This window comes from Rhinolophus sinicus, chromosome 17 (genome assembly GCF_057876585.1).
Source record: "Rhinolophus sinicus isolate RSI-liver-muscle chromosome 17, RSI-T2T, whole genome shotgun sequence".
Classification (NCBI taxonomy): Eukaryota; Metazoa; Chordata; class Mammalia; order Chiroptera; family Rhinolophidae; genus Rhinolophus; species Rhinolophus sinicus.
Genome location: NC_142517.1, coordinates 25,092,577 through 25,236,755, shown reverse-complemented (window position 1 = coordinate 25,236,755; position 144,179 = coordinate 25,092,577). Strand labels below are relative to the sequence as shown.

Here is a 144,179-nt window from a genome sequence, read left to right as displayed (position 1 = left end):
CAAATCTAGAAGGTCTTCCACCCTCCAAGACATTTATTAATTATAAAGGGAGAAATAGTAGTTTTACAGCAGAGAAACTTGGCCGACACCACCTTCACTAAGGGATCAAGGTAAACATCACCAATAATAAGACATCGTGACATTATGCACTCCTTGATGTGATTCACTGAGAAGGGCACAACATCATCTCGACGGTGTTCTTGACAAAAATACATTACATCGATCTAACCATGAGAAAACATTACACAAGCCCAGACTGAGGGATATTCTACAAAATAACTAACCAGATTTTTTTCTATAATGTCAAGATGATTAAAGACAATGAAAGACTGAGGAACTGTCACAGATTGGAGGAAACCCAACAACTAAATGCAACGTGGGTGCAGAACTGGATAATAGAACAGAAAAAGGATGCTGGTGGGAAAAACTGACGCAACACTAAAGTTGGTAGTTTACTTAATAGTAACGAGCAATGTTAACTTCATGGTTTCTATCAGTGTACTATAGTCACGTGAGATGCTAACATGGGTGAGAGCAGAGAAATGTCAGATTTTCCAAGAAGATTTACAGACATTAAATGAACTATGTCCAATGAACATGAACTATTTTTTTTTATTCATCAATATATTAGGTTTTTTTTTGTTGTTGTTGTTTGTTTGTTTGTTTGTTTTTTCCCCCCTTCTATCCATCTTCTTCTGCACTGGAGCCCCAATTCATGTAAATAGGAGGCAGCCCCGTGGCTGGCACATAGTTTAAATTAGCTTTGTAGAGACACAAGAATTCTGAGGTTTATGAGAGCCTCCAGAATGGGGGAGGAACTGTTAAAGATTAGGCTTCTTTATAGATAGGAAACTGGACTCAAAAAACAAGCAAGTACATTTTAAAGCCACTGGAAAAGCTGAGTGACCAAAGACTAGAACATTTGGAGGCCTACATTGAAATGTCAGTTTTTCCACTTGTAGGTGTGTAAACTAAATCACTTGAGGCCTCTGGTTCCTTATTGATTAATTGGACATATTGCAAATACTGAGTTCATAAGATTGTTGTACAATTCCATTGTATATTAACTGTAAAAATCACATTCTATTCATATGAATTAGATATTAATAAAAAAACGTAACAATGATATTTAAAATATTATTTGAAGTATAAATTTGAATGAAAATTAGTCCTTTTTCATTGTGTCGCTATTGTTGTTTCTCCTTATTGCAATTAAGTGAACATTTGGGAAAGCAGAAGTAGTGCTAGGTTTTCTGACTTGTACAGAGTACATGGTCATATTTCTCTTTATTTGGCAGCGAATGGAAACAAGTGCTGGGATTTGGAATCCTACTTACAAGGACTACGATAAATTAATTGTTCAAGTCAAATCTAAATGTTGTTAATAAATGTCTAAAGATAAATGTAAGGTGGTGATTAATTACAGGGAGTCTCTGGAACTATCTCATATTCACATTTATCATCACTGCATCCCTAAAATAGCATAATAATGGTCATAGATTATCCTCATTACCCCTACAAACCCCAAGAAATCAGAGAGTCTTCCACCAAGGAGGTTTGCTCCGATTCCCTGTCCCGAAATAACTATCAACCTATTGACAATTGTCCAAGTAATAGTGCTCACTTATTGGATGATATGCCTCTGCTTTGTTTTAAAAGGGGAACCACTACTTTAGTTTCACATAACACAATTCTCGAAACACTTTTCTCTCCAGACATGTACGTGATGCCGTGTAACGTTTAGTTTTGGGCTCTCCCCAAACAATTTCCAGGATTTAATCCCACCTCTCTGTCTTCACTGTGGGTTCTCTCTCTTCAATGGATCTGTATTTATTTAAATTTAATAAGGTCTTTTCCCCACCTGTTTTGTTCTGGAACAATTTTTTATTTCACTAGGATCCTGTACTAGGAGGTGTTTGAAAATGTTTTTCTTCGTAACGATGACACTCAGAGGACACGATGATATATTCCTGAAGGGCACATACTAGTCCCATAATACAAGTGTTCTGCCCAAAACACCAATAGCACCTTCCTCAGAAATATCTAACCATCTCCTACTTGTCAGCCAAGGAGGACAATTTCAACCACTCCATATTCAATCTATAAGGCTTCAATACTATTGTAGCTTACAATTTTTCCACTAAGATCAGCCTGGGAAATTATTGCTACTTCTCCAACGTACTGTTAAGCAATCAAAATTTTATATGACCTTTGGAGTAAAAAAGTTTCTGTATTCCCAATACAAAATGAGCCTACATGCCTTTGGGTGTATCGATTTCATATGTATAAATTTACCTTAAGGAAAAATTGAAGAACTGTGTGTAAAAATGAAGCTGTAAGAATTGTTCATTGTAACATTGTGAATGAGAGCAAGCAGGAGGACACCTTTCTATCCATTAACAAAGTATTAGTTAAATCAATTATGGCATATCGATGCAATGGAATACAGAACAGCCATTAAAAGGGATAGATAGTAGTTCTATACATGCTGACATGATACAATAGTCAAGATATATTATGTTGAAAAAGAAGACTGTACAATAATATATATTTATATACTATAATAATATATTTATATACTATTATCACTATATATGTAATTATCAAACTATATCATATATATCACATATATAGTGATAATTATAAATGTAGACTAGACTTCACCAAGAAAATTATACTATAAATTAAAGGTCTTTGTAATATTATTTCCAAAATGTAAACACTACATGATTTATTAAGTGTTGCAGTATGGATGGCATTTACTTTTAACAAAATTTAATTGATACTTATATTTTTTAGGTTGAATCAAATCATACTTGTAAAATAATTAAATACTAAAATTCAAATATATATTATAAACACAAGGTAAAACAAATAGTGACTTACATTTCCTTTCACATGGAAGTCCTGAAAATAAATATTGATTCTGCAGATGTACACACATTTTATTTCTGTTTTTATGTCAGCAGCAAGGCACATGACAATCTAAATAAAAGCCAGGATAGAATTTTGGGAGTTTCAGTATAGATACACCTAAGTTTAGAACGCATATTTATGTCTTTTCCCTCACCCAGATTTTAGCTATCTCTTTCCCTGTAATTGCTCAAAATGTTTTCGTCATTTTCCAGTCCTAAAACAAACTACTTTTGCTTTTCTTGTAATGTCTTCAACTCTTTTAAATGCCATTATTTCATTAAATATAAGCTGCCACTAATTGTAAAATACCACTGTTTCGTGTAGCACTGAGAAACAAAAAGCTGTCAGTTAAACTAACAATGATTTACCGCTTACAACTTTTATTCAGAGGGTTTCTTTACACTTATTAAGGCATAAATGTGTATCATATATATCACTCCTGTGCACACTTTAAAAGGGTAATGGAAGTCAGGTAAATGTGCTCAAGTGACTTTTCAATTATCTTCATGATTGGCTTGACTCTTCTGAATCACTTTTCAACTCAGCACCATAGATGTACCTGTGTATCCCCCTAATGCATCCTCTGTCTAATCATGAACATGGGTGATGCAGCATGTCGTAGATGAATGCCCTCCTTCTGCCTTAAGAACTTTCTTGCTAGCCACTAACAGACACAGAGTTTGCATGTTTTGATACTGGTGTTTATGTTCTTTACAAGAAGATGCCAATAAAAGGTTTCAGACAAAAACCAAGACACGTGTTTCTTCCTTATATTGTCCTCAAGTGATTTGATGCTGAATCATCATTCATGGGTTGTAGTTGTCTAATCATGACAGCAGGAATGAAGTTTGTGCATAGTCAGGTAGCAACAGCTGGGTCACAAAAGCTTCCTGGCTCGCTGCAATGGCTAGATACCATCAACTATAACACACATCTCTATTTCAGAGGAGTTGAAATGTAAAGAAATGTGCTTCTTGGAATCAATGAATGTAGCATTTGTGTAATTATTTTATGGAAAGGAAATTTGAATGCATAAATCTCTTATTGCCCATGAAATCACAGTGCCAGTAAGATGTTAAGATAGAGCTCAAACCTAGGACTCATAAAATAGTTACTTTCAGATCCCACATCTGGTACTCTGTGGATGTGACATTGGACTTAATTTCTTTTAATCTCAAGCGTTTCTATTGTTTGGATTTGTGTGAGTTATTCCTCTCCACCCCAACCATGGTTTGCTCTCTATTTTTCTCCTAAGATTTAATGTCTCTTCAATGGACATCTTTATTTAAGAGATTTTCTTCATCTTTAGCTGTTTTCTAGATGGCTGCAGATGCCAAACGTGCATCCTGTACATAACTAGAGCAGCCTACAGCTTTATTCCTTTTTTTTTTTTAAGTTTCCATTTGTATGTATTTTGTATGGCCCTAAAATTCTTTGCTAATTTAGTCTGTGCTATAAAATTTCTCAGCTCTTGAGCCATTCAAGACATACTGGTAACAGCTACTAATGCTTTTTTGAGATATTTTCGCTCTAATTTTAAACAACATGGATGAACAGATAAGTTGTCCATATTTACGAACTTTGAAAAAAACAGAATTGTGTTAGATTACTTCTACAATTATCCAAGTAACCAAAAGAGAATCCCATATAATATACTAAGTTTTAATCACTTGGTTCTTAATTTATTATAAATTTTCTCTTAGCTGTATTACACATATATATTTTTCACTACTAACGAATGTTCCCTTTTTCCTTTGCCCTGGAATTGCTTAACAAGCTACAATAAAGCTTATCAACAGAACTCTGGTGTAAAGAAAGCTATTAGGGTTGCTATTCATACTTAAAAAGAAGGTGAAGAAGATATGTATGTCAATCCAGGTTTGGCTGTATCTGTTTTATGTAGCAGATCTTTTCTATCCTGCTAATTTTGTTCTGCTGAATGGCATTTCTGCATTTACTTGCTAGCTACCTTCAGTCATTCAGATGTCTCCCCAATCTTAAATTACTTATTGGCTGCTTGCTTATCTTATGTTATTTTCATCAATCTGTCTGCATAGCTTGCTTATTGGTGCTTCTCATGTAGGTTTAGTCCTACCACTTACAATAAAATGCTAATAGGTTGAAAGCTGTGCCTGCTGTTCAATCTCAGAGTCTGGTATTTTGACAAAGTCCCCAGAGCATTATAATATATAGATAGTGAGTCCTCTCATACACACCACGGATATTGACATGCTCACCTTGACATTTATGTTCTAACAGATGGAGCTCCCTGTCTAAGAGTAAGGCTGAAAACACCCAACTAACACCGAGCAGTCTGCTTCTCTGGATAAAACACAAGAGTAAATGAGCACATGCTTTAAACACTCAGCAAACACGCCATGGATCCTTTCTGCTGTCAACTATATCGGTGTCCTTGACACATGGAGAGCACATTCTCATTACCTTCAGGGAATTTGTGCATTTACTGGAGAATGCACATAGAATTAAAGAACATCTTTCCCATCTGAGGCAAAGGTCTGGAACTGAGATAATATGATTTCATCCTGTCCTAGTCCAACTTGAGGGAACGGGCATTTATTCCAATGTTAGGTTACTGTTTTCTGTTTTCTTTTATTTAGTATCTAAAACATAAATGTCCTCAATTTCCTTGGAGTCATTTTTTTTATGGTTATAATATGTCAAAAATCCCCTGTGCTGGATTAATCCAGCCAACCACTCGTTTACCTCTATTCCTAATCTTGGAGAGTGAGGATTACTTTTGAAAAATCTTACAAACCTGCAATTTGGTAACATTACAAATTCATGCTCTTCAGCTTCCATGGAGCCTTCAATAGTGCACAGACATCCTGAAGAAAAAATCGTTAGTAGATGATGTCTTCTACATCACTTCTGAAGTCCAATCTATCTAGTGTCCAACCTCCACTATTCCACTGAAATTATTCTCACCAAGGTGGCCATGACCTCCAATATATCAAATTCAATGGATAAATTTCAGTTCTCAGCTTTTGATTCTATGAAATCACTTTTTCACGATATACTTCCTATGTCTTTAGTAGCCTGATTTTCAAACATCAATTCCCTTTACAAACTCGTAACAGCTGCTATCTTCTAGGCTTCCTTCTCAGAACTCTTTTCTTCTTACTCTACCCTCGCTACCTTAGTCATTCCATTGTCACTTATGTTTTCAACTACTACCAAAACATTGATCACAATGTCACCTATATCTCCAGAATCTATTCTCCTAGCCTAAATTTTCTTTTGACTGTCAAATCCACGTTACCAGCTTCCTACAAGACACCTCCACTGAATGTATCACTTGTATCTCAAACTCAGCAGGTCCAATCTGAACTTGTCATCATCCCTCTTAATCTGCTATATTTCTGTGTTTCCTATATCAGAATACAGTTCATCATTTATCCACTTGCCCGAGTGAGAAATCTGGATGTCATCCTAGCCTCCTTTCTTGCCCTGATCCACTAAAACCACTAAATTCTAACTTTATACTTGTCTTCATACTTCTCAAACTGGCTCTCAAATTCCCTTTCTATAGCCAATGTATGGTTTCAGCCATAGTCAGCTCTTGATAGAATTGCTACAGTGTCCTTCCTTTCTTTTCATCAACCCTCTACACTTCTGTCAGAGTGACATCCAAATGCACAAACTGGAGCACATAATTCTACTGCTTAACATTTTTAATGTCTACCCTCCACCTTCAGAAGGAAAAAAATGCAACATTATGCAAAATCTTTCAGGAATCAAATCTTATCTTTCTGTACAGCTTCATCACCCTATATATGTACAATATCACACACACCTTTCGTTGTCCAGTTCAACTGAACGTGAGCCCTGATTAGATATGCAGTCTAAGCTATAATCACACCTCAGGGATGTCTCCAGTAGAGGAGTCATTACGTATGGTCATAACTATCTTTCTCCCCGCATACCCAGTTCCTTAAGAGGGACAAATTTATTTCATTTCTGGATGCCCCCCCAATACATAGCGGATAAAAGAACTCAACAGGTCTTTGCTGAGTGAATGTCTAATTATAATTGTGTAAGTATAAAAATTTCATCTCAGTGTATTCAATGCCAATTGTTTATTTGAAAATATGGTTTAAAGAAATTTTACTTTGTTGCCAATTCAAATGAATTCAGAAGCTGAATATTCACAAATGAAAAACAATAAACATCAAAGTAAAAATAAAAAGAAATACTCAATGATACAAAGGTACCAAAATTATGAATTTAATAGTCTTTGAGAATAATTTTATTCATGCTATTTAAAGATACTTTTAATAGATTTCATTGGCCTATGCCTTGAGGTGATATTTGACTTTATATTTGAATTTAAAATGTGAAGAATATAAGATTGGTTTGCTCAAAGCAAGAACAGGGAAGAATGTAACCTAATCTACCCAGCAACCATTTTACAACTTTCAATTTGCAAAGATCAACATGGATTTTCAAAGATTTATGTATAACAAATTTGCCTCCAACAGTCAAAGAGAGCAAGAAATGCAATGTATCAGAATTTCAGCAGCATTGGTAATTTACATTTCACCTGCCACAAAAGTCATCAAATAGAAAGGTCTGAAGGTGTGATTCCCAGCTATAGTCATATTTCAGTATCTCTCAGTTGTACTGAAAATAACCTCAAAGGATGTCATAAAAATTTTTTAAAATCTAAACTAAAAATTAATTTTCATGTTAAAAATGAATATCACATTTTAGATTATGTGTTGAAATTGCTAAATCCAACAGTGATCTGGCAGTATAACAGATAGGAAGTCTAGAAACTCACATTGAAAATGCTATATAAAAGAATAAGACCTATTTGCAAATGGGAGAGATTTCATTTTTTTTTAATGAATCACAATACATAATGATTTTAATGTTTAGATAAGATTAGCCAAAACAGGCACAAATTGATAATTATAAATATACTTTAGTGATAAATAGGTGTGAATGTAAATGTTTTTATATATAGAATATCTCAAAGCTATTTCCTTAGAGAAAGAGATCAATATAGCACTGAACAGTAAATTACACATTTCTTCTTTTTTAAATGTATGAATAAATAATAAGATTCCTAATTATTATCCCTCCTTGATTGGGACAGAAAAATACAGTATATTAAACATTCTGATATGTGAGAAAAGAATTAAAGATGTATTAAGTAAATATCATGGAAAAATCACACACCTAAAATACATATAATGGAAAATGAGAGAAATGGTTTAAGTATCTTAAGTAGGTTAACATATCCTGGTACTGACATGGAAGAGAAAAAATGACTTTACTATACAAATTGAATGATAGACAGATAGAAAAGGAAATTATTCTTTGTGATGATGAAATAACGGATGGAATAAGAAAAAAATGCTACTAGAAGTGATGAAACGCTTTCTGGAGAGTAAATGAAAACTACACTGCCTTAAAAAGTATATGCCTTTGAACAGATAAATTCATATCTAGGGCTTTATCCTTAATTTTTGGTAAAATATGTAACTGTCTTTGAAGAAGGATATTTACCATTTAAAATGATGAAAACTGAAACCATATTAAGTTCTAACAATAGAAAATACAGGCATCAAACTAACAAACTGTAGCATATGCATATAATGGAATGCTGTTCTATCATTGAAGTTTACTCCAAACTGCATATTTATTCATTGAATATATATTTTTTGAATTTTTACTAAGAATAAAGTACTTGGGCTCAGTTCTTGGGCTAAGGCAAACAAAGGAAGCATGGCCTATTTACAAGGGAAGTAAAATACATTTTTGAGTGAAGAGGTAGGTTAAAAACCAGGATGTGTAATTTCATCCATCCATCCCCTTATTATATATACATACAGGTATACAGCAAATAGTTCTATACATTATATATGTGTAGTGCATAATAAAAAATCTGGAGAGAACTATACTAAAATGCTAATAGGAGCTTTCGTTAAGAGGTTTTTTCTTCATATCTATAATTTTTAGTTTTCTACAATCAACATTTTTCTTTATTGTGTATGAAGAAAAAACCAACTTTTAAAAAATGTATCCTGCAAGAAATAGTCTAAGGTGAAATTGGATTAACTAAGTAGGCAGAATTACGTGAAGCAAAAGTGAATAATTCAGAGTTCAATGGCATCTTGATGTGATTAACGCATATAAGCTCTGCTGTAGCAGTAGAAGTAGCAGTAGTATAAACATTTATTTAGTATTGGCTCAGTGTCTGCCACTATTCTAATGTCTTATATGTATCGAATTCTTTAATCCTCAAAAAAACCTCCTGGGTAGGTATTATTTTTGCCCCATTACACGAATAAAAACACTAGGGAACAGAAAGATCAAATAATTTGCCCATGCTTACAAGGGCCTTGAGTAATAAAGGCAAGATCTGAATCCAAGTAGCTTGGTTATGGAAACTATGTATCAAACTGCTTTGCATACTGCTTCTCTGTAAACAAATATTCAATCAGTATTAGTAGAAAATAAAACTATGCGCCTAAAAAATCATATAGCTAAGCAAGAACGGAGAGTAGAAAACTGTCAAAGGAAAAAAAAATGCTGCTACATAAGTACATAGAAGTAAGCTTGGAAATTAAAATAATGATAATCTTAAGAGGTTGAGAGCAACTTTTGTAATTTATGCAAGCATAGAATCTAAGGATGATACAGACCACATAGAATCTAATAGTGAATTAAAAACAAAACAAAATAAAAAATAATGCAAACCCAACGCAGGGACCCTTTCCTTAGGAATATTTGCATATAGACAGCCTGTTTTCTTGTGTATTTCCAGTGGCAAAGTCAGTCTTATTTCACATATTCTTCCAATTCCCCATGGAGAGATGCTCTTTAGAAGTTTCTTAAATTGAGCAAACCCTCTTCTTCCATGTAACGTCAACACTTTAAGCCGAGGTGTGTCCTGAACTGAAACGAAGGTACTATCTGTCCTATAGAATGGCACAAAGATACTTGAAAACACCTTGGCTATTTCCCTTTAGCTTTTTCTTCACACTAAATTTCCTTAATGTTCTTTCATAAATGCAACATCTGTTTAATGAGTATATTCAGTGCTCCAAGCACTCAAGAAACAGAGACAAATAAGGAGGTTACTGTAACTCAATAACTTATTGTATTGTAGAGTAAGAAACTAGTATAAAAGAGTAATTAAAAATGCTCTTTAATGCTAGGTCAGAACAGAGTGCAGCGGGAGTCCATAAGATAGAGGAGTAACTAACCCTGACTCCAGGGAACCAAAAATAATTTCACAGTGAAGGTAATATTTTAGCTGATGCTTAATTAATGAGTTGTTGTTGTTTTTTTCTAGCAGACTTAACACCAAGTACAACGTTTCAATGCAGGAAAGAATTTGATATGTTCCTAGAACACAAAGAAAACCATTGTGCCAGGGGAGTCATCAGCAGGGTGAATGATTAAAGACCAGGTTGAAATGATGGGGAAAAGCCAGATCACTGAGTCTTTGGGCTGAAACAAGGAATTTGAAACTTATTCTATTAGGGGTCTGAGAAGGAAAAGGCTGTTCTCTGGTGAACATGTTTAAATGACCACTCTGGCGGCTTTGTGGAACCTAGACTCCAAGAGAACGAGTGGAAGCAAGAAATCAATTAGAGGATAACACAGCTATGCAGCTAAACAACTGATGGCAGTTTGGACTAGGGTGATGGTCAAAGGAGGCTGAGTGAAGTATCTAAATTCAAAAACCATTTTAGAGGTAGAATTGACAGGAATTGCCAGTCGATGGGGAGGGGAAGTGAAAAATCAAGATTCTTAGGATTTGGCTTGGGCAATGGTGGTATCTTTTACTGAGGTAAAAAAATTAAGGGTGTACAGGTTTAGAGAACAACATCAAGAGTTTGGTACTGCGTAGGCCTTTTGCTTTGTGATGCCTATAAGATACCCAAGTGTGGGTGTCAGGCATTTAGAAAAGTGCTTAAATAACGATCTACATTAGAGTATTTAAAGGATCAAACCAGGAAATATTATCTATGGAAGGGAAGAACATCAAAGACTAAGTTCTGCTTCCTTTAGTCATTAGAAATCAATTAGAGGGGAGGCATTAGCCAAAAGGTGTGAGAAGAAATGGATAGGTAAGTGTGAAGGAAACCAGAACTGTGAAGTCTCACAAAAGATAAGAGTGGAGTGTTTCAAGAAGTTGGAAATGGTCAGTTGTGTCCAATACCAATAAGAAATAGGGAAATGGCCATTGGTTCTGGTAAGATGGGAGTCACTGGTTGTCTTAACTGATGGGGGTAAAGCCAGGACGTGAGGCAGATCACATTCATTTAAGATGCTTGGACCAAGCTAATGGGAATGAGGAGATGGAGACCGTGTGCACACCTCTCTCAGCAAAATTTGTAAATTCTTTCCTGAAACCAGAATCTATCTTCTCTATGATCTCCTAATCTACTGTATTAATTAGTTGTACTATCAAGAAAAAAATGATGCTATGTTTAATATATTGCCTGGCACATGCTTGCGCTGGTTACTCTTTGCCCTCTGAGATCAATTCTACAGAATTCTCTGTCCCTGCTCTGTGCTCTGGTTTCAACCAGGCTCTATTATATTCCTGTTTCCAGCTGGGTTCAGTCAATGCGAAATGCCAGTAGGAGAAGAGAGGGTAGAAGATGGTAGAGAAGTCAGGGTATTTATCTCTGTGCTCTGCCTGCTGGTCCAAGGTTTGGCAGTTGCATTCTCCCTTACCTAAGGCCTCAGCCCCTGCTGAGACGCTACTCATGGCCACCCACGGGACTCCAGTAATAGTTGCCTTTCAGCCTAAGGATGATAATGGCTTCCTGCTGTTGCTCGTCATTCCCTGGTGTTTCACTATTCTCTATGGGTTCTCTTATTCCTACCTACACTTTGTAAACAATCCCTTCATTAAAATCTTTTTCAATTACCCATTGGAGTGTGCTATCCTTTTTCCACAGGGACCCTGACTGATATAATCCTCAGAAAGGGTTTGTTTAAAAAAAAGTGGACTACGTCTTTCTTAGACAGCATATGCTTTATTATCACTGTCAAATATTTCATTCTTTTCTGAAATAAGGCAGGGCAGTCAGGAACAGTGAGAAAGCAGACAGGGAGAAAATCAGGTTACTGTCTTAGCCATTAGAATTTTACTCTATCTCCAAAGAATGAGCTGCCTCAATCTTCTCCAAGTCAATCTTCTTTTGACACAAAAGCCAGCCTTTCAGTATGAAATTTCCAACATGTTAAACATGTCATTTTCCGAGATTCCACATTCCCTTTACTTTAAATAATAGAAATATTATAATGTTTTATATTCAGATAACACATTAAAGGATAAAATTGCCTCAAGTCTTTAAGTTGATAATACGATATCTCAGCCTCCTGTGCCAGACATTTAATGTCAGATATTTGCTTCCTAACATGCAAGTTTTACATCACAACTTCTAAGAAAGTTTCCCTGACTGATTTAAACTCTCATTCTGTAGCCACTAATCTCAGTTACAAAGATTTTTGGGGAAATCATTTTTTCCTTAAGGTGGTAAATTAATAAAAAGGAAACATAAGTTTTTTGGATATCTCCTTTAGGAAATGTGGAGAAAAGCACTCCTTTCATTGCAAAACTATGCTTTGTAGATAAAATAAATATTTAAGTTTTGTCAGGGAAATAGACTATGTTTCCTTTTGCATCTTATTTATCTTTTGTGTTGACCTGTAAAGTTTAATCCAGGTTTTTTTGGGGGAAAAAATCTATAATGAAAAAGCCTGAAGCATTTTCAAGTTCTTCTGTAGCAGACATGCCACTTTGCTAGTCACAATTAATTCCCCCTTTCAGGTTACATTGTTTCCCTTTTCCAACCTCAACATACAAGAACTTCAGTTGAAGGACAGTGGGTCTTTTTTCCCCAAAAAAAATATTCGCACATGAAAAACCCAATTGGAAAGCCACATGCAAAAGAATGAACTAGACGGCTGTCACCATATACCAAAATTAACTCAAAATGGATCAAAGACCTAAGCATAAGACCAGAGACAATAAATTGCACAGAAGAAAGCATAGGTACTAAAATTATAGACCTTGGGTTCAGAGAGGATTTTATGAATTTGACTTCAAAAGCAAGGGAAGTAAAAGCTAAAATAAATGAATGGGACTATATCAAACTAAAAAGCTTCTGCACAGCAAAAGAAACTATCAACAAAACAAAGAGGCAACCAACTGAATGGGAGAAGATATTTGCAAATGACACCTCCGATAAAGGGCTAATATCCAAAATAGATAAAGAACTCATACAACTCAACAACAACAAAAAATCCAAACAATCTAATTTAAAAAAGGGTAGAGGACCTTAATAGACACTTCTCCCATAAAGACAAACAAACAGCCAACAGATATGTGAAAAGGTGCTCAGCTTCACTGGCTATTTGGGGAATGCAAATCAAAACCACAATGAGATACCACCTCACACCTATTAGAATGGCTATCATCAACAAAACAAATAATAACAAGTGTTGGAGGGGCTGTGGAGAAAAAGGAACCCTCACACACTGTTGGTTGGAATGAAAATTGGTACAGCTACCATGGAAAACAGTATGGAGGTTCCTCAAAAAATTAAGAAGAGAATTACCATATGACCCAACTATCTCTCTTCTGGGTATCTACCAAAAAATCTGAGAACATTTATCTGTAAAGATATATGTACTCCAATGTTCATTGCAGCTTTATTTATCGTAGCCAAGACACGGAAACCACCCAAGTATCCTTCCATAGATGATTGGATAAAGAAGATGTGGTATATATACACAATGGAATACTATCTGCCATAAAAAAAAGATGAAATAGTGCCATTTGCGACAACATGGATGGCTCTTGAGATTGTTATGCGTAGTGAAATAAGTCAGACAGAAAAAGTCAAGAACCACATAACTTCACTGATACGTGGGATATAAAACTGAAAGCAACAAAAGAATAAGACAAACAAACAAATAAACCCAAATTCATACACACAGACAGTTTAGTGGTTATCAGAGGGTAAGGGGGGTGGGGGTGGTAGAAAAGGGTAAAGGGGGTCAAATATATGGTGAGGGAAGAACAGACTGGGTGGGTAAACACACAATGTGTATATAGATGATGTCTTATAGAAATGTACACTTGAAACCTGTTTAATTTTACTAACCATTGTCACCCCAATAAATTTAATAAAAAAGAAAAACCCTTTAAGCAACTGTTCTAATTATCATAAAGCATCCCAAAGTTTTGTGTCCATGGCCCAAGAAACCTAATTTTTAAAAGAAACTTTGGATGACTGGATTAGAAAAATGATGCTATGTGGCATCTATCTAGATATTGTTACCCAGCATTCAATATGATGTCCCTGTGGAGTAATCTTTCACCAGAGACATTCTCAGCCAGTAGCAGAAATAGAGTATTTTCATTTGGAGGCCCCAAAATCAAATTTAGTGCTTTAGAAGTAGATACAGACAGATGCATTTGCCAGTACAATGGTTTTCCAAAATAATTTCCGAAGAAGCTTTCAGACCTAGTGCCTCATTATCCAAGTTTTATTTAGACCCTAGGGGATATTCAGGAAAGCAGCAGCAATGTGGGGTTGAAAACAAGAGATGCATGATAATTTCCTTTGGTTATAGTTAGGCTGCCAGCATTCTGGTAATTGGTTGAAAGAATTGCCAAAAAGACTCAGGAACAAAAGAAAAAGATAAGCAGGTTTTACCAATAAAATATTTTCTTCTAGAACTCCAGAAATAGATAACTATATATGAGTGTATCTAATGTCTCCTACAAGTAGTTTTATGAATGCCTTAATTTTGCAAGTGTTTTTTTAATAAAAAGAAAACTACAAATGAGTAGCATTTTTCATCACCTCTCCTCCTATCCCAGTTGCTTCCAGAATTAATGATTACTACTTGTCTTAGTTCGTTCAGGCTGCTATAAAAAAAAACACACCACAGACTGGATGGCTTATAAACAACAGAAATGTATTTCTCACAGGTCTGGAAGTTGTAGGTCAAGATCAGGGTGCCAGCATGGTTGCGTGAGGGCCCCCTTCTGGGTTATAGACTGCTGACCTCTCTCCGTACCCTGACATGGTGGAAGGGGCCAGGGAGTTCTGTGGGATCTCTTTTAAGAGAGTGCTAATCCCATTATGAGGACTCCTTTCCTGACTGAATCATCCCAAAGGCCCAATTTACTATCGCCTTCAGGAGTTAGGATTCCAACGTAAGAGTTTTGGGGGGAACGCGGACATTCAGACCGCAGCACCAATCCACCTGACAATGGATTACAAAGGGTATGAGAGGCACACAGGGAAAAAAGGGATGAGAGACTAAAGAAAAACATTAACAGTTTATAATTAATAATGTTTAAATAATTATACCAATATATAGATATATATTTTTTTCTCTTCCTCAACCTCTCCCTCAAACGGTTACCATGTAAACTGAGATTTAGAAGACTGAAGTCCTTGGGATCTGCAGTATTCACTGGTTACGACTGCATTTTAGTCATTCGATTAAGGACAGTGCTAAACTCATTCAAGTAGCAGCTGGCAACTGTCCTTGAAGTTGCTGTCCTTGAAGTCACTGGTTAGAGAAGACTGCAAAGGCAAGCCCTGAAAATTGAATGGAAGTAGACAACTTCTCAGTATAACAGTTACACTTTTTTCTATATTTGAATGAAAGAATTGCAACGTCAAGGACAGAATATGAATTTTGCAGTTATCAAAAAATATATGTGTGTGTGTGAACAAGTATATGAAAACAGAAAAAAATTATTCCAGAAGTTCAGAATCAAGAAGAAGAGTTACAGTGGGACATAGCTGAGAAATTAAAATAAATTCTATTACTTAGTGTGTTGCTAAAAGGGGTTTGGGCCCTGTTTTACTCATTAACTGAGATTTAAAATGTGACTTATCTTTAATCCACCACTAAATTAATTCAGCAAAGGATAAAGTCCTGAGTTGTGTTCTACTTATTTTCCTCCTTTATTTTGTACAGCCATCCCCCATCCGAGTTCTACTGCTTCTGCAGAGCACTTTCCAAAACAACCAATCTTTTCTGCACAAGGCACAGGAGAGGCCCTGACTTGAAACTTTTACCACAAAATCAAGGATTCTTAGAATTTCAAGGATATGAAATGGCATCTAACTCCTCCTATGCTAGACCGTTCCTGACTGACGACCACCCCATTTCAGCAGATACTCTTGCAACAAAAGGAGTGAGGGAGCAAGATCTAGTTCACATACAGCCTTTGTTGCCTGCTAACTGGATGACTGTGAAATAATCACACGATTTATTTGTCAAATGAAAATGAAAACACTGCCCGTTTAACATAGACCCTTATGTGAAAAATGTTTATTACCTCTAGAGATTTTGCAAAATTTGCTATTATAATTTAATTCATTCTTTATTATTTCACCAGTCAACTTACTCCATTTCTATTTATCTTGGTTATTGTAAATCTCCCTCTTTTCCTTAGAAAGGATCAAGAGTGTTTCTCTAAAGCTCTGCCTTGAACAACACACAACAGTCTACTGGTGTTGTTGCCCCTGAATGCCATGAGGAATAGATGGATGGCTGTCAGGCATAGCTACAGCATCAGTAAGAACAATGTCTATTAGGGAATAACAAACTTAACTTCCTTCAAACTCTTTATGGAACATTAGAGATTGTGTCAATACCTGATATCTTCCAGCCAAGGCCTATACTTTTTAAGATGAAATACACAAGTTTGCTGGGTGGTATAATAAAACTTCTGCTTTAAAAGGGGCCCAGACAGCTAACTCTTGGACTTATCTGTTGAGGGCTCCTCAAGCTCCACAATATTCCATTTTCACAACACTAAGATACACAATACACATATGATAGACATTTCTTTCTCATCTCATATCCTTTATTTGGTGCAATAACCAGTTTGTTAGACCTTCATGACTAACAAACTGGTTAGTGGATTGGTGCTGATTTTCCTACCCCAAACGTCAAATCCTGGCACTCCAATTAGTTGCACATATACATACCTCCCTCGATAGGGTTTTCCCCATTCTCCATCTCTATGTTCACCTCCCCCTGCACTGCCACAGTTGTTAACTCCTTAGATGCTTTATAACATGGTGAATAAAGTAAAGAACAAAGGAATCATTTATAAATAGCAACAGAGAGAATACTTTTGTTTTTTTCTCTGTTGTTATATGTTTAACACTTTCTGTATACTTCATAGAGGATAATATTCCTGATCTTGACTGATCCGTCACGAAATCTAAATTTATTTGTCACTTTAATTTTATTTTAATATAATATTTCAGAATGAATTTAAAGTTAGTAAAAGCCTAACATTATAAATGTGTTATGTGGGAAAGCATTCAAGACGTTCACAGTTGAAAGTGGCATTAGTTTATAGAAATGGCCTGTTATTAAAGAGATATCTTAGTGCCATATTTATCAGTCAGAAGTTACAAAAGCCCATGAGATGCGTAGAATGAATATACCTAGATTACCTAATTTAATTAAAGATTTAGAGAAAAAATCATGTTTATAATCAAATAAATATGGAAAGATTATGTTTACATATTATGCTCATAATACAATAAACATGGATAATTGACAGGAAATTTCACATTTTAAAATAAAAACATAAAAATGTTTGAATTATGACAATCCCTTCAGATTAAGCTTCTAGCCCCCAGGGACCTTTGTTCACTCTTCTGCATTTCTAGGAGATCTTTGGTTAAAAAAAAAAAAAAAATTAAAAAATTAAAAGAAAAACAACCTGTAGTATATAAAAGGAACGAAAATAGTTGTAAGAGCAAATGGATGACAAGTAATTCGTACCTGTAAGTAAACTGAGACAGTATGATTCCACAAAAGATTATCTTTCTCCTCTTTCTCACCAATTTATTGTCCCTCCCTAATTTAAATCTAGGATTCATTTATTCCATAGACATTTTTTTTCCTCACTATGATGCAGGCACTGACCAGGCAGTGAAAGTACAAAAATAAATGTGACGTAGCTGGTTGCCTGAAGTTTTCTGACAAATCAGTGGTGATGGACATACATCCAAGTGGCACAGGGGTTATGATACAGTCAGGCCCGAAAAAGAGAACAGTCAGAACAGTCTTCCTGAAGCAAATATCTGTGCATCATATTTTGAGATGTTAAAACTGAGTAAATTAGAGAAAACGAATTCTAAAGTAAGCCCCAAAAAAATCTCTTCCAAATTCCCAACACGTTCTGTGTATAAATATTCAATAGTTGATCTGTTGCAGATAGGATTCGGTAAATAAATTCAGACATGGCCTTCATTTGCTTTGTGTGTTGGCAGGAGTAACAAAGCTCTTAGAGCCACTGACAGCTCCTAGTTGTCTTAAAGCAGCAAGGTTGGCATCTTAGAAAAGCCACAGGCCACTGAGAGAAGGGATTTTGAATACATTAATACTTCTTTTAACGCCATGGCAACCATCAAACAATGGTAGAAATACAAGGTTTTGAATTCATGACATAATTTTTTTAAATTTCTAGTATTTTGGATTTGCATATAAAGAACTCCTATAAATTCATTATGTTGAAAGAGAAAGCCACATTATAATCAATATTATACTTAAGATATTATGAATCTGAAGTGGCCAAACTCCCCTTTGTCAGGGATTCACTGAATAATTTCAAGTAGATTAGAATTTTTTTTCACATGCTTTCTCATTTTGAAAGTATTTCTACTATTCTGCAAAAAACCATTAGCTATTCAGAGATTGAGAAATGTCATGGGTTTTCAAGATTTTATTTCATACCTCAATATGAACCATTAAAAAGACAAATCACTACATTGATGAATAGATTTTTACTTCACTGGATATAACATCTGAATCTTTCAGTCCTTTATTTGAATGGCCTCAAAACAGCTCCATGAGTTACTGAAAAACATTTTTGGGGATTTACTAATCTATTGATAACCATCAGTATTATGCTTTCATGATTAAAAGTAAAAAAATGAAATAAATGTCCTTTTTGTATAACTTTTCTCTAGGAGTTAATACCATACTGTTTAATATTAGTTCAATGACCTTTCTGGTCGTATTTATTCACATCTGAAGGAGAATAAGAGTGAATTCTTAAACAGAATAAAAAGATAGGATTCATTTATCTTTAAAAATAGAAAAAAACAACACATATCTGCCTCTATGTTTTCTTATCAACAGCCAAAATGTGTGCACACCATTTAGGTCCATAATGAATTATATATTGCTCAGAGCACATGTACAAAGATTTTATTGTTATTAATGATTTTGACATCACAGAGGTTAAAGTATTCAATTGCTTAAAATAAGTTTAGGAAATGATTCAGTTGAAAGATGACTGAGCCTGCATCTAAACAAAACGTCTAAGTGCTGGTGAAGCATAAATCATAACCTTTAAGTCAAAATGTATTGTGTTCCATTTTTCACATAGTCTCTAGGAACAAGATCAGCTCTAGAAATGCATGAGTGGCCATCTCTATACCAAACACTGAGAAATTCATGCTTTAAAATGTCGTCATGTGCATGGGAACTTTCAAAATCTTAATGAAGGATCACTTTCCAATCTGAGTTTTTGCATTTGCTGGTTTCCTTGGAAACACCAGCCATTAGAGACACTGTTTTCAATAGATTGGTCAAAGCATCTGCTTACAACAACATAGGTTTTATTTTGTGGTTTCTTTAATTATTATTATACAGTGACCAGTTTTGTTCTGTTTTTTTTTTTTTTTTATTCTGTTCCCTCATTACACCTCTCATCCTTAACCATGACCAACAATATACATATACATGCTGTTGGTCATAAACCAAATCTATAACAAAGCTTGAAACAAAAATCAGCCCAAGATGGATACCTTCCTGACTAGAGTCCTTTGAAATCACGAATTCCTGGTAAGGAAAAACAGTGTGGCCTGTTTTGTAGAATTTCCAGTGCCTAGTACATAGTTTTCATAAAATACATGTTTGTAGAATAACACTTAATCATTGGTTAGCCATACCAACATGAAATATGAAGAAGATCCAAGTTCTAAAGTTAAGGCTATTGCTATCTGCCTTTCATTTGAATTTCTATAGCAACTTGTCTAGAAAGCACATATGGAACTTTGTACTGCCTATTATGAGATATTTTTCTTTCTTTCCTTCTTTTTAAATCAGATATATGCCATCTCCTTAAACAGGCTGTAAACACCTGCAGAACGAGGACCCTAACATATGTTTCTTTATATTTTCAAACAATTTCTTTTAAAGCACAAAGCTCAAGAAGTAAAAACAGATTGAAATGTAGTATTATAATTTCTTACCAAGTATATTTATTCTTTTATAATCTTTATCAATGAATTATATATATATATATAACACTGAAGAACTTGAAAACTTACAATAAGGGCAAGCTATTAACTAATTATCTAAAGATTAATCAGGGTCTGATGATTTTAAATATATTCAGGAGAGAAAGAACATTTTTCAAAGGAAATTCTTGTAGCACAGTGGTCTAAGTAGAGTTCCTTCCTCCTCCACTCTCAATTAAGCTATTTATCTTTCCTGACCAAATGCTTCCTGGGAACCAAAGGTATAAGTAAGCCTTTGAACTCACTCTGGCCTAAGGGACTAGCGTGGTACTTTAGCCAAGTGTCAGGCCAAAGACAAAGAATGGAAAGCAAGAGGAACTGGGACGATCTTGCCACTTAGATTTCCCAAAGTAAAGCTGCCATCAGTTCCTTATGAATGTGGTTTAAGTCTTCCTGACCCCAGAAAGACCAATACAAAGTGAATGGGAGAACCACATTTTTCCTGCAGTTGAGGTTTGGAGGGCACAGAAACACAGCAATCAAAGATGCTTTGTCAGTTGCCTCAGGAGGCAACTGACAGCCTGCCTGCCTCTACAATGAAGGCCACAGGGATAGAACCTCCTCATCCACATCCCAATAGCTCTGGAACTCCCACAGTTTGAAATACATCCACAACCAGAAATGACACAAATGACAGAAATAAAGGCAGAACTCAAAAGCAGAGGCATACAAACATGAGCTGTTATTACAGATCTCTCTATGAGTCCAATATACTAAGGACTGGATTTTAATGTCCACGTAAGGCATGCAACAAAGACTATAACTTTTGAAAAGCATGCAATTGAAGCTGAGAACTCCCCGTAAAGCCTGGGCTGCTCAGTAAAAGAACAAACTATATACAAATCCATTCACTATAGCAGAGAAAATACAACAAAACTCTTCTATCTCTGATGGAGCTCTAAGCAGAAGAAAAAGTATTCCCTAAAAATCAAACTCCTGGTTTCACATTTTTGATGAGTTTTGAGACAGGTTTTCATTATCCAAATGGTTCAAGGGGCATTAAGCCAAAAGATTAGCATAAAAATTGTCCCAGAGTAGTTCTTTTCCTGGAATATATAACAGAAACAATGCACAATCAATCATGGAGTATATCCTCACAACCCAGGTTAAAAAGAATTCCCACAGGGGGGAAAAAAAAAAGCTCACTAAAAATGAGCTCACAACAAAACAGTAAAAACGTAACAAAAAAATAATTGATAATGAGTAATAGTGAGCAGATAAAATACACAGTAAAGTTAAAGATCCCAGAACTTTATGTAAAATAAAACAAAACAAAAACCTTGAAAAGACTTAGGTATACAATCAGTGATTAAATACATAAAACAAGGAACTAAAGCATTAAGAACAGTACAAAGCTCATGAAGTAAGAACAGGTAGATATAAAACCAAAGAACCAAGCAAAACTGCTAGAAATAAAAAAAATAGACCTTAAAACTAAAAACAAAATGGAAAGATTAAACGTAATATTGAACATAGTTGAAAAATTTTAGTAAAATTGAGGGTAAAACTTCAATTTATTTATTTATTTTTTTAGGATAAAAACACAGAATGAAGAAGAGAGATATAAAAGAAAAAAATAAGTATGTTAAGAGACAGAGGGGGTATAAAGATACAACACATATATGTCTAATAAAAATTCTGGAATTGATGAAATCCATGTATCCCAAGCAAAATAAAGCAAAATTAAATCAATGTGTGAACATCTAGTGAAAACTATGAAACAACAAATCCAAAAAGAAAGTCTTCAAAATTAGCAAAGAATAAAAACCATGTTCTGAAAAAACAATAATCAGACTAACAATGGAGAGGCTAAAAGTCAATGGAGTAACATTTTCAAAGTGATGAGAGAAAATAAACAGCAACATAAAATTCTACAACCAAATTAAAAAATAAATAAATCAGGACCAAAAGTTCTTCTAAGAGGGGAAGATGAAGAGAAAGAAATAAACACTCAATAGTGAATCTTACAATATTTACGTATATAAAAATGGTACTCTTGAATAATGAAAGACTGTCTGGGATTATCTTACATAGGTACAAAATAAACTTTTTTGTAACAACAGTACTAAATTATTTCAAGAATACCTAAAAGCTAGAGGCAAATAGTTGGGAGAAAGAAGAAATAAAAATATTCCAAATGTTTCCTCTAAGGAAGAGGTGGGTGGGAGGAGGGAAGTAAAAGTATTATAAAGGCCTAATCATATTGGGTTGGTGAGACACTTACAGAGATAGAATAACTTGGTTGCATCTTGATTTCATATAATAGAGAGCTAGCTACGTGTTTATGGCAAAAAATGGAAAATTAATCACTGATAAAATGAAATAATAAAGTAGAAGTTCCAAATTGACAAGGGGATAATGAAACAAATTGCAACTTTTTCGATCCAGTAAAAGTAAGGGGAAAAAAAGAGAACCCAACAAAAAGTATAAGTTACAAACTTAAAGACAGAAGGAATAAACCAAGAAAATCAGTCATTATACTGTATGTGAACAAATCAAAATCTACCATTAATCAGACTGTGTTAAAAACAACAACAAAAACACAACCAATTATCCATTGCTTCAAAGATTAACTCATAACAAAGTTATAAAGAATGGGTGAAAATAAAGCAAAGCAAAGAAAAAATACAAAACAAAGGCAAACAGAAAAGGAGTGAGAATAGAATATCAACAGGGTGAAATTTAAATTTAAAAGCAATAAATAGAATACAAATAGATATTGTATCCAAATAAAAGGTACAATTTATGCATAAAATACAATAATCATAGATAAGTATACACAAAACTATTAAGCAATTAATTATATAAAGCAAAAACATTCTAAATGGAATAAGAATTTGATATGCATACCATTAAAATAAAAGCCTATAATTGGTTTATTTAAGAATGAGAGATCTAGTCAACAAAAAATAAATACTATATCTATGTTTACCAAATTGATGATTTGTCTGGCTATGAAGAAAACCTTGCTCTCACAATAAAATCCAATTAAATTAGAAACAAAGTGTTTTTTAAAAAACCTTTAAGTACTCAGGTATTAGGAAACATTCTCCTAGATAATCCTTGCATCAAAGAAGATATAAAAGTAAAACAACAAACTGCAGAATGCAATGAAAAGAGAACACATTAGAGTAAAGTAGTATGCAAATTTTACTAGAGTTTAAGAACTTTTGTGGCAAGAATCTTGTGCTTATGTGTTCCTAAATTAGTGAACACAGGACGTGCTCAGAAAATATTTACCAGCTATAGATCAAAAATCATGGGACATAACACAGACATTATTCAGATAAAAACTAAAGAAACTTGGTACACCATCAAAAATATTTTAAATCAAAGCAAAAGCAGTAGAAAGATAAAATCAAAAAGAGGAATCCCAAAATTAATTTTTTGTGGAAAGAAATAAATCCAAAGCTGGTTCTTTGAAAATATGAAAATTATTGATTAATCTGATCAAGGAAAACACACATATCAGTATAGAAAAGAGAATGAGCATAAACCACAGACAAAGGAAAGTGAAAATAATTATCAAAAAAGATTGTATGTAACTCGATAACTTTAAGTTTATAAACCTCTAAAGAAGAATGATTTCCTAGCAAAAGAGAAAACTGTTAAATTTATCTTAAAAAGATGAAATTTTGAGGAAACTTATCACCCTAAACAAATTAGAAAGGTGAAAAAACTTGTATTATTAGAAAAGTAATCCATGAAGGGATTCAAACAAACATGGTTGTAAGCATTAATTTTTTTTTTTCAAATAACATTTTTATGTTTGCATCTATTTAAGTTGTCACTCCTCAAAAAACAGTTACATCATCCAGGAAGAACAACTTTCCTGGTATCTAGAAAAGTGTCCAATGGGCATACTCCATTACCTAGCAACTTCCTAGAGAGGCTTTCCCACAGAGCATAAGGAACCATGGTTATGAATATTTATCACAGCAATACTTGTAATAATGAAGGTTTGAAAATAACCTCCAAGGAAGGGGGATGGATGAATACATTCAAACAAATGCATACATGCAGCAGTTAGATTGGATAGCTCAAAAATATGAGCGAAAAAATAAATGGCAGAAAAATACATCTGTATATGAAGTCCTTACGTAAATTAAAAAAACAATACAACTACTACACATTGGTTTCTAACACATATGTATATAATGAAAGCATACTCATAAAAATATGGACTTGATACACAGTAACATCATGAGAACTACCTTCAGAAAGAGGAGGAAGCATACACATTGGAAAGGGAAAGAAGGGGCTTCAACTTTAATTTTGATCATTAAAAAAAGAGATCTGATATAAATATGATAAAATATCAATATCTTTTAAAATTCTAGAAATATGAAAAATTTTGTCTGGTTCTTAAAGTTTTCCATTTCTACTGCCTCCCCCAAGTCCTTTTCTATATCCCTTTCCTCCCATTTGGTCCCACTTTTCTGAGAGGTGGCCCGTGCTGTCTCCTTCCCCATACAAACTATCCAAAAGCAATCTAATATCTGCCATTGGTATTTAGTGTAAATTAAAGCAGCTTATTTATTCTCAGAGATATCTAACTAATTGTTCAATCTATATCCATATGTACTTTCCCAAGATTACAAATATCAGAGAACAGGTGGTTGCATCTTTGTAATTATAGTGCTGTTTTTCTGGGAAAGTGGTTTTCCCCAGGCTGTTGAAATCACGTCTGCTAAGCAACCTTTTATATGCCTGTGTGTAATTCAAGGCCAGCTCAATAGAAAGCAATTAACATGAGTGTTGTTTTATTATTAAATTAATGCAAGAGACTTGCATGGGGAATATTGCGTATAATTTCAGGAACACATGTCTTGGTTCCCTAGATGGATTGGGTGACCAAGCACACTACAAATCTCGGTTTTACTTACAGAGACAATCATTTGCTGAAGGATTTGTGGTTAGAGAAATACAGGTAGAGGAATGGTGGAGTTTGGAATTAAGCACTTCATACTCTCAAGGCTGCTTCTTCCTAAGAGTGACCAGGAGGCCAGCTCTCTGTAGTGTGCAAACTACAAAGGAGGGTCTAATTTTGGCTGTGCATTCACAGGCAAATTGCCATTGGCTTGAACAGAAAGCACAATACCTTGCCTATCTGCGTTGGATTTTGACTTCTATTTTGGTTTGTTTTAAATAATTTTTAACATAATTCAAGATTTTTTAATGAGTGCGAACAACATTTCAGTAATATAACAAGCAGTTTCTCAATTGGCAAATTCACTAGAAATCTCCCACAATGCAGTTTCTTTTGAAAACTTTGCTTTGTGAGTCCTTCTACTGTCAATATGGCTACTAAAAAATGAACAACCAACCAAACAAAAACTTCTATTTGATGACTCCATGCAACTTACCAAAATAATCATGTCTGTCATTTTAAAATGTAAGGACGTATGCTCAATTCAAATTCACTATAGGTATTCCCAAAGCTATAAGGGAGAAGCCAATTTAAAAAAAAAAAATGAATGTGAGGTTAGGAAAAATATTCTAAATTAACAGAGAAATTTCAATTTATTACGTTGATTTTTAATGCAATATTTTTAATAGTAATATTGAGGTAAACACTATATAAACTGCATTGTATGGATATTTTATGAGTTTTGATAACACCCTGACATAGGCAGCTATTGTTTTGATTTCTATCACCATTGATTAGTTTTGCCTATTCTTGAATTTCATATGAATGGAATCATACAGTTTGTAATTCTTTCTGTCTGGATTCTTTCACTCAATCTATTTCTAAGATTCATCCATTTTGTGTCAAATATCAAGTACATTCTTTTTGAGTAGTACTCCATTTATATATAGCATAACTTGTTTATCCATTTTCTTGTTGATGGGCCCTTGATATTGTTTCCAGTTCTTGACTATTACGAATAAAACTGCTATGAAGATTCTTTTATATGTCCCTTTTTGGACATATATTTTCATCTCTTTGGGTTAAATACCTGGAAACAGAATTGTTGGGTGATAGAGTAGTTATACGTGTGTATTTAACTTTATAAGGAATTGCCAAGCAGTTTTCCAGAGATACTACTATTTTACACTCGTGTCCACATTGTTTCAATCCCTTCTCATCCTCATCAATTACTCTAATGGGAGCAAAATGATACCTTACTGTGGCTTTGATTTGCATCTCTTTTGTGACTAATGATGCTGAGAGTTTTTTTCATGTGCTTATTATCTATTCATATACCTTCTTTTGTGAAATTTCTTTTCAAATCTTCTGTTGATTTTAATGGATTGTCTTCTTAATGTTGATTTGTAGTCCTTTATACTTAAGTGACTACAAGTCCTTTACCTGATATTATTATTGCCCAGTATATGGCTTACTATTCATTTTCTTAATGGCTCTTTTTAGAGTGCAGAGTTGTAAATTTTGATTAAGTTCAAAATATCCACTTTCTTCTAGAATATTTATAATTTCAGCTTTTATGTTTAAGACTATAATCAATCCCAGAATAACATTTGTGAGTGGTATGAAGTAGAGATCAAGGTTAATTATTTTTCATACATTTATCTAGATGTTCTAACACCATTTGTTGAAGAAAGTTCCTTTCTCCATTGAAATTCTTAGTGCTTTTGTTAATAATATATTGACCATAAATGATGGATCTGTTTCTGAACTCTATTCTGTTCCATTGATTTATTTTTCTATTCTTGTATTAATATTACACTGTCTTAATTACTGCAGCTTTATTAGCAAGTCTTGAAATCAAGTAATGTAAGTCCTCCAACCTTGTTCTTTTTCAAGATTCTTTTTGTTTATTTCTAGGTTCTTTTGTTTCAAAATACATTTTGTAATCACATTCTCAATATATACAAAAATAGGGCCTGCTGCTATTTTTAGTGGAATTGCATTAAATTCAAATATCAACTTGGAAGAATTTACATCTTAAAAATATTGGATGATCCCATCCATAAAAATGGTATAATCCTCCATTTATTTAGGTTTCTTGAAATTTCTCATAGAAATATTTTTAGTTTAATGTATAGAACTTGTGCACACCTCTATTAAATTTATTCCCAAGTATTTAATATTTTTGATGTTAATATAAAGCATATTATTTTTAAGTTTCATTTTCCAAATGCTTGTTGCTAATATAAGGAACACTAATAACTCTACTGCCCCAGATTTTTCACGTGAAAATATAATTTAAGAAAATTAAAAAGCTAATCAATAAGTTTAACTATGATAAATGTAAACCATAGTACAGTTTATTTACACATAAAATTGATTTTTCAGAATGTATTTCCCAATAATGTCTTCATTAATTGATTGGTTCTTCATCCATGATGAAACTGTTAAGGGGAATGTGACAGATAGCACTATAAATAAAAACTCAAAGAATTTAACTAAATGCTTCCGTTTCTGTGTTCTCTGTCCTAGGCCTACCAACCAAGCTTTAATCTAGTAAATTTTATTTTAAACTAGTCTTTTATTCTAATAGTTAATTCATGCTCAAATTCATGTTAGAGATTTAAAAAACATTTAAGCTAGTGTAGGAAACATATTTGTGAGACATAAAAACATTAATAAATTCAGTGTCTATGATACAAAATTTATATAATCTCCACTTCAACAGCATTCGAATCCTGTAACTATCTTGTCTTCTCTTCTCAAATCTCTAAAGTCTTTATTCCCATACCTTTTCCATTTCTCCCTAACATCCTTATTAATTTTAACGATTCCCTATATACTGATTTTCTTATTTTTGATTTAAAGGTAAACAGATTTCACTTTTATTGAATGAATCTTCATAAAAGGGGCTTCCTCTGGCCCCCATCATGTTTTTCTATTGGCTAAATTCCTTCAGTGTCTTTACCAGGCACTCACTAAACAAACTTCCCATATCAGCAAATGCCTGGAAGCTAGAAAGGGTTTGGGTAAATATTTTCAATGAATGAATGAATAAGCGAATGAACATATAAATGAAATAAACCTGGATTCTATTCTCAACTTTTCCTGAATTCTCTAATTAGCACTCCCATAGTCAAATTCAATATTGTTTTCCAATCCTAACCCCTATTTAACATTTTTGCTGTATTTGGTACCACTGAAAGCTCCCTTCTTGATATTTTCCTCTTGTGTTTGCTTCAATCTCTTCTCTCTTTTCACATTATATTCCCATCACACTGTCCTGTTCCTTAATTCCTCTCACTCACTTATATTGACCTCCTAGTTCTTTTTCTTTACACTCATTTCTCAAGAGATCATCCAATTTCCAGTTTAAATTAATTTTATGGATCAGACCTGCTGCTAGCTCATGAAGCCTGTTGAATTAATGCAGAAACGGCACACATAGCTCTATGGATATACACATTGTGAATAGAAGGCACCTTTGTGCAAATCTGAAAGATCTGGACTCAGGTACACAAACTCTAGAGAAGCCCAGTAAATGGTTCCCAATCCTACAGTTCTAGCTAGGATACCAGGCCTGTATTACCTATAAAGGGTTCCTATGAATATTCTAAGGTCATGTGGAATTTGAAATGTCATAAAATCAAAATTAGTTCCTTCTATCCAAATTTCTTGTTCTTAAAGGGAAGCCTCATGCATTGTTGGTGGGATTGTAAATTGATGCAGCCACTATGGAAAACAGTAATAGAGACCGAGCAATTATACTTCTGGGTATGTATCCAAAAAACAAAAACACTAATTTGAAAAGATGTATGTACCCTGATGAGTCAGAAAAGGAGTTAATAATAACGAGTCTGGGAGCAAACAAGGATAGGTTTAAAGATTTACCACTTAGCTCTGAGCCCGCTGGCTAGCACTACACTTACAGGCTGACAAACACCAGGAAAATTTTCGGAGGAAGCCAACTGCAACAACAGTTCTCAGAAGGGGCCAGCAGCAATTGTAAACAACTGCAAAGTGACTAGCCCCCTGCATCCTGCATGCAAAAATACAGAATCCCAGCTAAACAGCAACCCACTACAGGTGACTACTCTAGACTCTGCCCCCGGCATACTCAACCCCTCGGCCAGTGCCTTTTATTTCTTGAATAAACTTTCTAACTTCTATTCCTTTGAGTCTTGTGAATTCTTTCACGTTCTGTGAATGACCAGGGGTTAATTCTAAGCCAATATATACCCCTGTGTTCACTGCAGCATCATTTACAATAGCCAAGGTATGGAACCAACCTAGGCGTCTATCAATAGATGAATGGATAAAGAAGTTTTATATATATATATATATATACACACACATATATATGTATATATACATATATATGTGTGTATATATGTATATATATATGTGTGTATATATATATATAACTAAGCCATAAAAAATAATTAAACATTGTTATTTGTGACAACATAGAGGGTATTATGAAATAAGTGAAAGACAGAGAAAGACAAATACCATATGATTTCACTTATATTTGGATTCTAAAAAAAACAAAACAATGAACAAGCAAAACAACACAGACTCATAGAAACAGAACAAACTGATGATTGCCAGAGTGGAGGAGGGTGGGGGATGGGTGAGAAAGGTGAAGGGGAATATTGTAAATAATATTGTGATAACTTTGCAGGGTAACAGATGGTTACTAGACTTAGTGTAGTGATCACATCATATGATATGTAAATATCGAATCATTGTTGTACACCTGAAACTAATATAATATTGTATGCCAATTATACTTTAATAAAGTATTCAAACAACACCACCAAATTTCCTGTTCTTTCTAATTTCAAGATTGCATTATTTTATCAGTGATCAAGCCATTCTGACACATAATTTGCTTTCCAACTTGTCCATTCATTTTCTTTAAGAGACAACCATGCTAAGACAAGACCCAACAATCTGATGATTTCACTGTTCTAGTGGTCTCTTTTTGGGGACCTTTGTCTCTTCAATCTCTCTACTTGATGGCTTTTCATGCTCTCAGAATAAAATTCAGTGAAATCCTATAAGACTTTGCATGACCTGGCACTCACTTTCCTCCTCTAACCTTCACATTAGAAGTGTTCCTGATATCTCATAAACCTATATTTTCCCTTGGCAGTTCATCATCATTATAATTAAATAAATATTTGTAAAATTATGTTTTATATTTGTCTCATACAGACTCACATTTAAGAATGTAAGGATCATGTCATCTTATTCGATCTTTATGCCCAGAACCTAATACAGCACCTAGTAGTACATAGTAGGCAATATGCATTTGTGAGAAAATAAATGTGAGCATCATAACAGTACCATTTTAGAAACTGAAAGGGTCTGGTTAAATATAACTTATATTGAAAAATCCAGGAATGATAAGAGTATAAACTCTGCCATGTAAACACAAGATGAAGTAACCATTAATCATGCCCACACTTTTCAGGGTCTTTTTTTTTTAAATTCAAGTTTACTGGGGTGACAATTATTAGTAAAGTTACATAGATTTCAGGTGTACAATAATGTAATACATTATCTGTATCTCACATTGTGTGTTCACCACCCAGAGTCAGGTCTCTTTCCATCACCATATATTAGACCCCATTTACCCTCTTCTAGAGCCCCTTTCCCCCTTACCCTCTGGTAACCACTAAATTATTCTCTATGAGTTTTTGTTTCTCATTTGTTTGTCTTGTCCTTTTGTTGTTTTTGGTTTATATACCACATATCAGTGAAATCATACGGTTCTCTGCTTTTTCTGTCTGACTTATTTCGCTTACCATTATAATCTCAAGAGCCATCCATATTGTCACAAATGATCCTATGTCATCTTTTCTTACCGCCGAATAGTATTCCATTCCGTATATATACCACAACTTCTTTATCCATTCATCTATCAAAAGACATTTTGGTTGTTTCCATGTCTTGGCCGCCGTAAAGCTGCAATGAACATCGGAGCACACGTGTCTTTATGGATAAATGATTTCAGATTTTTTGGGTAGATACCCAGGAGAGGGATTGCTGGGTCATACGGTAATTCTGTTCGTAATTTTTTGAGAAACCTCAACACTGCCTTCCATAGTGGCTTCACCAGTCTGCATTCCCTCCAACAGTGTATGAGGGTTCCTTTTTTCCACAGCCTCTCCAATACTTGTTACTATTTGTCTTGTTGATGATAGCCATTCTAACTGGGGTGAGGTGATATCTCGTTGTGGTTTTTATTTCTCTGAAGATTAGTGATGTTAAGCATTTTTTCATATGTCTATTTGCCATTTGAATGTCCTCTTTGGAGAAATGTCTCTTCAGGTCCTCTGCCCATTTTTCAATTGGGTTGTTTGTTTTTTTGTTGTTGAGTTGCATGAGTTCCTTGTATATTTTAGATATTAGCCCCTTATCGGAGGTGCTGTTTGCAGAAATCTTCCCCCATTCAGTTGGTTGTCTCTTTATTTTGTCAATGGTTTCTTTTGCTATGCAGAAGCTTTTAAATTTGATATAGTCCAATTCATTTATTTTAGCTTTTACTGACCTTGTTTTTGGAGTGAAATTCATAAAAAGCTCTTTAAAACAAAGGTCCATAAATTTAGTACCTATGTTTTCTTCTATGCAGTTTATTGTTTAGGGTCTGATGCTTAGGTTTTTGATCCATTTTGAATTAATTTTGGTACATGGTGACAGATAGCAGTCCAGTTTCATTCTTTTGCACGTGGCTTTCCAATTCTCCCAGCACCATTTATTGAATAGGCTGTCTTTTCTCCATTGTATGTTTTTTGCTCCTTTGTCAAAAATTATCTGTGCATATTTATGTGAGTTTATTTCTGGGTTTTTATTCTATTCCATTGGTCTGTGTGTCTGTTTTTCTGCCAATACCGTGCTGTTTTGATTATTGTTGCCCTGTAGTACAAGCTAAATTCAGGGAGTGTGAAACCTCCAGCATTGTTCTTTTTTCTTAGGATTCCTTTGGCTATTTGGGGTCTTTTGTGGTTCCATACATCTGATGGTTTTTTTGTTCTATTTCTTTAAAAAACGCCATTGGGATTTTGATGGGGATTGCATTAAATCTGTATATTTCTTTGGGTAATATGGCCATTTTAACTATGTTGATACTTCCAATCCATGAGCATGGAATATCTTTCCATTTCTTTGTGTCTTCAGTTTCTTTTAAAAAATGTCTTACAGTTTTCAGCATGTAGGTCTTTCACATCCTTGGTTAAGTTTATTTCAAGGTATTTTTTGTTGTTGTTGCAATTGCAAAAGGAATTGTGTTTTTTTTTTAATTTCTTCTTCTGAGATTTCATTGTTAGTATGTAGGAATGCAATGGACTTGTGTACGTTGATTTTGTAGCCAACAACTTGACTGTACTCGTTTATTGTTTCTAATAGCTTTTAGGTGGAGTCTTTAGGGTTTTCAATATATAGCATCATATCATCTACAAAGAGTGACAATTTAACTTCTTCATTCCAAATTCGGATGCCTTTTATTTCTTTCTCTTGCCTGATTGCTCTGGACTTCCAACACTATGTTGAGAAGCAGAGGTGATTGGGGACAGCCCTGTCATGTTCCTGAACATAGAGCAAAGGGCTTCAGTTTTCACCGTTAATTATGATATTAGCTAAGGGGTTTGTCATATATGGACTTTATTATGTTCAGGTATTTCACTTCTATACCTATTTTATTAAGTGTTTTAATCATAAATGGATGTTGTATCTTGTCAAACACATTTTCTGCATCAATTGATATGATCATACGATTGTTGTCCTTTATTTTGTTTAGGTGATGTATCACATTGATGGATTTGCATATGTTGAACCATTCTTGGTCATGATGAATAATCTTTTTAATGTATTGAGGCATTCGATTTGCTATAATTTTGTTTATGATTTTTGCATCTGTATTCATCAGAGATATTGGTCTGTAGTTTTCTTTTTGTGTGTCATCCTTACCAGGTTTTGGTATCAGGGTAATGTTGGCCTCATAAAATGAGTTAGGGAATATTGTCTCTTCTTCAGTTCTTTGGAAGAGTTTGAATAGGACAGGTATTAATTCCTCTTTGAAGGTTTGGTAGAATTCACTAGTGAAGCCATCTGGTCCCGGACTTTTGCTTTTGGGAAGGTTGGGGATGACAGATTCAATTTCCTTACTGGTTGGTGATCGGTCTATTTAGATTTTCCAATTCTTTGTAATTCAGCCTAGGAAGGCTATATGTTTCTAAGAACTTGTCCATTTCTTCTAAGTTTTCAATTTAGTGGCATATAGTCCTTCATAGTATTTTTGGATGATCCTTTGTATTTCTGAGGCATCTGTAATAACGTCCCCTTTTTCTGATTTTGTTTACTAGTGTCTTTTCTCCTTTTATCTTAGTGAGTCTAGCCAAGGGTTTGTCAATGTTATTAATTTTTTCAAAGAACCAGCTCTTTGTCACGTTAATTTTTTCTATTGTCTTTTTGTTCTCTATTTCATTTAGTTCTGCTCTGATTTTTATAATTTCCTTTCTTCTGCTGACCTTGGGTTAGTTTTTTAAGGTGTGACGTGAGATTATTTATCTGGGGTTTTTCTTGTTTCTTGAGCTAGGCCTGTAATGATATAAATTTCCCTCTTAAAACTACTTTCGCTGCATCCCAAAAGTTTTGGTAGGATGTATTTTCATTCTTGTTTGTTTCTATGTATAGTTTGATCTTTTCTCTTATTTCTTCTTTGACCTGGTCATTCTTTAAAAGAATGTTGTTTAATCTCCATGTATTTGTGGTTTTTCCTGCTTTCTTTTTGCAGTTGCTATCCAATTTCAAAGCCTTGTGGTCAGAGAATATGCTTGGCATGGTTTCAGTCTTCTTAAATTTGCTGAGGCTAGTTTTATGTCCCAATATATGATCTATCCTTGGGAATGTTCCATGTACACTAGAAAAAAATGTATAGTCTGATACTCTAGGATGAAGTACTCTATAAATGTCAATTATGTCCATTTCATCTAATGTGCCATTTAGAGCAGCAGTTTCTTTATTTATTTTAGGTTTGGATGCTCTATCTATAGCTGTCAATGATGTAGTTAGGTCCCCTACTATAATTGTGCTTTGGTCAATTTCTCCCTTTAGTTCTGTTAGTAGTTGCTTGGTATATTTCAGTGCTCCCTGATTGGGGGCATAAGTATTGATGACTTTTATCCTGAAGTCTGTTTCATCTGATATCAGTATGAATACACCTGCTTTTCTCTGGATACCATTTGCTTGGAGTGTCAATTTCCACCCTTTCCCTTTGAGTCTCTGTTTGTCCTAGTAGCTGAGATGTGTCTGTTGGAGGCATCATATGGTTGGGTTTAGTTTTTTGATCCAATCTGTTACTCTGTGCCTTTTTATTGGTGAGTTCAGTCCATTTACATTTAGGGTGAGTATTGATATGTGAGCATTTCCTATCACTCTATCTTTGGTTTTCTGGTAAGGCTGTGTATCCATTGTTTTTCTGCCTTTTTGTTGTTGTCTATTATTTCTGTCTGGTGGTATTCTATGATTTCTCCCTCTGTTTCTTCTTTTATTACATTATTTATTTCAGTTCTGGATTTTTTTTTTTTCGTGGTTACCACTAAGTTTATGTAAAAGCAAGTTTTATATTTAGAGTACTCCATTTTTGTCAGCATGCTCACTTTCTCCATTCCCATATTCCAGTTCAGACCTTTACTCTCCCCCTTTTATGTTTTGGTTGTCACAGATTATCCCTATTTATGCTGGTCATATAGCCTCCTTCCGTATTTCTTATAGTGCAGGTCACTGGAAAATTCCCTCAGCTTCTGTATGTCTGGAAAGGTCTTTATTCCTCCTTCATATCTAAAAGATAACTTTGCTGGATATATTATTCTTGGCTCATAATTTCTCTCTTTCAATAGTTTGAATATTTGATTCCACTCCCTCCTGGTTTGTAGAGTTTCTGCTGAAAAATCTGATGATAATCTAATGGGCTTTCCTTTGTAGGTTACCGTCTTCTTTTCCCTGGCTGACTTGTCATTAATTTTTAACAGCTTCATTACAATGTGCCTTGGAGAAGGCCTGTTGGGGTTGACATAATTAGGTGTTCTATTTGCTTCTTGGATTCGAGGATCCAGTTCTGTCCACAAGTTTGGGAAGTTCTTGTTGACTATTTGTTTGAATATACTCTCTGTTCCTTTCTCTCTTTCTTCTCCTTCTGGTATGCCCATTATTCTTATATTGCTCTTCCTGATGGAGTCAGAAAGTTCTTGTAGAGTTTTTTCATTTCTTTTAAGTCTCAAGTCTCTTTCTTCTTCCATCCGTGTCATTTCCAGATTTCTATCTTCGATGTCACTGATTCCTTCCTCCATCTGGTCAACTCTACTACCTAAGCTGGCTATTTCATTCTTCATTTATTTTACTGAGTTCTTAATCTCCAGAAATTCTATTTGGTTCTTTTTTACAATTTCAATCGCTTTGGTAAAATGTTCATTTTGTTCTTTGATTGTGTTTCTGAGTTCATTAAATTATCTTTCTGTGTTTTCTTGCATTTCGTTGTGTTTTTGAAGAACTGCAATCTTGAATTCTCTGTCATTTAAGTCACATATTTCCATGTCTTTAAACTCATTTTCTGGAGACTTTTCATTTTCTTCCTGAGCTGTCTTATTATCTTGGTTATTCATGGCAATTAATGACTTATTATTTCTCTTCCTAGACATCTACAGGAATGGGTTCTGCAACAGGTTGATAGAAAGAGGTCTTTCTTTTGTTTTCTAGTAGGTGTTGGTAGAATGTTTTGTTTTCTCTCCAACTGCAGCCTTTTATTCTCTCTCACACTATAGTGTTATGTCTTCTCTGCATTATTCTGGCTTCTCACACAATGGGGGGAGTCCCTGGAAGGCAGGCTTCCCCTCTGTGAACTGTTTGCCTGGGTCATAGGTCGCCGCTTCCATGGGGGGATGTGGAAAGTTTCTGAAGTTCCAAAGTTCAGAGCCCGTGTGTTTCAGCAGCTTTGTTTACTCCTGCAGGGATCTTCCCAGATATGTGGGGACAATGGTAGGGTGGGTTGTGAGAGGTGGCCCAGAGCAATGGCAGTGACCACCACTATAGCCAGCCCTTCTTCCATGGCTCCCTCCCCCTTTACAGGAACTAGTTGGGCTGCAAGTCTGTGTCTGTGGACCACAGTTCTCAGAGCTGCAAATATGCTGTTCTTTTGATCCGACACTGCTACTGTTCCACTTCTAGCACTGGGCAGGTGGGGGCGGGGAGAGCTCTGGGAGGGTCAGGAAGGGGCGGCAGGCTCAGTGTCTAAGTCTTCCATTCTCTCCTAGGCAGTGAGGGCTTAAACCACCGTTTTCAGTCATCTTCACTCAGTCTTTGCTCCGAGGTCTCTGCCGTGAGCGTTGGGTTCAACCGTGTTATATGCTGTCCCCTCATCCCTATGGGCCATAAGCGGAGCCCTAGCAGTCCGAGTTCTTCCCTCTCCTGCAGCTGCAGTAGGTCCAGGAAGCAGCAAGCTTGGACCACCAAGCTAGTTCTGCACCCTACACCCCACTGTCCCTGTCTCCGCACTTATTCCTTCCGTCCTCCCCTGCTGGCACAATTTGCCTACCTTTAGATGATTTCAGTAGTGCACTTTTTAGTCTTGACTGTGCTGCACAAGGAGTCCTTTGTGGAATTATAATTGTTCAATTTGTTGTAAATTCTAGGGGAGATTTCAAGAGGCTCACCTCATGCTGCCAATTTTATGATGTCCCTTTTCAGCGACTTAATTCCTCCAAGTGCACCATCAGTCACTGTTACTGGTAAAGATTTTGTATGGCAGTATTTCACATGGAGAACAGTCCCTAGTACTTGCCATTTTGACATTAATGTTTCAACTAGTCCAACTCACTTTATTAATGAGAACACTGATTAATAATGTGCTCTCATTATTATTAGAGCACTGATGTGCTAATAATAGCATTGATACAAACACCGGAAAGAAGAAAAGAGCTGTTTAAAACTAACACACCTTTTGTTCATCTGTTTAATATTTTACAAGGAGCAATGGCAGAAGAGCAAATGGAAACACACATGAACAAAACATGCAATAGAAAATGGAAAAGGAAATGAGTGTTGATTTGCTTTTCCCTAAGTATGTGAAACAGGAATGCCAGAGCTCAAACTCCCCTAGCCCTGTCCTAGTGAGATAGGCTTCCACCATTCCATTTTCTCTTTGTCCTTTTGTCAACAGAACTTTTTATATACAATGTTACTATTTACCAAATAACCATGTAACAAGGTATCTGTGCCTCCATTTGCTCATTCGTAAAAGTGGGATAATACTGGTATCCTATTATATATAATAAGATGATGCACCTAAGATATTTATCACAGTACTTAGCACATATCAATGAATCAATAACTAGCTCTTATTATTAATATATAATATTTACAGATGGAGGTTTAATAAATTTCCTTGGCATCCAATTCCAGTGCCAGTCACCAGTTCTATCAGTTCTTTCTCCAGTTAAACCTGGAAGTTTTGATCTACAATTTAAACTCATCAAATCCATATTCAAAGCCACCATTAAGCCCCATTCACAATAGTCATTGCCCTTTTGTTAATATCTGTGCTCAATGGGCAGTCCAATGACCTGGCCTTTTGCCCTAGCCCATATTTTGCAGCTAGGTTTTATAGGGTGCTATTTTAAGGTCTACACTTTTGCAACCACCTGTCTGCTACTCATCACTCAAAGATGGATGACCAGCTGATACGTCATCAGGACAACAAATATTTTTTCTCTTAACACTGCTTTTGTATACAATGTAATTCGTCCACCTCCCAAGTCACTATAGGACGTAAATTCTACATCAAACATCCTTTATTTACAGTCATTTTCATCTTTGTTTCTTTGCCTTTTTTCCCAGCAACATGGACACCTGGCAGCTATCTAATGAAATTAAGGAATTTTTCGTTCTGTTAATAGAATCTCTGAAGTACACTCCAGCACAGCCAGGACCAAGCACCAACAAGTACATCCAAGAGGATATAACACCTGCCTGTCCTCCTGACATGAATGTATTGCCCATCCATGCCAGAAATGGGAGACTCATCACCTCAACCTATTGAGACAACCTGCCAACTCCACTGGCTCCTTCCATGATAATTACTCATCTGGCCCCGCTCCACAGCCTATGACATTCCAAAATGAAGAATCTGAGGAGATTTCAACATTGAAGAGGCACTTGACCATACCAAGAGCCCTTGGCAATACCAAGGATTTCTCTAGGATATAGTTCACTGGGAATGATATTGGGCAGCAGTTCCTCAAAACTCACTTCCTGCCACAGCAAGCACTGAACACCATTATGTTTTCTAGAGGTAAACCCAAGGTGGAGGTTTGGGGAAAATGAGTCCTTTTTGTCTAGGATCTTTTAAACAGAACATGTCTACCCTGAGAATATGGCAGTAACGACAGCTAAATGTTGAGGCAGACAGTTGCCCATAATCTTGTTTGCTCTTTTAGTCTCTAACTCTGACTCCGATCCTTTTTGAATTCTGACTTTGACTCTTAATTAATATTCATCTTCGAAGCCTTACGCTGAGAATCCATTTCAGGCACATTCCTCTAGCTAGATCCTCAGCAATATTTCATGGTTCTGACCTAGTTTTGCTTGCAGGTTTTAAATACTGTGAATGGTAAGAAATCTGCCTGCCTTCTCTCCAGGTTTTGCAGGCCCAGTGGTACCAGGAAGTCCTCATAGGTCAAAGGGATCAAACAGATGCCATTGACAGCATTACTTCTAGGTATATAGGTATGGAGATTTTCTGTTGCTGATACAATAGTGTAAACAACTGTATAAAACTCATTAGCTATGGCATTAACATAAGCATGAAAACAAAACAGTAAAGGGAACAAGGTATATGTTTACCTATTTTCCTGTATTAATCTCTGAAAGAGACTTACAATTCAGTGTCCAGTCACCAACCAGTTCTCTTCAAATTAAATAGAGCTAAATTCTTATATAATTTTAATTAAAAACTAAATATGTACTTTAAAAAATATATGTTTTCTTATGGACTTCCAAATCTGTTTATAGTCTTCTTTGTTATTTTCATAAATTAAGTCATGTATGCAATTTAGAGTCAAATAGTTTTATAAAGCTTTGGGGGGGGGGGTGGAGTTCTCACTCTATCTCGTTTCCTGCCCCACATAAGCTGTTATTTTGAACTTGCTGTGATGATTTTTAATGCTAAATATCAAGCATACTCTTTGTTTTTAATTTTTAGGTACTTTTCTATTGATTTAAAAATAACTGATTAACAATTGCACAATTTTGAATAAAATAAAGTTCTTACTTAACATAGTAATTAGAACATAAGATTTCTATTAGAAACAATTGTTCCCTTTGTACAATTGAGTGGTATGTTGTGATTTAATCATTTTCTCTCCTGTTGGATATTTATTTCCAACTTAGAGGAGGGGTGGACTTATATAAAGCAGAAATTAAAATGCCTGGTTTAGGAAGCCAGGCAGCAAGATGGCATTAACTTTCTCACAGAAGGACTTTCCACCCTGGAGTGAAAATGCCTTTTGGATTCTTGACAGATGGACACTGGCTTCAAGAACAGGGTTCCACAGAGCTGGAAAATGTACTAATATGTCCTTAAGAACTAACACCCAGCAGACCAGCAGGCCAGCTGGCTGGGAAATAGGACTCTTGATGTCTTGCTGGAAAACAAAAGCAAAAATAACTAAAAAGATATACTACTGTTAAACAACACTTTGATAAAAAAATATGATCAAAATCAAAATGCTTATGAAATTTAAGGTTACCAGTGTCAGCAGAAAAGCTGTAGAGGGTGATGAGTCATTTCAAATATGGCAATGCCTCCTCAATCATAGCAGAATGAAAGCCATCCCAACAGTTCCAGGCAGCTGCCTGCTGTCAGCCAGAATATCAATGGCCCCGAGGGACAAGAGATGAAGAATGATAAAGATGACAAATACTGATGTCACCACAAGCCCTGTTGAAGGTTAGAAAAGCCAGCCAAGAAGCTGTGGCTTAAACAGCCATCTGATGGCAGGTTTCATGTTGTCATTTTTAAAGGTTTAGTTTAGTTATTTTATTTTAGTGAAGAAAATATTTTACTTCTAAAAATTTTAAGAAGTAGTTATGACTCCTGCCACATTGGTATCTAGAACCATTTTTCAATTTATTAATTAAAAATGAAAATACCATAAGTGACAATGCCATAAGTGACAACAGTGGCATTACACAAGGACTATGAAAACACTTTTCTCAGAGGACATACACGTGCCATTTTAAGGCTGTATGCCTCTGAATGTTCGGTTTTACCTACCTAGAGTCCATCTCTTTCCGCCCCAATCCCCCACCCCTGGAAATACACACCAACCTGTCTTGCCATTGGCTGGTGAAATAGTTACCATTCAAAACCCAGGCTCCAATATCTCCTCCCCCACGGGCTTGCCAGAAGTTAATTTGCCTCCGCCCAACTGGCAGAGGCTGCTCTGCGCCTTCCTCAGGACACGATGAGGATTCTGCCTGATCACCTGCCTGCGTTTCCACTCCCCAGCTGTCCTCGCTCAGCCTTGTCCCAAGATCATTGTCCCCATCTCAACAAGCTCTTCCTACATCCCTGTGAATTTGTCGGAGAACCTCTGGACTTTCAGCTGGAGAGGACCTATCCCAGGGGCCTGTTACAGGAGGCTCACTGGGAGGCTCAGTTGTCCAGCTAAGGGTCCCACCTTCTAAGGTCAGAGAACCACCAAAGGCTACGCCATCCACCTCACTGTGGGGACTACTCAGAAGTGTGAGTTCAAAGACTCTGATGCAACACCAACCTCAGCACAAGACATTTTAAGGGGAGGACCAAGAGAGAGAAGGTGACCTTTGGGTAATTCGGTGTTTTCAAAAAGAGACTATTCCCATCATCTTACTTCCACCCTCCCACAGTCGTAGAAAGGGAAGGAGGTCCCTTCTCCTTTCAAAAGCAAAGGAGGGGGTCTCCAAAAGCATCACTAATAATATAACTAGAAATATAATGTGTAGTTTTACTTTCCTAATTTGGGTTCTCCTAGAAAAAAAACTTTGAGATGAATTCAAATGCAAAAGCCGTTTACTTGGGAGGTGCAGGAAGCTGCAAGGAAGAGAAGTGACAAAAGAAATGGAGGGCAACTAGAAGTTAATCCTCCCAGGAAAACTCAGAGTCAGAGTAAAACACACGCCTGAGTTTTCACCAGTTCCAGTCGGTAATTTATTAAAGTCTCCCTGGGGAGGGGGCAGTAGTGCTAATCCCAACACTGTGAGCCTGCCTCAGGTGACATAGTAATGGCAAGTGGACTCCAGGAGCAAGAGAGAAGGCGCTCAGGTGTCTGGCTGTCGAAGGTCCCAGTAAGAGCGTTACCCAGAAACTGAGCTGGTCCTGTATGCTAGCAGTGCTTCAACTACCAATTAAACACTTTTAACCTCTCAACATTCGTTGTTTTCTTCATTTCATTTGACCCCCTTCTACATACGGAATAACATTTTAGTCAGAGAGGAAACTGAATCATATATTCAAGAGGTTTTAAAGGAGTCATAGCTAATGGCAGTTTGACTTATTATCCAACACTCCTAACCTCCTGAGCCTTTCCTTGACTTTCAATTTTTAAAAGTATCCAGAACTTGGGGACATTGTGACAATACTGACATCAATGTATCTCTATTGCCTGGAATGTGATGATACTGATTCTCTTGTCAAACTGATGTTCACTTCATGATGTCTTTACTGAAACAAGATACCCCTCCCATCTCAGACATGATTGGATGAACTGGAGGATCCACATACTTAGAGGAGTTGTGTCCTAAGTTGCTTCAAAATGCGCAGTTCCAAAAAGATCCATTAATTTTCAGAATGGGTTTCGGAGCCTCCTTTGGCAATACAAAAGGTAATAAGCTCTTTTTATTCCCTGGGTTTCCAGATATACCAATAGTGGAAAGCAATACTGTAGGGAAACAGCTGGGAAAACACTGCATTAAGAGCCCACACCACAAACGTGAGGGCCTTAGGTGGGCTTTGTTCTCTGCTCATGATATTCCCATAGTCCTGAAAACGGGGACTCAGGGATGTGATAAATGGAGAAAAAACAACCAGACCATGATCCAGTAAAATTTTCCCTGTGAGTAGTAGTTTTTCCTTTGCAAAGAGCCAGCACAGAGGTTTTGGATGAATGGTTACTTCAATTAATTTGTTTTTTTCCCTTCAGTGTCTTGGTTTTTATTTTTTGCTTTTTGGATTTTTTTTTCACCTTAGAAGTACAAAGGGCTCACATTGGCTTTCTGTTTGTAAACATTTGATTTCTTTTTGTTATTCCACTTAGACCGATACATTGATGACTGATAGTCATTTAGTAAGAATCAAGAGAAGATTCATGGATGGCTATGTATTTTCAAGAGCTTCAGTAATTATGCATCTGAAGGAAAGACAACAAGCACCACAGACAGCTACAATGCACATATATTAATGTATACAGATTCTACTTAATATCTGGAAAGGCAATAAAACAATTATTGGGAAGGTAATAGGGTGCTGTGGGAATATATGTGGGGGACAACCAGCCTAGTCTTTGGGATTCAGGGAAGGCTAGCAGTTGGCCTTGTGTGACATGGAGGACCTAGGCATATACACCAGGCAAGGGCACTGTTGCAGAGGCAAAGGGAAGTACAGCATTTGGGGGGAACTGAAGCGAGTTCCGTTGGCCCACACAGTAATGAGCAAGGACTACAGACTAGTCACCAATGGGGCTGGGGAGGCGAGGGCTTACAAGTCAGGGGCCTTAAGGAAGAAAGTATAATCTTCTGCACTTCTGAACAATTACTCTGGCTGTACCATGGAGACTATTCTTGGAAAATGGAAGACTTGTAGGCAGAAAAACCCATAAGGATGCTCTAGTAATCATTCAGGCAAAAGACAATGGTGGCCCGAACTAGAGTGGCATTGATAGGTAAAGCGAGAAATAGGTGGATTTAAGAGATAGTTAAAAAGTAAACATTGTAGGCTGGCAATTGGTTGGATGCCACTAGGAAAGACAAGAAATAATCAGGACTTCTGTGTTGGGCAACTGGATAGGGGCTGTGCCACGTACCAAAGACTGGAAACTGAAAAGGAGATGCAGTTGTTCTGTGTATAAGCCACTCCCTGGAAATAAAATTGGTATTTTCATAATAGCAACATTTATAATTGCTTTAAATTATCAAAGTCCTTTACTTTGCCACCAGGCACATAATAATATATATTTCACAGGTGAATTCAAGGTTTACAAAAATTAAATGACTTGTCCAAGATTACATAGATCATAAATGGAAACACCAGAACTGAAGCAAGATTTCCTGGGTCTAGTATCATTGCTTATTGCACTCTGCCTCCCTTCCCTGCAAGCGGCATTAACTCTTATGAGCCAGAGGGATAATATCTTCAGCAGTATTATCAGTGATTTCCTAGGTGATGTTCTGATTACCTGAGAGATGATGCTGCCTTCCAAGCTATTCAATCCACTCATCCAGCAAGGCAATTTCAATCGTCCGAGTTTGCTGTCTTCACTGGGATCTTATTTTTAAAAGAACAACCTTGAAGCAGTTTTTCTACCTTTCTCTTAAAAGTACACCACAACTAAGTTAGAAATACATATTTGTTTTTAAAGGAATAAACATTCAGAAGTAGGTCCTCATCAGATACTTAAATCATCATATGCTTATATTTCCATGATAAAATGTCATGCAGTCCATTTTCTGACTATGAGTAGATTATGTACCATGGCAGTTTTAACGCATTGTTCTATTTTCTGCAGCTATTTTCTCTGTATTACTGTCTCAGCACGATGGAGGTTTTCTGAGACCAGTATCCAGTATCAAAAAGCTGCCCTGCCATATAAATCAACTGAAATCCAATTTTTCCAACTTTTCAAAAATATTACTACTAAAAAATAATAAATAGACTCTTCTCAATTTTAATTTTCTTCCATACATATTTATTAAAATTTGGCACCTGCTACAAATTATCTATATCAAAATCTAGTGTAAGAGGATTCTAGGAAGGTGGTGACAGCAACAAGCCTTGAATCCCAACATAAAAACAGACAGAACAACCCCTCAGGATAACCCATGGACATTAGGTGACAGACTACCCTCATGAACCTCAAAATACAAGCAGGTGAAGACAAACTCTCTATAGCCACATGACTTGATGGTATTGGCACTTGAGCAGAGAAAGAAGAGTAAAGAAACAGGGAATCTTTGCCTCTAAGAATAGGAAAACCCCCCAAAGAATCAACAGTTAATCGCTGGAAAGCACAGCAGGCTGATTTGGAAACAACAGTTAAAATCAGAAGTGGTTTTGCTCAATTCAATATTGGATAAATAAAAGGAGTCTATCTAAGTATTGCATTGTTTTGTACACCTGAAACTAATAATTAATTAAAAAAAAAAAAAAGATTGAGGAGTCTAGCCCATGGACCCTTTGTACTCTTGAAACCAACTTGCCATGCCTCTCTTTCAAGAGAGAGCCCACATGGGGGAGAAACTGATGAGAGTGCAATCAGAATCAAGCAGGGTAGGTGAAACAGAGATGAAAGACACAGAAGGTCCATCCAGATAGTAGTGGGGAGGGGGAAGAGAGCCAGAAAATCTCAGAAAGTCAGTTGCCATCTTTTGGAACACTACACAAAAACAAAAGAGGAGAGAGCATTGTGAAAGGAGAAAAGTTATCTGAGCAAAACCTCCTTTAAAAATTGCAGGAAAACTAATTTCACACAAAAATGAGCAAAGATTTAGTATTGAAATCAAATCCCATACAAACCTATTATAAGCCAAGAAAGAAAATAAGGAACAGGATAATTCACTATAGATATTTTTAAATACGGGGAAGACACGCTCAGAGAATAGACCAAAATAGTAACCATCTAGTTTAGACAGTGCTAAATAAATAAATAAATAAATAAATAAATAAATAAATAAATAAAAAAAAATTAAGAAAACCTTAGAAATGAAACGACAGAACTCAGGAAAAAAAACAGATATAAAAGAAAAGGGGGACTAAACCAGAAAAGGATACATAAGTAAGGAAACACCAGAGATGATGATAAAATTCCTTTAAGAGAAATACATGGTTTAAAGGAGAAAAAAATATAAACCAAACAGAAATGATGAAGGTTCAAAAGAATTTGAGAGAATGTGATAAAGTAAAAAAGAAAATAGTCCAATGTATAAATTAAAAAAAAAAAAAAAAAAGTCCTTGAGGAGAAAACCAAAGTAAGGAAACAAAACAAATACTATAAGTCTAAAAAACTTTTGTCAAATTAAAAAAAAAAAAGAAAAAATTTGGCCCCCAGAGTCTCTGTGGCTCTAGTTTTGAGATAACTCATCTGACACTTGAGGACCACCACTTTAATGAGCAACGACTTTCCCCACTGGTGATATCCTGCTTTATGTTGATATTCCTACAGCCTGGCATATGTAAATAGTCAAAAATATCCACTAAAATAATAATGGCTGCTTTTCAGATTGCACATTTGGTTTTGAATTTTAAATCATTTGAAATAGACACTTGTTCATTTGCCAACCTTCATTAGAGAACACTACTATGGTATGAGAAAGCCACATAATTCTTTGTAATCTCACCATTAATCTGGGGGAAAGTCTATCTTTTAAAGGAAATCCTAATTATTTGACCAATAATAAGTATTAATAATAAGTATTAATCTTGTTTTCTTATACAAAAATTTTCCTAGAGAAACGTTGACTTATTTAATATTTTAATCTCTTTAAAAATATAAATAAGTAAGTAAAGAAATGGTAGGTGACATTATATAAATACAATGTCCATGACACTAGACATTAAAAAAAAATTAAATTTTAGTTGGAGAATAGGCAGTACCAATAGAAGTAATCTTCCATTTATCACCAGAAAATGCACATCAAGATTTTATAAATCAGACAATGATAACCAATATAAAGCTTTCGAGAAAAATAATGTGTGCTTATGGTTATTTGTTTGGTGTTCAAACCTTAGGATCTATTTCATCTATTTCAGATATAGATTCATTTTTAATTATGACCTGAGATTCTCCTAGTAACTTTCATCATGGTTATTTAACTGCTTTCTACATTTTTTTCTTTCCTTTGTTCCTTCTCTTTAGAACTCTGATTTCATTTTTAAAAGTGCAAAATCTACCTCTACATTCTAAATATGACAATTATATTTAGGTCTTTTTTAGAGGAGAGTTATTTTGAGCTGTTGCATTTATTTTCCAAAATCATTACTTTTGTCCTGGACAGAGAAACCTCAGAATAGTCACAGTATCTAAAAAGTAATTATCCTTGATTTTTTCCTTGAGGGTGCAAAGCCATTTTTATCCTATGCCCTAGATAATCTCTCCCTGATCAATTCTATTTTGCTGTTTGTGGCGTTGTTTCTAAGATTTGACAAATTTATACTATCCCTCCTAGAAATAGCTTGGCAAATTCCAAAATACAAAGGCATTTTAAAGTTTAAGTTTATAATCATGAGCTCTTCTAGTCCTGAGCACTAATTTTGCCAGCAACATCATTTTTTCATACCCTTGAGTTTGTGATCACAGAATATCATCCCGTGCAGAACTCAGTAAATAGTAATATACTCAGAACAGGCAACAAATTCACTAACTTCATAATGATTAGCATCAAAATTGAAGCTATTAATTTTACTCAGCCATAAAAAGTTTAGATAAATCTATAACTTAATAACACAAGTGGTTTATGTGTAGATAATATACTGAACTTAATACTTGGCCTCCTACAAACACAGGTGATGGAGGAGAGTCAATTCTGTACATTAGAACATATCCAATGGGAAAAAAATAGTAACTCAGAAGTTGTAGTTTCCCAACCCACATGTACACAACGAAGAGAGAGGCAGAGGCCTACAGCCAACTTTCACTTAAGGAGAGCTCAGTACAATGGCCTCATGAACAATGACAGAGGGAGAGAATATGCAGATGTCACGATCTATTGTGGGCCCTGCACAAGTGTCTGCCCAAGGAAGCAAAGAGTGCTAAAACCCATCATGTGCTCCATTCACTAAGTCCAGCACCCTGGCCTGGGACTGCCAACCCCAGGATGTCTTCTGATAAACAACCCATGATTCCAAGTCATGGCACCCTCCAAGGGGTTCCTTCTTCTATTGCCACAAAGGTAGTGCTCCTGTAACTGGAACCGCTGAAGGAAAATATACAGCAGTGGCTCCCATCACTTTTTATTTTTAAAATCCCCTAGTGATTCCCAAGCACTTCCCATGGCCAAGGGCATGGGAACACAGAATGTATGTTGAACACATAATGTGGGTGGTGAACACATAATGTGAGATATTGATGATGTATTACAGAATTGTACACCTGAAATCTGTGTAACTTTACTAACCATTGTCACCCCAATAAACTTTAATTTAAAAAAAAAAACAGCATTATTTCTGGTATATCCTTTCAATACATAGAAATAGGTATAGGCTGTGAGAGATGTTTTCCAAGTTGAGTGCTGCCTGTTATGACACAACAGCTCCTTACACTTTGGTTGTCTTTTTTTTGTTGTTGTTTTTGTCATGAAATGTGTAGTACATACCAGAAAGACAAAATTGAGTCTGTCTTGCATTATATCCACAATGCCCAGCACAGAGCCTGGAATAGATTCAATAAACATTTCTGAGTGGTGGAGTACGAATGTATAAATGTGTGGGTGAATCGAAGATGAATGAATAAATATGTTCAGCTGAACCACAAGCTTTGCATTAAACTGCTTTATCCTCAGAATACATGGGCTAAATCTAAGCAGCACAAAATCAATCTAACGATAATTTAAAAATCTAGTCACTCTACAACATGCCAGATATACATATTATTAAATAGATAATTTGATTTCCCTTCCATGGATTTCATCATAAGTTGGTCACTTTGGCATTGAATAGAAACAATATAAATCACAACTTACAGACATGATAAAAGTGAGAACAATATAATGACAGAAAGAAAAAAAAGACACAAGTAACTTTTGAATACTCTTAAGTCAGGAGAATTTGTGGACTATTTTATTTAGATTGTCTCAAATTTGCTTAAAACTGAGATTGCTGTTTCAAGGAAGACAGACACAGAAGGAAATAAAGAAAAGAAAAATTAAGTAAAAAAATTTAATAAACTATGGCAAATTTAATAAAATTTACGTTTTCATGCTATGTAACAGCATGAATGGATTTCTCCATGGTGCCATCAACAGCAACCATTGTTAGACTTGTGTATTAATGTGTCTTATAAATGGTGGTATTAAGATTCCTGACCAAGGTAACAGCATGAGAAAATCAAGGGTTTGCAGTCAGACCTTTTTTAAAGTTCTAGCTCCATTAGGTATTACCTGTATTACATTAATTAATCTTGTTAATTTTCTTCTTCATGCTCCAGTTTATTCATCTATATTTCATAGGACTGTGTGCGAGAGACACACAACAAATGCCTAATAGTGCAGAGTACAAAGCAAACACAAAGCCACCATCTCACTAATTGGCAGGATTGCTACTCCTTAATAGCGTGAGTCTGCAATGCTGAGGGGGCAGCCAACTCCCTCCTTCAGGAGGGATCCAACGCAGAGATGATGAGAGTGAGCCGGGAGTGTCAGGCATGGATGTTTAGAAAGGAGAGAGTCAAAAAGACAGAGCCAGATTTCAGTGTCAACATTTCACAGTTGTAAGCTTACAAACCTCCCTAAAACATTCATTTGCTTCTCACATCCTTCAACTATAATTTCTGCTAGTGTGTTTTAGAACATGTTTTCTCTCTTGCTTTCTCTCTCTCTCTCACTCTCTCTCTCCCTTCTCTTCTCTCTAGCTGATTTTCTGCAGTGTCTCCAGCACTTTAAATTCGTGCACCTCATGGAAATCTGTTGGTCTTACCATTAACCATAAACCCCTTCATGTCTTCACTTCCCTCTTTATCCAGCTGGGTACAGGGAATCCATCGCTAGCATCGCCTTCCTATACACGTCATTCATTCCCTTGCTCCTCTCTCCCTCTGCCCTACTCTTTTGGAAAATACTAACTTCTTATTTCAACTCCTTACTCCTTCTGAGCAGTCTTTCTCCAAACAGAGCAGGAGAAAGACAACTGTAGTCTCCCTTCATTACCGTAGGCAGAAAGAATAGGACCACAGGGAAAGAAAGGGGAGGAAAGGAAGGAGGATATGAGGGGAAGACAAAGGAAAACAAGAAGATGAGATCAGTCTTAAGAAAAGTGCAGCTACAGCTAATTGTAATGGGTTATACTGTGTTTCCTCGAAAATAAGACCTAACCAGAAAATAAGCCCTAGCATGATTTTTCAGGATGACATCCCCTGAATATAAGCCCTAATGCATCTTTTGGAGCAAAAATTAATGTAAGATCTGGTCTTATTTTGGGAAAACACAGTAATACTAACAGCATTGCAGGCAGGGAAAAATCTCCACCTTGTCGCCATGACAGTTCTGAAAAGGACCAAGTAAGGACAAGGGAATCCCACCTCCCTATGGGAAGGAACAGTCAGGGAAGAACAGCCTTGGGAATGCCTACAAAGCCACCCCTAAATCTTGAATTATTTTGCACTCTTGTTGAAATAAAGTCCAAAGACTCTTTGTTGTTCAAAGCAGTTGTCCTCCTCCTGGCCTGCCCAGTCCCACTATTTTGGGAGTGTACTCTCTCCCTTTCTTTTAACAAATCTACTGCTTGCTTGGCTTGGTTTGTTTGGCTTACTTAGGGCATCCTTGAATTATTTCCTGTGACGATACCAAGAACCCATTCTCCAGTAACACCTTAAATTTGAAAATACAGTGGGCACTAGGCCCTGCCCTGCAATCTAGCTGCATTCTCCTAGTAAATTAACTTTCTTCTTCTCTTAGAAAACTAATTCACACCATTTTTTCTTATACTCAAATTTCCATTATCTCCTCCCTCCTCTCTCACTCCCTCCTGATGATCTTGACATCTATATCACTCAGAAAATTAGAAGCAATAGCAAAAAATCTTCTCCAACTTCCAACACACATCGGCTAAACTCCCTGCTTCTGCACCCTTAGCCTCTGCCTTCCCTCCTGTTGCAATCATCTTCTTAATCTATTTTTAAGCCCTAAGACCAATTAGCAGTCTGGTGAAGCCTTTGGACTCTTCAGAATAATGTGATTAAAGGCACTAAATAAAATGCCTAGAATACAAAGGAAACCAATTATATTAAAATTCAACTATCAAAATGTTTAAAAGCTTGTGATATAATAATATAGGTGCTTCTTTATTAATGCATTATATAAGATTATCAAGCAGGTAGTCTAACAGCCACCATATTTTAAGAGAGACAATGATATTTTAACATATTTCCAAAAGTTGATATGTGATTCAAAAATATCTGTATTGGTAGCCAATTCTGATTTGTTGATCACATTCATTACTGAATGAAATATTAAATTTCAATTAGAGATCAGTAAAAAATAAAGATCCAGTTTTTGCCCATTCAAGTTGATGAACCTTCTGAATTGTACCTATGATCTTCTTGGAATTTGAGGAATATGAGATTTAAAATCTCAGAAAAAGCCAACCCTTCTACTTGTACAAAAACTGATCAAATGTTGGGCCAAAAAGTAAATATTAAGGGATTAAAATCTGACCTTAGTGGAGTTACAGTAGAAATCAATAACAAAAAGATTACTAGAGAAATACTAAATAACCCATGTGTCAAATAATGAGTTAAAGTAAAAATTATAAAAACTTTTAATATGAATCATAATAAAGTTACAACAAAAGATTAAATATCAAAAATTTTTTGATGCAGATAAAGAAGTGTTAAAAGAAATGTATAGCCTTTGAAATTAAATGCATGCCTTTTTGCCTTGGCTTTCATTGGAGCCCACTCTAAACTCTTTGGAGTGTACTGTCCCTTTTAATAATGGTACTTGAGCTACAGCTTTCTGCCTGGGCCCACATCTATTTCTTTGAAGTGTACATTTTCTTCTAATAAACTGCTTTTTCATTACTTTAAAAAATAATTAATTAAATTAAATGCATGAATTAGAAAAGAAAGTTTGAAAATTATGAACTAAGCATTCATCTCAAGAAGAAAAACAAAAGCAAAATAAATCCAAAGAAAATGGAAGAGCAGATATAAATAAAATAAACAAATACACATTAAAATGAATAAATAACGCCACAGATTGATTCTTTGAAAAGACTAATAAATTGGTAAAACTCTTGGAAGAGTGATCAAGAAAAACAAGAGGCAGCATATATAACGCAAGGAACACTGCTGTAGATACAACAGACATTGAAAATAGATATATGAGCATATTATAAGTAATTTGATGCTGATAAACTACTGAAAAATTAAGTAATGTGGACAAAAGTCTAATAAAGAACATTTACCAATAAGAACAAAGAAGAAATAAAAATGTGAATAGTCCTGTGATTATTAAAGAAATTAAATTCATAATTTAAAAACCTCTTAAAGAAAACTCCAGGTTAAAATGGTTTCCCTGGTGAATTTTTCCCAGCATTTAAGGAAGAGTTATCTTCAATTTTACAAAACCCTTACAATATAGGAAAAAAGTGAGCACCACACTATTGTTTAGTGAAGCTATCATAATCTTATCAAAATCGGACAAGGAAACCACAAGGTAAGAAAATTAAGTCAAACCCTGCTCATGAACATACACATAAAAATCCTAAACAGATGTTAGTTAATCATAGTTAACAAATATAAAATGAATAAAATATTATAATCAAGATGATTTATTCCAGGAAAGCACGGCTGTTTTAACACTTAAAAATCAATGAACATAATTCAGCACATTAACAAAATGAGAAAGAAAAAAACAAAAGTGTGACCTCAGCAGATGCAGGAAAAAATGTTTCAGAAAATTTGACATACATTTATAATAATTAAAAAATACTCCGCAAACTAGGAGCTTCTTTAATATGATTTTTTAAAAATAATGTACAAAATATTAAACTTAGCTAGGTTAGTGAATATGAAATATTCATACAAAATTTTTTTCTTTTTTCAGAATACCAGCAGCAACAATTTAGAAAACAGCCTACATAAAATAGTACCACTCAGAATAGCATGAACAAATATCAAATAAGCAACTGTGTTCCCATTTTCTGGGTGAGGAGACGCTTAAGGTACCCCAGGAGAAATGAGTAGGGGAGACAGAGATAGACAGGGATGGCATTTAAGGCAAAGAGGTGAGAAAGAGGTTGAAACTTTTTAATGAGGAAGTGTCACAGACTGACTAACCAAACATGAGGACTGCAGGTGCTGCAAAGATGGTGGCAGCTTGGCAGAGCTTCTACTGGCATTTTATGTGTTATTTCAAGTACTTGAAAAAAAATTTAGGAAATCAGTTGTGCAACATAAGAATTACACACATCTGCATGCTTTGCCAAATCCCCCAAATGAAAAGATTATGCCAAGACACATTTTTAAAAGAAAGTTAGATTTATTTAGCTACAACATAGATGCAATAAATTTTACTCCTTTTGTTGTGAGTTTTGACAAACACATTCAGTCATGTAACCACCACCAAGACCCAGTTAGAGAATACTGCTGTCACCCCTAAAAGTTCCTTTGTGCCCATTTGTGGTCAATACCTTCCCCTCCCCCTTAGCCTATGGCAAAGTTTGATATGTTTTATGTTCTTAAAATTTTGTCTTTTACAGAATGTCACATGCCTCTTTGCTTTCAGAAACATCTTTTAAAAGAATATGCATAGGTATTTCTAAAACACTTCAAAATTTCCCCATTACAACATTTTTTTTTATTATCGCAATCTCTGGTAACTATACTCTAAGCACAATTCTATGTAAATATCCCATGCATAGAATAGTTACATGTATTAAAACAGACAAAATGCAGCACAGATGAACATACTATATGAGATTAAATTTAAGAGCATTTACGTAGTCTCTTCTATGTGCCAGATACTTTAACATATATTAAATCATTTCATCCTCGACTTTTAGAAATACTTTTACATGTAACAACTCATTTAATCCAACACAACTATGAGGAAATTATTATAATCCAACTTTTATGGATGAGGAAATTGGGGCTCAGACAGTTATTTTCCCAAGGTCACATGGCTAGCAAGTGACAAAACCAGGACTCTAGCCTAGACAAGTAGATTCTGTATCCTTTGGTGTAGAAAAAGAGAAGAAAACAGAATATTAAATGTAACCATAATAGATTTGATCATAGCAACTAGGAGATTGAGGCTGACCTAGTCATGCACCTACACTTGTACACTAACAAATTGATGAAATCATAGCACACGCGTATGGAAAGTAACTCGCAACTCACCCTGTCCAATTCCCTCATTTTATCACTAAGGAAACAGTCCCAGAGAAACACAAAAATTTACCCAGTATTACTAGGCTAATTTATGGCTTACTTGGAAGTAAAATACAGGCGTTCTCTTCCACACTATTTCAAAATACCCTTAATCATCTTGAAGCAGATACTCCATGCAAGCTGTCTGTCATAATCAGAGCCCTCTTGTGAAAACCCTCAAGTGCCTTCATCCTCACAGGCCCCTGTTGAACAAAGACAGACAAGATGCCTTATACATAGGTGATCACGCTTTATTCCATGTGACTTTGCTCGTCCAAGATCTTTGCATGATCAAAGGAGCAGGTAAGGTGCCTGTTACCAGAGCTATGACCTACCAAGCTACTCTCTGCCGAAGAGTGACTGGAATATCCAAGCAAACCATTCCATCCCCCAGGGATTTTGAATGTGACACACCGACACAAACGGCAGGTAGAAACGCAGAGATACAGAGAGTCAGGGAGAAAAAAAGCAAAAAGGGGAAGTCATGAGGCACTAGATTATGAGTAAGCCAAGAACTTAAGATAAAAGTGAGATCTGGTATCAGAATAAATCAAAGAGAAAATGTAGAGGAGAGTGGAAGGAACCAAGTCACCAGTACTAGATTGCAGCGAGGTCAGCAGAGTGGCGTTTGTACTACCCGGTCAGAGCGCTGGAAGCACAGATCCGGTCCAGTAGCATCAGAGTCACTTGGGAACTGGTCAGAAGTGCAAATCCTCAGGCCCCAAGCAGACTTACTGAACCCAAATGGGGCGGGGCCCAAAAACTGTAACAAGCGCCCCAGATGATTCTGACGCACTGCGAAGTTCAAGAACCACAGCGTATGTCAGCAAGCATATCCCCAACAGAGCTCTGAAGGACATTCCATTTCCTTACTTTCTTACTTACTTTCCCTAAATCCTTTAAAATAAAATCCTATGTCCCGGAGTAACCCTGCAGTTTCTGTTCCTTGCAGCAATTTAATTAACATTCAGCTTCAAGTGTTGGAGAACTATATATAACCAATTTTAATGGATTGTTTGAACTTTAATTATTCAAATTATGCTACTCTTTTGCATATTAATACCTCCTTTCATTCATTAATTATTTCAATACATGTTTATTAACTGCTTACCATGTGCCAGACAATACATAGCAGTGAACATACAAAAATCCATGCCTTCACAGAACATTGATTGTGGTGAGAGGAAACAGATAATAAACAGATAAATCAATAAAATATGAAGTATGTCAGATGGTGATAATTATAACGGGAAAAAAATAAGGAAGCAGGGAAGGTAGAAGGAAATGTAGAGAAAGTGTTCTGATTTTAAATAGAAAGACATCTCTACTAAGGAAGCATTTAAGGAAACTCTTGAAAACTACATGAGAGCAAGCCTTGTGGATACCTGAGGGAAGGGAGATTTTAGAGGATTAAAGGAGTGGCATACAGACGAGCATGGCTGGGAAGAGCAGCAGCATAAAGCCAGGGAAACTAACAGAAGGCAGGATAGTTTAAGAATTCACAAGTGATTATAAAGACTGTGGTTTATGCATTAGTTTTGTGAGGCATGGATATTATATTTATCCAATCACATAAAATTTGGGATTGTTTATTTGATAGGAATAAGTTGCCTAGCCTTTTAACCAACATGTTAGGTACAGTCGTGCCATTTGAGAATGCCAGACTGATCAGGTAGCTTTGTGACCATAATTCCAGGCTGGCCGTGGAGAGAATACCGAAAGAGTGGTCTCAATGATCTGAACCACTGTAACAAAATAACAAGGAGAATCAAAACACGAATCCCTCTTCTGGTTCTCTGGAGACCGGTAAGTTCTGTGCAGCATTTTGAGTAATGTTACTTTTTCTGAGGTGAAAATGACTCCACAATTCTTTTCAGGATAGAATATAGAATGTATCATTGAGCTGGGAGGATGCATGAGTTGCTTTCTGAAGCCTTTTGTTGCCAAGTACATAGAAAGTTATATGAAAATATAGAGCTTGCCACTGGCGCAGAGACCCAAATCCATTTAATAGATGTACCTGAAGAGAGAAGTGATTATAGTTGGCACATTCCTTCACTGTTCACTGAACCAGGCACTGGGGGTCAGCAATAAACACAACAGAACAGTCCCTCCATGTGGAACTCATATTACAGGACAGGGAGGCAGGAAACAACACACAAACTGTCAGTAGGTGGATTTTAGTAGTTACAGGTGGTAGAAAAAGAGTAGTAGGGTCTAGGAGTTCCTGGTAGAGGCTGTGCATTTCTACTTCAGATTCATTGGTCAGGGAAGCCATCTCTGAGAAGGTTACATTTCTAAATGATGAGAAGAAGCCAGCATTGCAAAGATCTGGGAGCCAAGATCAATTCAGATGGTTTATAATCCACAGTGACCCTTAACATTTATGTTATGACCTATGGCTGTCACTTCCGTTTCATGTACATTGATGTTTGTTTGTTTGTTTGTTTGCTTTTATCCTCACAATAACATTGTGGAAGATGTACAGTTGATATTTTTTGGCCTGTTTGGCAGATGAGAAACCATGTTTCAGAGAGGTCTAAGGGCCGGCCAAAGGCAGGATTCATAAATGAGCCTTGGCACATATTCCTTCCTGACCCAGGTTGTAGCTACTGTGATTCCGAAGAGACTCAATGAATATTCCCCAGTTGAGAAACACCAATGTCACACAGAGGACAGAGAACAGGAGCAAAATTATATTTAGGTTTCGGTTATTTGCAAAAGATGAAAGATAAATAATCTACCTTTAATTTGTTAACGATAGGTTTTAATTGCTCTTTATTTTCATTTAAGAGTTTAGTTTCAGTCATCAAGGTTTGAGGAGTCATAGTAGTCTCTTATGCTAAGTCTTGATTTGCATTTCCTTCTAATTTAAGCAATAATAGATACTTAAATGTTATTTATTGAATGAGGAAGGATTTAATAGGACTTCAACATATAGCCTACACAAATGTCTGCTGCATTTTGAGCTTATGTATTCCTTATATGCATGGATCTTCAGGATAAATGTATGTCCAACTTTCAAATCAAGAGTGATCAGGGCAAGAATATATTTGATCAAATAAGATTATTAAAAGTTAAAGAGTTTTGAACAATACAAATACAAACTATTATACTCTGTTATTGATATTAGTATTAAGATCTATGCAATGGTAAGTTTTTCTTCACTTCCTAGAGGCTTATATCACAGAGGAAAAACTGTGTTTTTCTGAAGAGCCTGTGTTCTAGCATTCTAAAAGCACTGACTATATAAATAACAAGAACTTTTTTCTAGCTATTCTGGAAATGTGCGGTTCTCTTTGTCATTTTACAAAGATAAAATTCAGACAACAAATTTAAGAAATATTCTCGTCATTTTTTCATGAAATGAGAACTTCCTACTTTGTCTTATGGATCTCAGAGGACTACAGTAATAAGTTCGGCTGCTATGCACCACAATTAAATGAGAAATATTTCTAAAATTAACTAAAATAAAATATTTTGAAATTGTAAGATAAAATGTTATCTCATTTACCATTACAGCTCATTTTGCCACAGTAAACTATAATCAGTACATAATAAGCCAGTGTGTACTGTCTAGGCTTTTTGAAAGTCACAGCACAAGGCAGGAAAACAGAGGGATATCCTGTTTCCCTGAAAATAAGACTGTGTCTCATACCGTATTTACCTGAAAATAAGACCGGGTCTTATATTAATTTTTGCTCCAAAAGACGCATTAGGGCATATTTTCAGGGGCTGTCTTATTTTTTCATGTACAACAATCTATACTTATTCAAATACAGTCATGTCATCTGCTTCACTGCCCAGCAACCACTCAGCCAATGGAAGCCTGTGACAGCTCAGCCTTGAGAAACCACACTTCGAATTTCCAGTTTCCTCCAATGGATTCTTTATTTACAAAAGCCCCTCTGAAGCTCCTCCTTTTCTCTATAAAAAAACATTCCTCTACTTTGTTCTCTGTAGTTGCACTGGTTCAGCATTAGACTGCGTGTCCCTAATTGTAATTCGTTGTTGTTTCCAAATAAACATATATGCTGAAGAAATATCTGCGGTCTACTTTTTTTTAAGGTAAGCAATTCATTTACTAAATGAATACTTACTAAACATATAGTATATATTATGCACTATTAAATACAATTCCTGCCTTTCAGTGAGACAGACGGACAGGCAGCATTCATGCATAACAATAAGTGCTCTGACAGAGAGGAGTACTGGCTCCAATGACAAGCACAGGCAAACAGCTAGCTCAGCTTTGAGAAGGCATCCCAGAAGAAGTATCATCTGACATTAATAAGATGAGTGAGTGAGCAAGAATTGGAAACATTGTTCTAGGCAAAGAAATATGCAAAGAAATGAGAAAGACCATGCAGGATTGGGTACCAGCAAGTTGATCTTATGGCAACAATGTACCCTAAGGACACAGAATACAGAACAATAAGGCTGAACAATAGCCTAAAGGCAAATTTTGCTGGTCCTAGCATTCCTAAAGAATTGGAACTTTACCCTAAAGTATAGACCAAGGATTGATAAACCTTTTCTGTAGAGGATAACATAGTAAAAATTTTAGGCTTTGTATGACCTCTTTCACAACTACTTCATGCTGCCACTATAGTGAAAAACTAGTCATAGATAATAAGCAAACAAATGGATGTGCTAGTGTTCCAATAAAACTTTATTTAAAAACTGGTGGTTGACTAGATTTGGTCCATGGGCTGTAGTTTGCCTCCCCCCATGCCCAGTATATATCTTTGCTTCTCAGAACTTCATCTGAGGTCCAGCAGCAGCAGCTGGAAACTTGTTAGAAATACAGGATCTCAGACTCCACTTCAGACCTTGTTTGTATATGCATATTCAAGTTTAAGTAGCACAACTGGAAAACACGGAAAGGTTTTAAGCATGAGAATGAAATAATCAGCTTTGTTTCAGCTGCAATATGAATCATTCTGAATATTCACCGTCCAATAATTTCCATATCTGCAAACTCTTAACATTGTTCCAGCCCCAGCTTGAATCTACCTCACCCATGAAATCATAGGTTAGGATCTACTCAAGAATAGGAACTATATCCACGCATCTTTTGTATTTCCAATGAAACCTAACAATGAACTCTATGGAGTAAAAAATGTATTCCAAAAGAATGTTCCTGTTTAGTAATTGCTGTTGGTAATTTAGACTGGGGCTACAGAGTTGTTAACTGTAGCACTGGTATTGCATTAGGGGCAGCTACCATTGGGGTGGAAATTCTGTAAAAAGTATACCTCTAAGTCATAAGTACTCTCGGATGCAAGAGGGCTGGGTCAGAGGGATTGCATGGCTCAGAATAAACTCATCTAAAGTTTTGGGAGAAAAAACTCTGAGCAAGGGCATCGTCTTTGGATATTTCCTCAAATCTTGAAAGTTTGATCTTCAGAAATACCCATCAAAACATTGTTTCTTCATTTCAAGAAGTCCGTTCAATTCCAAATCAAGGCCCAAAAGTGTGTTTGAATTCACTTCAGACGTATATGGAATTTGTTAATATCTTGGTCTCCAGCATCGTAGGATCATCTCATTTTCTCCATGGTGGGGGTAGAGTGGGATGGGGGGTGTGGGGGTGGGTCTGTGTTGACCCTGAAGGCCTCATTCATACAACCTTGGGTCACTCTGCATAAAAATGAACATGAGCTCCTAGTTCTCCAAGAAAATCTTTAGAATGGAATATTTGAGATTTGGGGTACTTACTGACCCTCAGTCTCTGGACAGATATAGGTCTGGGGTAATTTACTAGAGCCAAGGTTGTGGATGCCAGGATTAGGGATGGAACATAACAATGCTGGTCCATGGGAAGTACAGCATAGAAACAAGGAGTAAGAACTGAAAGAGCGACTGTCCAAAGTCAAAACCAGAATTAGGAAGACTGTCCAGTAAAAATGATCTGGATAGTTAGAGAGGAAACTGGAACCATAAAGCAGAGCAAGTGCATGACTGGGGGAAGATGGAAGGCAGAGCCAAGAGGGATTCCCAGAGGCATGGGAATGGAACTACAGGGCTTTATGGGGTGCCAGAGATGTTTCCTGTGGGAGAAGAAGAAGCTGTTACAAACACTCTGCGTATTGGAACAATTGGAGATTGGTCTAAGTTGAATGTGTTTCACATAGTTTTATAGAGCAGAAGATAGAAAGGATAATGTTAGTCTATTTACCCCACAGTTTCATCTACATAATGGACGTCACAACATTTTAAAAAAATTTTTCATAAATGGTTTTGGAGAGATTTAGATTCATTAACCTTTAAAAGGAAATAGCTTTAAATTCCCTTCCCTGGCCAACTCAGTCCTTCCTCACGCTCATCTATAATACAATGAGGACTGGCACTAAAACAGGGAAATCCCATAAGAAATGAGGCCTGGCAGCCACAGTTCAATTTAATGCCTAAACATTATCAGGTTTTCTTCAAAGAAATGCCATCAGGGAGGCATTAGAAACGCACTGGGCTAGCATTTCAGAAACTGCCTATAAAAATGACGCTATAAATTATAGTAATAGAATCCAAGTCAACTTTGAGCACTTACAAAACACTAGGCCTCAGCAATCTATACAGATGATCTCACTGTTTCCTCACAAAAAGCTTTTAAGATAATATAGTCCCCAGTGTATTCCCTATTTTATAAACGAGGAAGCTGAGGCACCAAGAGGCAGGTTCACACTGAGCCAAGCCAACTCTGCTTTTCACCACCACACAGGATGGCGCCCCCCATGCTGCCTGCTCAGCACCCTACGGAATCCAGCCTCCTAACATGATCAGTTGTCTAACATAAAAGATAATCACCATCAGTGCAAAAGATTGTGTCAGACATTCCCTTTTTATGAATGGTTTTACTAAAATAAAATACTATTAATTAAATTCACACACTTTTCAAATATCAATGACAGGTTTGTTTGTTTTTCTCACAAATTCAGCCTTAGTGCTGAAACTTGCAAGTTGTTTTGTTTTGTTTTTACAATGCAGATAAGCCTAAATATTTCTCCAAATGTAATGGTTCCATCGATTATCTTTAGATATCTTCCTGTAAAAAGGAAACTAAGATTCCAATGACACTGAATTTAATCAGCATACAATGATTTACAGAAAATTGTAGTATTTGAGCCCACACAGTTTTTATGTAAATGTTTCAGATTGGATTATGACAAAACCTCAGTGAAAAACAAAGTTGAGTGTCCTGAAAATACAGCAATTAATTGATTTTAACATGATAAATGAAAACTAAAGAAGCTCTTTTCATAAGAGAATAAGAATTATTTTATGCCTGCTTCAAGAAATCTATAGTCGAATGGTTGAGTAAAATATATAATTCATTAGAAACAGTAACTGTTTTTTTGTGTGTGATTGCTTCCTTTTTTGTTTTAGCATTGGACACATTCTACTCCAAATTTTTTATAATAGCTGCACAGTCCCGGGTGAAGTCATTAGTCTTTTGCATTTCAGAATAGTTCCTTTCATTCTTCAGGGAAGATAGTAACATTATGCCTTGATTTGCATTTTAAAATCTTGACATTAGGACTTACGAAGTATGTACTCATGCAGAGGTGCATTTGGGTGTTCCGAAGATTTCTCCTATCTCCATTTCTCACAGAGATATTAACTATTTTTTAAAAGACTGTATGTATGTTTCGTATTTATTTAAGTTATTCTTAAGAAACATGGGAACTATAAAATTCTGTATACTTATTCTTATTTATAGATCTTGTTTGGAATGAAAAGAAAACTACTTTAAAACAGCTCATTGTCTTATTCCTTTCAAATCAAACACTCTTTAATTTATAATTCATCTTTTACAAAGTTTTGTTATTTCCATAAACTCTGAATGCAAGAGAAATATGGATCATTTAATAAGGATTTTGACTATAAGTATGTGTACAAAGTACCCGGAATATTTTAATGAGGTTTCAAGATAAACTAAATTACTGAGAGCCAGTTACGTAATAATTATACTATTTGTCCTCTCATACACATTATGAAAGAAACTGTGATGTATATTGCTATCTCCATTTTATAATGAGAAAGATAAGTGACCTACCCAAAGCCATACAGCTAGAATAAAACCTCAAATTACCATTAAACTAGTCCTCATCATATCCCAAATATTTCTGCATTCTCACTGACACAAAACAGATCTTTGTATCAAATCGATCTACAAGAATCTGGAATAAAATGAGAATGAGTTCAGAATAAATGATAACGATTATAATGACACTGATGATATTTAAAATGTTACTATAAGCCAGGTATTATGTTAAGCATTTTATATGTATAATTTCATTTAATCTTAAGAATAGCATATGAAATAAGTAGTTTTAGCATCTGCATTTTATAAGTAAACAGAGACAAAAAAGAGTTAAAAAACTTGTCTCACTCCAAAGTTAAAGATGATAATTTCCCCAGGATTAGACAAGAAAATGTATAGGAAAATTTGTCAAACTTAATTTTATATAGTACATTATAAACCTATTAAAATTGTAGTTATGAATCCTATAAAATAATGGAAATGTCTATGATATGAAAGTTAAAAGGATATACATATTTAAATGTACTGCATTATTAAAACTATATAAAAACAGGCTTAATGGAAAACTATACGAAGAAATGTATGCAGTAGGCAGAATTCTAAAACGATCTCCAATGACCCATCCCCTTGGTGAAACCTATGAATATGATAGAATTTCACTCCAATGACTTATTATGTTATATGACAATAGGATTTTTGCAGATGTAATTCAGGTTCCTAATCAGTGGAGTACAGCAAAAGGAAGACGATTGTAATTCCTTCTAATCAGGTGAGCTCATTTTTTTTTAAAGCTCATTTTTTAAAGTTTATTGGGGTGACAATTGCTAGTAAAGTTATGTAGATTTCAGGTGTACAATTCTGTATTACATCATCTATAAATCCCATTGTGTGTTCACCACCCAGAGCAGTTCTCCTTTCATCACTATATATTTCATCCCCTTAACCCTCATCTACCACCCCCCTCCCCCCTTACCCTCTGGTAACCACTAAACTATTGTCTGTGTCTATGAGTTTTTGTTTGTCATTTGTTTATCTTGTTCTTTTGTTGTTTGGGGTTTATACCACATATCAGTGAAATCATATGGTTCTCTCCTTTTTCTGTCTTACTTATTTCGCTTAGCATTATAATCTCAAGATCCATCCATGTTGTCACAAATGGTCGTATTTCATCTTTTCTTACCGTCGAATAGTATTCCATTGTGTATGTATAACACAACTTCTTTAGCCATTCATGTATTGAAGGACATTTTGGTTGTTTCCATGTCTTGGCCACCGTAAACAAAGCTGCAATGAACATTGGAGCACACGTGTCTTTATGGATAAATGTTTTCAGGTTTTTTGGGTAGATACCCAGGAGAGGGATTGCTTGGTCATACGGTAATTCTATTCTTAATTTTTTTGAGAAACCTCCACACTGCCTTCCATAACAACTGCACCAATCTGCATTCTCCACAGCCTCTCCAACACTTGTTACTATTTGTCTTGTTGATGATAGCCATTCTGACTGGGGTGAGGTGACATCTCATTATGGTTTTTATTTGCATTTCTCTGATGATTAGTGATGTTGAGCATTTTTTCATGTCTATTTGCCATTTGTATGTCCCCTTTGGAGAAATGTCTCTTCAGGTCCTCTGCCCATTTTCAAGTGAACTCTTACAAGGGGTTCTAGAAGACAGAAGAGATGCTCGTGATGGCCTGGAAGAACACCAACATCTGTGTTGTGAACTACCTTTAGAAGCCTCATGGCAAGGAATTATGGGCAGCCTCCAGAAGCTGAGAATGGTTTCTGGATGACAAGCTAGAAAGAAAATGAGGACTTTCAATATAGAGCCTCAGGGAACTGAGTTCTGGTAACAACCTTAAAGAGCTTGGAAGAGGACTTTGAATTCAAGATTAGAGCTGCAGCCCCAGACTAAACCTTGGTTCTAGCCTTCTGAGACATGAACAGAGGAGGCAGTAAGCTGTGCCTGACCCAAAACCATGTCTCAATTTTCTCATCTATAATGGAGTTAAAAATAGTACCTACCTCAGTGTTATTACAAGGATTAATGAGTTAATTCATGCAAATTGTCTGCAACAATGAATTTGTTATCTATTGTTATGTAACAAATTACCCCCAAAATTTAGTAGCTTGAAACAACAAACATTTATCATCTCACAGTTTTTGGGTCAGGAATCAGATTGAATTATCTAGATTCTCTATCTTAGGGTCTCTTCAAAGGCTAAAATCGAGGTGTTGGCTAGGGCTGCAGCCAAGGCTTGACTGAGGAAGCATCAACTGTCAAGTTCACTCACGTGGTTGTTAGCAAGATTCAGTTCCTCTGAGATAGTTGAACTGAGGACCTCAGTTCAATGCTGGCTGTTGGCTGGAGGCGGCCCTTAGTTCTTTGTCACATGGGCTTTTCCACGCAGAAGCTTACAACATGGCAGCTTGTTTTATATGAAACAGCAACCAAGAGAGTGTGAACACAATGGAAGTCATGGAAATCATGTTCTCTTTGTAACTTAATCTCAGAAGTGGCAGCCAATCACATTTCTTGCATTCTAATCATTAGAAGCAGGTTATTAAACTCAACCCACAGTCAAAGGAAGGGATTACACAGGAGCATAAATATCAGGAGGCTAGAATCATTAAAAATCATTTTAGAAAGCTGCTTACCACCAGATGCCTGAAACAGTAGCTCTCAATAAATGTTAGTCATTGTTGCTACCATTAAGTGTTTTTAAGAATAAGCACAAAAATAGTGATAATACCAAGATCCCGTTAATTAATGTTTATTGAGTACTATGTATCAGACACTATCCTGAAAGGTAGGATACAAGATGAATAGGGCATGTATACTTACCTTTCAGGGAGCTCATGGTCAAGTAGTGGGAGGAAAAAAACCAAAAATGCCATTTGATATGATGGAAATAGGCTTACGATTCAGTGGGGCTACAAAGAAAAGAGTGAACTGTCATCTTAAGAGGCAAGGAGATGTTTAAGCTAAGTCTTGAAAAATAAATCAGTATTCACAAGATTGAGGAAGAATACTTCAGGCACAGAGAAATGTGTGGGTGAAGATAAAAAGGGGTCAAAAAGCATGACACATACGGGAAACTACTGGTTGAGCAGTGTGGCTGGAGAGTAACAATAAGTAAGTCTACATAGAAAGTATAGATTTCCAGATGATGATTCTTTCCAAATGAAAGAATTATGGTTTAGCTTAGAATGTAAATATGAAGGTTTAGAGGTGGGACATCTAGGTGTTGAAGTCTTGGAGGCAGACACATACAGGTTTCTAGCTGAAGGGGGTTATTTAAGTTGGAGAGGTAGACTTCAGAACCATTAGCAACCAGGTGTTAATTGAAATCCTGGGAACAGGTTAAGTCACCTGGAGAAAGTGTATAGAACAGTTAAAGAATGGGCCTATATTAAAAACCTTAGAAAACCAATATCTAAGGAACAAGATAAGAGCACAAGAAAGATGCAAAGCAGTCAGAGGGTGAGAAGAACAATCAGGAAAGCGTGATGTCTTAGAAGTTAAGGGAATAAAGATGTTCAAGAAATAGAGTGGTTAACAGTGTCAAATGACACAAAGAGGTCAAGTAAGAGTGACTTGGTAAAACGTAGATTGTCAAAAGAAATCTAACTTAGTAGGCGAAGGAAAAGGACCATTATTAATCCATACCAAAACTCTTTCATCCATCAGCCTTCTAAGATCAGTATTATTGTTCTTAGTTTGCAAATGTACTCACTGAACCAGTCACTTGCCAAACATCACACAGCCAGTGGGTGATAGAGCCAACATTTGATCCCACCGCTTTCAGACCCCAAAGTCCATTTCTGAACTCTGAAAATAAACTAAAGTTTGGGTAAAGTTAGTATGGTAAGTTAAATGGTGGCCGCCAAAATGATATGTCTACATCCTAACCCTTAAGACCTATGAATATGACCTTAATCGAAAAGGCATCTTTGCAGACATAATCAAGTTAAGGATCTCAAAGTGAGAACATTCTGGATTGTACAAGTGGTCCTTAAATCCAGTGACAACTATCCTTACAGGAAACACACAGAGGAGAGATACACAGGTAGAAGAGAAGAAGGCCATGTGAAGATGGAGACAGAGGTTAAAGTAATGTAGCCAATTCTGCCACTAGCTAGCTCCTAACCTTTGGTAAGGACCTTTCTAAGCCTCAGTTTCTGCCTCTCCAAAATAAGGCATTGACTAATGATCTGAAAGGTCCTTTGCAGCTCTGTAGATCTTTGATTTTAACAGCAGATTGAGAATTTAAGCTCTTCCAAGGCAACATAAAATACGTTGTTTTTTTAATTCATGGAACTATTGCAGGGACCCTATTATCTCCTTTCTGTGTGCAATAATACTGTCTACTCTTAAAATTCATTCTGTATTTTAGACTTTTATTTATAATGATACAGACTGACACCCAGTTTAGGATAATTACTGTGGACCTCGAGAAGGAATATATCTGCCAAGAAGAAATCTTTGTGGTGAACTGGGCACAAATCCATAACTAGAGTCTAGAAGCCATTGCCGACTGAGGCCTTCCATGCACACTGCACTTCAGAAAAAAACTACAGACTGACCCTTCAGGCTCCTGCTATCTGAGTCAATCCTTATAAAAAAGTTATTGGTATCATCTTTCCACCAATGGGCAGAGACCTGCCCCATCCAATTGGAATTATACCGCTATATCCTCACTTACATCTACACTGACCAATCAAAGCATTTCCATAATGACCAATCAGAATTTTCAAAGATGTCCAATCAGGAGAATGCTATTTGGACCAATCAGACTGTGCAAATTTGTATTTCTCATTTACATAAAAATAGATCAATTGGGAACCAGGGCAAGAACTTTCCCTATAAAAAGCAATCTCCCATTTGTCTCCAAGGAGCACACTTACAATTTCCACTAGAAGCTATTTCTCCAGTTTGGAAATTGTTCTCTTGCATAAAGTTTCTCCTCTTTCCACATCCCAGATTTAGGATTTTGGTTGACATGAGATTGGTGGCAGCAAACTTTTGTTGAGATTTCCAAACAACAGAACTTAATGCCCTAGATCAAATTTATTTTTAGTCACCCATCACAACTCTGTAATAACAAAATGCTATGAAAATCCTAAGTCTCTCAAGAGTCTTTGTAAAAACTAGCTTGAAAATATTACAATACCTATTTATTCTTGAACAATTTATTAGTAAAACTTAAAAGGCTATTCCCATCATATGGGTTATAGTTGCTCTCTAGACTTAAAATAAAAAACAAAACCATTAACTCTGAAGTGGGTAGGGAAGAAGGATGAGTCACAGTTCTATGACTTTTTATGTTTAGATGCAAAATGCACATAGCATATCTAGGGATCTATGTCAAACTCAGGTTTAAATGGTGGAAAGTTATTTATCTATTTACATGGTTCACAAAGGCTCAGTGTCTCTAGATAATTAATCTCTCTCTTTGCAGAAAGACCTGCTATTTGAGATTTTGACCATAAAACCTACTACGCCCTCCATGTGCTATCTCTAATTTTCTTAAAATCTCAGTTGACAGAAAAGTTTACTATACTCAGGCTTTGACAGCTTCAGAGAAACACTTCACTAGATTCTAAGGCAGTCAAGCCATACCTCCAAAGCAGAGGCCAACTCCCCAGAGTCTCCTTCAAAAATTACTCATAGCTCAGCTACTATTGGGGCCATAAAAGGCATAGCTTCAGAACCACAGAGTGAAGACAGAAATGAGTTCTTTATTTTTCTAATTCCACCAGGGATAGTTTCCATGTTATCAAGATCTCTAAAGCCCTGTAAAATATCACATTCCTGTCAACATCAACTTCAGATAAACACTCCTAACAGGAAAGTAGTTCTCAGCAACTGAAAATCATTTCTTTCTTTGAAATATAGCTGAAGCTTGTCATTCCTAATTCAACATTGATCATATTGAATATTTCTAAGCAATCTAGAAAGTTGGAGCCATGTATTAATTTACCAACAGTTTTTCCCAATTTGTACATGAGAGGTCTTTTGTGTAGGAGGGAGAGATTTAGCTTGTGAGTAAATCTAGTTGAATACACAGCATATCAAACTCTGTAAGTTTTGGTACCTATTTGTGAACATAAAAATTTTGTTCTTTATTTAAAATGTCCTCTGTAAGAGAGTCAAATGCTCATGATGGGGACTAACATGCAGAGACTCATAAGCTTTCCAAAAAGAGAGAAATTATGACCAGAAAAAAAATTATTTGGAGAAATTATATGCCATAGCAAATTATTGTATGTACACACTGAAAATTTTGAAATGTAGCTATAGCAAATGTTAAAGGTCTGTTGTCATATGCAAAAAGCAAATGATAGGGAACTTCCCAAAAGCAAATGGGAAGTATTTGTTAAATCAACTATACTGTAGTGAGAGTATAAATCAGTTTAAAATGTAGGTGAAATTCCTTGGTAAACTGTAAATCACTTTACAAATAAACAAAAGTAAGAGCTATGTAAAGAAACATACTAAGAGGCATCATTTTTGAAGGGTGCTGGAGTGTAACAAAAGAGACTATTTCTGTAATCCTGCTGAGAAAACAAAATTCTAGTTACATTTTGCCTCTATGCCGTTCATGTTTCCACAAGTTCTTAAAAGAGAATTTTGTGTTTGGAAGAACCACATTAGAAACAAAAAGAGACAGAGTGAGGGAAGGTAAGAGAGATGATCTTAACTAATTATCTAGAATATTCATATATTACGTATATTTAACTGTGGAAAAGTGGAACTGTAAAAAGAACACTATAGTCTCAAAGCATGCTTGTTGTCTTTTCAATAAACTGACGGGAGTTGGTTACTGGTTATGTTAACAGCAGAGTAAAACTCTCTTCTGGAAATGTGTTTAAGAGAAACAAGTGTGTCTTATTGGTTTTATTAATCAAATATTAAATAGTTCACAATTTTTTTACTTTTGTATGTGTCCCAAAATCTTGTACAGTAAGTTCAAATCTACTGATGACTTCAACATCTCAATATCAAAAGCTTATTCTTTTATTCTAAAGATATATAACTTTCTTTAATGAGATCCAAGAAATAGATTCTAGATCCATAGATTTTTCAAAACTAGAAGTCGCTTTTTATGTCACTCAGTTTAACCTTCAACTGAAATCACGAATTACCTCTAAAATATCACAGGTCAGTGGGAACCCAGGTGTTCTTTGAACACTTCCCATGATAAGGGATCTCACTACTTCAGGAGATCTTCATTTAAATTTCAAAGAGTTCTGGTACGCTCTTTTAAAAATTCATATATTCACTTTAAATCTGCCTCTTTTTGATTTCCTAATCCCCTTCCATAGGAAAACCCCATAAATGTTCAGAAATGGCTATCATAATTAAAGCACTTGGAAGAGACTCTAGTACATAATAACCACTCAATAAAAGCAAGCTATTATTATTTTTATCGTCGAAACCCAAAAAACATTTCTTTTCTCAGACTTTCCATATCTAGTTTCTTCAAGGTCCTCTTATTAAGAATGTTTCAAAGACCTCTTTCAAACTCAACTTTAAGCCACGTTCGGGACACTCAAATTCTTTACAGAGAGGTTGAGAATCTGACCTAATGTGACAGGTTGCTAGTCTCTACCTCCATCTTTATTTTTTTTTCACCTTTTTTTTTGTTTATGAAGGCAGCTTACTTCAACTTAATAAAACAAATATTTATTGAGTGTCTACTCTATACATACAATATAATCTGAATTCATCATACCAGGTGGCTCTTCAAATTACCATGCAGGTTTTCCTTTGCTCTTTCATAATCATTATTTATAAGAACTGTTCATCCATTTCCAATATATATCAAAATCCATTTTTATGCTTCATGTTAATTGGTTGTCTTACAAGCTGATACTATTCATTGGCTTTAAGAAAGCTTGACTATAATATTTATATTAAGAATATATTATAAAATTTATAAAATACAAATGCTGAATTTTTTAATAGGCTAAATCCCATTACAACCAAAGTCTATATAAAATATTTCAGGCTTCATTCTAATAATCCTCTGAGAAGATTTGAAGAATCAGAATCTTCAGGACAATAAAATTCCACTATAAAGAGAAAACTGGGGGAGTCCTATAAAGAATTTTTACTATAGAATATGAGTATAATGTATGTTCTTTGCTTTCTTTGGAAGCAAATGCATTATTGAGTTCTACATATTAACTTGGGATTCATTATCATTATTATCTTCAAGTTGTATTTTAAAGTATTTACTAGGGGAACCTCCAATCAAAAACAGTGGTAAAAAGGTATTTCTATTCAATTGTGCTCTACAAAACCAACCACCCCTCCCCATCAAAAGGAGAATGAAAAATAGAGACTACAGCTCCATATTTAATGAAGTGAACTTTGTACTGAAGCTGGTGGGAGGATGACAAGAGCAAACACATGTCTCTATTGTTAAATTAATTAAATAAGGAGGCCATTAGAAGGTGGTGGCTCTAATGCACAATCTACACAAGCAAACAAAAATCTAAGCCTGTAAATGTCTCAAGGTTAGCAAATGGAAATCTAAGGACAACCAATCACAAACAGCCAACTAGGCTATGAGCTACATCCAATCAACAATTTTCTTTCTTTGCTTCTGCGTCTTGTCTATATAAGTGTTCCCCTAGCTCCTGTCAGTAAAGCACTCCTTACCACTTCTGGTTTGGTGCTGCCAATTTGAACCAATTTTTGCTCAAATAAACTCTTAAATTTTTAATATGCTTCAATCTATCTTTTAACACTGTAGTCTAGAGCAGAATTATACAAAAGTCTGTCAAATGCTGTATCTTAAAACAGAGACTATATCTTCTTTTTAAGTGCCCATGGATCTTACATAAAAATGAACCAAATATCAGACCATCAAGAAAACCTAAATTTATTCAAAAATTTGGAAATAATGTGCATCCTTTCCTCTTATCCACCATAATAAAACTAGGAAATATATAAAAAATATGACCAACAAATCCTCCCACCTGGAAATTAAAACTCTTTCAAATAATTTTGGATCAAAGTGAAAAAAACAGCCCAAACTGCACATAATTGAAAAAAATGATGGTGAAAGTAATATAAATCCCTACAATTCTCCTTCATCTGCTTCTCTTGTGTTGCACATTCCATGCAAATCTGCTGACTGTTTTATGAGGACGCATCTAGGAAGACTCTAGTGTTCACCACAGTCAGGGAAAAACCCAGGGAAACAATCAAAATCGAAAACAGAAACTTATACATTTTCAAGCAGCAGACAAATTGTGACTGGCAGGGTTTGTCATTGAAATTAAAATAAGATCCTAATTTGATGGTTGGTCATTCAATAAAATAAACACATCCACACAGTCAAAAATGGAGGAGCAAGATTCATCTGAGCTCAAAAGAAAAGACGCTACTTTACTCCAGGATCATTCCCCAATAGACAACAATATATTCACAATTGGAAAATACCCTCTGGTTCCAGCACATACAGACTAATATTTCTGTCCTCACTCTAAATCAGAACCTATGGGATTTAGCTATATCTGAGTATAGATTTTAAAATATAATACTAATTACATTGTACACACATACACACATGTATCCTCAAGAACTCACATTACTAAGCGTGAACAAATGAAGTTAAGTAATTAATTATGCAATCCAAGAAGTTAAAAAATACATTTTTTAATTTAATGAGATAAAGAAGAAAAACATTGAATTGGTAAGTAAATCCAGAAGCTGGTGCTTTGAATAAAGCAATAATAGATTACTCACTACAATCTAATCAAAATAGAAAAATGCCAAAACACAAATATTCAAAATGGAACTCAGAAGGAGAGAGATAGCCAAGATATAGACAAATTGTAAAAATGATTTCTTCATTCTATGCAAACATGTTTAAAAACCCAGATGAAATAGATGATTTCATTTTTTTTTCTTTTTCCCCTTTATTTCTATATCCCATTCCCATTTCCCTTATCCCTTAGGGATCCCATCTCTTGTGTTTAATATTTACACTTTTGTTTGTACACACATATGTCCTTACAAACTGTGAGTTCATGTTTTATGTGTATTCATTTCTAACATACATAAATAGTATTGTACTGTACATTTCCCTTCTGTTTCTTAAATGTTCTTTTTTTTAAGCACCAAAGTTTCTAAGATCCATTCATACTGCTTTGTCTATAACTAACCAGGACTTTTCATTGCTTCATGCATGCATTCATCACATTTTATATATTTTTCTCTCCACTTACATGTACCCAGATTACTTCAACTCAACACCCACACAGCTAAGACTATAATGAACACACTGTTACATGTCTACTAATGAATATGTGCGAAAACTTCATATAAATATCAGGTAATAGGTATGCATTTCCTTACTCTCTGAGGAGTGCCTTCTCAGAATGGTTGCATCACTCTGTACTCTGACCAGCAACGCCAAAAATCTTTCTGTATTTCCATATGCCTGCGAAACTTTGGCATTATCTAGCTTTCTTATTTTTGTCACTTCAGTAGGTGTAAAATGATAGCTCATCATTGTTTTAATTTGCATTTCCCAACTTTTTACATCTTTTCATATGTTTCTTTTCTTTTAGGATTTCCTCTTTGATAAATTGCCTGTTCATTCCCTTTGCCAATTTTTCCATTGGGAATGTTGTTTGAGAGCTATTCCTTTTCTTTTTTTTTTTTAAATTTCATTTTATTGTTGTAAGAATATTAACATGAGCTCCACCCCCTTAACAAATTTTAATTATACAATATAGCATTGTTAGCCATTTCAAAGAGGTAGTAGTACCCCCATGTTTACTGAGGCATTATTCACAATAGTCAAGATGTGGAAACAACCTAAATGTCCACTGATAGATGAATGAATAAAGAAAATATGGTACATACATATAATGGAATATTCAGCCTTAAAAAATAAGGAAATTTTGTAGTATGTGACGATATGGATGAACCTTAAGGACATTTTGCTATGTGAAATAGACCAGTTACAGGTGGCGCTATTCCTTTTAACAGATATTAGCCATTTGTTTGTTTGTTTTTATTTGGTTTTAGCAATTGCAAAGATAGTTTTTTCCTTTTATTATCTCCCCACAAATCTTTTCCATGCTATTTGGGTTTTTTCCCCTTAATTTTGATGTAAAAAGCTTCATCAATATTTTTGCTTTATGATTTGTATGTTTTCAGTTTTATTAGTAAGACATTCATTGTCCTGCATAACAAAGAAAATAGTTGCCTTTTACATTAGGTCTTTGATCTATCTAATATCACCTCTGTATGTGGTACGAGTTCAGGATCCATTTTTACTTTTCTCCATAAAATAAGCCATCACCTAGACTACAGCTCGTCCTTCATGGGGCCGTGTTTGTGATATAAGTCATCATATATTCATAGGCCTGTCTCTGAACTCGCTTTTCTGTTTAATTGGTAGTTCATGTTTACACACTACCTTTAGAACGATAGCTTTATTGTAGGTATTACTCATCTTTTATAACAGTGACTTAGCTATTCATGAACCTCTATTCTTCCAGACATATTTTAAGTTTACTGAGTTTTTCAAGAAATTCAACCGGAATTTTGATTGGGATAGCATTAAGTATATAGATACAGTTAGAAGGAGTTTATATCATTTTAATACTAAATCATTTTATCTAAAATCATAGAACATCTCTCCACTTATTTAGATTATCTTCTATGGCCTCTTATTACATTTTTCACATTTTCTCTAAGTAGGGCTTGAATGTTAATGGTTAAATTAATTCCTCAAACGTTTCATGATTTTTACTGCTTCAAAGACTGAAATTATGAAAATAAGTATTTCATATATTTTCTAGTTTGTTATTGCTACTACTGATTTTTAAAAATTAATCGTTTGCCCAACAAGTAAGTTCTCTTTTCAGTTGTTATAATTTGTCTATAAGTTCTTCTGTTTCCTAGGTTTACGATCATATCATCTGCATAATTTTCTTTCTTAACTTCCATCCCTTCCAAATTCTTATTTCTGTTTTTACTCATAGCCGTGGCTAGAACCCCCAGCGATATGTTAAAGAGTATTCACAGTAATAGTGGGTATACTTGTTCTGTTCCTATTGGGAGACAATTATCCATGAATATCTTGTGTTTCTGCTTGTCTTACAAACAGAGACACTGACTGCTTTTCCATATTCTATTTTCAATGATGTCTGTATCCAAAGCAAAAGGCAGGTTTGCCTTTTGGAAGAAAGGGAGAGTGTATTCCTCCAGACATGATAAACTATTTGCATACCCCAAGCTAGTTCTGGGTTTCTCCCCTGCAACATAACTGCCGTTGTTTGTGCAGGTGTCACCTGGCCCTCTGTATGTGACTCAGTGGGAATTTAGGCTTGGGATACTGGCAAAAGGAAATTCTGATACTCTACGTCTACTGCTCTGAGTAATAAAGTTCTTCCTTTCTGAGGCAGGAATCCCCTGTATTCCACCATGAAATTGATCAACTGTAGAATATGCCTACATTTGGAATACTATACACCCAATAAAAAGAAACACGATGCTCAAACACATGGATGAATCTCACAAGCATGATGTTGAACAAATGAAGCCAGACACACAAGAGCACATGCTTTATCTTTGCAAGGAAAAGTAGCCTATGATTATTGATTAGAAGTCAGGATACTTGTGACCCTTGGGGTGTGGCATGTGGGGGCTGGTGGGGAAGTGGTAGCTGGAAGGACAGAGAGCTTCTGACCTTATGGTATGTGTTTCTCATCTACCTGCCATTTACACAGGTGAGCTCACGCTGTGACAATTTATTTGTACATTTATCGTTGGTACACAGTTCTGCATGTATGTTACACTCCAGTGGAATTTATTAAAAACATATTTTCAGTAGAAAGGCATTAATAGAAAATAATCTGTGACACAGAATAGAAAATCAGAAAAAAGACACAATTCATATGGGAAAACATAGCCGTATATTGAAGGTATGGTATCAAATCAGTCAGGAAAAGGAAGTTACATAAAATTATGTTACAGCAACTGGATAGCTACGTGGGAAACAAAAATCAAGCAAAACTTTTTCTACATCCTTGTACCAAAATATATTCAACAGGTGAAAATTTAAATGCAAAAAGTAATTGCATACTAGTCCAAAAATAATGACAATCTTATGCTTTTGGAGTGAGGTATCTTGTGTGACACAAATGAAAGTATTAATCAATTTGCCTTAAAAGTAAAATTTCTTTTATAAATGAACCATGAAAAGATTAACAAGTACCCCTGAGAGACTGTTTCTTAGACTCTGCTTCTTCCCACTCATGAGTCTTTGATTACCTCTAAGTTGTTCTGCAACAGGATTTTTGAACAAAAGGGAAGAATGACAACGTTAAACTTTATCTGAGCCCTCTGCTCCCAGAAAGCAGTAGTGGTTCAAAAATGTTCAGGCTTTAAGTTCTGTGAAATGGCTAAGTCTAAAGGACCACCACATTCTGTCATTTTCCCAGATAAGACCCTCCTCCACCCTTATCGATAATTCCTTTGTTTACATGCCTTTATACAGCCCAGATCCACTCCTTTTCTTTGAGTTGTTTCTCAGTAATGAATGCCCTCCCAATGGCAATAGCCTGAATAAAATAATTTCCTTAAAAATAAAAATTAATCACAAATAAGATCATAATACAATTGATAAACTGAGATCAATTATCTGAACATACAAAGTTCTTATTTCCTTCATATACAACATGCACTTACAAATCAATATTTGTTAACAGAACCACCAAAAATTTCTTTTTAAACTCATAATGTTCAGTACTGGTGAGAATGTGGGAGAAAGAGGCAGTCTTAATATACTGGGGGTGCCCAAAACATGTATATATATGACTTGTATTCATCTTTTGTTATTGGTATATATTATTGGAATTTCAATACAGTTTTTTCATTTCTTAAAATGTGTATACATTTTGTTGGCACCCTCTGCATTTAGGCTGATGCTACTCGTGCTTACTGGTTATGTACTTAACCACGCCTGTTAAAACTTAAAGCAATTTTGGAACAGCAATTTCTTAAGAATTTATCTTTAAGAACATTCCAGACAGAGGGAACAGCTAGTGCAAAAACCCTGGGAAAGATAAGTACTTACAAAAACATGTGCATGTACTTACAAAAGATGCCTTGATATATATACGAGGATGTTCACTCATGTTATTTTTTAGAGCACAACAATAGGGTAAAAAAATCTTACATTCTCTTTAATAAGGAACTAATTAACCAAATTATAGTTCATCCATACAGTCAAATACAAAACAGCTATTAATAGGAATGAAGTGCTGATATAGTAATCTCCAAGATGATTTGATACATAAAAAACAAGATCTAAGTATATTACATATGCATAGAGATTCCATTTGTGTGTACACATGAAACTGCAAATAGTCATTACTCCTGCACAGTGAGAGCATAGTTTTCTTTTGCAGTTTTTTGCTTGTTTTTGCCATACCTTTACAGTTATATTTAACCTGTTTTCAAGTCTGACTTAATGGTTTTCTTGTCAAAGTGAGTCCTTTCTGGGACAAATGGATTTTAAAATTTAGAATTTTCACCTATCAATTTGTCTGTATCTCTCACCGCTGACCTTGCTGGGCTGGTCATATTCCCTTTAACCCCAGTGCCTACCATCACCAGTACCACAATCTGTCAGCCCAGCTACCCCAGGGCTCTTTCTCCCCACACGCCCCCCCCCCCAGTCCTTTCCTCTGCCCTCTTTTCATTGCCCATTTTATTAATTTGAGCATTCAATGGTGAATGGCATAATATGTACAGTGACTTCTGTGATTCTGATATGCAGTGGACATGGACGGAAACGAAGGAGATAAATGCCTCACTACAACTACTTCCCCTGTACTGTCATCTACCAGAAAACGCAGAGCTGGTGATGGTGTAGTGTTTCACTTTGAAGAAAACTGCCAGTTATGGAGGTAACTGTACCAGAAACTCATTATTCTACGCTCTTCTGATGCTTTTCATCTGAGCTTTTCAAGTTCTTCAGGAGAGGTATTATTATCCTCTCTAGGAAGATAGAGGATCTGAGCCATAGATGCGATGGAGTGGCTTGCTGAAGGATTTGAAGCATGCCCAGTGAGAGCTAGAGATCACATTCAGGTGGTCAGTTTCCAGCTTCTCCAACACACTGACCAGAGAATCGCTATCACTTTTCAACTCTATAAGACTATTATTCTAGTCCCTTACCATATCTCTCTTTCATTCAAGATTTTAAAAGTCCATAAGTAAATAAAAAATTTTCATTTTAAACACACCCACTACCCTGGGTATTTCTCACCACATAGCTCAGAGATACCTCTGCCCTTATGAGTATACAACAAGTGAGGAAAAGGAGGAGAGTTGATTTAATTTCCACCTCAGTCACTGGTATTATCTTGAACAATCAATTTTGCTTGCATGCATTAACTTCTTAGCAGTAGAGCTGGATAAAACTTCCCTTCCCTTAGGAAAGTAAGAGCTGCTGAGATAATTTCTTTAAAACCCTTGGAGCTCAATGAAACTAAATGAAAAGAAAGAACAGGCTGCCATCTACATCATTCTATTATTCTATTACTGATTTAGGACCTCAGAAATTTGTATTGCCTCAGGAAGTTCTCTTTCCCAGCAATTCCTCTGATTTATTAACACTCACAGGATGTTTGCAAAGACAAGAAATCTACAGAACAGGACAGAAAAACAAAGTACATACAATCCTGCTTCTATAATCCAGGGTTCTGCCTTTGCATAATCCTAATTCCTACATTTACCAGTAGTGTAATTTTAGGGGGGTTATTTACTCTCTGTGCCTCAGTTCCTTCATCTGAAAAATGGCGCTAAATTAGAATTAAATTAGTTACCACATATGAATAACTTAGAAGAATGTTCAGCACACTATAAAAACCAAATATTATCCATTGCTATAATTGTTATTGATATTATTATTAATTACATTATATATATATATATATATATATATATATATATATATATATATATATATAATTTATATTATTACATATGTTAGAATACATAAGATGTGGATATGTCTAAGTCTCACAAATGACCCAAACATTCTACCATTGGGAGATTACTTTGCTTTGAAATCTTCTTCTTTTAGGTAAATCAAAGATCAACATTTTTTTTTTCTGTAAAAAGCCAGATAGCAAATTTTTGGCTTTGTGAGTCACAAAGTCTTTATTCACAACTATTCAGGATTCAGCTCTTGTTGTAGCTTGAAAGCAACCATAAAAGACTTAAACAAATGGGCATGGCTAAGTTCCAACAAAATTTTATTTACAAAAACAGACCATAGTTTGCCAATCGCTAAAATAAACCAAGAAATCTTTTAAAGTCACTGTTTCTACTTAGTTAAATAAACAAGGACCTTAATAAGGAAATGACTCTTCCTGCCAAAGGACATGAGATAAAACATATCATTACCGTGCCCCGGATATCACTTTGAGGCATGATGCTCCTATAGGACAGAGTGCTCAGGTTAGGAAGCAAAGCCATGGCAGTGGGCACAGAAGGAGAAGCCGCTCCGAGGGCAATGAGTGGCATTCATTTTGCAAAGGATTAGAAAGAGCAACCGTCTTTGAGAACATGGTTGATGAAACTTTGGTACTTAAAGCAAACCTTAACCATGTATAGATGTAGCGACTGAGAAGTTTCTGAAAATATGAGGAAAGGCTTTATTTAAAACAAACATCCCAGTACACACTGCTATGCAACAGTAATGATGGCGGGCACACACAATAATTAAGGATTGGAATAACATGGACCATGCAAGATGAAGAGAAATCTGGGCCAGACCAAAACCAAGAACTATTCTCAAAGCTTTTCACCAGCTCCCTAGTGGAAAGAAATTAAAAATTAACATCAGAACTTCTTTGTGTATCACTTATAATGATAGTACTTAGTGCAAGATATTATTGTATCATTGAGATTCTGAGATGTTGAAATAATTTCTTTGAAACTTTGTAGCTCAAATGGACCCCCTGAACATAAAGTACAGGGGTCCCCTTGAATTACCAATTTAAGCCTTGGTCAATTTGTTGTTCATCAAGACATTATCATCCTAAGCAATAAATATTTAATATACTGAATCCCTTAGGATGAAAAGTTATTTTCAGAGAGGATTTAAGGGAGAAGATAGTAAAAAATATGACTAGACTGTAAGCTTCACAAGGGCAGAAATTATAAAGCTCTGTTTACCACAATGCACACTGTCTGATCTTTAGACCCTCAAATAGATGTTGAATGACTGAATGAAAGAAAGTCTATAGCATGCAATTATGTTTAGAAAAGCTATACATGTTTATATTTATATTCTACAGGATGGGTCCAGTCATTCTTAATCTATTTAAAAGCTTCACGCAGCTCTTTATAAAACCTCTCCTCCAGATATTAGCTTTATTATAGGGCTAGGCAGACCTTAAGTAACTATCATAGTCCTTGCCCAGAATAAATAAAATTGAACATGCAATGACTATTAATAACAAACCTTATTTCTCTCTGTAGCTGTTCTACATTAACATACACACACACACACACACACACACACACGCAAATACCTCTAAATTTTTCTCTTTTCCAAGGAACAGGTTTTAAAAAAATCACAGAATTTCCCATTTGAGAGATGTCTGAAACAATCTCCACAAATATCAAGGAGGGTCTTTGTGTTGACAATGTATTTAACAGGTTTTCAAAGAATAGATTCATGAAGTTAGCCTCTTTGACTTGGAACCAAGTTAAACTGTGTCCTTATTATAGTTATTAGACAGTATTAAATATCATAGGTTTCTGATCAGACATTTAAAAAACAGCTAAATACATTGTCAAAGCAAAGATGCTCCTTGATATTTGTGGAGATTCTTTCAGAGGTCTCTCAAATGGGAAATTCTGCGATTTTTTTTAAAACCTGTTCCCTGGACAAGAGAAAAATTTGGAGTCGTTTGTGTGTGTGTGTGTGTGTGTGTGTGTGTGTGTGTGTGTGTATGTGATGATTTATTAGATCTTTCACTTAAGCTTTGATGATTAAGTTATTAAGAGTCTTAAACTGGCCTAGTCCTCTAACATGTTTTGGCTACATAACACTGTATTTATAGAAACAGAGAAATATAGTATCTTCATGATTAACTTTATCTGTGATGCTTTTTTTATTTTCATAAAACAAGACAAGACTGTTTCCATTTCATCCTTTGTTTATTTTCTTACTGCCAAAGCCCACATTGCTAGGGATGTTCTTTTGCCACATTCAACTAGAATTCTTTTATGTAGCTTCCTACTCTGAGGATTTTCAGATACAATGTAGACTTTGAAAGAAATGAATTGCCTACAGTCCTTTGCAAAGGTGTAATTACATAAAGGACTGCAAAACCTAAAAAGACTAATGAAATTATTGTCATGTAATTCACTGTGGGATTTTTTTTATAGTCTGTAATGCTACATTTGATATATATTTTAAAATTTAAAAAAAAGCAGCAGTAAGACAACAATAAATAAATCTTTACTTAAACGGTTCTGTCATAATCATAATTTCTATTTAAATTGATATAAATTTGTAATATTAAGGAATTTGAGGACAGAATTTTAAATAATTGAAGATACAATAATTGAAGCTTTATCATAAGTGAGACAGAGGAATGAGGCTCACTCACAAGAACTAAGTAAAAATTTTTTCTGGCACAGTCTTCTTAGAAATCTTTCTTCTTGGTTTTCTAAAAGTGGTCCTGGTTCTTTGAAAGGTATTTAGAGTGACTTTTTAAAATTATTATTAGAATGAGATTATGTGAAGGGAAGGCTTACAGCTTTCAAGAAACTCCTATGTATATAATATGTATATATTATATGTACACAAATACTCATATGTATATATTATATATATACATACTTGTGTATATATATTATATATGTAATATATGTATGTATTATAAAACATAAAGCTTGGTAAACAGTTGTCTACAAATTAAAATTTTGAAAAATGAGAAATTCCAAACATGCTTTCTGAGAAAGGAAAGCAGGAAAAACCTCTATGATTATTAACACCCATTAGGAGTGCTCCCAAACATGGGGTGCTAAGAACAGGTAACCGGAAGTTGTATCTGTTGTGATTCAGAATGCATGGGGTGGCCGGTTAGCTCAGCTGGTTAGAGCGTGGTGCTGATAACACCAAGGTTGTTGGGTCGATCCCTGCATGGGCCACTATGAGATGTGCCCTCCTTAAAAAAAAAAAAAAAAAATGCAGAGCCAGACTATGATTTTAAAATCTGGCTCCACCACTTCTGACCCACGTGTGGACAACAGTATACCTAACCATAACTGGATGAGCTAGGTTACGACCCAGTAAAAATGAACCCGCCCCTCAAGCTTAGTGACTTACACAATAACTTTTACTTCTCACTCATACAAAGCTACTATAGTGTCACACAGACCTCCAGGGCAACCATGATCCTTTAGTTGTCCCAACATTCCAGGCTTCTTGAATCTTATACCATCTTCATATAGATAAGGGCTTCCATGCCATCATAGAAAAAGAGAAAGCACAGAGAATCCAGGCATCAACTCTACAGGCTTCCACCTTTTATTTGATGACAATACTGGTTATTGTGAAGTAGGCAGAAAAGAAAATTAAGATAAAGTTAACCTGAGCTATTTAAAAATTATCAAATATATAGTAATGGAAGAAGAACTAACTCTGGGTGGTGAACACACAATGTGATATTTAGATGATATATTACAGAATTGTACACCTGAAACATGTAATTTTACTAAGCATTGTCACCCCCAATCAACTTTAATTAAAAAAATAAATAAAAATTATGTCGTCCAATTTTAGACCTTGAAAGGGACTAAATACAATCCAGTCAAGCCCCCTTATTTTACAGATGTGGAAACAGACACTCAGAGGAAGCACAGAACTTCTGCCTAAGGTTATACAGCCAACAACAATAGCAGAGTCTGGAGTCAAATGCTGATATCTCTCCTAGCTCTCAACTGGTCGCAATGTCACCACCAACCTCTGGACGTGTGCTAACACTGTTTTCTCTTCTGCCATATCCTAGAGACCAGGGCAACATAGTGGTTAGGTGTCCCTTTTACTTAATTTACATTTAATGGAAAACCCAGGAATGATGGTAATTATAGAAGAAATGTCCCTAGACCTCAAGTGGTATTGCAATGGCTATCATTTTCCATTCATTGTATTTTAACAATATGATACTTATTGTCCAACCCAACTGAAAATCCAGAATTAAACACCATAGTGAAGAACAACATTTTTGCTTATGGCAGGAAAGAATAAGATCTGAGAGACAGAATAGCATGCCACAGAACTTTGAAAATGGCCAAAAATAAGGTCTGTTCATCATTGTGTGCTTTCTGAAGCAGCCTTATTTTAAGATGAATTTACCCCCAGACCTTTCTTACTCCCGTCACACTGCAAGGTCTATTACTCTCCGTAGGGAGAACTAGAGTGCTGAGCTAGCTATCACAGGTGGTTTTGTTTCCATTTGCCAAGTAAAGGGGAAATCAAACGTGTCAAGATACTCCAAGCGCCTACTGTATTTATTGCAGGGTACGGCTGGCAGTGACTAAGACAATCACTGCCCACTTGAATAGATGTAGGTTCAAAATGTAGCTTCAGTTATCTCTAAAATGAAAGGACTGATCTGATCTCTGTTATCCCTTCCATTCATTTAGATCATCACCACATCAACCTTCTCCTTTCCCTTTCCCTGCTTCCATTCAGCTACTCCCCACCCCCCGCCCTTATACACACTCTGGTGGCAAGGTAGCCCACAGGCTCAACTAATGAGGGTGCTTTAGCGTAGGCAAAGAATCTGGGGAAATGGCTGACTGGAACTACTGCTGTCAGTTACTTCTTTGCTAAGCATCCAGCTTGCACAACTGACACTTTTTAAAATGAGTGCAGAGTGCAGTTATTCTACCCAACACCCCAAATACTCTGGCTAAAGATGTTTTTGTGGGGTAACCTCCTTTTTAGGCCCTATAGGTCAACTGACTTTCACAACGAGAAATCTTATTTATTCAAATGGTAGCTCGCTTAGGTGAACATTGACAAAAAATAGTTACATTCCTAAAACTAGGATGGCACTACCCAAAGATTCTGCAGAATTGTGTTTAGATGTAATGGGGACCATTAACGACATTCTTAAGTACTGTATACCGAGCGTGTCAAAAAAATGTATACACATGACTTGTATTCATTTTTTGTTCTCGGTATATATTAGTATAATTTTAATACAGTTTTTTCCTTTCTTAAAATCTGTATACATTTTTTTTGGTACCCTCTGTATATGTACATATATACACAGACATATATGTATGTATATTAAAGAAACAAATCCTATTCTTTTAAAAAAGGCATTGATGTGTTCCTCCTGTGGACTGTGAAAGAGGTCTAGATAAGCATAAAAGCAGCCCCTTAGTGGAGTGGCTTGGACCTCTCACAGATGGTATTTGTCATTCACATCAAACCTGAGCAAGGATTGGGCTGGTTTTAAATGTCAAAACCAAAGGGGAAGGCTTAGCAAGGACCTTGTTTCTTGTTTCAAAGCAGGCAGGCTGAGAAGATGTACATCGCGTCGCTCCTACACTGAACTCCCCTCCCTTTTGTTCCTGCTTCTCTCCTGCTTGGAGTTGACTCCTCCTTCCTGCAGCTCGGAGGATCACGGCTGATTGAAGAGCACAGCGGTTCAGAAGGGGAGCTGTGCTCTGCCTCTCTCATTCACTCTCATTCTCCCTCTGTCTCTCTGTCTCTCTCTCTGAACCTACACAGCTGAAACCTACCTGATAATCTCTCTGCCTTTGCATCCAGCTCTGGAAACAAACGCATCATTTTACTGCTCTTAAAAAGTGAATAGAGTTTGATTACCTGAAGCTACAAGCTGCTTTGCTCCATAAGAAGGACCCAAAAGGATCCAGGCATCATTGCTTTTCAAGCTACCTGAGGAGTTTTTGCTTTCATGCCTGAAACTTGATGGTTTCGGGAAGGAGCTTTTGGTTTGTTTTTTGTTTTGTTTTTGTTTTGTTTTTTAATTGCAGTGTTGGAAAATTTCTTGTTGATGCTTTCAATGGAACCCGATTTTTAAACATGGGTTCAGTCAGATTAAAGGAGACATGCCTGACCATTTCCTGCTGGACTGCCCGGGGGAACCTCTAGAGGGAAACTTGGTAGGAGAAAATGAGATCTGATTTGCAACTAACAGCCATGCTTTATTGTGAGAATATTTACAGGCTCGCTGAAAGGGAAATTGAGTATTGACCAAGGACAATGTCTGTATTTCCCAGTAATTTATCAACAAATGACTCTAGCCTATGGAAAGAAAATCATAATTCGACAGACCTTTTAAATCCTCCAGGACCTCTGAATATCTATCTTTTTTGCCTGACATGCTTCGTAACTCTTGCAGCCCTGGCAGGCAGCATTTACTCACTAGTTTCCCTGCTGAAAATGCAGCACAGAACTGTTGTGTCCATGCTTGTGGCTTCCTGGGCTGGGGATGACCTCATGAGCGTCCTCTCGGTGACCATCTTCCTGTTTCTGCAGTGGCCAGACGAGGTCCCTGGCTATTCCCAGTCTCTGTGCACCACCTCTGCCTTACTATATTTATGCCAGGGCCTCTCAAGCAACTTGAAGGCGTCTCTCCTAGTCTCCTACAACTTTTACACGATGCACAAGACTGGAGGGAGCCAGGCAGCCTCCGCAAGATCCGGCCAGGTGCTCTGCGTGGCGCTGACCGTGTGGGCAGCCAGTCTGCTGCTCTCGGCGCTCCCGCTGTGGGGCTGGGGCGCCTTCGTGCGCACGCCGTGGGGCTGCTTGGCAGACTGTTCCAGCTCCTACGTGCTGCTCCTCTTCGCTGTGTACACTTCGGCCTTCGGACTCCTTGCCGGCCTCTCAGTGCCGCTTACTCACCAGCTGCTGTGTTCGGAGGAGCCGCCGAGACTCTATGCCAACTACCAGGAAATTTCCCGCGGAGCTTCCACTCCCGGGACCCCTCCAACTGGGGAGAGAGCGCTCTCCCTGTGTCCAGATGACGCTGTGGGCCCTGCCCTGCGTTGCTCTGCCGGGTGCTCCCCGAGCTCGGACACTGTACTTGGACCGGGTCCTCTCGGGAGGGCCGGAGCCTGCAGGCGTGAGAACCGGGGGACTCTCTATGGCACCAGGAGTGTCACCGTGAGCATAGCGCAGAAGCGCTTCTCTTTGATCCTAGCGCTGACAAAAGTCATCCTTTGGCTGCCCATGATGGTAAAAGTGCAGTTGCTCACAGTGCGCGGGTGTGTGTGCCAGACAGTGTGATTGCGTGTTGGGACCAGCGTCCCTGGTTTGGAGAGTCACCAGGAGACGCGCAGTTAAGTTCGCTTCCAAATGTGTCTCCCACGGTTTTAGGGAAGCACTTGTAGGAAGGCAGTTGAAGGGTAGCGCTAACTGGCAGAGAAGCCTTTGCTAAGTGCTTCTCCTTTGAAAACTGAGGAGGGGGCGGGGAGCACTTTCAGGTGTTAGAGTCTTAGTTTTCCTAGCTCTGTCGGGGCCAAGGATGTTCTTTTCTCGTAGCAATATCTGGGAGTATTCAGAAAATAAGGTAGTTGCAAAAAGGGTGTTTGCACTCCCCAACTCCCCCAACCTTCTGTCACCCCCTTCTTTCTGCTCCATTCCTGCCTGTTAAGGATGCAAAGCCCCTCCACAGCAGGGAGAGCAGAGGCTCCATCAGAAGTAGAGAGAAGAGAGGGGACAAAGCATGATGAGGAATCCTAGTTGAGAGGAGGCAGGGTGGCACCCTACTATGACAGGCATGCTGGGACTGAGATGGGGGTTCCAGGGTATTTGGGGTACCAGGCTCAGGTTTCACAGACACCTGCCTGTTTGCCCCCTAAACTCCCCTACATTGAGGACCGTGCTTCGTTGGTGGAGACTTGAGCTGGCAGCAGGTACAGACCAGACACTCAAGAGTGGAAAACCCCAAAGTCATGTATGTCTGGAGCAGTGGGCCTCCTCCCAAGGGACCCCAGCGGTCCACTGCTCAAGCCGCGGTGCCAGCCCAGAAGCAGAGCTCTGGCTCTCAGGCAGCCAAGGGGACAGGAGAAGGGGGTTGGGGCAGCGTGCTTGTTTGGGGGAAAGGCCTGGGGAAGAGGAAAGTGAGATGCGGGGATATGTCTGAAGCTCTGTGACTTTGCAGATCCACATGGTGGTCCAGCATGTGGTGGGGTTTCAGAGCCTTCCCTTCGAGACACTCAGCTTCCTGCTAACCCTGCTGGCTACCACGGTGACCCCAGTGTTTGTCTTGTCGAAGCGCTGGACCCACTTGCCCTGTGGCTGCATCATCAACTGCAAGCAAGATGCACGTGCAGTAGCCTCCGGTGGGAAAACAAGTAAGTCCTCAACAGGGTGGCTGTCAGGAGCAATTTGCATATAGTCAAACACCAAAACGTGCTCTACAGAAAGAGTTGCCTGAGTAGGATGAAGAGTTCAAGGACAAATGTAAGTGGTAAAGAAATTATAGTGTGAAACAATTCTTAGCATGGTATTGAAGGAAGTTTTAAATGAGGCAGGTTTAAAACAACTCTGTGAAGTGCTGGTACATTGACTGATTATTTTAAGTAAGAAGGGAAGAGAAAATTTATTCAAAACAGCATGAAGTCAACAAATGCCCTTAGGCGTTCTAGCCACCATAGCTCTTAGCCCAGAGTAGAAAATAGATCCATCTTCCAAGTCTACATTAAGAAACCTGTATCTGAAAAAAGATGAACTCTCTAAAGAGTTAAAAACTCATTATATTATAGCCCATTATTATCTAATGGAAGAGTACAGAAAAGCATTGTCATTATTTTGCTGCTCGTATTCTTCCAGTGTTTTGGAAAGTTTTCAGAGAACGCCAGAAAAGTGCCTGGAAACAGTACCCAAACCAATTTTCAGTGTATGCCTTTGCCTTTAGAAAATACATATACACACAAAACAACCTGCCCCCACCCCAAGAGTTTGTCACTGTATGCTATATATGAATCTAGTCATGCTATTTACAGAAAACAAAAACAGAAAACAAGCAAACGAAACTGCTCTACTGAGTACACCTAGAATGGTAGTCAGTCGATTATAAAATCACTAGAGTGTAATTGTTCCCATATGGAGACAGGAAAGGTTGAGTAAAGGCCTGTATATTTTGACTCTGCCAGGAAGGAAACAGATATTATTTTGTCATTCCAGACAAAAGATAGGATGTTTTACCCTTTAATAAATCTAAGAATGCATGCCTGTACACTAAATTAACTGTTCCATTAATTGTCCTTTGCTCAGTATAAGGAAGCATATTATTCTTTACCAGAGAAGAAAGGGTAAATAAAAATAGTTCACATCAGACTATTTTAGGAGTATAAAACCTAGATAATATTAAAGTATATTCTGTAATCAATTATACAACAGGGTTATTTTATAAACATCTTATAACCATTTACATAGAGTCAGGAATTGGTCATTTTCCATGTATTGTTAACATTTAAAATTTAGTATGTCTAAATAGTTTTCACATGACAGAAGATTTTTAGTGTGTGTTAAGGGTGCCATAAAGTTTTATTGTTAATAAATGCCAAATGTCTTAAATAAAATAACCATAGAACTTAAAAAGAATTATGTGCTTATGGAGATTAATACCCAGAGCAACAGTGACAGAGAAAATTAATAATGAATCTTTTGGGGGCCACACAGAAGAACAAAGAGCTTACAAAAATCATTTATGAAACTGAAAGTGCTAACATTTTCTCCAACGTTAACCTTTTGCGACTAAATCAGTGAAGTAAGGACCGTGCTTCCTTGGTGGAGACTTGAGCTGGCAGCAGGTACAGACCAGACACTGTATTACAGCCCTGTATTACAGTATTTAAGAATCTGAAAGAGACCAAGAGTCTAGTGCCAGCAAAAACGAAGTCTTAGTGAAGTCATTTAGGGCAGTCATTTTAAGAAGTAATGGACACCCATATCAGAGCTGAAAATAAAGCAATGCAACAGACTTATCACAGCAAATGGTCTAGAAAGTACCCTGGTCATGTACTGCCAAGATTGAAGAGCCTGTGGTGGGCTACCAGAATCAAGAATCACATTCATATCTCATGTTTGAAATTGAAACCATGCTCATCAAGATCAAAATAATATGTATCCGCTAAAATGAGCATTTATCTTATTTGTAGTTTTAAGATTCAGGGAAGGTATTGAAATATGTAAGCATATAGAAAGAGGCATGGCTTCAAAAACAAAACGTTGGGAGAAACATTAGTTTAAATGCTTATAGTTCAAACGGCTCCATTCTCTTTTAAGATCTCAAGTTCTGAGATAGGGACATTCTTTTATAAGAATGATGTGTTTTCACTGTACGAGGACCCCTGCCCCATAAATTTTCCTGTTGGTAGGATGACAAAACAACATAAATTTGAAACTCTAAAGATGGCTCACCTTCGGGTAGGCAGGTGCTTGATCAGTTATAAAACTTTGATCTTTTAGGAATGTGGCACCAGGTTCACATTTAAGCTTTTCCTCCTTAACAAACTAAGATCCTTCCTTTACATTCTTTATTGGTGAACCACAGAAGCAAGAAAGGAAAAGTATTTTCCCTAACTCATATTTACCAGGTTCATTTTGCAGATATAAATATAATTCTACATCTCAGCTTCACTGAATGGAAACTGAGAGACATGCAACCAGAAAATGAATGTCAGTCATGAAAAATAATGCACAGCAATTATAATTCTCTCCTGTTTCCAACAATAATCTGTATTACTAGTGTCTCAAAACAATTGTTAGAAAATGATTTTATAAAGAGGTCTCAAGTGACAGACATATGAATTGGGTGTGGCTTTCGCTCATTTTGTTTGTATGACTTTTTTTAATTAGTTAAAATAAAATATTTTATATAAAAATCAGATTTTCAGTTTTCATTTTTTTGAATGAAAAATCAGAGTATCTCATGACATATTATCCTGGAGAATTATTTATTTTTCTAAGCGGATATAATTACTTATGTCTAACTTGTAATTAGCAAGATGTGATTGAAGCAAAAGACTAGAGCTAATCATGTTTTATCTATGAGTTTGTTTTTCAAAAGATACATTATATTTTTCATAAGTGTAGTACAGATTTCAAAAGATCCTAACTGTATTCTGATGGTCTTTAAGTTTCTTGTAAGTTATTAGTCAAACACTGTCAACTGTGTCATATTGTTCTAACCTATTATCTACATTAGTTATCTCAGTTGGAACTTACCTGTAGCATCACAGAAAGTCACTAACAATAAATGTTTCTATTGGTTAAACGTCACAATTAATATACACCCCCTAATTTAAAGACAGCACATCTTACACATTCTGCTTCTGTTAACATATTTCTCTCATGGATCTGATTAGTAGTAAAGCAATTTCACATAGAGGTTAATGACTCCAAATCTGGAATCAGTTAGCTTTAAATTCATAGCTCTTTAGTAGGTAAGTAATCTTAGGTAGGTTTCCTCTATCAGCCTCCATCTTCGCAGCCGTAAAGTAGGACTGATAAGCTGTTTATTATGTAGGGTTGTTGCTGTGTTAAGTGACATGACCTACGATATTCTATTTCCCCAGTCTATCTCAATTCCACTTTCTTCTCATAGCCTACCTCAGGCTGTCTCTTGCACCTCATGACATCTCCATTGATACATTTTGAACACTCCTTCAAAAACATTAGTCATTTTTGCTCTGTATATTTCATAGCTATAATATTCATCTAATAAAATATATAGCCACAGACATAAATTTTATTGTGCTATATGATAAAATTGGGATTCTATGACAGTTCGCTTAATGTTCCTAAATAGACTATTTGTCACTTTATATGGTTTTTAAAGAAAATGGAATGCCACCAATAATTAAAACAATATTTTGGCTTCTTCAGTCTTCATACCGGTAGAGTAAGTCGAAAGTCCTAATTCAATTTGACTGGACTATGTTATTAGAAAAAGTAAGTAGACCTATAAATGAGACAGTGTATAAAATGTTTACATTTGCCTCTACTTTTCTATTGTCTTTGAACAGAAATTCTTGTGTTCTGGCTCAAACAATGAATGTTTTGTCTCAAATAATGAATTGTACCTATAAATTCTAATTTTTTAGTCAGTAGAATTTGTTTGTAAATCTTCAGTTCTGGGAAATTCTAGTAATAAAATTACCATGTGAATGACAGTAAGATAGCGCAATGTCTTCTATAAAACACAGAAGTATCCAAGCAGAATTTTTTTTGAAAGAGCCATGTTTTGAAAGATGAAAACCAAAACATTAAATTGCATTTTGTCTTACATCTTGATATAACTTCATTCTTAATACATAAAAACTATCTGGTATCTAATGACATTTACATAAAAAAGTATCATGTTCTGTCACAATCTCACTTGCTATTCTACTAAGACTTTGTACCATACCCACCAAGTAGCAGCGTGAGAGTTAGGATACCATAATATTTCACTTGATTTAAACCATACAAAGTTTTATGTGTTGCAGCTAAACTTATATTCTACCTCCTCAGGTTTACAAACATGTTTTAAAGTGCTTCAGTTCACAGAAATATAAATCTGTTCAATTTTACAATTTATTTCAAATTTATTTGTATCAAAAATGTATCTGTTATTTTAAAAAGTTTCAAAACTGTATTGTATCAATGTCTAATTTTTAATGTAGGCATTTATAAACATAAATGTCAGGAATATTCTACATCAGAATATTTAAAGTAGTTATATCTGTTGACGATATTGTCAGCTGAATAACTCACATAATATTAAGAGTTACTTCATAATTAATTTCTACCAAAATAAAATTTATAAACAATACATTTTGTCCCTAAATAAAGAATGGTACAGATAATTGGTAGACTGGAAAAGCTAACACTAAAATTGAATGTAAATGAGAGTTTTATGGTTATATTTCTGTTATACAAATCTGCTTTGATGACTGCGTGATTCTTGGGATGGTACATATTTCAAGCCCCTCATTGTGCAAGTGAGAAAAATCAAGCCCAGAGTGAAAAGATGACTTGAATTTGCGAGGCACAATTGCTTTGCATAATGGACAAGAAGTAACGGAAGATAGCTTTTAAATTCATAGAAATCAGTTGAATGCACTTTCCTAATTTTATTTACAATGTATATATTCAACTGTTGTTTCTATCTACCTTCCTAACCATGGCTTTTTGTTTTTGTTTTTACTTAGCCAAGAGGCGAGCCTTTGAATTCAATCTATCATTTGAACGAAGTTATGGAATTTATAAAATAGCACATGAAGATTACTATGATGATGATGAAAATTCTACATCATTTCACCACCTCATGAACTATGAATGCAAAACTACAAAAGACTCTCTGAGAGCTGCTCATAATATCTTCAATGCCATAAAAGTGGAAATCAGCACCACACCCTCTCTGGATAGCTCCACACTAACAGGCATCAACAAATGCACAAGTACCGATATTACAGAGGCTAAACAGGATGCTCATAATGAAAAGGGCATGGATCCACTGCTCCTTAAAAAAACAGAAGGTGATATTCACTATGAAGAAACCACCTTTTTGGAAGGACCAGAAAGAAGACTTTCTCATGAGGAGAGTCAGAAACCAGACCTTTCAGACTGGGAATGGTGTAGGAGTAAATCAGAGAGAACCCCTCGTCAGGTACAGTAAAGATTGTTCTTCCTGTAAAATTAAAAGTGAGACCAACTGTGACAGGCATGAAAAAACTATCAGTTGCTTATTTCATTCAATCAAGTCCAAGGCTAATTACATTGGCCTCAAGTAATTTCCATAATACTAAATTTTATTTCAAGGTGTCTTTTGAAGCACTTTTTAATTTTTTAAATCATTTCTACATTTTCACTCAAAATCTTTGTTTTGGCATTGGCCCAGCTAAATAGGCTCTTTGAGAATGGGAGGGAATTCTAGTTTCAATTCAAGTAATCTGTGTAAATTCAGAGTAGACCTTCAGAACTTGTTTCAAATTAGTAAGCTTGTAGGTTGTATTTTTCCTTCACCCAAAGAGTTCACTACGAGTCCCCAAGAGAAGTTTTTCTATTTTTTTCTTTTTTACTGTGATGATAAATATTTATACAGCTAGTGGTGAGGAGGATAGTCCTGCTGCAACTATACTAGACAGCGTGCCTGTTAATTTTGCTAGGACTAGTCTTTCGAGTACTCAGCAAGGAAAAACAAAGTTCTATTCCAGAATACACTCAAGTGAGTCCTTGCAAGCCCTGATGAATGTTCCATCCCTTTAAAGATCAAAGAATGGTTTTATAAACATGAAAGAATGCACACCTTAATTTTATGCCATTCTCTCCTAGATTCTGGCCTGCCTAGAATGAAGGAAACTTCTTATTTCATTAAAATTACAGTGTGATATTGATATGAGATTGTTCTTTCCTCTAAAGTCTTATATCTGGCAATTAAATTTGCTCTTGCTTTCCACACTATTGATTTACTTGGAAGAGAAGCCTTTTCTACATGATTTAAATGGAAATCAAAGTCCACTTGCACTTCGTCTCTGGAATCAAAACCATAATTCTAGAAATATCTACTAGAGATAATGCATTCATTATATGACCACATAACAGCAATTATGAATATGAGCAGAGTAATCTGAGATTTCCATTATTATTATTTAAAACTACTAGTCTTAGTCTGATAACACCATTTTAAAAGTTGGATAATAAAACAAAATATACAATATAGTATATTATTAAAGTAATAATTCATATCGTTTAGTGATTAGGTATCTCAGAAAAACATCACTAAATTACTTGCCATAAACTGAAAAATACAGTGAAATGATTGTGTCCTGTTATGATTTACAGGACAAAATGCTCTGTATTTTTAGAACCATATGGTACCCTACCTAAGAGGGTAACCTCTATAATTTCACCATTAATTTGTTCCTGAATAATCTAAACCTCTTGGCTTTCTCACACTGAAAAATTGTTAATATTCATGATGAGGCGTGTGTGTGTGTGTGTGTGTGTGTGTGTGTGTGTGCATCTCAATAACTTGCAACTATCTACTATTCTACTGCTCTATCCCATCTTCATGCCTACCCCAGAGGGATTACAGATATCTTGAATCTTGCTCATGCTTTTTTGTTTTGTTGTTTTATCACAAATGAATATGCTTCTATCACAATACATTGCTTAGTTTTGCTTATTTTTGAGCTTTCTAAAGAGGATATCCTACAGTACCTAGGCTTGTGGGACATGCTTTTTTCCCATTGAACATTATTTTAAATGACTGTTGTCTTATATATTTTGTCAAAACATTGGGAATTATTATCTAAAATATCACAACGTATTGCCCTCATTTAAACGTCTTGGTTGTAGTTTGGAAAGCACAATCAATTAACTACACCTAGAAACACATGAAAGGATCAGACACTGTTTACATATAAGTACATAGTCCTATGGAAATGAAGAAGTACAATTTACCCATAACCTCTGTAAATCAAAAAAAAATAAAATGATATGTGAAAAGCACAAAAGTTTGATCAATCCAGATATCTTTTAACTACAAAAATTTGCTTATTGAGTATTAATATTTTAACATCTGTGAAGAGCAAGTAGTTCAGGGAACTGATCTAAAATGGTTGTTGTGAAAAAACGATTAGTAAAAAATAGACAATGTAATATTCAGGAAAGGTAAAGATTTTATTTTCAGAGACTAATTGAAATTAAATAAAATGCTATTATAAATTTAAAAACAACAGTAAGAAATCCTTCAGCCACAGGCTGATGTTATGATACGATTTTCCCTTTGCAAACTTGCCTATGAACTTTAAGGTTCACATTCTAACCAAAACACCCTTAGGCTTGAGAAGCTTACGAGAACTTTTTCTATGACCCAAAACAGGTTTTGGGTCATACTCTATTCTTTACCAGCAGATATTAATATTTCACGCGAGTAGATGGGACTGGGAAAGCACATTCATTTCATCCTTTTCTCCTAAGTCCTATTTTGCTCTGAAAGCAATGTTAACTCACGTATCTTATAGTGCTACTGTAACTATAGGAATTGCAGTTACTGTATGAAAACACCATCTCTTGATTTTCAATGGTTGTACTTTCAAACATGTAGGCTCAGTTTATCAGATCATATCTAATGAGACGACATTGAATAGTGTGTGCTCTTTGTTCTTAGGCTTGAAAAAAGCAGGTTCGATTTAAAACATATTTAGTGAGCCTTACTTTATTTTTATAATACATGTTGCTTAATTTTTTCATTAGAGCATATTAGTCAACAAATTCTCAGTATATCTTGTTGAAAATCCTGGTAGGAGTGAGCGTGTTAGATCAAGGTTCAAGTGTAATGAACATGGTAGTAGAATGGCTTAAACACGTTTTAATGTGACTTAATAAAATTTATCAGAGTTGAGAGTGTTTGTAAGATTGAAATTCAGTGTTAAACTTAACCACACAATCACGTCTCTTTGGACCCCCCAGGAGGTAGAATGCTCAGCAGTTCACTATTAAAATGCTCAGAAAAAATAGCCAGAAATGTCAGAGTTTTTCAGTTACAAAGTTTTAATGTGGTAGCCATGGTGTGACTGTTCCTCAAATGCAATAATGATTTTCCAGAATCCGAACGTTTTGCCATCTATGAATAAAGACAACTGGATTTATAAAATAATTTAATGACTTGTGGGTGATCACTCTAATTTTCTTTTTTCTTTACTTTCTTTTTTTTTTTAAATTTTCTCTTTTAATTATAAGTTCATCGAATTACCCATGGGTTCCATTCTCTTGTCTTTTAAGTAGTGTCTTAGAGTTCTAGAGACTCATTCATTATTATAAATCGGAAACAAAGATATGCTGCAACTATGCCACTTAATCCCATTTATAATCCTATCATCACAGCATCTAAAAAATGAAAGGTCCTCCACTATGGCAGGAGAATATAGAAAAACAGATATTGAAACAATCCTCAAATGAGAGACAAAGGAAGGGGAAGTGATTGCATTTGACTAGCTACACGAATCACTTAGCATAAGGTAGACTAAGCCAACAAGAATTAACAATAATGTCACCTGAGAAACAAAGAAATTTTATTTTCACTTTAAGGAAAATGTGTTAACTATCTAAAAATAGTTTTACAAATTAAAGTTGTGTTGTTTGCTAAGAGTTCAGCAGCAACAGTGATTTCTATAATCTTTTAAAAATATTATTATTTCTCTTAGCAATTTTCATAGAAACATACGAAACTCAAAAGTTGAACTAGACTATGCTGGGTTCTTTAGATCAATGAGCAAATACCATGTTTCACCAAAATTAAGACCTAGCCGGAGAATCAGCTCTAATGCTTAAATTATTATAAGCTTAATTAATAATAATTAGCTTATAATTAAGTTAATAATAATTAGCTTAAATTAATATAAAACCCGGTTTTATTTTACTATAAGACCAGGTATAATATAATATAATATAATATAATATAATATAATATAATATAATATAATATAATATAATATAATATAATACCAGTTCTTACATTAATTTTTGCTCTAAAAGAGCTGACTGTCCAGCTAGATCTTATTATCGGGGAAACACAGTAAGTCAAATGGGGATCTTGTTAAAACGTAGATTGGGATAGAGTAGAACTGAGGTAGGGTCCAAGATTCTGTGCTTCTAACAAAACCCTGATGCAAAATAATAAAAATCCCATACCAGACTTACAGAAACAGAAACCCACAGTTGGTTCAGATGCAAACCTAAGAAATACTGCTTTAGTGTCTAATGACTAGGAGATGGATATTTTAAAGAGCAAGGCTAAATTTGCTCCCAAAAGTGAAACAAGACTAGAAAAAAAAATCATATATTTCTTTCCTCTCCCTAAAAAAATATGCATCTTCTCTTTTCATTAGAAAAAAAATCTATTAAAACATTAAATCAGACATATGATGTGTTTCCTGTGATGTTGTTACCGTGAAAATGCTTAAACCTCTTCATTGAGTGATTTTTAACTGAAGTGACCATAGGAGAAAAAGTCATTCACCACATTTGTAGCCACAAATCATCCTAATACAGATGATTGTCACAAGTACAGATATTTTATATTTGGCTACATCCATTTGTCTGGAGTGGTTCGTTCATTACTCACTGTTCAGAGACCTGAAAAATTGTTACATTGCTTTCTTTTTAAAAACACTTAAAACCCTTATTATTTTATGATTATAAATTAATATAATTATTTTTGAAAATTTAGAAATGTCTGATTAGCAAAGAAAAAATACATACTTCCAATCACCCAGAGTCAACCACTGTTTATGTTTTATCATATAAAACTTCAGGCTCTTTCCTTTACATGTATTTTTACTTTTAACAAAAATGGATCCTATTGCATGTACTATTTAGAAATCTGCTTTTCTCCACTTAAGAATATAATTTTCACCTGATTTAAATTGTTAGAGTCCTTTGTGTGAATATACGATATAGTTTAGAACGGCTATTTGAAGTACGGCTGAAAACTCATCCATAAATGCAAATTTGTTCACAAGTATTTAAAGTCTTGGAAGTTGAAGCTAAGGGAAATGAAATACAAACTAATTCAAACACCTCATAACACACTTTGTGAACCTCACAGCATGTATCTTTTACTGAAATGAAGTAAAAGTGAACTGTCTAACTCTTCACTTTCAAGGGGATTATTCAAGGGGATTAGCCTGGCATCAAAGCTTGTGTGGAAAGCTATAATTCACCTTTTAAGCTAATAATTCTGTTAACATTCTTTTAAAAAATCCTCACAGTTTAAGAAAACCTTAAAGGCTACATATAGAACTTAGTTATGCCTTGAATGTCTTCCACAACCTCCTGTTGAGTGACTATTTTTTTACTTGAGTTCAAATGCCTGGGAACTCACTACATTTTAAAAACTTTTTATTGAGAACTAATTTTAGATTTACAAAACAGTTTTTAAAATAGTACAGAGACTTCTACTATATCCTTCATCCAGCTCCCACTAATGTTAACATGTTATAGGACAATCATGTAATTATCAGGAAATTAGGGATTCATTTATAGATCTTATTTCGAACTTGCCAGTTGTCCTGTAGATCTCCTCTCTCTGGTCCAGAATCTAATCCTTGATCCCATATTGCACTTGTCGTCATGTCTCCTCAGTCTCCTGCAATCTGAAGCAGTTCTTCAGCCTGTCTTTCTCTTACATGACTTTGACACTTTTGAAGACGTCTGGCCAGTTTGTTTTGTTTTGTTTTGTTTCTGCAATATCCTTCATTTGTAATTGTCTTATATTTTCCATTGATTAAATTGATGTTTTGCGTTTTGGGCAAGAACATCACAGAATGTTTGCCCTTTCCAGCACATCGTATCAAGAGTTACATGATGTTGATATGTCTTACGATGGTTATGTAAACTTTGATCACTGTGTAAAGGTGATGCCTGCCAAATTTCTCCATGTAAAGTTACTAGTTTTCCCTTTGTAGTTTATAAGCATCTTGTGGGGAGACATTTTGAGACTATGCAAAGTGTTTTATACCATACTTTTGCCCAGTAAGTTTAGCATTAATTGATGAATCTTGACTGCAACAATTATTATACAATGGTGATTTTCCATTACTATCATTCCTTCTATATTATTGAAAGTTATCTCGTCTCCATTTACTTATTTATTTGTATCAGCATGGACTCATATTTATTTTAATCTATAGGTTATAAGCCACACTATTACTATTGATTTTGTTACTCTAATTGCCCTGGATTTAGCCATTGGGAGCTACTTCAGGTTGATGCCTATATCCATTCAACGTGCTCTCCTTATCTTGTACTTTTATTTGTTTGTTTGTTTGTTGTGTTTTAACACTTCCTTAGTTTCTAGCAGAACAAGATATTCCATCCCCATCTTTCATTTTCCTTGAGCCAGCCCTAGAATCAACCATTTTCCCAAGGAGTTCTGGTTCCTTTTATTGGAGAATGGCATTGAGAAACCAACATCTGGGTACAAGATATGCTCATTGCTGCTGGGGTGTCTTGTTTCTCGACCTTATCATTGGACAGATCTAGGAAATACATATATGTATGCTCATGTACATATCTATATTTCTACATCAATTTCTCTATATAAATAGTTTAAAACTATATATTTATACTGATACCTCCAAGTCCAATCAAATACCACAGGGTTCATTCATGCCTTTCCCTTTTCTTATTTGTTAATTCTTTATTTGACAGTGTGAAACTGGCTTTCATCTTCACCAATCTATTTACTGATTTGCTCAGTGCTAGCACGCACATAAAGCAGTTTTAGAATTGCTAAGTCACATCCCTGAGGGGGGAAATATTAACTACAGTATAATAGTCATGTACAGTTCTTTTTATCTTTAATCTTACAGTTTATATAAAAGTATAACCTTCCACATTTACTTAAATTAGTTCTTTTCATTTCCATTCCCTTCATTTTACATTACATTTTTAGTTCCTCCTCTATTGTTTTTTTTATTTTGATTACTTATGTTAGAGCACGTAAAACCATGTTTCCAAGAGTCAGAACTACATAAAAGATAGAATTTCCTTCCTCATTTCTTCCCTGTTCTCATTTTCCCATTCTTTCCATCCTGTTCCCACCTATCCTCTGTAAGTAACCAATCTCATAGTTTCTGCTTTAACATTCCTTTATTTCTTTTTGCAAAAATGAGCAGATACATGAAAATCTTCTTATAACTCCTTTCTTACTTACACTCTTCTGCACTTTGTTTTTTTTTTTTTTTTTTTTCACTAAACATTGTATCCTAGAAGTCACTCCATATCACTTCATAGAGATCTTCCTCATTCTTGTTTTATAGCTGCATGATAATCTATCGTGTGGATACACCACACTTAACTCATCCACTGCCTGATAGGGGCCTTTAGTTTGTTTCTAATACTTTACAGTTTAAAACAATATTGCTCTGAATAACCTTATGCATATGTATTTTCATATTGTTGGAGATGTATCTTCAGGATAAATTCCTAGATTAGAATTTCTGGGTCAAAATGTAAGTGTAGTTTTGTCAAGAATTGCTAAATTCCCCTCTAGAAGGGTCATCAGTTTGTACTCCCACCAGTAATGTATAACGGAGGGCTCTTTCCCCACTATGTCAGTAATGAAGTATCATACTTTTTACTTTTTGCCAGTGTGATAGGAGAGAAATGATATCTCAGAGTTGTTTTAAATTATATTTATAAAATTATAAGCGAGTTTCAATAGTTTTCATATGTTTAAGAGGCTTTTTCATATTTATTTTTTAATAAACTGTTTTTATCTTTCTCCCATTTTTCTATTCGGTTGTTGCCTCTTTATCCCTTTTCTTTTTCTTTTTTTTTTAAAGAATTCTTTATATGTTAGGGATCCTTTATGATGTATATTGCAAATTTTTTTTTCCTACTTTGTCAGTTGTCATTTAACTTTGCTTATGGTATTTTTATTTTTTTAGCATGCTTTTTTTTAAATTTGTTTAAGTGAAAACTATCCATCTTTTCTTTAATTGCCTCTGGATTTTGAGTCATAGTTGTTAGAAAGCCAGTTTAAAATGAAATTCCCTGTTTTCTCCTAGTATTTCTCGTTTTAATTTTACATGTAGTGGGCCAGATCCATTTGGATTGCATTTTTCTATTAGGTGTAAGCTATGAATATAGTTTTATAATTTTTCCAAATGGTTACCCATCATTTATTAAAAGGCATCATTTATTTAAAAGTCAATTATTACCCACTGTGTTTTGAGATACAATTTTCATTGTATACTACATTTCCATATTTATTTGGGTCTATTTCTGGGCTTTATATTCTATTCCACTATTTGCCTGTTTATGTACTGGTATCTCACTGTTTTAATTAGAAAAGCTATTATAGTAAGTTTTAATGTCTGGCAGGGCTGCTGCCCCCCCTTTTTTTCTTTTTCATTATTTGTCTCACTATGCTTGTATGTTGCTTTTTCATATCAAATTTACTTTCCACTTGTCTAACTCCATAAAAAAGATTCATAAGGGTTGTGTTAAATTTACAAATTAGCTCAGAGAGAACTGACATCTTTATAGCATTGAGTTGTCCTATCCAAGAACAGGGAATGTCTTTCTATTTGTTCTAATCTACTTTTGTATCTTTCCCCTGAAAGATTTTAAAGTTTCCTTCCTATAATTTTTGTTAAATTTATTTGTAAGTATTCAATCTTCTTGGTTTTCATTGTAAATGAGGTTTCTCTACCATTATGTCCTCTAACTGGTTTTTGTTTTTGTATATTAAGGATATTGATTTCCATCTGTTAATATTATATATGCCACACTACTGAATTATTTTTAAATAAAAGCATCGATTATCATTGATTATCTAGGGTTTTCTAGTTATACTATCATATCATCAACAAACAGAAAGAGTTTTACTTCTTTTTCAATTATCATGCCTCTGTTTAATTTCTCTTGTTTGGTTATATTGGCTGATACCTCTAAAACAATGTTTAATAGTTAAGCAATGTTTAACCAGGCATTCTTGCCTTGTTCCTTATCTTACTGACAGGATTTTGATGTTTTCTCATTAAGGAAGATACTGGTTCCCACTAGTTTGTAACGTATCTAAATTTAATCTTTTGATGATGATGATGATGATGATGATGATAACTAATATTTATTGAACATTTGCTATGTGTCACACATAGTGCTAAGCACTTTACATATAATTCTGATTAGTATTCACAAAGATTACCTGGTAGATAGTATTACCCTATTTCACAAATGAAAAACAAACAAACAAACAAACAAAAAACTGGAACATGAAGAAGTTAAGCCTAAAGTCTGTCAGAGCCTGGGAGCAAACTCAGGCCATCTGACTCCAGGGACATTCCTCATACCCAGTACCATAACTGCATCAGAAAATAGTTCATGGTGAGCAAGCCATTTCTTACATTAAATTCTAATCTAGTCACCTTACATGGGAAGATTAAGATCATCTGGGGAACCTTTAAAAATGCCCTGGTCCCACCCACAAAAATTCTGATTTAATTGGTCTGGAGTAAGATTGGGGTTTCAATATGTTTTAAAACTCCCTTTGTGCAGATATATAAAGAACATACAATAAAGAAAGGACTTCTGGTAGAATACATAATTTATAAAGAACACCAATAAATCAATAAGAAAATGACAGATAACCCGATAATGTATAATAAAAGATTTGAACTGGAACTCCACAAAGAGGGAATTCAAATAAACATACATGAGAGTACATCACATCATTAATAATCTGGAAATGTCAATTAAAATAACAATAAGAGACCACTGCACACCCACATGTATAGCTACAATTAAACAGCCTGACAACACCAAGAATTGATGAGAATGCGGATCAATAGGAAATCATATAAACTGTTGGTGGAGTACATTCTTAAAACCACTTTGGAAAACAGTTTGGCAATATCCATAAAAGTTAAATACATACACGACTCATGCTCCAGCAGTGCCCTTCTTAGGTATACAACCTAGAATTGTACCATCTGATACACCAGCCACTAGTCACATGTAGCTATTTAAATGTAAATTTTTTTTTAAATTTAATATTCAGTTCCTTAGTTGCATTACCCACAAATAAAGTGCTGAATATCCAAACGTGACTAGTGGCCACTGTATTAGACAACACAAATATCAGTATTTCCATCATTGCCGTTCTACTGGACAGTGCTACCTGAGAACATATTTATGTTTCTGGAAGCTCTGCTTGTTATAGCCCCAACATTGAAGGTTAAGTCAAAAGTCCATCAACATGAAAATGGATAAATTATTGAATATTTTTATAACAGAATATCATGCACAAAAGTGTATTTTCCAACACAAGTAATATAAACTTCAGGCTTTAAGTCTCCCAAAATCTGGTTCAGCTGCTAACCAAACAACAATGAAATTTAACAATAAAGCTACATAAAATGTGAGTTTTGCAAGTATAATGAAAAAAACAATGCACTCTATGATTGTGTTTAATAAAGCTAAAAAGCAAGTACAACTAAATTACATGGTTTAGGAATACATATAAAAGTGGTAAAAACCCTAAAAATGACCTGGAGGTGGTGATATCACAGAAATCTGAGGAACATTTGCCTTTAGAGAGTAAGCAAGAAAGTACAAATAGGGTTGGTCCCCTAGGGTACCGACAATAGTCTATGTTTCATCTTAGGGAGTAATTGTACTCTCTTATCCCACGTATTTACCCTTAATGCTCTCTTGAATGTACGTCATAGTTCCCAATCTTAAAGAAGGTAAAAATAAATAAATATTGCCCAGATGATTCTCATGAGCATCCATTGTCCTAGGCCTTTCACCATGTCCTTCCTCAGCCCGTTGGGCCCATCTAGAACCATCTGGTCCGTTTTCCACCTCCTGGTAAATTAATGAAATATGGTTATCTAACTCTTCACATTACAGTCTTTTCTCATGTATTCTAACTACAGGTAACCCCCGTATAAACAGTCGTTAGGTTCCTAAAAAATGCCTTGTTATGCAAATCTGTGTTATACGAAACAAATAACTAGAACAAAAAAAGGGGTTAGTTCCAAAAATTAAATAAACATACCATTATATTTTTATAATTAATAGAAATATCTTTATTAAAGCAATTTTCACCCAAAGTATAACATATTAATATGCATTAAATAATGTTTCCTTCAGCATCACTACTAAGCACTACTAAACAAAGGCATTTCCTTTTTGACAAGGTATCTTCAGCCTCTGAACTTAACTCCATGAACAAAATGGATTTAAAATTCTAATAAATTTTAAAATTCTGCAGTCAAATCTGATACAACATCCACACTCAAATGAAAAATTTCAAATGAGATATCTTTTGCTCCTAAAAGCTCTTACTACGCTCCATGTTGTTCGGGGATTTCTCTAATTCTTAAACCTTGTTAGAGTGAAACCGTGTTCTAGGATGCCGTGTTGTACGAGGGTTTCCCCCAATTCTCAAACCGTGTTAGAGCAAAACCGTAGTATAGAAGTGCCATGTTATATAGGGGTTACCTTTAAACACTGTTACTTTCCTCAGCCTTCCTCATGATAAACTCACAATAGCCCATAGCCATTTAATCATGTAAAGCCCAGAATCAAACAGAATATTCAAGTTGTCTTCCCTCCTTTACTCTATGAGCTACACTTCTCTTCGTGCCTCTTAAGATCACATTCACTTACTTGGCAGCCACATCGCATTGCTGGTGTGTTTAACGTCAGCTATCACCCTTAGGCCCTTTGTTCATGCTGCTACTTAGCCATTTGGTACATTTGTGGTCTATTGTATGGACCCCATTATATCTCTGTTCATTTCTTCTTGTTCCATTTCGCTCTTCTATTACTTTCAATAGCCTTTTCTAATGCTACCAAAAATGGTTTTGGATGCTGATTCTAAGACCTGACTTCTATACTGTCATTCATAAGTTGGTATCACTCATGGTTTAATATGTAATTGTTCATATTTTAACCTAATTATTAATTAAAAGTGTGGAGCAAGATAGGGCCAAAGACAGAGGTCTGCTGCACACTAGTAAAAACACGTCCCCTTGTTCATTTTGGCTTACTTAAAAACACCTTTAGTATTTTGGTTCTAATAGTTATTAATCTCCTTAGTTTCCCTTGCAATTAATATATTTTCCTCCCTCTTGTTCATATGTATATCATTAGGATATTATGAGATGCTTTAATGAAATACTAATATAACTAATGCATTTCTTTTATCTGCCATTAATTAATTTATTCAATAAATATTATTTATAGAAACCACATGGACATAAAGATATAAGCTCCCTGCCTTCACAGCCAAGCACGTGTAGGAAATAGACTTTCAAGGACACCTCTTGACAGGTGTACTTTCACTGAGGGCTGCACTTCAGTAAGAAAAGAGCAGACAGAGAACAGACAATGCACTTTTGGACCACAGAGGATAAAGTCGTAAGTCCATCAGCCATGAGGAAGAAAGGAATTGGTCTCATAAGACAGTCTGAGTGAACTCATTCTGTGTCAATGTTTTATAACTTCTTTTACTTCACTCTCAAACTTTCATTGGTAGATCTTAGAAACTTTCCAGGCATAGACATAAATATCACTTGAATAATTTATTGATTTCACTTTTTCCCATTTTAAAAATGAGAAATATCTGCACGTTTCCAGGGTCCAATTTCCTATTTGCTTAAAGGTCATCAACCGTGTTTATATGGCAACTTTTCCTAGTAACTTAGAGTACAATACTTTCCAGAGAGAAATCTTGTACTCTCTTACAGTAACAGGGTACTCTCCTATTGTTTCTTGTTTTAAATTGTATTTCATTTACCCTCACAAGTGTTTTCTTTATGTTTGAAATTCCTTTACAAAGGACATTTAAGGAAATTAGGACTGAGGATATTTGCTTTACTGCATCACCCCTTGACTTAATGGCAATGGCTGCAAGGAGTAGGCCTATTCCTTCCTTTGATCTTCTTATCTGAACATGTTTCCAGAGGACTTCTTCGATGCCCTTATTATTTTCATAAGCCACAGATCATTTTCTTAATTTAGTCTTCCCAATACCAATCATTCCATCTTTGGTGATGTGTCTTTTGGTCTATAGGTCCCCTTTAAGCCTGACCTAACCTACACCGAATTATAAGATACAATCTTCTTTTCTTCCTTAATTTGATCTCTTATAATTATACAGACAGAATTATAGTCTTGACACTCACATCTGTTTTTTGTGTTTTTTCACATTTGCCTTCTCAAATTTAAAGGTATATAGTTACTCTGTCCAATCATTCCCTTCCTGACAGCATGGATTCTGGGAACAAATAGTTATTTTTCTCCTTATGTATCCAACTCTTCCAATTTTGCCAGTTCTTTCCCCTTATTGGTCAGAATTGGATTCTAGAAAACTGTTCCCTATTGCCTCCTATACTCTATGTGAGATGAAAGTGTCAGCAAAGCAAGGCATAAATATGCTAAACAATCTCCTTTGTAGTTAAATACAACTTTAAGCAGAATCAGTGGAAAACACTGCCTTGCCTCTGGGCAAACATAGACTCTGCCTTCATGACTATACTCTATTCAATAGTCATCTTTTGTACATCTTAAGCCATGATTTAGAAGTCTAAGTTCAGTTTACTGGCACTATCTGCAAAGCCAGAAAAGTTTTAAAACAACCAGTAAATTAATTCCACTTACAAACAAGTCACCAATATATGATAGTCACCAATTTTAAGCAGTTATAAGAATAAAGGGAAAAAATTGTAAGAATGTTAGAAAATAACATTGTTTTGTATTTCATTGTTTGAAGAAAGATAAATATTGAAACAGCCCCCTTCTCCCATGAATCTTACAGCTATAAGTGATAGAACCACGACTCAAAGATACCTCAGGCCATGCCTTCAAATACTTCTAACAGTCATACCTGGGTAAATGGACTACCTATCTCGGGGCCAGAGGAAAGCTGCCAACTACTCTGGAAATACTACAGGAATTTGATTCCAATGTGGAGAGTTATGTTCCAGGAGGGACTTGGGTTCAACATAGGATCCAGAGTGATTAGAAGGGAGGAGTCCAAGACTGGTCTAAGAATAGAGGTGACATTTATTATACGAACTGATGATTGACAATTTTTAAACATTTATGGTAAAAGATAGGTTATAAGTGACTTTTCTTATCTTCAAAATATTAACTTTATAGTAGCATTTATTCACTATTCAATGTTACTTAAGCCCTATTTTTATGTGAGAATTTTAGTGTTGTCCAAAGGTGAAGAAGAAAAATCATTGTAGCCTGAGTCTGTGACAAGATAATCACATTGTGGATCCAAGCTTTGACTTATGTTTAATGAGCCTGATCGCTGGAGAAGTGCCTAGTAAAGGAAAACATCGGAATCCAGCCAGTGGGTCTCAATTCATCTGGACATTAAAATTCCGTGAGGTGCTTTTAAAAAAATATCAGTACCCAAGCCCCACTTCAGAGCAACCAAACAAGGATCTCAGCTGGATGTATCTAGTTATTCAATATTTTTTACACCAATGATTCCAATGAGAAACGTAGGCTGAGCACCACTCATCTATACTTTATAAACCAAAATCATAAAGTAATAAGAAAAATTGCTCCAATTATAATTAGATCCCTTCCTCCACCTCTTATTTTTACTGGAGTCATGTTCAGCTCTGTGAATGAGATGAGACATCATTTGTTTCTTTAATCTGAACAAATGGTGAAAACTAAGCAGGATGACTAGATCCTCTCATTCTTCCACCTGCCAAGTTGATCAAGTGGCAATGACTGTGAGCAGCACTCAACTAATGGCATTGCTTCCTCTGAGTCAGTTCTTATATCGATGAGATGAGTAACGGACACTTTTAATATTTAAGATCCAAGAGCGTATATGGAAACAATTGGGCTTTTGAACTTGCCATTGCAGCCAAATTTCAATTTTAGTAATTATAGTCTGCTTACCTCATTTCCCCATCATGTTTCAGGATTTTCTTTTGTTTTTCAAATTACACTCCAAGCTTTATGTTCTCAGCTGTGGATATTAGGAAACCATAAGGGTTTCAATTCTGACAGACACAGAAATAACCATTCTAAATGATCTATTTTTAAGTTTAGGATAAAAGGCCATAAAAATAAGGAAGAAAATATCAGAAACTGATGAAATTGACACAACTTTACTAGCCCCATAAAGCAACTTTCTTCCCCAGTGAGTGTTTCAAAGAGTATGGATTCTTTCCATTTAAAGTCTTCTAAAAAAGTGTGGATCAGAAGGAAAAAGAAGGTGGTTTAATTTCCCTAATCAAAATCTGAATTTTTATTTGTATAGCTCTTAATTATGGCTTAATCTCATCTGTCTAGACAGTCGTGAAAGATGTTTTCATCTGTTATGAGGAATAACTAAAATGAAATGAGATCAATATTTTCCCTAGGTGTATATGTAGGCATATATACCTACAATGTTTATTATGAATTTTAATATAAAGGATAGGTAGCACACAATTTACAAATAATATTAAAATAGACATTATTCTTTATTGTATATTCCACATAGCCACTTGATTCTCACAGAATGCTTTCACCGATTTTTGCCAGAATCTTAAATCTATAGCCAACCTATCGATTGGCAAATAGATGTAGTTCCAGGATAAATGTTGGTTAATATTTTCATATATTAATAAGATGAAGGTGAAATAACAAAGACATACGTTGTCTTCTGTTTGTCAATGTATAAATGAATTTTTTTTCATGAATCAGATAATAGTTTTCAATTTTCTGTGCTCTTTACAATATAATGGCTATAGACAGACACACTTCCAATACTAATATGTAGCATTAACATTTTCTCTATTACTTTAAGTCTAGGCAAAATTTTAAAAAATCAAGCACTAATTTGTAGCATTTGCTGACTTCCATGATATAAACACTCCTACCATGGCTGATTTCAAGCTACCCGAGTAACATCACTGAAAGCACAGTTAGGAAGAGATGTGCAGTGGCACATTATATGATATTTCCAACATATAGGTACAATAGATGTAAATAATCTCAAGAGCATATAATATAATAACAAAATGTACGAGCAATTAAATAGGAAGTGGTGAGTTTTGAGTACTCATTATCTTTGTCTTTAGTATAATTTAGTTTACTGTAAGTTTATATAATTTAATTTTTTAACAGCTGGCCCTCAAGATTGCTGAAAACCTTACCAGTCAGTACAAGCCACTTCCAACTCATCACTGGCATAGTCCGTGCTTTAAGAACATCAAACACATACAACAACATCCAGTGTCTGATCACATGAGCTTCAGTCTTTCCTTCCCTGCTTGGCATGAGCATTGTGGACTCTATCTCTCTTAGAATCTGATTTTTTTTTCTCTGTTTTTCCATTGATGAGTCTATCCAGGCACCTCGCCCCAAAATTGGTTTAGGCGGTCGGTCTTCCTAGCTTGACTCTCAACTTTTCCCAAATAATGGGAGTTGGATTTGCTTCCTTTTCAAAAGCAATCGCTAATTCATGAAGATTTACTTTCCTTCCTCCCCTCAATGGACATACAGAACAGTGGGAAGGATTCAGACACCTACATTACATGGCTAGTATCATAAGCTTTAAACTCAAGACCATATCTTCTAGTTTAATCTTTTAAAAAACTACATTCTTTAAAATAAGAAGGAAGAGACAGAAGAAATCATTCTCATTTTTTCCCCTGTCTCCCTCCCTGCCCACTGGTAGAAATGGTTGATGAAGACTTACCATGTTAACAGAAAGGGAAGAGAAAAAGGATCTCTCACCCCTACAAAGTCGGGGTGAGATAAAATAAAAATCGGATCTTAATATTTACATTTCTAAACATATTTTATTGATATCAAATTTTATCTGAAGTTGTGTTTTTAGAATCACGACATTTTGTTTTCCTCCAGACATAATTTTGATTTTTAAACCCTCTGAATACAACACCCTAGCAAATTATATAATGTTTAATTTAGATGGATAACTCCTAAACTGAGTATTAGATTTAGGGAGCCTTTGAAGCAAAGAAGAGTAATAAAGCCAACAACTTATTACAGACAGAAACATTTTTAAGCCTCCCATTGTAGTAAAACTCACAAAAGTCTCTCTCTCTCTCTCTCTCTTGCACGCACGCACACACACACACACAAACACACACACACACACACACAGGCAGATATATTTATAATTAAGAATACTATTTCTTTAGTTATATCTTAAAATATAAATTCCTTAATAACAGAAACCAGTAACATGTGACCTCTACTATTTCTTGATAATTAATTTGCTGCTTGACTTTACTTCTTAGTGTCGAAGTTAGCTACCTCATAAAATGACAAGCTACATTGTTTTCACACTAAATAAAAATTCCCTAATAAGAAACAGAGGTTGATCTAAATAAAATTTTTAAATATAATTTATAAATTGAAGCTTATCTAGCCAACATAAAATAAAAATCTGCTTGGAATGAAATGTTCCACTGAGAATCTTTCAAAATTCCAACCACTTCAGAATTCTTTGAATTTAAGATTCAAAACTAGATACACATTAGAACATTTGCGATTCTTGAGAGTTGCTGCATCTGCCTGAGCCTATGGAGTCAGGAAAGTATTAGTAGTGAAGAAACATACAACGTTCAGATAGTAAATCAATATTTTGAAACCCCTGGCTGTATTTTCCTATCAAGAAATTACTTTTACATGATTTCCTGCTTTCCCACATCTGTTTTTGTTGTTGTTGTTGTTGTGTTTTTTGGGGTTTTTTTTGGCTGTACACATCAAGGTTTGAAAATATTACCTGTACTTGACAGAGTATATGATTTTTTAAGAGAATAGATTTTAGCTTTGTTCTAGAAATTACTAAACAACTTGATTTTAAAGATATTTCCCCAAATCTATCTCCTTACAAAGAAGAAATCAGAGAGACTCACAACTCAAATTCCAACCTACCCACTCCCAGCCCAAGGTTAGTGCCAACTCAAACCCAGGAGGCTTCAGTCTGCACTAAAAGATCTACAAAACATTTGCTTTATATATAATGATCTCAGTAGACCCAGTGTTTCCCTTGCTTTTCTCTGACTGGGAAGACTAATGGGAGATAAGGTCATTTCCAAAGATGATTTCAGTAAGATTGGAGGCACTCTATCACCAACATAAGTGATTGCTCTTCCCGCTACGTCTTTTTAAATGAATCTCTTTCTCTCTACCTTATCTTTAATTCTGTGTGCTTGTAACTATCTGTCTGCCATCTCCATTAGATTATGATTGAATCTTTTTATTTCCCAGAGTCTTGTATGGTGCCTGGTGTGAGCTTAATGTTCCATAGTGATAAATGAATGAACAATCTGGGCATCAACCACTGTCTCCCAGGTTTTCCTACAAGTGGTTACTTTTTCCTGGAACTCGGAGGAAACCTATTTGCTCTTCCTCCTCTCCTGTGTTAATTCCCATTCCCACTCACTAGGGAGTGGCCTCATATGGCAAAGTGATTCCTTTACTTTATATGAGCACATGTTTATGTTTGTTGCATGTTTAGCTTGACAGTGATCTTGGTTTTCCTAATGGTGGTTAATTGGTCAGGAAGAATTGTGCCCTTCCTCCATCTGTGCAATGAATGATACAGTTCTGTGCTAGCACAGTCAACCTCCACGTGTCACACAGATGGACTGGAGTCAAGTTCAGGGCCCCAGAGTTGGGTAGAATAATCAGGGGCTGGTAAGTAATAGAGTATGATCTGCCTGCCCCCATTCCCGCCTGTCAGCTACACAGGCCTTGCTGGGGAGGAGGCAAGAGCTATGTCTTCTGAATGTTTCTTCCAAACTACCAGAAACTTATTCCTGAATTAGTCCTCAGGTAAAAGCATAATTTGAGGCCTGAGTATTTAGAAACTCAGAAAATTAGAAACTCAGAAAGGGCTTGGAGTACAGTGAAAAACCGGGGGAAGAGAGAGAGAAAGAGACAGAGAAGTTGTTGGAAATTTTCCTGATACACTCAGGGGCTACAAAAAGGAAAACTGGATTCCAAATTGCTATTTTCCCACAAATTATAGTTCATAAGAGTACATACACTTTGAAATGTTGCTATTTACTCAGCAATTTACAGTTAATTTTCCACAACCAGTTTTGTAGATGAGAAAAACTAAATGTAAGTGTACTTTAAATGTAAGGTAACATAGAATCATTGTGATCTTCCGAGTAAGTTATTAACTGAAACAGTTTTCCAAAAAAAGAAAAAACAGTGGTGTCTTAAAAAATGCATTAGAAACTGTGTATGGTTCACACGTCAGTACGCTTCCCTCCATCCAACTCAAAATAGGGGAAAATACTATTTCTTTATTTTAAATGCCTCTGCACCTTGAGGCAAGTTACAAAAATCCGTGGTCCTTCACTAAAACAATGCTTAGGCTTCCTGTTCTCACTGTCTGTCTTATCCTCCGCTTCATTTTTCTAGCGTCATAACATAGGGTTTCACAAGATATGTACTATTTCATAACAGGAAACAACACAGGTAGAGTGAAAATATTTCCAGGTTGTTTTTTCTTCTCAGGATAGATTTTTCGGCACTTTCGAGAGTGCCAGGAGCCTGCCGGATGTGATGGTAATGCATTCTCTAATAAGAAATTGTGGTTGTTTAGACGCGGTCTCATTTAGTTCCTACCACTCCCATGATGGAGGAAAAGGCCCCGTTTTTTGAAGTTTGATAAAACATCCAGAGATAGTAGATGATTGAACCAGGGAAATAATTTAAGCTTACTGATTCCTATGCTACCAAAAGGAAAGGAGACGCAGGGTCTGACCTATGCTTGGGTTCAGTCAGGTTTGAGTTTATGTTAGGTCACTGCATCTTGACATTAGTTAATATGGGGAGAGTGAGAGGGTCCTTTCTGCCTGGGCTTATATTATTGACTCAACAAATATTCATTGAGCCCAGACTTCGGTATTAATATTCAAAGGCAATAAGTTAGAATCCTTGCACTCAAGTAACTCAGAGATAAGGGAGGGAGAAAGGGCACAGATAATGACAATATGTCAAGATAATTGATTACTGCTGTTTGTACAAAAGTGCTACAGGCACAGAGAATTCTGCCAAAGGGAGAACTGAAATCATCACAGCTCTCACTGTGAACCATAAAAGGAATAATAGTTCACGGGGCAGAAAGAGTGGGAGGAAGGGAGAGCTTTCTAACACCCAGAGGCAAGAAAAGTCTAGGAACTTTCCACATTTCATTTTGGTATGAAATTTCTGTTCAAAAATTGCTGTGATAGGTATTGTTTATATATATTCAGTTACACACTTTAAAATTCAACATGTAGTGAGCATAATCCTGAGATTTTCTTGGATATTTCTTTTAAAGGGAAAAGAGAAGAAAAATACTCTTGAACCCTTTTTTTGCCAAAAAAGAAAAGCTGAATTTATCCCATCAGTAGGAGGAACATACATAATCATAATATTTTTAAGACATTGACTCTTCTATTTAGACATTCCTAACTTTACTGATTGGAAACACCTTTGTAAGAACAATTATAAATTGCTTTTTAGATGACCACATCTCAGCGTCCGTCTCAGCTCCATGAGGATTCAGTCTGCAGGGGCTACATGTCTTTTTTGTCCTGAACCTGTGTTTTCTTCAGCAACATCTTCCACAGGGATATTTTGCTCATATAGAATGCACAGTCTTCCTAAGGCAAGTGATAGATGGCATCAAAGAGTGAAACGTGGTCTCTCCAGAGGGGATGATGAACGTTGCCTTAAGGAACAGGTTTACACTACAAAGGGCTTCCCTGTGCAGTCAGGGAGATGAATACAGGCTCAAGTGTGGAATTCTGATCTGTACAAACAGCCCATTTCTATGATCACAGAGTCGCACCCAGAAACAGCACCATCCTCCTCCCTCTACAGGGTATTCCCACTGAGGTCCAGTCTCAAGCTTTTTGGTGGGAACTTGTCAGGCTCAGGTTATGTGGATGCAAACAAAGGTAGACAGGTGTACTTGGGTCTTCAGAAACTCTGTCCAGCTCTTTGAAGTTGTGTAGTTGTAACTGTGGGTCTCTGCACTCAGAGCCAGATGCTCCAAGGCTGGCACTTTCTAGTTCTGATCTGTGACTAGTGTTTGACCTCTTTTTGACTCTCAATTTCCTCAACTGAGAAGGGGAATAAAAATACTCACCTCACAGGGTATTGAGGTGAAACAAGATAAAAGTATGAAGCACCTTTCAAGTATTAGGTGTTTATTGTTCATTAAATATGTATTTATTCATATATTCATTCACCTGTTTGTTATGAGCTGTTAGTCATTCCCCTTAACCCACACTAAAAGGTCAGAAAGTTACAGAAATTTGTGAAAGTTACTATAATACATTGGAAATCTCTGGATTTATGTCTGTCACTCAACCAGTTCCTAAAAGTATAGCCCATGTGTATACTTGATGGTAAACAAACAAACAAACAAACAAAAAACGAGCTCCCTTAAAATCACACAGCTAGTCAATCAACATTCTGGTCAAGAGTATATCGGATTGTCAGACTCCAGGATTCTCTTTGACCTCTCTTCTTGCCCTCCTCACTCCCCACCCTGCACCTGCCAATAGCTATGATAGGACTAGGCAGTCATTGAAAGATGGCAATGATTAGTTTCCTGAAATTTTACAGAAAGGACAAATAGTTGGTTTATTGAAATTTTATGAGTTTGTACCCAGGGTGCCATGCCTATGGTAAGAGTTCCTCTTCTGAGTTTTAAGCTTCTTAGTACTCACCATCACTATAAAAAATATGAATGCCTCTTCTGGATTTTCCATTTCAAAACGGTCCCCAGGGACTGGGGATGATAACCAGGTGGAATAACCTGCAAACACATCCTTGCCCTGTCCTATAGCAGGCATATTTCAAGTTTCTTTTCAGCAAACAACTTCTCTACCTAACTACCGCTAAACACCAAGTCCCCAGACACAGACTGACCCATGTACAGCCTATAAACTCAGATATGAACTATACACTTGTATCCTTTAAGAAACATACTCAAGTCTTTAAGACATAATCAGTTCTCAAAACACAGGCATGTATACAAACACACAAAATAAATAATGTATACTCAAGGCTGTAGTTCATTTGCATGTTCATTTGGGGGAAGTTCAGAAGAGAAGTTGATAGGACAGAAAGTGAAGAAGAGTCAGCAATGACTCAAACGTCACCCCTCTTCTGCTAGGAGTAGCACTGATAACTTTTCTATAGTTATTCTGTAGCTAAAAAGAGTAACCATCATGGTGATGGAATTCCAACCACCTAAATGAGTTAGCTCTATCCTGACCAGAGGAGTAATTATACATGAAGGGGCTTCAGCCCCACGACCCCTGAATGGAGTTCTTTTTGCTGGGCGGAATTTGGACTCCAGCTCTGGCTCTGAGATGGATTATGTGACACTGGTCAGGCTCTTCGCCTTTGTTTTCTCATCTGACAAATGAAACATTTAAGGAAAAATGGAAAGTCTGGAACTTAACAACCCTCAGATCTTTTCCAGCCTTAAGATACTACAGCCTATAATTCTTTCACTCATTGATTGCACTGTCCTCCAAATTGACTTCAAAATGCTTCTCTCTCCAGAGTATTAGGGCTTTCTTTCTCCCAGTTATGTAAGCCCAACTTTTAGGCTTCTATGGCCTAAACTACACAATTGCATCACTTGGTATGTCTTATTGTATGTAACTTTCTTTCCTTTTCAAAGGTATGACTGCAGCACCTCTCAATCATATGCCTGTGGAATATAGGGCTCTGAGTACTGGGGAATTGGCTGTACAAAATATAAATTAGAACTTTGTCAGGAGAAAGGCCATAAATGACTTGATAAGAGTTTTGAGAGATATAGAATGGGATCCAGTGAACAGGCATTTTGTAACCTATGTCACTGTGCTCAGTACTGTGCTCCATGTTCACCGCCAAGGACTGAAAAACAAAATGAAAATGAAAATGCCTCTTCCTTTCAAGACAAGAAATCTATATAGAAGCAAGTGCTCATAGCCTCAGCCAAACCCCACTTGAATTGTCTCCTATCTTGGGACCACCCAGGACTGAAAGGAAGCAGAGATGATAATGTGTAGTCTGAAATGGTTTCAGTGTGGCCTGTTCAGTGGAACTTCTCAGCCCCGTGCCCATTTTCAGAACTTCTGCTTTCCCCAGTTCTCCAACAGCTGAGTCAACATATTTCATTTTCTGCAGATCCAGACTCACTATTTATGTTCATACAATTGGGTTTTAGTCGGCTATAAATAAGTAGCCTCATGCCCAATGCCTCCATTCATTCCGGCTTAGTACAGCATCCCTTTCCTGCAGACTGGCACCAGATACAGGCACTGCGTCCTGGATTGCCCTTACTATGATCTGAATAAATTAGGGCCATTTTCCTCCACTTTCCAGATCTCAGCCCTAATTCTAAACCCCCCCGCAATCACAGAGCTCACATAGAAGACAGAACAATTGACCAAAAAAAATCAATTTCCTGAAGGAGTAATTTTCTGAATGATCAATTCACTGGATTTAATACATTTATCAATATAACAACTATTTGTTTTAAGAAACACTCCTTTTGAATATATTAAATGAATTTAGATATATTCTCATTGAGAATATAGTCAAGAATAGATTTTACTTGAATATGATCAAGAATATACTCTTGTTGGGGCAGCCGGATGGCTCAGCTGGTTAGAGCGTGAGCTCTTAACAACAAGGTTGCCAGTTCAATTCCCACATGGGATGGTGGGCTGCACCCCCTGCAACTAAAGATTGAAAATGGTGACTGGACTTGGAGCTGAGCTGCACCCTCCACAACTAGATTGAAGGACAATGACTTGGAGCTGATGGGCCCTGAGAAACACACTGTTCCACAATATTCCCCAATAAAAAAAATAAAAAGAAAAAAACATTTTTTAAAAAAGAATATATTCTTCTTGAATATACTGAATATGAATACTCTTCTGATGAACCCATTCTTCATGAACATACTCATAAGAAAACTTAATGACCCTTATGACCCTTGGCATTTAATAAATTGAACATTAATTAAAATACAGCTCAAGTAAAATATATTAGTTAAATATATTCAAGAGGTATTTCTCAGTATGAGCTTTTTGATAAATGGTAAATTTGATCAAATGATCACATGATCTTTTAATAAATTGGCTTTCTGAAAAATGATTTTTGGCAAAGGGATCTAGAGTCAGATGGGTGCTGTCTGTGCTTTCCTGGACAGACCTCCTATACCAATGGTCAGCCTTCCCGGATTTCTGAGTATTCCTACACCACCCACCCTTGGCTACCTGGCTGAGTCCTGCTACAGCTGGTCCCCAGTGCTGACTGGAGAACTTCCTGAAGTAGCCGGGTCTTCCCTGTACGATGGAAATGCCGTCACTGGCTACCTGGCCTTCCCCACATGGAGCCATATCGTGCTAACTGCTCCTCCCCACTGCCTCCTGCTCAGCCTCACTGATACATTTCAAGAGCCAAAGGCCTGTCCTCTTTTTTTTTTTTCAAGCACTCAGTTTTCAAATTTTTCCTAGTCTCTCGTAATAATGCCAGAGTTATAAGAAAACTTGAAAACCCACAGGGAAACTCACTACATTGAAAAAAGTATATTTCTGAATTTTAGCAGAATAACCTGTGTTGGAAGATTTCTTAGTGTTTGGATGATGACCGAGGTAGATGGGCAGCAAAATGGGCAATGTTAGCATCAATTTGATTCATTTAGGTTGAGAATACTATTTCTCCTTACTCCCTTGTAAAACAAATGCATATTCCTAAGAAATTTGTGCTAGGAAGTAATCAAATATTTTAAGAAAAGTAGTGCATATCACCAGATTTAATTTTGACTCAACAACATATGACTTCCCTGTTCTCGCATAAATGGACTTCATTAATGTTATTTCTCCAATTAGATCTTAGTATGTCCTTATGTTAGTTCCACACCATACATTGTAAAGCGTATTTTATCTTGCAGTTCCTCACCCCCACCAAATATAATGACTTGGTATTAAATATCTTAAATCAATTAGACATTTCTGATACGTTAGGGAACATTTCAAAATAATTACTGGTTATAAGAAAAACCTAAGTGACCAACAGAACTGAATTAATTTTAAAATACAGCAATTCAAACAACATTCTGTTGGCACTCAAGAAAAAGCACATGAAAATATCCTCAACATCTTCAGAGAAATTCAAATCAAAACCAAAATGAGATACCACTACACACCCACTAAAATGGCTACAATCAAAAGGACAGACAGTAGTAAGTGTTGGTGAGGATATAAAGAAACTGGAACATTGCTGGTGGAATGTGAAATTGTATACCCACTTTGGAAAAAAGTTTGGTAATTTCCCAAACTGTTAAACATGAACTTATACAGCCCAGCAATTCCAGTCCTAGGAATTTACCCAAGAGAAATGAAAACATACGTTCATGCAAAGACCTGTACATGCACATTTATAACAGCAGTATTCACAATGGCCAAAAACTGCAAACAGTGCCAACATCCATCAAGTAGAGAATGGATACAAGATGTGGTATACCCACACAACGGCATCCTCTTCAGCAATAAAAAGGAATGAACTAACAATACATACTACCACATGGAAAAAAGTTCAAAAACATTAAGCAAAGTGAGCGAACCCAGACTCAAAAGACTACATATTGTACGGTTCCATTTATGTAGAATGTTCAGAAGATTTAAATCTACATAAAGAGAAGAAGATGAGTGCTTTCCAGGGGCTGGGAGCCAGAATAGGGTTTAACTGCAAATGGGCATGAGGAAACTTTTGTTTTGTTTTGTTTTTTGGTGGTAAGGATGATGAAAAGGTTCTAAAACTGGATTGTCGTGATGGTTGCACAGCTCTATAATGTACCAGAAGTATGATAAATTGCGTTTACAACGGAGGAGTTTAGCAGTATGTAAATTATACCTTAATAAAGCTATTTGTGAAAATAAAACAATAATTGCAGAGCAGAGCACGAAGATGTTCTAGCCCAGAGCACACTGTTCATATTGGCTGACACTGCCATGCTTTATAAATGTAAAACCAAAACGTCCTTTACCTAAAATCTCTGTTCTTTTAATACGTTATTCTTGTTCAAGGACCATTCTCAAATATCTTAATGAATATTCTCAAATATTCATTAAGCAATGAGATAACATACTATCTTCCCACTCATTTTAAAATTATGTTCTGCTGCCAATTCACATCTTCTTGCTTTCTACCACAATTTACTACCCTCACCTACCCGATGTATTTTACTGACTGTTATCTTCATTAGATTTTTTTTTTGTTTGAGTTCAGGACTATTAGTGTTTAGAGCTTACAATAATAGCTAACGTTTCTTGAAACATACACTCCTCTAAATACTTGACACATCTGTTTTACACCTCTCACCTTATTTCATTTAAATCTCAAAATAAACTTGTGAAGTGGGCATTACTGTTATCCCTATAATATGTTAAAGAAAACTGAGACACAGAGAAGTTGCCTAAGGTCCCCCATATCTAAGGTGGTGCAGCCAAGATGTGAATCCTGAACCCAACCTCCTAACCACTAAAGTGGACGGCCTCTCAGGAGCATTGTAAGAAACGGAGTGTTCTGCAGGTTATCTTCCATTTCTACTTAATAGCCTTGTTGCCTTGGGTATTTTCAGATAAAGCATTCTAAAACAGGAATTCCCTGTAAAATATACACTGCTTCTTCCCTCCAGCTTCCCTAAGAGAAACCATGAAATATGTGGACACATTATATGAATTTGCTATCCATTCCTCCAAAATAAGATTTGTTCAGTTTTATGTATGTATTAATTACATACATAAAATATAAATTAACATACAGTTATACATTGTTTGCCTTCCTGGTAGAACTTTGAATTTAATCCCAATAACTAATCTCTTTATGCACGTTGCTTCATCCTGATATGTATAATGTACGAGGGGTGATCAAAGAATACAATGAAAGTTTAAATTAAAAAAAAATATTACAGTAAAAGATACTTTGCCATTAATCTCCCTCAAAATACTCCCCCTCACTTCGAACACACTCATCCCATTATTCTTGCCACTTTCTGGAGCAGTTCTGGAAGTCCTCTTTCATACGCGTCTTTAGTTGCGCTGTCATGGCTGCCTCAATGTCCTGAATCAATTCAAAACATTTACCTTTCATTGTCATTTTGACTTTGGGGAAGAGCCAGAAGTTGCCCGGTGCCAGATCCAGTGAATAAGGTGAATGAGGACACATCATAATGGTTTTATTTGACAGAAATTGCTGTACCAAAAGCGATGTACAACACGGAGCCATTCCATTGTGATCACAAAATATGGTGAATGCTGCTGCCACATGCCATCCAACAAAAAGGCAGGATCTTCAACACTGGAAGCAGCATGTGGAACCTTAGTAACAGTGGGTGTCAAGTTTCAACTTGTTCGGTACAATTGGGTGTGAGCTATGGTTGAGAGAAGGTGTGTTTTAAAGTGTGCCGTAAATCATCCTCCATCATGACAACATTCCGTGTCACACATTGCTTCTGGTATGGACATTTCTGTCAATAAAAACATTATGGTGGGTCCTTATCCACTTTATTCACCGGATCTGACACTGTGTGACTTCTGGCTCTTCCCCAAAGTCAAAAGGATTCATGACATTGAGGCAACCATGACAGCACAACTAAAGACACTCACGAGAGAGGACTTCCAGAACTGCTTCAGAAAGTGGCAAGAATGACGGGATGAGTGTGTTTGAAGTGAGGGAGAGTATTTTGAGGGGGGATTAATGGTTATGTGTCTTTTACTGTAACTTTTTTTTTTTAAACCTTCACCATAGTTTTTGATCAATACAAGGAGCATCTTGAATAGAAAATTTATTTATAAAAACATAACGCTACTGTAGAAGTGTTTTTAGAAACTTTGATTGTAGTGGAGGAAATGAATCTCACTAAGAAAACTTAAGGCCAGACTATATGAGTTCTTTAAAACCAATGAGATGGGTATTGTGAGAAATGTCTCTCCCATCAACTAAAGGTTGAATAACTAAGGAGTAAATTATAAAAACAGAGATCATTTTATATTTCTCATAAACAGAGATGTGAATATACACCCAATTTTGGCATAACTCATCGTTTCCAGTTTTTGTTTAGACTGACTGCCACTATCGATTATAAATTACGAGAAAATATAATGTGATTCATGATAAATTTCAGTATTAGAATTCAGCATATTAAAAATTAATATTCTGTCATATCTAGTCCTCTGGTGAAAATAATGTCCTACATTCTAGGTGATAAAACAGCCTAAAGCAGGGGTGTCAAAACTGCAGCCCGCTGGCCAACTGCGGTCCGCAATCCATTGTTAATTGGCCCACAGCAAATTCCAAAAATATATTTAGTTTACTTAAATAAACCAGGTGAGGCAATATGTACTTCACCTCAAGTGAGTGGCCCGGTTGTTTGTGTATTTTACCACATATGGCCCTTGGTAAAAAATGTTGAAAAAAGTTTGGACACCCCTGGCCTAAAGGTATCTTGAATAGGAATTTATACTGATGTAATACTTACAAAGATGCCCTTTGTTGAGCTTTTATGATGGTGCTAAAGAGTTCAATGAGGAGAAAAAAAAAATTCTTTTAAGATAAAAGTCATTTGCAAAAACGCAATATTTACAAAATATAATATTTTGGCATGAAACTATTGAAGACAAACTGTTCTAAAATAATTTATTAATTTGAGGTAATGTTTCCTATGTAACACAAATAAAACTGCATATTAACATAGATTTTTGTATCTCTACTAGGAAAAGAAAAGGAAGCAAGTGATATTAAAAAGTGACTCTTGGGTGAACATTTGGATTAAAATTTCATATTGAATATTTCCTAAGGAGCGTATGATATTAGAATTTCCAGAAATAAACCTCTGTCAAAAGCTGCTAGTTTTAAATATTTCTTTTTGCTCAAACTGTACCACATAATGTAAGGCTTGGAAGACTAGTCAGAGAGAAGAAGGCTATTAAGCGCCTCTGTGATGGCATTCCATTAGAAAGGATGGGCGGTTTGTTGAAAACGCCAGGAAGTTTGTTCAGTCCAAGAGTTTCTCTGAGGAATGAAGCTGAATTTCCAATGATGGTATCACAAAAGCAAGAGATAGGCTAACAGTCAACTGCTTTTCAATCTTTCCTCACTTCCCAAGATTTGCCAAGAATTGGTTTTACTCCTAAAACAGAATGAACTGTATCTCTTGTTCTCATCATGTCTAGTCCTAAAATATACAGTGACCATATTTCCTTAAACAACAAAACATCTGATTACCAGTTCTCGTACATGACAAGAAAGGACTTTTAAAACTGAAGCTATCAGAGAAAATCCAAGCTATATGATCAAAATGTTTGGCCATCAGGGGTGAAGTCTCCTGAATTTCTTTTAAAATTTCCCAAGAGCTTCATCAGCCACTGTCCCTGTATTGGCCCCTAAGAGGAAAGACTATATATGTGCATCTTTTCATTGACTCCGTTTGTGGTAGCCTGATTCCCCATCTCAGATTCCCTACCTCTGCGGGGATCAATGAACTTCTCAGTCCTTACTTTACTTGCAATCTCAGTAGCGTGTGCCACTCCTGTGTCTTTTGTCTATTCTTTCCTTGGTTTCCATTACATTCTATAGTTACGATTATTCTCCTTCCTCTTGGGCTCACCCTTCTTGGGCTCCTTTATGATTTCCCCCATCTCTGCTTATTCCTTAAATGTTCTTGTTTCTCAGGATCCTCTTCTCATTTCACACATACTCCTAAATCAATTTCATCCCAACTATAGGCCCAAATATATATTATATCCCACGTCCAATCTCTCCTGAGCCCCAGGCTCCAATAGCCAACCTCCTGCTGAATTTCTCCCGTTGCATACCCACAGGCACCTCAATTGCAGCTTTCCAACACTGAACCCTTCTTGATCTCCTGACCCCATGACCCCATCCCCCTAAACTTGTTTCTCCCCTGTGTTCCCTCTTTCTGGAACTAACACCATCACCTATCCAGTCGCTCAAGCCAGACACTTGGTCAACATTCTTGACTCCTCTTTTCTGTCACAACTCACATCAAATCAGTCACCAAATCCTGCATCTTATGTCTTGCTATTCCCGTGTCTCACCATAGGCATGGTCTCTCTAATTTAAATCTCCATTCTCTCATGGCCTCTTTACTGGTCCTCCTGACTCCAGGTTTGAACTCCTCTAATCTGTGTACTGACCACAACCCAGGATATATTTGTAAACATGTAATTTTCGTTATGTCAACCCCGTTTTGAACATTTTGGTGGTTCTTTTCTCATTCTGGACAGGGTTGAAAATCCTTACTGTGGCTTAAGTGTTTGGTTCCCGTGGCTTCATCTCTCCTCAACTGCCTCTTGAACTCTTTGCTCCAATCCTTCTATTAATAATTTTACTTCCTTGAATATGCCATGTTTTTTCTTTCCACTAGACCTTTGCACCCTTTATTAAAGTGCCTCCTAGAGGATTCTTCAAAGATGATCCGGTACTGTGTATTATCAAGTGATCTCACGTCCAGTGTTTCTCCAATAGCACGTCTCTAAATAAGCCTGATATTCCTGCTGTGATTTCTTAAAACTGACCCTTAAGACAAGCGTGCACACAGGTTATGTGGGACTTCAATATCATATCTGTTGGTGAGACGACTTTTTTAAAAAGTATGCAAATCTTGAATACAAAATTAGGTATGAACATAAATATTTATTTAGAACAAGAAATCACAGTAAATGTATTGGTGCCTTGAAGATTCAGGCATCTTTCTTCTAAGATCTCTTTCACCATGTCCCAGTTACACTTACCTACAAATGCTTTCTGACTGCAGGCTGGCTTTCCCCTCCCCACTCAGGACATTACAACTTCCAACAGTAATCAGCACTCAGAGTTGCCCACGCTTGTGAGGGGCTCTGAAACTTTAGTTTCAAGGTAAATTTGTCTCCTCCCTGAGGTTTTGATATTTTAAAATCGTTTTTAAGAGTCCCAGCTAATGCAAATACCCATTTGCTTTTTTAGCTTGGGAAATCACTAAATCTTAGGAAATAACAGGATATAGGCATAAAGGATGATATTTCGTAACATCCTTTTCTGAGATGTTCAGTAAATTAACCAGGAAATTATTTACTCTGTGTGACATCTCTATGTTTATTTCCTAGTATCTTTTAAGTCAGTGGTTCCCAAATCTGGCTACATGTAAGAATCATCTGGCGATCTCTTTATAAATATAAGTTCTTGGTTCCAATTCTAAACCTACTGAGTTAGAATATCTCACAGTGAAGCCAAAAATCTGTCTTTTTAACAAGCTTTGCTGGTGATTCTTACATGGGAAGTTCAGCACCAATGTAAGACTGTCATTTGGAAACAACTAGTCTACAGAACTGAAGAAGCTGATCTATAGGCCTGACTCACTAAAGAACAAATAGTCTCAACCAGTGGATTTAATTTTCTTCAAACACTTTTATAATACAGAGAATCATTGATTCAAGAACCTAGAAGCCCTATTGCAGATTCCGAAGGCTGCCACATTAGGATAGCCTAACTACTTATTCTGAAACCTTAATAATCATTGATAGGGAAGAGCATAAAACACACTGTGCACTGGCCCATATAAAAAAATAAAAGACTTTGGAGCATCACAAATTTTCCCCCTGTGAAATTAAAATATGCATTCGTGCACATGGTTGTCCAATCCACTACATAAATAACTAATGTAAATTAACACCAAAATCCAGAAAAAATTTAAATGTCAATATCTTAGTAATTCCATCAATAAAAAAAAATCCACCATCAGGCATATTACAAACATGTAAGTTTTAAAGTTTTATCAGGAAAAGGACTTTTATCTATTCCTGATGTTATTATATATGTGTATATTATTCTTTCCCTAGGAATAAGAAGGTTAGTCAGATACACCATTTCCACTTTCACAGGAAGGCAAGTGGTTAATTTCAGAGTGTCCATATGGATGATGTCCTATGTATAACGGCATCATTAACATTCTATTTCTTTGAGATCCAATAATATCATAAGATTTTTTGTTAATTCTTTTCTCAAGAACTTCTATAACAATGTGTTTTAAAAGAATTGCTTTAGTATTTGCTGTGTGGGATGGGAAGATTTTAGAGGCCTTGCCTTCTAAAGCAGTCTTAGAAAACAATGTCCACATGTCATCTTCTATTATTGCTTTGTACGTAGTAAGAAGAAAGAAAATTTGTGAGCAGAAAGCACAAAGCAGTCTTTTCATACTCCTTTAAGCTTAAGATTTGAAATTTTACTTTGTGTTTTCTTCAAAAGCGACATGAGTTGCATTACGTTTTGTCTTAAGAATAATGACTTTATTGTTCATTATGTTCACCATTTTTAAAACTGAAGAATACAGAAAAGAATGAGGAAGAGAGTGACGACTAACCTAAAATCATACTACCCAGAAAGAACTATAGCTTTCTATGCACATACACAGAGAGAAGGAAGGAAGGAAGGAAGGAAGGAAGGAAGGAAGGAAGGAAGGAAGGAAGGAAGGAAAGAAGGAAGGAAGGGGAGGGTGGCGGGAGGGGAGGGAAGGGAAAGAAAATCATTTTATGACCCCAGCCCCTGGAATAGTGTCTGACGCATCTTAGGTATGCAATAAAAATGTAGTGAATTAATGATTTGGACTGTATAATTTTTGTTTCAGGAGCCATACTGCCCAGATTAGAATCTCATTTCTACTACTTAGTATCTGCTTGACCTTGAAAAAGGTACTTAAGATCTCCGCATCTCAGTTAACTCATCTATGGGTATAATAACACTCACTTCATCAAGGACATTCTTAAGTGAAATTGGAGTGTGTGTGTGTGTGTATGTGTGTGTGTGTGTGTGTGTGTTTGCATGCAGCAATGAAATATAAAACACCTACTAACAGAATTTGGTGCCACTGACTTGAATCATTAAAGTGCCAGCAGTTCTACACATCATTTCTTTTGTACCTTCAGTGAACATGTCAACACAGTGAAAATGGTAAATAAAGCTTTAGTATTATTATGAAAATAGTGTGGACTATACAGACCCTTCCTTTTGAGAACAAATGCTTCAAATCACCTCTTGCCAAAATGGAGTCTATATACCAGAATTTTCAGATATTTTCAAATCATCTTCTTTCCATACAACGACCTATGAAAGTGGGCAAATCATTTGTTTCTTTTCGTTAGTAGCCACAACTTTTAGGAGCTTATGCATGAGGTTGAGCCCCTTCTTTATTTGATTGCTGCTTATCCATGGTTGTTTTTCTTTTTTCTTCATTTTCTTACTGAATGACAGAGATTCTGTGGAACTACACGGTAGCACCTGCAGCCCTAAGTGTATTTGGGTTTTAGAATTAATTAAAAAAACATTGCTTTTTTTTTTTTTTTTAACTATTAAAGTTGGGGTTTCTCTCCCATGGACGAGGATTTTGTATTTCCTCAGGGGAGCAGATGCACTATGACTATTACGGGATAAGAGCTTCATGTAGAATTGTGGGAAAAGTTGGGGATGTGCCGGTCTGGATGAGCACCTAGAAGGTCAGAGATGGAGTTACTGAGCATAAGCGGTCAATTTGAGAAGCCAAACATGTCTAGTCACCAAAGCAGGAATATGATGGGGGAATTTGCATAGACGCCTATGAAAAGCTGTTGCCTCTGAATAAACTACAAACTCTGTGGCTGCACTGCCAAACATCTGGATGTAGATCAAGGTCACTGTTTGTCAGGAAGCAAAGCTAGAGGTGCAGCAGGAAAGGGAGATGAAAAGCTGGCACCTGCCAGGCAGCTCTTCTTCTGTCTCTGAATCTACCTTTGAAATGAGCTTCTGATGGTTATGGCCACTGCTTTGTTTCTGCCTTTCAAATACTGAGTAAGACCCTGTCTCGATCAATTCTTACCTAGAAACGTATACAAGGAAGGGGATTCAGGAGACTGTATTTCCCAGCTTAATTACACTGACAAACTACCAGTCTGATCGCATGTATTGCCTTTTTTTAAGGTATAAATATCAGTTTTATTAGATAATTTTCTAGAAGAAGTATAAAAGGAAGGTAGAGAATTTTGCCCCTATTTTGCAAAAAAAAAAAAAAAAAATACAATTTTGTAAAAAATTAAAATAAAACCCCACTCATTTACATAACTCATAATATCCATATAAGTTATATCGCTATATAGAGTTGAATAATCACTTTTTTTCAAAAGGATTAAAATTATATTCACATGGACATCACCCTTAATTTGCTATAACCTAAGGATTGCTTGGTGCATATTCTTCAGATGGTATTTTAATTGCGAATATTAAGCAGTAATGTGTTATTTTTATTATCAGGAAAAAATTAACTACAAATTATTATACATATTATACATATATAAAACACACACAAACCCATTATATTCATATATGCAGTATTCTACATGGTCTCTTATACCTAGTGTTCAATAAATGCTTCTTATGATTGATAATTTAAACTACATAAGCATCATTAAAATCTCCTTGTAGGTTACCTTCTAAACATTGGTTTACAATCTGTTTCACTTTTTTTCTTATTTTATCTTCCTACCACAGACATTTTCTTTGTACAGTATGCATGGTGGCTTAGGTTTCATGTAGTTTGAAATCATAAAAAAATGTTCCATCAGCAGTAATGCTTTATTGATTAAAAAGGGGGCGAGTCTTTGAAGAAGCTTGAATCCATAATTTATTTTGGCAAGATTTTAAAGGAAATTTTGTGTTGTTAATTTCTTTCAGAAGTGCATCTTACTTAGATATTTTTAAGGAACAATAGTGCTAACTATGCCACCATAGAGAAATAGAATATTAAAATGGGGAGACACAAGAGATACTATGGGGTTCATCTGCCTCACCTCCTTTTTATGTAGACAATGAAAATAAAAGATCTACAGTGAGTTCACTGCTTGACTAGGGTCACACAGCTATTTATTCAGTGGCAGAACAAGTACAGTATTTCAGGGTCTCTCGAATGTCAGTCAAATGCTCTTTAAGACATGGAAACCACCAAAGTGTCCTTCAATAGATGAATGGATAAAGAAGTTGTGGGATATATACACAATGGAATACTATTTGGCCATGAGAAAAGATGAAATAGGACCATTTGCGACAACATGGGTGGATCTTGAGATTATAATGCTAAGCGAAATAAGTCAGACAAAGAAAGTAGAGAACCATATGATTTCACTCATATGTGGCATATAAAACTGAAAACAACTAAAGAACAAGACAAACAAATGAAGAAACAAAAACTCCTGGACATAGACAATAGTTTAGTGGTTACCAGAGGGTAATGGGGTAGCGGGGTTGTAGAAGAGGGTAAAGGGGGTCAAATATATGGTGATGGAAGGAGAACTGACTCTGGGTGGTGAACACACAATATGAAATATAGATGATGTAATACAGAATTGTACACCTGAAATCTATGTAATTTACTAACAATTTTCACCCCAATAAACTTTAAAAAAAAAAAAAAACTTTACTGAGGAATGTTTTACATATCATATAATTCTCCAATTTCAAGTATACGATTCAATGATTTCTAGTAAATTTACCAAGTTGTACAATCATCACCATAAATCCATTTTAGAAAAATTTTTATCACACCAATTAGATCACATGTATCCATTTACTCTTAATCTATCACCAGCCCCTGTCCCAGAATATCCCCCACCCGCCCCCATCAACTGTCTCCATAGGTTTCTTTTTTCTTTTCCTTTTTTTTTTTTTTTTTGGTTTGACCTTTTTGTTATATTATACTGTCTGATAAAAACATTTTTGTCTTCTATACTTTTACAAATGACATCAACATGAATTTTAACACCTTTTCTAGATTAATAGTAATCTTACCAAAACCACTGTATTTATCTTTTGCAACTGTCTTACAAATAAAAATAAACCTTCATTCCTGACCTAATTCTGGTCAATGAGATATGAGAAAATTTTTTCATGAAACCACTTTTAGTAAGATATTCCTAACTGATACAATACCCAATTGAATGAGTGTTTATTATTAAGATAAGAAAAAAACTATTTCATTTCTTAGGATTCATTTATTTCTGATAAAATCTTATTTCTCTTCTAAATAAAATCAATGTATACTCCCTTTCAAATGACAGTTTATTCTCTATTTCGTTGGGAAAACCAGAAAGAATCGGTAACACATGGAAATAAATTTGGATATACATCATATCTGAGTTGAAATGTCATTATTAGAGATAAGACAAGAGATTTTGCTTTATTAGACCAGAGAATGGAAAACACTTGTCCAATAATTCCAAGAGCAACAACACACTTAAATTCAAAATTTCTCGTAGCTTTGATGGTTGTGCTCATGGGCTCAGGTAAAGTCAAAAAAGTATGAATTAAAAATATGAGAATACCAATTTCTGTAAATAATAAATAATTTAAATGAACGCTACATTCATTTCAGAAGCTTATAATTTGGCCGTAAGATCAAGGTAGAATAAAGATTCACACTGGAACTTGACCATTTTTCATCAAAATAGTTCATCATTTGCAATATGTATCACTTGACTAAAGCATTAGAATATATTAAAGGCATTTGAAAAGGTAAGATTTGTTTTTAATTCTATTTAGCTATAACGTTGTCTGGGGGTGTGTGTTCTACTATTCTTTCAACTGATACTGCGTTCCATTTTCTACTTCTCTAAATTGCTAACACTATAAAATAAAATCTATTTACCCAACCCATGAAATAATGTAATTTTAGAACTGTAAGGAGGCTTACGGATTTTATGTCCTTTGCTACTCAAAGTGTGGTCCATGGACCAGCAGCCCCAATACCAAGTGAGAGGTTTCAGTCGTGCAGAATTTCAGACCACTACAGACCTACTGAATCAGAACTGCATGTGCAAAGGACAAAAGTTTTTAATTTTGATGAAGTTTAACTTATCAATTTTTCTTTTATGGATCATGCTTTTGGTACCAATTTTGAGAACACTTTGCTTAGCCCTAGAACTCAAAGATTTTCTCCTTGGGTTTTTTAATTTCAATTAAAGTCTATTGGGGTGATGACGGGTATAAATATCTAACTATTACATTGTTTTCGCCTATGTGTTTCATAGAAGTTTTGCAGTTTTACATTTAAGTTTATGATCCATTTTGAGTTAATTTTTGAATAAAGTATAAAACTTAGTTCTAGGTTATTATTGTTATTATTATTATTTGCCTATGGATGTCCAACTGCTCCCGCACCATTTGTTAAAAAGGCTATCTTATCTCTATTGAATTGCTTTGCACCTGTCAAAAAGCAGTTGCGCATATTTGAGTGGGTCTACCACTCCTGGGTTCTCTATTCAATTCCATTGATCTGTGTGTCTATTCCTCCACCAATAATACAGACTCAGTTATTGTAGCTATATTGAAGTTAGGTAGACTGGTTACTGCCACTATATTGGGTTTTTTCATAATAAGTTAATTATTGTAGTGTATTTGCCTTTCCATAGAAATTTTTAAACAATCATTTCTATATCAGCAAAAAAAATCTTGATGGGATTGTAATAGGAATTGCATTAAACCCATATATCAATTTGGGGAGAACTTACATCTTTACTATGTCAAGTCTTCCAGTCCATATACATGATACATCTCTCCATTTACTTAGGTTTTGATGTCTTTCCTAAATCATGTAGTTTCCAGCATATTAAGTCCTATACAGGTTTTGTTAGACTAATACTTAAGTGTTTTACTTTTTGAGCAATTGTAAATGATACTGTATTTGCAATTTTTATGTCCATATGTCCATTGCTTGTATATAGAAACACAAATGATTATGTATATTTAACTTACAGGCAACTTTGACTAGCTCATTTATTACTTCCAGGTGTTTGTATAGACTCCTTGGAATTTTCTACCAAGACCAATCATGTTATCTAGAAGTATCATCAGCTTTAGTGCTTCTTTTCTGATCTGTATACCTTTAATTTCATTTTTTTGACTTATTCCACAGGCTAGAATTTCCAGCTCTATGTTAAATAGGAACGGTAAAAATTGACATGCTTGCCTTGTTCTTGATATTAAAGGAAAGGTGTCTCTCACCTTTATGTTAGCTATAGGTTCCTTATAGATGAGGAATTTATTCTAGTCCTAGTTTTATCATGAATGGATGTTGAATTTTGTCAAATAGTTGTTTCTGCATCAATTTAAATAATCATGTGATTTTTCTTGTTTCGCATATTAATACAGTGGATCCCATCAACTTACCTTTGAATATTGAAACTAACCTTGGATTTCTGGAATAAACCCCAGCCAGTCACAGAGTACAATTTTTTTATTGACTGCTGAATTCCATTTGCTAATATTTGTTAAGGATGTTTGCATCTACATTGAGTGATATCCACCTGTCATTTTCTTTCTATTAATAGTTTAAGTATCAGGGCAAAACTAGCTTCATAAAATGAATGAAAATGTTCCCTCTTCCATTTTCAGGAAGTGATTGTGTAGAATTTATATTAATTATCCTTTAAAGGTTTGGTAGATTCCTCCAGTGAAACCATCTGTGTCTGGAGATTTCCTTTTGAGAGTTTTAAAAATTATGAATCCAATTATCTATTTCATAGTAGGTGCATTGTTGTAGTTTGTGTTTTTCAAAGATATAGTCCATTTCATCCTAGTTGTCAAATTTAAATGTGTGAAGTTGTTTGTAGTATTCCTTTATTATCCTTTTGATGTCTGCACAGTCTGTGCCTTCATTTTTACTTAGTGTTGCTAGAGGTTTGTCAATTTTATCAATTGGTTAAAAAAAACAGCTTTTTGTTTCATTGATTTTTCTCTAGTGTTTTGTTATCAATTTCATTGATTTTTGCTCCCAACTTTAATATTTCCTCCTGTATACATTCCTGGAATTAATTTTGCTCCTTTTTTTCTAGATTGTCAAGGTGGGAGCTTACATTGCTAACTTAAAACTATTTCTGTTTTCTAATATACGCATTTAATGCCTTAGATTTCCCTCTCAGCACTGCTTTAGATGTGTCCCACAAATTTTGATAGGTTGTATTTTCATTTTCATTCAGTTCAATGTACTTTATTTCCCTTGAGACTTTCTCTTTGACTCATGGATTATTTAGAAGTGCTTTGTTTAGTTTCTAAGAGTTTGGAGATTTTCCTGTTGTCTTTTTCGTTATTTATTTCTACCTTGAATCCATTTGTGGCTGTAGAACACACTCTGTATAGTTTTAATTCTTTTAAATTTATTAAGATTTATTTTATGGCCTAGATATGACCTATCTTGGTATATGTTCCATGGAACTTGAAAAATATGTATTCTGCTCTTATCAGATGGAGTTTTCTATAAATGGAAGTTTTTCTTTCTATAAATGTTGATTAGATCATGTTGGTTTATGGTATTCTTCTATATCCTTGCTAATTTTCTGTGTAGTTATTCTATCAATTACTGAGAGAAGGGTGGTCAAGTCTACAGCTGTAACTGTGAATTTAACTATTTCTCCTTTCAGTTCTATCAGTTTGCTTTACATGTTTTGCAGCTCTTTTGTTTGGTGTATACACAATTAGAACTGCTATGTCTTCTTTTTTTTTAATTTATTGGGGTGACAATTGTTAGTAAAATTACATAGATTTCAGGCGTACAATCTGTATTACATCATCTATAAATCCCATTGTGTGTTCACCACCCAGAGTCAGTTCTCCTTCCATCACCATATATTTGATCCCCTTTACCCTCATCTCCCACCCTCCACCCCCCCTTACCCTCTGGTAACCACTAAACTATTGTCTGTGTCTATGAGTTTCTGTTTCTCATTTGTTTGTCTTGTTCTTTTGTTGTTTTTGATTTATATACCACATATCAGTGAAATCACATGGTTCTCTGCTTTTTCTGTCTAACTTATTTCGCTAAGCATTACACTCTCAAGATCTATCCATGTTGTCACAAATGTTCCTATATCATCTTTTCTTACCACCGAATAGTATTCCATTGTGTATATATACCACAACTTCTTTATCCATTCATCTATCAAAGGACATTTTGGTTGTTTCCATGTCTTGGCCACCGTAAACAAAGCTGCAATGAACATTGGAGCACACGTGTCTTTATGTATGTTTTCAGATTTTTTGGGTAGATACCCAGGAGAGGGTTTGCTGGGTCATATGGTAATTCTATTCGTGATTTTTTGAGGAATCTCCACACTGCCTTCCATAATGGCTGCACCAGTCTGCATTCCCACCAACAGTGTATGAGGGTTCCTTTTTCTCCACATCCTCTCCAACACTTGTTACTATTTGTCTTGTTGATGATAGCCAGAATTGCTATGTCTTCTTGGTAGATCCTTTTATCATTGTATAATAATCTTTCCTGTCTCTAGTAATTTTCTTTGCTCTGAAATCTATTTTATCTGATATTAGTATAGCTGTTTTGCTTTCCTTCTATCGATGTTTGCATGCTACATCCTTTTCCATCCTTTTACTTTCAGTCTGTCTATATTATCAAATTTGAAGTCAGTTCTGTGTAGACAGTATATATTGAGTCATATTTTTCATCCACTCCAGTAATCACTGGCTTTTATTTAGTATATTTAGACCATTAGACTAAAATGGGGTAGAGGAATATGCTGCCTAAATAGGAGACGAAGATTATAAATGTAGGATTACATGTCTACATCCCCCTAAGCTCCTTATCTCAACTACTGGTACTAGACACAAGCACTAGCAATCTTAAAGGCATCATGGATTCCCCTTATGCACATCCCAATAATAGCTAATACTTTTGGAGCACTTTGTGTGAGGCACTCGGCTAATCATTTTACATGCATTAACTCATTCATTCTTCCTATTTTGCAAACGAGATAATTGAGGCTTAGAGAGGTAAAGGTTACAGAAAAAGTGACTCCTAAATTCAGAGGTAGGTCGATGTATGTAACCCCACAGAAGTACGTCACCATGATCCTGCACAGTCTCAAGTTTTCTCTCTGCAATTCCCCTGTAGTCCATTCCACATTTGTCATTTCTACTCCCACGACTGGAGTTCAAATCCCCTTTTCTTTTGCAAACAGTGATTTTAAAAACCTTCTAATTGGTCTCTCTGCCACCACATTCTCCTTCCTCCAATCTTTCACAAGGTCCCCAATTATCTTCTTAGACCATACATGGCATGGTGGAAAGTATCTGAAATCTGAGCTGAGTTTAGATCACATTTCAAAACTTAACTTTCAATGTAATCTAAGCAAGTTACTTAACCTCTTCACACTTCAATTTACTTCTCTGTAAAATAGAAATAGCTTTACTTCCCTCATGGATCATTATATTAAATGAGATTTCACATGTAAAGTGCCAAGTGCAGTGGCACATAGGAGACGGTCTATAAATCTTAATTTCTTTCCATTCTGCAAATGCGAAAACAAAAATCTCCCTTGTTGCCTGTATGATACAATCAAAACTCACTGTCCTGCTGTGCGGGGCTCTCAGCCCTGGGCCCAGCCTCTGTACCCAGGCTCATTTCCCTCTCCTATGTCATTCCCCCCAAATTCCATTTGCCATTGCTCTTACTGTTGGCTCATCCTGGAATGCGTTTGTCCTATTTTTCTGACTACTGAAATGATCTTTTAGGGCCCTATTTAGAAACCATTTTCTTAAGTATCTTCTCCGAATATTCCCTTCACTTCCTAATGTGAATAAATTCCTCCTCTCCCTAGTTCCCACAGGACACTGAGGGTTCCAACTGGATGAGGAGAGTGAGGTGTTATTCATCTTTTAACTGCTAACACCATGCCCTGAAGTAGCAGACTGGCTAAGGACAGAGGGTGTGAGACAGATTGCTCTGGATTTGGATTTGACTAAGACATTTTCTCACTCGAATTCTCTCTCCGTGAGTCAATTATGTCATCTATAAAATGAGGATGATCAGTGTCTAAAGTTCACAAGGTTGATGAGAAAATTAATAAGAAACTGTATATAAAGTGCCTAGTAAGCAGGCTGATAGATGGTTTATGTTCAGCAGGATCAGTAAATATTTCTCATGATGAATATCAATCCTAAATCTGTTACACAGGTGTGAGACTTGCCACTAAAAAGGAAAAGCATAATTTACAGCTCAAAGGTCTGTGAGGATTAAGTGGGAAGTATATTAAAATACCCGGCATTTTCCATGCCATATAGTAGGTCAGGATTTTCTCGCCTTTTCCTTGAGCAGTTCATGTATAGCCTTCTTCATTGTGGTGTATTAAACATTTAAATGAAGGCGACAGGATGACACAAGGAATATTTTGGGGCTGAATATATGAAAATAGAGTAATCACATAGTTTTAAATAAAATTCCACAAATAATTAAAAATCTACTTTATTGTTTTTCTTAAAAGTTCTTTCTCTCCCTGCTATTTTTTCAGTGCTTCTATCTCTTCTCCCCCAAACCTAGATGGTCTGCTCGACTTAATTCCTCAAGGTCTATACTTTTAGATGCCTAAAAGCCACCCAAATCACCTAAAGATAACCTATATGATTTTAATTTAGATTAAAATTCTTAGTCACTTGGATTATTCATGAATTAATGACAGAATTCTAGCTGCGAGGACAGAAAACCCATGATCCACTCCTGCTAAAGCAGATTTCTCGTAAAGTGACCACATGGTTAAAGAGCACTAAACTGGGAGTGGAGGAACCTGAATCGTGGTGTCACTGCTACTGCTGTTACCCACGGGACCCTGGGCAAGTCGTGTCACCTGGCTGGCTGTCAGGTCTCCCATTATAAAATGAGAAATTAGAACTCCAGTCCAGTGTACTTTCCACCGGTGAGTGCTATGATTTCATGTGCCTAAATTTGTCTTTCTTAAGTGATTCAGATAATCAACAGAATACTTCATCCTGTTAGCAGCAACTCTTTTTATATTGTAATTTCACCCTGAATTCACCTAGAGGCTTATAGTGAAGAAATAAAAAACTTCAATATGCCCAAGGTCAGTAAGTCTGAATCAATTATCAGAGCAGATTATTTGTGCTAATGTGTTTACATGTCATACCCTCTCCTCCTGAAGCGTTTCTGAGGTTTAGAGACTGCTTTTCATTTCTAAACAAAAAAGCTCCCAGCCACCTACACTCAGGAATACAGCAATAATGGATTATCATTCTTCCTGACAGCATATGCTAATTCACTGACTTTTAAATGGAAATAAAGCAGCAACTACTAAATGAGTAGTTTTATGTTCTCTGAATCTATCGTTTTTTATCATGCATTAAACTTTCATACACATTCAGTCCCCTAATATCCTATTTTATTTTTATGAAAAGAATTTGTTCTAATATGTTCTCCTGATGTACTTCTATCATCATTTATATATAGGGCTGTTAAGATACAAAAAAAAAAAAAATTAAACAGCAACGGTTTTAAAAGGTGATCTTATTTTTTATGCTTTAGAAAGTTAAAATGTGGAATCTTGCAGGCTTTATAGTCCACAAAGTCAATGTCTCATATTTATTTATCCAACAAATATTTTTTGAGGAGCTGTCACGTGCTAGTCACTGTTATAAATGGCAGAGAAAATAAAGATCAACAAGGAAATGTTCCCTTCCCTTGAGGAGGTTACATTCTATGTGGATTTGACAGAAACGCCTCGTAAATCTAGTCTCCTTAGAAGAAAACAGGCAGTTGTCAAATTCTACAAAATGTTTATTTACACATGTGTTTCAGTATCTGTTTGCATAAAACATACCAGCTTCCTAGGGCAGCAGTAACAAACTAACTACCACAAACTTGTATAGCTTAAAACACCAGAAATCTATTGACTCAGATTTCTGGAGCCCAGAAGTCCAAAATCAAGGTGTATGCAGGGCCACACTCCCCTGAGGCTCCAGGAGGGATCCTTCCTTCTTGGCTTATGACAGCTTAACTGCAGTTGTTGTCTCCTTCTTCCCATGTCCATCTTCCCTATGTGAGTCTATGGCCAACTTTCCCTTGTCTGAAAAGGACACCAGTCATTGGAATTAGGGCTCACCCTGATCCAGTATGACTTTATCTTGATTTGATGATATCTGCAAAGACCTTATTTCCAAATAAGGTCATATTCACAGGTAACCAGTGGATAAGAATTTTGGAGGGGACGCTATTGAATTTAGTACAAAGATCAAGATAAATTGAACCAATATTAACAGTCTTTTATATGATCTCCTTTTTGTAATTAATGTTAATTTTCTTTTCAGGTTTTAGTGTTTTTGTTTGTTTGTTTGTTTTTACTTTTAGTGTTGTTTTGAACTTGTTCATGAACTTTTTCAATGGTTTGCAAATCTGTGGGCTACACTGTAGTTTGTAAATCAAGTCCTGCAGTATTATTTCTTTTCTTTTTTCTAAATTTCAATTCTTTATTTGAACTTAATGTTTACTTTGATTGCTTGTGGGACTCAAATGTTTATAACACTTTTTTTCCAATAAAATTAGTGAGGAGAATCTGAATCATTAGAGACCTTCGCCACTTTGAGAGCATGATAAATTTTTGCCTGCCTAGGACCAGTGGATCCTTTTCCTTTTCGATATTTTTTTATTTTAATTTTGCTTGTGATAAGTGCCATTATCTATGCTTTTTAAATGTTAATGGAAAATAAGCTATACCCTAGTTGAAACCCTCACGCTAATCAACCAAACCATTAGGGCAATATTTTGAGACAACACTCTCTACCCAGCTTGTCTCCTCTCTCCTAAACTAAAAATACCGTGTTTCCCTGAAAATAAGACCTAACTGGAAAATAAGCCTGAGCATGATTTTTCAGGATGACATCCCCTGAACATAAGCCCTAATGTGTCTTTTGGAGCAAAAATTAATATAAGATCCAGTCTTATTTTTTGGGAAACATGCTAGCTAGCACAAACCCCAAAGGCAAAAAACAAAACAAAACCCAAATGCCACACAAACACCAAACTATCACACTGAACTCTAAGGATGACCACCATCACAGACAACCCACATTCATTCCCCTGCCCATATTATGTCGTTGATGACCTTTTAGTAATAGTATTTTACTCTCTGCCTCCTCTATTACCTAATCAACTTCCGTGAGCAACATCATCACCATCAAATCATTTAGAAATATGAAACATAAAAGTTGAAATCCTTCCCCCATCCACTTCCCAAGAAAACAATTGTTTGGCGTATAAATTTTCAAACCTTTTGTTATGCCTATAACATATATGTGTGTGCTGGTGTATCTGTATATCTATTTTTATTCCTATAAACATATAATTTGGTTGATTTCTGGTGGGTGTTTTTCTACATGAAAACTGGATCGTATTATACATACCATTTTGCAATTTGCTTTTTTAACTTAAAATGTTTTGAAATTATTTTACACAGGCAGAACTTATAGCTTGAACTCATTTTTTCAAGATAGTTTTCCAGTACATAACTGTACCATAATTTATTCAAGTATTTTCTGCGTGATGTACATTTATTTCTAATTTGGGGGCTTACAACAGTGTTGAAATAAACATTATTATGTGTTGAGATTTGGGGTTGGAATTACCTCAGAAATAGAATTGCTGGTAGACGAATATATGTAGCTTTTATTTTACCATCAAACACAATCAAAATGCATTCTAAAGATGTCATCTATCTTTTTATTTCTTGTTCTTTTGTGTGGAGCAATCTGAGATGCTAAAAAATGATCTATGGTTTAGATCCAAGGGGTGGAAAAATCTGTTGATTTAAATTCTGTCAGCTCTCTCTCTGAATCTCTACCCCATTACAGCTCCCTTAGTTCAAATTTTCCCTCACCTAGACCAATGTTTCTCTAACTTAATAGACAAGTCCCTTTAAAAGGAAAGAAAAAATTCTATGAACTTCATTGTGAAATCAAATTTTCACCATTTTGCTTAAAGACATACAAACAAAATTTGGTACAAATGCCTTACATTTATAGTTCTTACACAAATCTAAAACCAAAATGACTTATACATTAAATACTTTCCTAACCAGTAAAATTAAAACTACTAAATTCGCCTAAAGTAAAAGTAGTTTTGCTGAAACTAACTTGCCAATTTTGAGTTACTTTGTTTCTGGATAAACTGTCTCTGTGTTTTTACTTCTATGACTCTCAAAAGGAGACCATGTTTCAATACTTTGAATTATATATATATATATATATAAATGTATGTATGTATATACATATAACCTTTTAGCACATATATCCTGCTACTATAAACATGCATGAAAGAAAAAAAAAGAAAGTGTCACAAAATGATTTTGATAACTCAAGATTCTGTGTGCTATCTCAGATTAATCCGACTTCATACTTAGCTACTCTCTGGCACTATGCATTTCTCAAATGTCAGTTTTAATGAGAGGGATTTGATAACTCAGTAAAGCTTGTTCGTTCATTTAAAGATAAGGTTAGCATGGGGTAGTTATTGTAATCTGCACTATGTGGATGTATAACACCAGATGCAAAGATATTCTTTATTCCATTTGCTTTCATATGAACCACTCACCACTGATGCAGGTTGGTACACATAAAGGCATGTTATGCTGGTGATACTCCAGCGACGGTGCTTTTAAAATAGACATGCCAGTACTGCTTGGCACTCGTAACTCACTTTTCTCATTAGTTTTCTGTTTTTTTTTTTTATTAGTTTTAGGTGAACAAAATAATGTAATAGTTAGATATTTATCATTTATATACCTCACACTGTGTCAACCCCCCTACCCCTATCCACTACCCCTCTGACATTGCACAGAGCCATTGCATTTCCACTGTCTCTATTCTTAATGCTGTACTCTGCTTCCTGTAACTATATACATATATATACATATACACATATATATATACATACATATGTATATATATATGCACTTGTAGTTGACGTTCATTATTGTTCAGCTTCAGCTTCAGGTGTACAGTGCAGTGATCAGGCATCTACATCATCCCTGAGGTGGTCTCCCTAACGAGACAAGTGTCCATCGGATACCCTACAAAATCTTCACAACATTATTGATTACATTCCCCAAATTAACTTTCGTAACCCTGTGGCCATCTTGTGGTTACTGACTGTGCTTTCTAAACCCTCACCTTCCCCCTTATCCCCATCCCCCCACTCCCATTTAGCAAACATTTTTTCTTTTTTAAACTGGTATACTCCATAGGACTTTGGTTATATAGTGTACCATATAAAAGAGAAAACTTATAAACAATTTTTTAAGTAGTGATATAGTTTGTTTGTTTATTTGTTTTCTCTTCTTGCAGTACAGTGTAATGTAAGGAAGTTAGCTTTCAGGTTAACTAGTTCCGGAATAAAGAAGCCTGTATTTATAATTCACATTATTAAGCGACAGTCAAATTTTCTGTCTCAGTCAATTTTGATTTAAGAAAGAAACAGAAGTTTCTGACTTTGTTAACAAGAAATATTTTCTCAGGGTAGAAAGTTTTTAGGTTGACCCTTTAACTCATGACTCAGGAAGCAAGGCTTTTAAAACTGTAAATTTAAAATTGTAAATCTTTTCTTGATTCTTGATTAAGATCTTTATTCTTAGGATCCAAGTCAAATACCACCCCCATATGGAAGCTTTCTATCAGGTGGTCATTCCTGGAACCCGACAGAGCCTGGTTCCTATCGCTATTATGACGGTGACAGATGAAATTTTTATTTTGTTTTCTCACCCAATTATCTGTGAAGTCTTTGAATCAAGCATAGCACATCTTGTACATATTATTTTTATACACTTTTGTACATTTATTATTTTTATATATTATATGTTCAGTGTATAGCATATCTACACATGCAGGCCAAGCTCAGACTCTTAAATAGCCACCCAGAAAATGTTTAATAAATGGTTTAATATTAAGTAAATGAAGGTCACTTCTTTGCCAAAAGTTGCCACCACTCCAACAATGCTCTTGTACAGTAATGAAGCTAAGTATTGTTCCTCTGCCTTTCCTCCTTCAGTCAACATCACACATGTGAAGTTCATGAAGTTCTGTGCCTCAGCAGAAGGGTAAACTGAAGTTCATAGTATGAATTTTCAAAGTTTATGGCCCTTTAGGGTGCAAGGCCATAAAGTTAGATTTCCAGGTCCCCTTACGGACAGAGTTCAAGACTTCTCCATAGGGAATAATGGGGAAAGCCTGGCAACATGTCTCACACATCCTAGTCTGTACTTTTTGCAGCCCGGAAATTCAAGGAGGCATGACGGCACCACAAATGGAATTCATGAGCATGCTCCCCTAAACATTTATCCGAGTAGACAAGAACCCTAGCTGTTCTCCAATATGGGCCATTGGTCTTGGGCTTCCTCTAGCCACTCTTAGGGCCATATACAAAATGCCCATGGCTAATAGGTTGAACAACCATCCTGGTTTCCCCGGGACAGAGAGGTTTCCTGGGATGCAGGAATTTCAGTGCTAGAACTAGGATAGCTACTGGCAATCCGGAAAGGCTGACCATCCTAAGATGTGAAAACACCATGAGCCCTCATGTTGACTCATAAGACTAACATGTAATAAAAAAATGAGTCAACTGAAAGTATGAGAACATAAATCAACAAGAAAAAGTACAGACTATTATAGAAATCGGTCTTATTTTCTTCACTTCTGAAGTATTTCTTAGCAGTGAGTACAATTTTTAAAAAGTTAATATACAAAGTTTAAAATATAATATAAAAGGTTTACATTTTTAGGCAATTTTTTGCAAAGATATGGGGGAGTTCTCTATTATTGGTTTTACTTTGATGACTGTGATTTCTCTGCAGAAAAGGAAGCACACTGTAGCACAGTTGTAGTGACATTTGGTTCCTCTTCTGCATGTGCAAACCTAACAGTTGAAATATTTCTTGTACTTAACCTGAATCATACTTTCACAATTATCATTCTCTCTGCCATACCAAGCGGGGGGCGGGGGGGGTGTATTTTGATAACAAACTATGCATTTCTTTCAACCTATGCAAACTTCTTAATGTAACTGAATATGTAACAAAAATATAAAAGCAATTCCAGATTGTAAATACGCATTCAATTCTATGCTCATATTCTGCTCTTGGAAACACCTACTGCTGCCCGTCAATACACAACTTTTGCCTTCAATAGTGGAAATATGTCCCATATCTTCAAAGAAAGGTTCCTGACTGACCCTCATTTAGATGTTTTGTTTCTAGGAGAAAGTGAACAGGGATGGTACTTCGATGGTAAAATTTAAATCCCTTGCCTGTAAAAGGTTTCTAGGGAGGTGGGTCTGAAATAGAGAAACGTTATTATGTTGATGAATAAAATGCCTGTCTAAATGGCCTAATGTCAGTAACGAGTTTTCAGTAATAATTGTTTTGTTTTTGTCCCCAGCGTTCCGGTGGTGCCCTTGCTATTCCCTTGTGTGCATTTCAGGGGATGGTGTCTCTCCAAGCCCCGACAGGGAAAACCTTATCTCTTTCCACCTATGAGGTAAGCGCAGAAGGACAAAAAATAACCCCAGCCTCTAAGAAAATCGAAGTCTATCGATCCAAAAGTGTTGGCCATGAACCAAACTCAGAAGATTCTCCCTCCACATTTGCGGACACCAGTGTGAAAATACACTTGGAGGTTCTCGAAATCTGTGACAATGAAGAGGCCTTGGACACGGTGTCAATCATTAGCAACATCAGCCAGTCCTCCCCACAGGTCAGATCTCCATCCTTACGCTACTCACGCAAAGAAAATCGATTTGTTTCATGTGATTTAGGGGAAACAGCCTCCTACTCACTCTTTTTACCCACAAGTAATCCTGATGGTGATATCAACATCTCCATTCCGGACACCGTTGAAGCACACAGGCAGAACAGCAAAAGGCAACATCAAGAGAGGGATGGCTACCAGGAGGAAATCCAGTTGTTAAACAAAGCTTACAGGAAAAGAGAGGAAGAAAGCAAGGATGGCTTGTGATCACTTGGCCGAATGAAGGCAAGAATGACTGCAACTTCAGACTGCTAAACTGACAGCTTTGTTCTGAGGCTATTTGATTTCCTTTTTTTATTTGTTGATTTACATAAGCTTTACAGATTTACTAGTGATTTTTAGTGCAAACAGCTGAACTAGTGCAAACACGTAAGTGCTTTTGATGTGTTACCTATATAGATCACACACTGTGGTAATTAAAAGATGTTTCTTACCCGATTTCTAAAAATCTTTTCTAAATCAAATCTTGGCCTAGTTTACTAATGTTTTTGCCTATGTTTGTCAACCTCAGCATAAACAAAAAATTGTATAAACTCAATGAGTATACTGTTCCCATGCACGTGTTTCTACACATAATGTTGGTCTTTAAACTGAAAGGAGGAAAAAAGACACTTGGGGAATGGAAGAAATGCAGCAAAACTCTTGAGTGGTATTCAAAGAGGCTTGCCGAAATGTGGCTAGCAACGCAATCTTATTAGTTACAGCTTTAGCATTACAGTGATGTCTAGGAAATATATTCCTGTGTAAAATGGCAAATTAGCTTTCAACTTCAAATCATGCATGTCCCTAGTCTGTAAATAGTTGTTTGTTTCCTTCATTTCTATAAAATACAAATTGTTTGTTGACGTTTTCTTTCTTTCTTAAATATAACTGTTTTCCTTTCACCTTTTCAGTATGTCAAGATTGCCCTTAAAACAAATACGCTGTGTGTTACAAGTGAAATTAGAAATAGTCCACCATTTCTAGAATTGTTTTGTTTACTTGAATGGAAATTGGGGGAAGCACTGCCAGATTAAGTTCTGTGAGGTGTGCCTAAATACAAGAAAAACTTCTGGGTAAAGCAGAGGAAAATCCTGTAAGCCCAAAACAGAAGTATCTGTTTTTAAAGCTGCAGATTTGGCAAGCTTTCTAAGCCATTCTTGAAGCACAGGAAATTTTATTTCAAATATTATTCCAAGTTAGGTGGTTTTTAGTTTCTTTCCCAAAGATATGTGTATCTCAAGCAAAGAAACAATCCAATACATTTTATTAAATGATTGTAAGGTATACATTTCAAGATTAATGGAAATCAAGATTTGAAGGACACAAAAATTGGACCAGAAGACAGTAATACCCCTTTTCCCTCTTGGGTTCCAGTCTCCCCTCCCCCACCCACACTGGACCTGGGCCTATACTGCCACAACTGTAAAAAACTAGGATATTCCCAGTTAGTTGCCCTTGATTGTTGAACTAATTATACAATGGATACACTTAAACGGTCTGCTGTATTGACACAGTACCAGGATAATTTAAGCTCAAAGCCATAGTTTGAAAGGCTAATCAGCATCACATACTAACCTGTAACACTTCAAACTCCAAACCAAGAGTAGTGGAATCTACAAGAAACCTCTACAGGGGCTGTACCTAAGCATGAATGGTTCATCCTCCCGAGCCTTGTTAAGAGAGACGGGTAGACTACACTAGTATAAAGTTTACTTACTCGTTAATGGGATAGTGATTGTAAAATGTGTTTCTGGTATAATACCCTTATAAATATCTTGTGCTACATTTAAATATCTTACCCTTGCATTGTTATATTGCTTATTATTAATAAATACTATATTTCGTATAGTTTATGTCTTTTCTCTATAAAGTATGTATCTGAACACAAAAAGTACTTGTTACCTAATAAAAATACCACCATCTTGTGGCGTCTCAGAGGTATATTTTAGTCTCCATCAATTAGCAGAAATACAACTCCCAGAAACTTTAAAAGGTCAGGGTCATAGGTTTTAGACAAATCCATGGTCACACAGTTATAGTAAAGGTACATATCTACATGTCAACAGAAGCCTTAACATCTTGTATTTTCATTATATTTTTAAAAACTTAGATTAAAAATGTAATTTGATTTTTTTCGTACTCATTCATTTTTTTCCCTAAATTTCAAGATGTGTGCTTAGATCAGGCAGAGGAAAAATCATTAATTTAAAGAGATTATGCAGTTTTCAAGGGAAAGTATGTTATGAAAGACACTCAAGGTCTTTAACATGGATCCTGGAATCCCCTGACCTCTAACAATGTTTTCTTTTTTCCTTTTCCTTAGAAAGAAATAGAACTAGCAGATAGTGGCAATTGTTCATAGTTAGAATGACAGAATGTCTGATTTGCCTGGGATAGCCCCAGTTTACAATTGCCATCCTGGCATAACAATTGTGTTCTCTTTAATTATTAAAAGTGTCCCAGTTTGAACAATAAATTATATGGTCACTCTATGTTATGTTAATCTTTATGCTCTTTTCCCCAAAACATAGGACACGTACCGTAACTAAAAAGGAGTTTCTGTAATACTCCAAGTTTCCTGCTAACAGTATCTCGTTTCCTTTTTATGTTTCTATTAGAGAGTTAAAAGAAATTTCCTTTTCAGTATTTTCAGTGAAATAAGAAAATTACAATAGGATGTAATCAATAACCCACCCTTAGAGGTGATAATAAAAGGAGGAAAGTCTGTCATGCCTTCAGAACTTAGCTGAAAGGTGAGGATACCCCTACTCCCACTAGTAGCTGTAAAATGCCCCAAATGATAAAAAAAAGCAATGCCATCCAGAGCTATTGAATACTTGGTCAATTAAATTCAAAAAAGAGGCTGGAAGCCAATTAATATCTGCAATTGTAGAGAATAAAGGGACAGAAAATTCGGATTGCTTTCTGCCTCTTGGTGGTATATTTACAATGCACTGCGACTAAAATATCAAAATATGCATATGCTCTGGATCAGAATGTTGGTTATCTTAACTTTTCTCCTACAGATTCCTCTAGTTTTTTCCATCCTACTGTGCACTAAGAGACTGACCTACACCAACTACATCAACAGACAGAAGCGAATGCCCTCTACTTCCCATTAGGTTTAGCCAAATGGGACGTCCAGGAAGAGATCAGACAGAAAGATGAGAGTGATTTCAGGGTATTTATTAGTCTAAATCTTTCCCTGCAAGATCACTTTGCAGTGGATTTGCCTCTTTACCAATGGTCACTGCTCCTTTTAGGCAGCTAACTCTAGGATACCAGTACGTGCTCCCTTTTGTTATTCATTTGGGCCTAGAGATGGTAACGTCTCTGTTACTACTAAATCCAGTTTACTGAAACCTTTTATAGTCTCTTTACATTTGCAC

The 144,179-nt window shown here is 35.7% G+C and overlaps 1 protein-coding gene across 1 annotated transcript; it reads left to right on the top strand.

Annotated features, from left to right (window-relative positions):
- Window positions 1-83,188: 83,188 nt before the first annotated feature.
- GPR149 (G protein-coupled receptor 149) lies at window positions 83,189-142,712 on the top strand. The gene is made up of 4 exons (XM_019731922.3): window positions 83,189-84,858; window positions 85,787-85,979; window positions 90,825-91,282; window positions 140,440-142,712. The coding sequence occupies exons 1-4, from the start codon at window positions 83,884-83,886 to the stop codon at window positions 141,013-141,015; spliced, it is 2,202 nt and encodes a 733-aa protein (XP_019587481.3). The 5' UTR covers window positions 83,189-83,883; the 3' UTR covers window positions 141,016-142,712.
- Window positions 142,713-144,179: the final 1,467 nt, after the last annotated feature.

What these genes read in the sequence shown, in the direction of transcription:
- GPR149 (XM_019731922.3), top strand. Translation starts at nt 83,884, where the DNA reads ATGTCTGTATTTCCCAGTAATTTATCAACAAATGACTCTAGCCTATGG. An exon ending in TCCTTTGGCTGCCCATGATG is followed by an intron (nt 84,859 to 85,786) that starts GTAAAAGTGCAG and finishes GTGACTTTGCAG; the next exon opens with ATCCACATGGTGGTCCAGCA. An exon ending in AGCCTCCGGTGGGAAAACAA is followed by an intron (nt 85,980 to 90,824) that starts GTAAGTCCTCAA and finishes GTTTTTACTTAG; the next exon opens with CCAAGAGGCGAGCCTTTGAA.